This window comes from Schistocerca cancellata, chromosome 1, assembly GCF_023864275.1.
Source record: "Schistocerca cancellata isolate TAMUIC-IGC-003103 chromosome 1, iqSchCanc2.1, whole genome shotgun sequence".
Classification (NCBI taxonomy): domain Eukaryota; kingdom Metazoa; phylum Arthropoda; class Insecta; order Orthoptera; family Acrididae; genus Schistocerca; species Schistocerca cancellata.
In genome coordinates, this window is record NC_064626.1 from 441,835,651 (window position 1) to 441,979,829 (window position 144,179).

The window sequence follows — 144,179 nt, forward strand, 5'->3', positions numbered from 1 at the left end:
TGTAATTTGTTTTGGCGTCCGCGATGAACTTCACAGCATTACGTCGGATAGCAGAAGAGTAAATTAGCCGAGTTTGAGAGAGGAAGTGCCACTTAATAAGCAAACTGATAAATACAAAAATGGTTCAAATTGCTCTGAGCACTATGGGACTTAACATCTGTGGTCATCAGCCCCTAGAACTTAGAACTACTTGAACCTAACTAACCTAAGGACATTACACACATCCATGCCCGAGGCAGGATTCGGACCTGTGACCGTAGCGGTCACGCGGTTCCAGGCTGAAGCGCCTAGAACCGCACGGCCCCACAGGCCGGCTGATAACTACACAAACATTACCTGAATTCTAGAAGATTACCCTTGATATTTCCATTAAATTCCAGATAACATCAGAGAATAGGGTTGACGAGAAATGTTTTTCTTATACAGGGTAGATAAAAATTGTGTCACGATATTTTTACTCCGAATAGCTGATGCCAGTAGGAACCAAAATTACTAATCTTATATACCGGGTGATCAAAAAGTCAGTATAAATTTCAAAACTGAATAAATCACGGAATAATGTAGATAGAGAGCTACAAATTGATACACATGCTTGGAATGACATGGGGTTTTATTAGAACCAAAAAAATATAAAAGTTCATAAAATGTCCGACAGATGGCGCTTCACCTGATCAGAAAAGCAATAATTAGCATAACAAAGTAAGACAAAGTAAAGATGATGTTCTTTACAGGAAATTCTCAATATGTCCACCATCATTCCTCAACAATAGCTGTAGTGGAGGACTAACGTTGTGAACAGCACTGTAAAGCATGTCCGGTGTTATGGAGAGGCATAGACGTCGGATGTTGTCTTTCAGCATCCCTAGAGATGTCGGTCGATCACGATACACTTGCGACTTCAGGTAACCCTAAAGCCAATAATCGCACGGACTGAGGTCTGGGGATCTGGGAGGGCAAGCATGACGAAACTGTCGGCTCGGCACACGATCATCACCAAACAACGCGCGCAAGAGATATTTCACGAGTCTAGCAATATGGGGTGGAGCGCCATCCTGCATAAACATCGTAATTTCCTGCAGGTGTTTGTCATCCAGGCTGTGGATGATGCGATTCTCTAATATGTCGGCTACGGTCGCAGGTTCGAATCCTGCCTCGGGCGTGGATGTGTGTGATGTCCTTAGGTTAGTTAGGTTTAAGTAGTTCTAAGTTCTAGGGGACTGATGACCACAGATGTTAAGTCCCATAGTGCTGAGAGCCATTTTTTGTAATATGTCGGCGTACCTCTCACCCGTCACGGTAGCAGTCAAAAAACAAGAAACACGCATTTCCTTGAAGAAAAAAGGCCCGATAACGGTAGATGTGGTAACTCCAACCCATACCGTGACTCTCTCGTCGTGCAGTGGAGTTTCCACGACAGTTCTAGGATGTTCGGTAGCCCAAATTCTGCAGTTGTGGACGTTGACAGACCCTCGGAGCGTGAAATGAGCTTCGTCGGTCCACAACACGTTACTCAACCAATCGTCATCTTCCGCCATCTTTTGAAACGCCCACACCGCAAATGCCCACCGTTTCACTAAATCGCCAGGTAACAGTTTATGATGCCGATGGATTTTGTACCGACAGCATCGGAGGGTACGCCTCAGTGCCAACCAAACAGTAGTGTATGGAATGCCGGTGCGACGTGCGACTACACGAGCTTTGACTTCCCCGTGCATAGACGAACCCACTACAGTCTCCATTTCTTCCTGAACAGTTTCAGCAGCATTACGCCTTGTGCTCGGTCGGCCACTACGGGGTCTATCGTCTAAACAACCCGTGGCTTCGAACTTCGTAATCATTCTCGCCACAGCTGCATTTGTCAACGGACCTTTACCCATTCGAATCCTCTTCCTATGGCGATAGGATCGTAATGCTGAACTAGGACATTCCCCATTCTGATAATACAGCTTCACTAAATGTGCCTTTTCAGGTAACGTCAACACGCTGCGACTGCTGGCGCATCTATCTTTTTTTTTTCCTTTATTTTAATTTTAATCACCTCATACAGGCGGGCTGTCAGCAGCATATTACGCTGCTCTTCAGCCTTAAGTGGTACAATAACATGACATATAGGTGATACAGACAATACAATGAAAACGGCGGGCAAAAAATGGAGATACAAAAAACAATAAACATGAAGCCGTTCACGCTGGACGCGAAAAAACAGTAACACGTGAACAGTGGAGGCGTGACGGTGACAGAACACTAAACATAAATCGAGGCACACACACGACACACAGATGGCGATGATCTCCGGCGCGCAAAAATCCACTGAGCATGTATGAGTCCAGGGACCTGCCAAGAGTGGTGCAGGAGGAGGAGGGGAATGGGAGAGGGGAGAGAAGAGATGCCATGGGCAGAGGAGCGAGGGGGAGGGAGGAAGGGGGAGGGGAAGCCCGGGGGAAGAGGGGAGGAGGAAGGGAGGAAAGGAAAGAGAAGAGAAGGGAAGGGAGGGAGGGAAGGTGCCTAAAGGAAAGGACACGGGGGGGGAGGATCAAAGTTGATAGGAGGGGTAGATGGAGGGGAGGAGGACATCATCAGGGAGGGGGAGCTGGCGGAAGCCACCTTGGGAGAGGGTAAGGAGGGTGGAGAGATGGAGACCAGGTGGGACGTGGGAATACAGGCGCGGCAGCGGGCTGGGGTGGGAGAGGTTCGGGGATACGAGTGGGTGAGGAGGATCAAGTTTGCGGAAGGTGTACAGGATCCATATCCTTTCAAGGAAAAGGAGGAGGTGGGGGAAGGGGATGAGATCATACAGGATCCGTGTGGGGGAGGGGAGACGGATGCGATAGGCAAGGCGGAGGGCATGGCGTTCAAGGATTTGGAGGGATTTATAAAAGGTACGGGGGGCGGAGATCCAGGCTGGATGGGCGTAACAAAGGTGAGAGAATGTGGTGGTGTGGAGAATGGTGGAGGGGTCCAGACCCCACATACGGCCGGAGAGGAGCTTGAGGAGACTGAGGCGGGAGCGTGCCTTGGCTTGGATTGTCTGGAGATGGGGAGTCCAGGAGAGGCGACGGTCGAGGGTGACGGCAAGGTACTTAAGGGTGGGAGTGAGGGCGATAGGACGGCCATAGACGGTGAGATAGAAATCAAGGGGGCGGAAGGAAAGGGTGGTTTTGCCTACAATGATCGCCTGGGTTTTGGAGGGATTGACCTTGAGCAACCACTGGTTGCTCCAAGCGATGAACCGGTCAAGATGGGATTGGAGAAGGTGTTGGGAGCGTTGCAGGATGGGGGCAAGGGCAAGGAAGGCGGTGTCATCGGCAAACTGGAGAAGGTGGACGGGGGGTGACGGCGGCGGCATGTCCGCCGTGTACAAAAGGTACAGAAGGGGGGAGAGGACGGAGCCTTGGGGCACACCGGCGGAGGGGAAAAAGGTGTAGGAGTCTGTGTTATGGATGGTGACATAGGAAGGACGGCGGGAGAGAAAGGAACCGATCAGACGGACATAGTTAATGGGAAGGGTTAAGGTTTGGAGCTTGAAGAGGAGACCGGAATGCCATACGCGGTCATAAGCGCGTTCGAGGTCAAGGGAGAGGAAGATTGCGGAGCGACGGGAATTAAGCTGGTCGGAATGAAGATGAGTGAGGTGAAGGAGAAGATCGTCGGAAGAGAAGGACGGCCGAAAGCCACACTGGGTAACGGGAAGGAGGCGGTGCTGGCGGAGATGCTGGTGGATGCGTCAGGTGAGGATAGATTCCAGGACCTTGCTGAAGACCGAGGTAAGGCTGATGGGACGGTAGGAGGAGACGGCGGACGGCGGTTTGCCAGGTTTAAGGAACATGAGGATACGGGAGGTTTTCCACAGGTCGGGGTAGTAACCGGTGGACAGAACTACATTGTAGAGCCTGGCCAGTGTGGAGAGAAAAGAGACAGGAGCTTCACGAAGGTGACGGTAGGTGACACGATAGTGACCAGGAGCGGTGTTGCGTTTTGTGCGGAGTGTATCAATGAGATCCTGTGTAGTGATGGGGGCATTGAGTTCCGTGTGTGCAATGTTGTCCAAGTACTGGAAACCAGGAGCGAGAGGAGGGACAGAGGTGTCGGTTCGATCGCAGATATCCGGGAAAAGGGAGTAATCGAACTGGGGATCATCGGGGATGGAAAATACATCGGAGAGGTAGGAGGCAAAGTGATTGGCCTTACTAAGGGTGTCAGGGAAAGGGTGATCATCATGGAGAAGAGGATAATAGGAGGAGGGTTTAGTTCCAGTAAGGCGACGGAAGGCCGACCAGAACTTGGACGAGTTGATTGGGAGGGTAGCATTTAAACGGGTGCATGTCTGCCGCCAGTCCCGGCGTTTTTTTGCCGCGAGCAAATTACGAATGTGTCGCTGGAGTTGCCAGTGGCGTCGTAGTGTGTCCGGGTCACGCGTGCGGAGGAAGGCACGGTAGAGACGACGGGATTCACAGAGGTGGAGGACGGCCTGTAGGGGTAAGGTAGGATGGTGGGTGTGGACGACGACAGTGGGGACGTGGGCCTCCACGGCCTCAGACAAGGTCTGCTGGAGAAAGGAGGCGGCATGGGTGACATCGTCAGGGTGGTGGTAGGTGAAGGGGTGGCTATCGACCTGGTGGAAAGGGTAGCCCGGTAGGCATTCCAGTTTGCACGGGAATAGTCATGGACGTACTTAGGAGGAGGGTCATTTCGAGGGTCGGGGCGGGGGCGACGACCGTCTGAAATGGTGAGGAGGACAGGGAGGTGGTCGCTACCAACAGGCTCCAGGACATCCACCGTTATGCGGCCAAGGAGGTTGGGGGAGGAGAGGAAACATCAGGCATGGAGTTGGATCGGGACGGGTGTGCTGGGGGATGGGGATGAGGTCGCCTTGAAGGGAGGAGAGGAACCGATGCCACCGACGGAACTGGGCAGCGGAACGACTATGGATGTTGAGGTCGGTGGCGATCACGTAGGAGGAGAAGGTACGGTCGATGTGGGAGAGGAAGTCGAAAGGAAGAGGGGCGTTGGGGCGGACATAAATGGTGGCGCAGGTAACGGTAAGGCCGGGGAAGAAGAGACTAAGGATCAGGTGTTCGGTGGGGTCGGGAAGGAGAGGTTGGAGCCGAACGGGGATCTGGAGGTGGTGACCAATGGCAACTCCGCCACGCGCAATTGGGAGGGGATTATCGGAGCGGTGGAGGAGATAGGGTGGGGTGTGGATGGAGTGGTGGGGTTGGAGGAAGGTTTCATTGAGGAGGAAGGCATCCACGCGGTGGGTGGCAAGGGTGTGCAGGAAGAGGTTCTTGTTGGCGGGAAGGGGGCGGATATTGTTGAAAAGGATACGTTGCTGTCGTGCCATGACAGGGATTTAGACGAGGATGTCAAGACGGGAGAAGGTGAAATGGGCCTGGTTGTTGGCGTAGGTGGCGTACATTTTGAGGTGGAAAATGGAACGGGCGGCGAGGGAGATCTGTTGGAGGGTGTGGGGGCGCTGAAAGTGATGAACATTCTGAAGGACGATGGTGAGGAACCTGATGATGTCCTCAGCGGGGGGGGGGGGGGACGAAGGGAATTGCCAGGAGGGGTGGGGGCGTCCAGAGGACGGACAGGTACGGTGAGTTCAGGAGAGGTCAGAGGGGGTCGGGCTTTACACTTTCGGGAGTAGGTGGGATGGGGGAGATTGCAGGTATTGCAGGAGGGAGGGGATTGAAGGTTAGGGCACTGCCGGAGGAAGTGCGCTTGCCTACAATGCGGGCAGGTGGGGGCCTTGCGGCACTCAGCTGTTGGGTGTGCGTTATAGCGCAGACACCTCTGGCAGCGCAGGGATTGAGGAGGGGAATGGGAGGGATCGACCTTGTAGCGCTGGTGGAAGAGGAGGGCACCCTCCTTCAGGAGACGGTCAATGGAGAGGGCGTCCTCGGAGAAAACCCGCATAAGGCGGGTGGGGCCGGCCGAGTTGAAAATGCGGCGGACCGCCCGCACCTCCAGCATGGGATGCGCCTTGAGCTCCGCCAACAACTCCTCCTCCATGATCGACGGACTGAGCCGAGTGATCACGGCGGTGAGGGTTGGCGGGCGACGCGGGGGTTGGGGTTGGTGGGTAGAAGAAGGAGAAGGAGCAGGTGTGAGGGAGGCGTTGGGGCCAAAACGGGTGATGGGGATTTGGGAGAGGATGTCAGTATGGAGGGTTGGGCTGGGGAGGAGATGAGAACAGAATTCCGTCTGGGAGTAAGGAGAGAGATGGGGGCACCAGGGAAGTGTTGGCAGAGGAGGAGGGAGAGATTCCAGGCCTCGAGATGGGATGGATCGGGATGGGAGAGGAGGTATTTGTATGAACGGGGGGGTGAGGAGGAGAAGGAGGAGGAGGCGGAGGGAGCAGGGCCAGGTGGGGAGACATCCATGGCACCCTGGGGGGGCATGGAGGACGGGGCGGGGCCTTTTTGGGAGCGGAGGAGATGGTGGTGCCACTAGGGCGTTTAATGGCGGCAGAAGGGCGGGTGGTGATATGAGGGACGGGAGCTATAGGGAGGTGGTGGGAAGGGACAGGTCCCGGCGTGGACGCAGCAGTCGGCGCCGGAGATGGTGACGGTGACGGTGAAGGCGACGGCGACGATGACGGTGGCGGCGGTGATGGCGAAGGCGATGGGGAGAGCTGGGCATGGACAGTGGCCCGACGGGCCACCACCCTAGCCGGAGCTGCAGTGACAGGCTGGGGGAGTGGGGGGAAAGGATCAGATCGAGAGGAGCGGGAGGAAGAAGCTGGAGAGGAGGCGACAAAGGGAGAGGGCAAAGGGAGAGTGAGGAGAGGTGGGATGGAAGGAGGGGGGTGTGACTGGGCACATCATGTTATAGTGGTGGAGGCGGCGGAAGGGAATGTATAAACTATGGCGGTGGTGGTAGTGCTGGCGGTGGTGGTGGGGGCGGACCTGACGACAGGGAGAAACAAAAACGCACAGGACGAAAAGGAAAGGACACAAACTGGGGACAGACGAAGACAAAGACGGAGGAAGACGAAAACGTACGAAGACCAGGGTCGGACGGCGACGGCGACGGCTACGGCGACGGCGGGGGGCAGGAACGCCGCAGCTGCTGCTGCTGCTGCCGCGGACGGGGCCGGGGCGGGGCTGCTGCTGCTGCTGCTGCTGCTGCTAGCTGGCTGGCTGGCTGGCTGGCTGGACCGCTGCAGTTGCTGCTGCTGCAGCTGCTGCTGCTGCAGGAGGACTGGCTGGCTGCTGCCGGCGGGACCGCTGATGCAGGCCGGGACCGGGACTAGGACCGGGACCGCTGCTGCTGCTGCTGCTGCCGCTGCTGCTGCTACTAGACCGCTGCGGTTCAGCTCGGCTGGGCTGGCTGGCTGGCTGGCTGGCACCTGGAACAACTAGCACTTCGATTAGTGCTGGAATGGCACAATCGAAGGGCGGTAACATTGCGGTGTACCACCGGAGATGGCGCATCTATCTCGTTACAGCTCCTTTCATACACGATTGTCATGCGCAGTCACTGACATTTGCTGTCCAGCGCCATCTGTCGGACATTTTGTGAACTTTGTTTTCTTTTCTGGTTCTAATAAAACCCCATGTCATTCCAAGCATGTGTGTCAATTTTTACCTCTCTATCTCCATTATTGCGTGGTTTATTAAGTTTTCAAATTTATACAGACTTTTTGATCAGCCGTTAGGTCGACAAAGCACAATTTGTAATCTATGGCAACTTGGCGCCACGCGCTCCGAATGGCCGCTGAATTGCCCTATTGTCGGCTGTTCTGGACCACGTATAACCAAAAAATGCTTTGCCTGTCGGAGATAGCGATGCATCCAAGGCGGCGCGCACGCTCGGAGGTAGCGCGCCAGCCTTGCAAGCTGGGGTCCTGGAGGCGAATCCCGCCGGGCTCCCGACATATCCATTGTAGTTTCATGATGAGACGTACCGGGAACAAACCCGTCAACAGCCGTTATTTCACGTACGGAAAGTCTTTTACAAAATGTGTCGGCACTGAGAAGGGCTTTTTTTGTAGCTAGAACATTGCTTACTTAAAGGAGGTGTACGAACTGGCTACCCTCCGACGCGACAATAGCTGGGTAGCGTCGAACGGTGTTTTGCCGAACTCTTTCAAAGATTCCTGGCATTGCCCAGATGTAACTAGCGCCTTGTGGGAAGCGACAACCAGCCGGCCGGGGTGGCCGAGCGGTTCTAGGCGCTACAGTCTGGAACCACGCTTCCGCTACGGTCGCAGGTTTGAATCCTGCCTCGGGCATGGCTGTGTCTGATGTCCTTAGGTTAGTTAGGTTCAAGTAGTTCTATGTTCTGGGGGACTGATGACCTCAGAAGTTAAGTCTCTTAGTGCTCTGCTCAGAGCCATTTGAACCAATTTTTTGAACCGGTAGCCATAGCGCTGGCAGTCTCCCGACGAACGGGAAGAGGACAAGCCCACGCCCAATAGGAGTGATTGGCGCAAAGTTTCCGCATTGAAAATGATGCGTTGTCGACCAACACAGCATTATTAATTTTGGTTGCTACTGGCATCAGCTATCCAGGGTTAAAATTTTGTGATACAATTTTTCTTCACCCTGTATATTATAACTTCAGTCTATACGAGGAACATTTTTCCAACCTTCTTTACAAATATTGTAACTTCTTGGACGATAATATTCGGTTACATTCTGATGATAGCTAAATAAACTTATCCTGTAGAACACACACAATATCCTGCTTTTCATTGACATGTGTTAATCGTCGGAGATAGTTTTCGCCGTTCTGGAGAGAGCCGTAGAGGGCAGAAACTGCAGAGGAAGAACGAGACGAAAACACATCCGTCAGACAAAGGAGGACGTTAGGTGTGAATGATTTTCTGAGATGGAAGTAGTTCACATGGAGAGAATTCTGTGATGGTTGGCCGCATAAAATTAAATTGACAGAAGGATGATGAGTCAAAAATACATTAATAAACTCTGACTTTGGGAGTTGGGAACATTAAAAAACGCTTGCAGTGGTGGGAATGAGTTCCTCGTCCCTCCTACATCATCCGGTTTATTTAGTAGCGTATTGTGACTCGCTTAATTGGCTGATGTTGCAGAAGAGCGCTGACAACGTGGTACGCCATTTGGAAGCGTTGCGGTACAGTTAGAGACACTTCAGCCAGGGACAAGCTGCGCGCTGTTTTGTAGGCGGCATTTGGAAGTACAGTAGTTGTCGCGAGAGCGGAGTGGCAGGTGGCGCGTGGCTCAGCGGCGGGCTGCTGCGGAGCAAACAGCCCGCTAATCCCTGTGTTTGCTCAGGGGACTCCCGGCCCCAGAGCACAAACATCCTACGCACTCGTTTGCAAACGCCCTTCTGTTTACACTTTCGTTGATCTGGCTTTGTAAAACTTTCCCAACAGCCCGTCCGTGCCCCTACGTATGTTAATTGCATGCAAACAAAAAAAAAAAAAAAAAACAAAAAAAAATGCCAGAGTAGATGTAGTCATCAGAGGTATGTCAAAGTAATACTTTGATTCCTCATGTTTTTCTTCGAAGCATCAAACAGTATTTGTTGAGTGGTTTGGTATCTCAGTTGTTCCCTGTAAAGTCCGTTTATTTTCTGAAGGTTAGCTAATCTGATCGAAGTACAGGGTGTCCGAAAAGTCTTTCCCTGATTACATAAATTGATAACTCAGGCTAGAAGTAAGACACAAATATGAAACTGGTGTCTAATTGTTTACAAACTATCAAAGTTTTTTTCACACATCAGTAAACTTCCACATGGGCACCCTTGGTAGCACGTAGCACATCTAGGCGATATTCAATTTCCGTCCACACATTAGCCAATATCACTGGAGGGATCGATGCAACGACTGTGGTTATCCGTTGCCGCAAGGGTTTCAAGATTGGTGCACGTGTGCGGTAGACCTCGCCCTTGACACAACCCCATAAAAAGAAGTCTAATGGGGTTATGTCAGAATGGGGTTATGTCAGGAGAGCGTGGAGGCCAAACCGTTGGCCCATCACGACCAATCCATCGTCATGGAAAGGTCATATCGAGATAGACACGGAAGTCCAAACCCCAATGAGGCGGTGCACGGTCTTGCTGAAACAAGACATCGGGGTGATACTGAAGCAGCTGAGGTAGAGCATACAGTTGCAACATGTCCAGATACAGTGCAGATGTGATGGTAGCCTCAGAAAAGAATAATGGCCCGATAATTCGATCGTGCAATAGCGCGCAACAAACATTCACCTTTGGACTGCCTCTGGTGCATTCCATGACCTCGCCAGGCAGTTGTGAACCCCAAATGCGCACATTATGGCGATTCACTACTTCACTGACAAAAAAGGTCGCTTCGTCGGAATAGGCAATTCGTCTGAGATAACCATCATCGTCCTCAATACGTGGTAGCATTCCGACCGCAAAGTCATATCGACGTGTACTGTCATTGGGCAACAAGGCCTGAACGATTTGCACTTTGTATGCACGAAACAATAAACGTTTGTGTAAAATGTCATTGAGAGAGCTTTTTGGCATGTGTAATTCACGTGAGGCCCTGCGCTCCGATTTCTTCGGACGCCGCAGAAAGGACTGCCTTACAGCTTCCACCCTATCTGCTGAGGTTCTTGGTCGACCGGACCTTCGAAGACTTCTCATACCAGGCTTTAATGCTCTTTACATCTCGTGGATTCCTTCCAAATGTTGTCTGGAAGTGTCTCTGCACTGTGGTTGGTGATCGTGTCTCATGATAACACAGGACACACTGTGCCGTCTCCTGATTGGTTAACGTGGCTTCTTGGGCACTGCACCTCATCCACTCCTTACTTACTGAGAACCTAAAACAGAAAAAAACTTTGATAGCTGTAAACAATTCGACACAAGTATCACATTTGTATCTTACTTCTAGCCTAAGTTATAAATTTATGTAATCAGGGAAAGACTTTTCGGACACCCTATACCTGCAGAACACCATCTCACTGTAAAAAGTAGCTCCAGCGACTGTTTTGGCAAAATGCTGTACTAATCGCCAGGGTACCCGTCCGAATGTTTCGCACTTTTAGAGTGTTAAATAATGACAGTATTTGGAAAAAGAGTAGTCGCTTCAGTCTGCATGTATATGTCATAGATATTGGGACCACAAAAGGGCTCTGGGACCATCTAATTTCTTTGATTACAGCGTCTGTGACGGGCTTTTAGGGAGGATCCCCCCGTTTCGTTCGATGCTGAGGTGCTGTTCCAATACAGTTGGTGAGCCTCTACAGTGCTGTTCGAATTTAGGTAGAATACCAAATGGGCTGAGGCCTGAATGGAAATTTGTATTGAGACGGGAAGTGCAGTTGTGAAAAGCCGCTGTGCAATGATGGCTTACTGATTTTCGCAGCTGCTCAGTAAGCAGGAGACACGTATCCGAATCCTGGTCTTATTACAGATTTTCAAAATGTTTCAGTTTGCACTTCTGTCTGAGACTTTAGGAGCTCTCTTGAACTACATAGTTTCTTTGATAAATGTAATCGTTGTGGTAAGTATATTTGTGCGACTGAAGAGAACACATCTTCAGAAATGAACCGAGCTACGTGAAATATTAATCATGGATCCTTGCGTATGTGTTTCCATGTGCCTAAAAATGTGTTTTGCATTCGGAATGTTTGCCCTGGCTTGTACCACGGGCAGAGGGCCACATAACCTATAAATCTAAATCAACAACATTTTAACTACAGTAAGCATGTTGTGGCATAATAGAAATAGGTAAATCACAATTATTGGCGACAACGACAAACATGTTGTCGTTCCGGGAGGACATTCGTTTAGTAAAGTCTACTAACACGAGGGTCAGAGATAACGGATTACCAGCAGTGGGCTAGGTTATTATCTGTGGCAATTCTGTATACATATAATAAAGTTAATAAGTTAATGAAATGGTATTTGTAATAAGATAATGTGATAAGGGAGTCTCTTAATCGTGACTGACAGCTTATCTTCTTTTTTGTTAAAATATTCGATTACGCGTATGCTTTAGCGCAAAATCGGTCTTTCGTATCAGAATCCGGTTAAAAAACGTTTCTAACGATACCTCGTTCATCCCTGTGCGATTGCAATGTGTTGAAAAAGAAAATGAGATGTCGACTCAAGAAATAATACATATGATCACTTGGAATTTCAAACTCGTTAGAACAAATTGATCGAAACGAAAATAATTATTAGTAAGTATCAATTCTCAGAATTATTGGAGTATGCTGAACCGTTCTAAATGATAAGCATATTGATAACATAGCTTAGAAAATAGACTGCATAAATACAAACTTCCGTTTGTTGCATTTTTACGAGGAGACTTCACGTGCCGTTACAAACTAAGAAGAGGTTCAAAATACCGCTTCAGTTGGAATTTTTTTTATTTCACGTGACCGGACTTTTGTAAGCCATAATCAGGTGTCGTAACAGTGCTGTGGTCCCCGATCGCCGCGTGTACAAGGCGCGGCGTGCTGCCTATGAGCGCAGAACAAGTGTTCTAAAAAATTGCATTTCTTCTGACTGCATATAATTTTTGTTTCTTTTTCTCACAGTACACGATTCGCTGCTATAAATTAGCAGAGGCACCGCCTTTGTTTTATACAGTTTTAATTTTGTGATTTGCTAACTTTATTTGTCAAGATTTTGTTTTTAGTTCCAAAGGTTGAAATTTAATGGTTTTGCCTACGTCTTTGTCTACGTCCAAACTTAAGTCGCTGTTTAAATAACTTTTACTGGAGACTTGCTCAATATGTTGTTTTCGAAGACCGACTTTTTCGATAACAGTCTTAGATCGAATTAGGAAACTAACTTTAGTTTAGTAGCAGGTATTTCTAGACTGTAGTGTTTCCTTCCAAACTCATATAAGTTATACGCAGAGTGTTGTAAGCGTACCTGTGTCTTTTATAATACAGTTAGACAATTTTCATACATCACAGCATTTAGCTGGTAGTTCATTTTCAGGTTTATACTTTCAGTTTATACTTTCACGGACTTCCTTCTAGCAGTTTCTTGTGAGATCTTCAACGCAGATTGTAAATTGATATTCTCCTCACAATTAGTGCTTCATACACAGTAAAGGCAGCCTGTGGCAACTTCTTAATAAACGTTTAAGAGTGGTAATGTGTGTTTGTGCCAGTATGATTATTCCATCATCTTCGAAGCTCCACCAGACAAAACGGTCCTTGCAGATAATGACTATGTTTTATTTGGTTAACGAATGATTTATATTCCATAATTCATTTCTGAAAAAAGGTATTCTTCACTATTTCTCGACCTGACTATACTAGACCAATGTAGCAGCACTCCAACGTCAATGTCAATACTTCCCTGTCTCTCTGGAAACAGTTCAGATGAAGGAAAGCCAATGGGTGTGTTGTGTCATTCAACAACTTTTTTTTTTGTTTCTTTGTAAAAGGCAAGTGTTCAGCAGCTTCTCTCGGTTTTCAGACGCCTGTCGTGGGGTTCTCTTTCCACCTCCAGCATCCTCCAGAAAATTAACTATCAACTGCCTTCAACCGACAGTAGCGCCTTTCGCAAAAAATTCTTCCTTTCTCCACCCTCTAGAAATGTTTCTCGATACAGGATGCCCTAACTGTTGTCCATCTGCATGGCAGTGCCCTGGGGAATCACAAAGATGCATGCAGGGGACGTCTGTGGCAACTGCCGCCTCCCGTCAATATCGTTCTGAGAAGAGCTCAGCAGGGTTCCTGACTGTTCTGGCGTTTGGCTCTGCACTTATATCGGGCAGTATTCCTCCAAAACATTCCATTATTTCCTACTTGCATGAAGTTCTGTTTAAGATTACTATGGAAGCTGACAGTCACACTGCGTGGGGTAGCCGCCCTGTCGTTGGGGCCTTGAACCACTTCGCGCGGCTTCCCCCGTCGGAGGTTCGCGTCCTCCCTCGGGCATGGGGGTGTGTGTTGTCTTTAGAATAATTTAGTTCAAGTCAGATTAAGTAGTGTGTAAGCCTGGGGAGCGATGACCTCAGCAGTTTGGTTCAAAAGGCACGTAGCACAAGGGATGACAATTATTCATACGTTTAGCATCAATTCATTCCTCTGATTGCAATTAATTATTCATGTCGAGGGTGTATCTGTAATATGAGTTTGTGTGTTGTGGGACTGCTCAGAAAAACTATCCCATGACAATATTTTCGTATATATGTCTGCTTTTGCGCACAAGAGTCTAACATTCTGCGTGGTGTCTGTTTGTTCTATATCGTGTCTCCCTACCAACTTAGCGCAACGATGCTCTGAGCGTGTTTTTTAGGGAAATGGCTAGTTTGAACCTGGGACCTGTTGCTGATAAGGAGACGTCAAACCACACATGACATGTAGAGTTCAGTGAGACCAGCGATGATATAACCAGATACTTAATGATTTCAGCATCAGCTCCACTGCACTCCCTGTAAAAGAATCTTAATACTAACTAAATTCAGTGGAAGGGGTTCAAGACTTTCCTATTTTTAGTTAGCTGGTAAAATAACGTCGAAAAAGCAGTTAAGTTTACCATTGGAAATTTTATTCTACTCACAAAACATTGTTTATAAATTGCACTATTGATAAAAGGAAATGTTTTAATACAGGATGGTAAAAACCAACTGCGTTCAACAAAAATGTGAACGAATATTCCCTGAATGGGTTTCCAGGTTCTACAATGGATCGAAGGATGACCTATGCAATATCACATCTATAATCTAGGTTTAAATTAAGTTTCACAAAAGAGAAAACTGTCAAAATGGCCTACAGTGACCCTCAATTACCTTTAATTACTTATCTAACTTGTCGTAAATTACAGTGGCTGATGAGGCTTCTCAATAACTATCTAACAGAAAAATCATCGCGTTTCAGATTTTTACTTCAAGTGGCAAATGTGAACACCATGAGCTTCAATTGACGATCGACACTAGTATTACGCAAAAAGGGGGTGTAACAGATGAGGCCTCTGCAGTTCTGAGTGAAGCTTTATGCGCTGTTATGAGGCATCGCGTGCGTTCATTACCTTGTCGGTTCATTACCTTGGCGGCGGGCAGCACAGCTCCGCTCACCTTTCTGTCTCGGAAGCAACTCGCTCCTAACTTCTCCTTACTACAATTTACCGAAGTTGGTTTAAAAAAGCTATCTGGCTGTGTTTTCATCTGACCAATCAGGGTCTCAATGTTAATCTTAAGCTCTGACTGCAAAAAATCTGTGTATTCAATGCAAAACGCTATACTTTTTGTGGTGGGGCAATGTTTTTAAAATTTGCAACGTAACAGAGGCGCGAAAAAGTCTCACACTAAAACCTGCAGCTGGTGTGGACTTTAAGATCTGTACTTTTCCTTTGCAGGGCTCTATCTCTTAACATGGGCTGGGGGTGGTCCTAGCGGTTATCTGGCGACGTAGGTGTCCGTCCCTTATCGTAGGGCCTTCCAGCTTAACACGGTTCTCCTCTTCGCTTTTGTTCTCGATTCTCCCCTCGGAACTGTGTCTGTCTCATGGTGGGAAGATATGACATGCATTTAGGCATTCTTGCGGTAGTCTGTGGTATTCCATTTGCTCACTCATTACTCGTATTACTTTGGTTAATTTAATGTCACGATTTATTCGGACATATATGATATACTACTGGATTTGCTTATCATGTCAGGGTTTTCATGGAAGGTGTTGGATCTTCCTGTCACCTTATATATCACCACCCTTCGAACTTGATTTTTGCACTGAAGTTAGGCAATGATTGAATCGTTGTCTAAGTCAGCCAAAAATTATTCCATTAGCTATACTTTGTTGCCTACCTTTCAGCCATGTTATTCCTTTCTATGCTAGTTTGTATTACTAATTTATATTTTTATATTCTTCCACATTATTATCAAACATATGTTTATATTGACAAGGGAAGAATATTTTTATTCTATTATAATTATTATTTTTTAATTATCTTCGTTCTTTATTTAATTGTGAAGTTTGTTTTTTAGGAAGTTTGCTATCGAAAGTGAGAAGTCTTTCACATCGATTTTCTTGGAAATATTGTTTTTTAAAATGTAGTAATTAAGTAATATCTATTCCTAACACATTTTGTAAATATCATGCACAAGTAAAATGTTTTTGTTTCTAGACACTCATTTCAACATTGTTACACTATTAGATAAGAATTATTTCCAAGAATTGCTTTGACAAAGAAATAAACATACATAAGTATTGAGATATTATCCTAAAAAATGGTACAAATGTAAAAAAAAGGAAAACGTCCTACAAGATAATTTTGTATTCTTTGTTTTTATAAGGAGAAAATAAGTAAAATGTAGTTATTCATTTATTTTAATGAGGAGAAAATAAGTGGCATATGGTTTTAGTGTTTACTATGTCTTACTTTTGTTCTTTATATACTGTCCATTTCAGAATTAATGACATATTTTATCGATAGTCTATTTTTTACTTAAGTCCATAGTCAATGACTGTTATTTTGTAGTTTATTAGCTGTCTGGTGAGCTTCACTTATTTAATTTTTCACATGTTTCTTTTGCACAATTCCTACATCACATAATCTGATTTCACACATCACACAATCCTATGAATGTTTAAGCATGAGGTTGGCGAATGTTTTTTGCACGAAGGTCATGGACTTGAGCGAGATGGATGTGGGCAAGTATTTGATGTACAGCTTCGTTCGTCATTCCTTGTTGGCTTTGCAAGTGTGTGTTGCTGTTGTGGAGGTCCCATAATGGAATGGAGCTGTGAGTGCAGAATATCGTGGTTTACTGGCTTTGTACACATGAAAGTCATCGTTATGTGTCGCTGAAAGCAGTCATTTTTCGTTATAATACTTTGCAGACGACTAGTTTACAATAGGATAGGGATTTGGGAAGGTATGTCGTCTATTCTTCACCCGTCTTCTTTCTTGGTCTCAATCCCGCGAATCTTCAACTTCTGTTCTTCCTGCTTTTCTCTGCTTCTTACTTGCTTCTTGGTTCTTCTCTGGGCAGGATATGGAAATATTTATTGATAACTAGTCGCTTTGAAGTTCTCCTTTTAGTAACAGTTTGATAAATTGTTTGGGCTTGTCATTTTTACTTTGTGGAAGTTTTCTTCAGTTTCGTGCATCAGCGTGCTATTTAATAGCAGTAGTGTGACTTTTACACATATTTTTTTGCCAGTGGTGGCTTGCCCAAGCGGTCTTCTCGTCGGGCCGTTTTTTTCCCGCTCCACTGATCGGGGCGTTCGGAGACCCTTCTGGAGTTTGGTGTCCTGTCATGTCTCAGCAGGGTTCCGCCATTGTGTGGTCCCCTGTTCTGTCCCAGCAGGGTTCTGCCACACCCTGTGGTTCAGCTTGGCAGCAGATTTATTTACTGCCCACTTCGGCTACAAGGGCCTTCTGTTGGTCTCACTTTCCTTTCCCTTCTCTCAATGCTTCTGCCTTGTAGGAATCGTGTCTAGCTAATTACGTCCTTTCCTTTCTTGATACTTCTCGCGTTGCAACTTGTGGGTCGTTGTATCTCGTCCTTGCTGCAGTTTTTACAATGGTTCTTACAAAAAGTTTTACTTATAATCCTCTAACATATGTCTAGTACCTACATTGTTTTACGCCTTTTTAAAAGCTTTACAAATTTTGGCGCCCTTTCCATGGTACAATTCTAAGATAGTTTGAGTCGTAACGTCTACAAAAATCCTCAAATTCGTTTTCTATTTTTGTGTAGTGTTGTGGTGTATAGCTTTTTAGTATTTCATGCTGTTAGACTATCTACACTTTATCCCTTCCCCTTAATCTATGGTACTATTGGTGTTATTTTTGTTTTTGTTTTTATTGAAACTACTTTCTTTTTCCCACCTTCCTCTCTCTTCATTCTTCTTTCTCCTGACGATCTTATCTGCAACATAATCTTGAAATATTGTGCTGATACCAGTAATAAAATTAATCTTCAAAATTTTTGATATGGCTCACATGGTGAAGTCCTAAGGTTTTGCCTGTTTTTGGGCTCATTAGTTCCACAGCATTATCATCAGCAATTTGGCTAATTGTAACAGGTCCTTTGTATGCAGCGTAAAACTGATATATTTTGTGTTTCTGTTTGCTGGAGAGATGGTGTGTTTTTACAAATACTTTCTGGCCTATGGAGAACGTTCTTTTAATTGCTGTTCTATTTCCTATTTCTTTCGTGGCTGCCTTTCTGATGTTGGAGAGTGCTGTTGATATGACTTGTTTGTGCTTTCTATGTGGTACAATAGGAAATCTAACATTTTCTCTGGTTATGTTTGGGGCTTCAATATTTTTAAGTACAGTAACTGGAGGTAGTAGTGTAGTGCTATGTGGCATTTCATTTATTACTTCCTGAAAATCTTTAAGGTATATATCCCAAGTGTTGTGTCTTTTGCCTGCATATAATCGGCATAAAGTGCCTATGTCCTTCATAGAGCGTTCTGCTGGATTTACGATAGGTTTGTACTTAGATATGTAGATGGGTTTTATTTTGTGTTGTTTTAACGTGTTCTGCCATTGCACTGATTTGTATTGTGGGCCATTATCCGAAATTATTTGTTCCACTCGACCTACTTGTCTGAGGAAATCTTGTCTAAATGCTTTACTTATAGTAAGGCCTGTTGCATGTTTTAATGGTGTCAAGGTAACATATTTAGAAGTAAGTTCCAAAACGACAAATATGAAAATATATCCATTTTTTGTGTGTGGGAGGGGCCCCATCAAATCTCTTGCAGCCATTTGTTTTAATCTTTTAGGGATTATTGGAAACATAGGTGGTCTGGTTTGGGAAGTGGAGTGTTTAGCCCTCATACATTTTTTTGCATTTGACTAATACTGTTCTAATTCATCTTTCCATATTAGGAAAATGGCTTGTTTGTTTTATTTTAAAAAAAATATTTCTTTGGTCCAAAGTGGCCATTACTTAAATGTGTATACCATATGTACTTATTAATTAGTTCATCTGGGATATAAATTAACCATTCATTCGTTGCAACATTTCGTCTAAAAAATGAAACATTGTTTTTTAAGAGATAGTGCTGTCGAATGTCTGGAAAATCCTTACTTCTCCACTTGTGTTTGATTCCTAGTATTCCGGGATCCTTGTCCTGTTCTTTGCCTATGTTTTCCAATTCTGTCGTAATGTAGTTTTCGAAAGGTACTTGTTTCATATAATACATTGTAAACTGGTCTTCTGCTGCTTCCAAACCTATGTTATTGGATGCACCCTGTGGACATCGTGATAAAGCACCTGGTTGTTGATCCCATACCCATGGCGTGTTTTTTCCAGTCAATGCACATAGGCGTGGTGTTGCGAGAGAGTCGACCCAAATAAATTTTTTATAGAATCCGGTGAGACCTAGAAATCCTCTGAGAGTTTTCTTATTATATGGAGTACAGCCGTTAGTTTTTCTGGGCCGGGCATTACTCCTTTCTCTTTGGCATGGGCTCTTAGCTGTCAATTCGAACGTTTATCGGGGTTTGGTGGTCTTAACTCTACCTCTTCTATCTGTATTCTCTTTTCTTGTTCACCTTGTTGGTAGTGGTTTCTTTGTTGATAATTTGTCGGTCTATTGGTTCTCCAGTACCCGTTCCGGTTGTCGTTATTCCCTCTGCAATAGTTGTTGCCGTTCCTGGGTGAATTATAGTTATTGCCATATTCTCTTCTAAATCCATAACCGGTTCTTTGTTGAAATCTATTGTCGTTTCTTGGTGCTAAGTTATCAAGTGGTTCGTAATTATTGTTTCTTCGTACTGTGTCTTGTGAATTCCACTGCATTTTGCTTTCGTTTTCACGTGCGCTTCGTGTTTTTCTTGCGTCATCTTCCGAAAATATGAACTCTAGTTCCCTTAGAATACCTTTAAATGCTTCGACGTCACTGCCTCCGCGACCTACTAATGATTGCTGGTATTTCAATGGTAGCTTCATCGCGCATAATTTAATCAACTCTCCGTCACTGTATGGTACATATAAGCATTGATTTTTCTTAGCCATTAATTCGAAAAGTTTCACGGGACTCTTCTCTCCTGAATTTTCAAAATATGGGTTCTGTAATAATTCGTACTTCACTCTGTTCTGTGCTTCGCAGGACCAATATCGTGAGAGACACTTCTCTCTGAAATCTTCGTACGATCGGCATGTCGCTGCAACATTCTGCATGGTTTCTGCGGCTGTTCCTGACATGTGTGCACATATAAAGTCTAATTTGTGTGCTAGCGTCCAGTGTTCTGGTAATCCTACTCGCAATTGTTCAATAAAAGTTCGTGGATGTAATGAGTTTCCTTCTCGAAAGTGTTGAAATTTTCTGACTGTGAGGAAATGATCGTTGTCGTACTTGGTCATAGTTCCATATGAAATTCGCGATTCTTCGCCACTTTCGTTTCTGATCATTTCTCCCGTCGTTCTTTCCGGTTGTGGTAGATCCATTGGTTATTGTCCACTGTAACTTTCGCCTACCCTTGCGTAGTATCGTTGGGGTGGTACGCAGTAATTTTCTTTCATCGGTTGTGAACGTGTAGCTGAATGCATTGCACTGTACTCTTCGCGACCTGGCTTTCCATAGTCAGGTATTGGTTCGGTATCTTATCTGGCTAACCTTGCTGCTTCACTGCACGATCCAAACGGTCTTGAAACATACATTTGTGGTTCCTCATGTGTTTTTGATGACGTTTGTTCATCAAGAATATCGAAACGTGTTTGTTGCTGTGCAGGCTGTCTGATTTCACGTATGTTACTTTCCGCCTGTGATTGGAATTGCAAATGCGTAATATCTTCGTTAATGGCTTGTTTTTCCGGTGCTGTTACAGATACGGATGTGGTTGCAGACTCTGTGCTTGTTCCATCCTGTTCACTACGCTCTTCAATGGTTTGCAACAACTCTGTTCGCAGTTTCTGAAATTGTCGCTTCGTTTGCGCTTCTATTTTGACTATGCGGTTATCATATCTTTTCAGCGCTGCTTTTGTGATACGTTTGTGTAACACACTGTTTTCAACAACTTCACGCGCTGTACCTGCTGCCTGTCTAGTAATTTCGTTTATCTGTTTCTCTAGTTTCTTGACTTCTCCCTGGGGGTTGTTACGTAATGTTTTGATCTCGTCCTGAATGTCATTACGCAATGTTTGTACGTCCACTTGTACCTTGTCAATGTCTGTTCTCAATTGATTGTGACCTGTTATTAAATTTCCTATCACTTCTCGAGATTCTTTTGCCTCGTCTTCAATATGATTTAGGTATAACTACATTTTTTTTTGTTTTGTTCTTTAATCGCACGCATTTGTCTCGTGGTTTCTGCATTCTGAATTTGAATTTGGTTCGCTATGTCTTTATTTTGCATTGTCATGGTTTCCGTAATTTGTTGTAATAATTCTGCCTGATTGGTGGGTCCTATTGCGTTTTCCTCCGACGTCCTACGCTCTGTGTTTTCGCCCAAGTGCTGGTTCGCAACCGATTGCATTGAACTGTGCTGTGACACGTTCCTGCTCGCATTCCTTGTGTGGTGAGGGAACTCTGATTACTTGTACTATGGGTTCTACGTATTCAAGACGCAAGTTAGAATCCTCATCGACTGTCTCTCTACTTTCCTGCTCCTCTGTCGTATGCTGACTTACGTTTTCCATGCCTTGACGTACATTATCCTCGTTATGGTGCGTTATATGTCCTATTTCTCGCGATTCTGCATCGTCTGTTGTACTGTCCTCTGTTCTCTGTCTTTTTCATGCTGGGTCTCTACCTCAATTCGGTCAAGGTCTCGATTTGCCATTGCTAATCTTTCCGAATCCCTTATTTTCTGTTTTAAAGGCAATTCACGCGCCATACTTCGAGTCAACATGCGCTCATACGATCTCACGCGTTTCATAAGCTTTTTGTTCACACGACTTGACACTTGTTATACCCAAGACTGACAATCCATTCACTTAATTGTTGGGTCAGAACCAACTTGTCAACGATGTATCCGCCACCTGTGCGTTTGCATTGAGGAGACAACTTAATTCTAACAAATTTTAAAATTCATTACTTAATTATGCTGTTGTCTCTGCTAGAATGTCTCACTATCTATCGCTTCAGCTACGGTTTTCAACTGTTCATGCTTTTGAAAATAATTCTTTTTATTACGAAAATTTTTTTAACAGGATATTTTTCTGACCTAGTTAGGCATGTTGTCGACCTTCAATCATGGTATTTTACCATCGTGGCAGGGTCGCCATTTTCTAACATTCTGCATGGTGTCTATTTGTTCTATATCGTGTCTCCCTACCACTTTCATGCAACGATGCTCTGAGCATATTTTTTAAGGAATTGACTAGTTTGAACCTGGGACCTGTTGCTGGTAAGGAGACGTCAGACCACACATGACATGTAGAGTTCAGTGAGACTAGTGATGATATAACCAGATACTTAATGATTTCAGCGCCAGCTCCACTGCACTCCCTGTAAAAGAATCTTAATACTAACTAAATTTAGTGGAAGGGGTTCAAGGCTTTCCTATTTTTAGTTAGCTGGTAAAATAACGTCGAAAAAGAGTTAAGTTTACCATTGGAAATTTTATTCTACTCACAAAACATTGTTTATAAATTGCACTATTGATAAAAGTAAATGTCTGAATACAGGATGTTAAAAACCAACTGCATTCAACAAAAATGTGAACGAATAATCCCTGAATGGGTTTCCAAGTTCTACAATGGATCGAAGCATGACCTATGCCATATCACATCTATAATCTAGGTTTAAATTAAGTTTTACAAAAGAGAAAACTATCAAAATGGCCTACTGTGACCCTCAATTATCTTTAATTACTTATCTAACTTGTCGTAAATTACAGCAGCTGATGTGGCTTCTCAATAACTATCTAACAGAAAAATCATCGCGTTCCAGATTTTTACTTCAAGTGGCAAATGTGAACACCATGAGTTTCAATTGACGATCGACACTAGTATTACGCAAAAAGGGGGTGTAACAGATGAGACTTCTGCAGTTCTGACTGAAGCTTTATGCGCTGTTATGCAGCATCGCGTGCATTCATTACCTTGTCGGTGTTCGTCAGAGGACGACGGGCAGCACAGCTCCGCTCACCTCGCCGTCTCGGAAGCAACTCTCACCTAACTTCTCCTTACTACAATTTACCGAAGTTGGTTTAAAAAAGCTATCTGGCTGTGTTTTCATCCGACCAATCAGGGTCTCAATGCTAACCTTAAGTTCCTCCTACAAAATTTCTGTCTACAGGGACGCGAAAAAGTCTCACGCTAAAACTTGCAGCTGGTGTGGTCCTTTTAGTGTTATCGTAAGATCTATACTTTTCTTCTGGAGGGCTCTAGCTTTTAACATGGGCTGGGGGGTGGTCTTAGCGGTTAGATGGCGACGTGGGTGTCCGTCCCTTATCGTAGGACCTTCCAGCTTAACACGGTTCTGCTCTCGGCTTCTGTTCTCGTTTCTCCCCTCGAACTGCGTCTGTCTCACGGTGGGAAGGTATGACATGCATTTAGGCATTCTTGTGTCAGTCTGTGGTATTCCATTTGCTCACTCGTTACTCGTATTACTTTGGTTAATTTAATGTCACGATTTATTCGGAGCTATGTGACATACTACTGGATTTGCTTATCATGTCAGGGTTTTCATGGAAGGTGTTGGATTTGCCTGACACCTTACAGGAGGCGTGGTCTGTCCTTGCTTATCCATAATTTTCCACAGTCTACAATATAAAAAAAGGGTCAGATGTGATATTCTGACCTCGCAACACAGAAATAAGATCATCAACTACCTTCATTCCCTGATTTTTTTTCTGTTGCTGCTCCACATTCCGTTCTGTATAAATTTGGGCTTTCAGTGTGTATCAAGTTTTGGTGTTGCACAGAGACAATTTTATGATCCTGTTTCTTGTTGTTTCACTTGTGGTACGCTGACTGAATTAATAGCAGTGTCTAATCGCCGCTAATTTCTAGACAGTAACAGTTAAGGTCTTGCAGCAGCTACCAAATACTATGAATTGCAACAAATTCATCAATATGTCGTCCTTCATCTATAATGGAGCTTTTATCAAATAGCAAGCTGCATAGTGTGTTACATGACTATCTTACATGATTGCTCAAAATACGTTCTACACACTATCCTTATGTCACAAACTGCTTTTAGATTCCCCATGTATCGATACACCCTCGCAAGGTATAAGCATTCTAAGTAAGAGTGAAGAACTGAAACATCAGTGTTTGTCCATTATTGACGATGAACTTTTGCTGCTCTTCAATATCTTATATCTCTCTTATTTCATTTTCAAACACAGTATAAAATTCCGCATCAGATTAACTTCTTACGTCACTTACTCTGCTGGCTGCAAACCTGGTAACTCCTGAGGTAGTCGCGATGACATTAGAAGCTGATAGGTGGCCATTCTGCGTTATTGGCTGCATCTACCATTCAGTATTCCCATTTTAGAAAGAGAAGGCTGTACGTTATTTTGAAGAGACTGCGAGCTGTCTTCGCTGTAATCAGACCACTTGCTAGTTACATGAATGAAAGTCTTTCTTCATCTGTTGAGGTGATTGTTAACTCTCGCAACTCAACATCAGTCAGTGGTCTAACTGCTATAGTGTCACAATTGAAACTGAGAAGATACTGTACAGATTGAAACAACTGAGAAGTGGTGAAGAATTTCTAGGAAAAAGCGAGTGACTAGGTAACTTTTACATACACAGAGGTTTGGTTGATCGTTCAAACTAAGGGATAACGATAAAAATAATTATTACCATAAAGTACAACAGAAATCTAAAAATTATGTGTCCCTATTTTATACATGTCGCAATTAAAGTTGTTGACAAAAGAGCTTGAAATATTTTAAAATATCTGTGTACCTGTATCGCTCATGCATTTGCAGACAAAATACCTACATTCGTTAAGTTAATGGGTATTTAAATAACGAGAAATGAAAATTACAACAATTTAGGTCATTTAGATCAGAATAGAACAGTAGGATTAAGAGAAAGTCATTACTTAATTACAGGGATGTGCTGCCACCATCAAGAGATCGAATGTAACGTTAACGCAAAAGAGGGAAAAAATACAAATGTTGTTTGGCGAAAAAGAAGAAATACTTCAGGTTGCATAAAAATGGTGTCCATTTTATTATACCAAGATCGATTTCGAGGCTTCTAGAGCCATGACGACGTGCACTTTTCCGCAGTAAAAAAACACGATACACAAGTGTGATATATGCTCTTCTACATTTCATTGATTAGACATTCTTTCCTGCTTCACAGTTGCCTTCAGTGTGTCCTGGGTCGTCCTCGATCACTTAATCCTTTATGCATGTAATCCAGTTCTGCCTTGGAAATCTGGTATTTTCCATTCTTTGTGAGTGGTCGGTCAAATTCTGTTATTTAATATTTTAATTTGAACCGATTCTATATTTAGTTTTCCTCCAATATCTTCATTCAGTATCCAATCCACCCTGTCGCATACTGTAATACTCCTAAAAAAAATCTCATTCCTGCCTATTTTACTCAGATGCTTATGAGTAGGCATCAAGGCATCGCGGGCAATGAGCAACATAAATAAAGCTATTGGTTTACAAAAACTTATTTTCGTTTCCTTGCTAACTTTATTTTTAAAAGGACCTTGATGCTCCCACATAAAGCTTTATATTTGCTAAATTTCTTGATAATGTCCTTGCTATTATAGAAACATTGTCACAGGAAAGATATTTAAAATTCGATACTTTCTCTAAAATGTTGTGTCCTATCACACTCTACCTGACTGGATCCTTTCCTCTAACAGGTGGAGATTTTAAAAATAATAAGATTCACATAAATTCTGCAACGTATTTGGATTTCTGTAACTGTGTTTCTTTCACTTGAATAGTTATATAGTTGTCTGCAAAGAGGAGAGTATTTCAGCGGACACGGCTTTATAATACAGAGGGGTCCAAAAAATGTATCCACTGCTTAAAAGTCCCTAACTGGCAAACTAATTGACGGAGTTGTCTCATGATTTTTAGTGAAATAGTTTGTAGTTCCTGCAATCGCCACACAAGCGTTGTACTGCATTGTTTTGTTTTGTCAGATGACAGTCGCCAGATAGTCAGTGTTTTGTTCTTAGTTGCACCTCATTACTCGAGTAAACATGGCTGGCGTAAGGCTTACATTTGATGAAAGGGAGTCAGTTTTGATGTAGTATTTTAAGTACGGAAACATCAATGAGATTCAACGGCAATGGCGAAATGAGTATCAAACAGAGCCGCCGACATTTTTAACTATTCATCGCATTCGAGACAAATGTGAAGCCGAAGGCTGTGTTAAAGATGTACACAAACAACCATCTGGACTACCTGTAACAGTAACAATTCCAGTTAACTCCCGTCGTGTACTACAACAATTCACTCGCTCACCACAGAATCTGTGAGACAGTGTGCCCGTGAAACTGGAGTGAGTCGCTCGAGTGTTCGGCGAATTTTGAAGACAGCAAAGTGGAAGTGCTACATCCCATGATTTCTACACGTAATGAACGAGGACGACCCAGATCGTAGAATGGAGTACTGCGAGTGGTTTACTAACATGGAGCGCAACGATGAAGAGTTTGCAGAGACGATTGTGTGGTCTGATGAGGCACAGTTCAAACTCAATGGTACAGTAAATCGCCAAAACTGCATCTACTGGGGCGTCGAAAATCCGAACGTCCATGTAGACAAAGACGTGAATTTGCCAGGAGAAACTGTGAGGTGTGGGTTGTTTTACCAGGGCTTGATTGGGCCATTCTTCTTTGACGGCACAGTTACCGGTGAGGTGTACTTTCAGAAGCTTCAGACATCCATTTTACATGCCATCCGAGACTTGTATGGAGACGGAAGAGTTTACTTGAAACATGATGGTGCCCCAGCTCACTAACAAAATTGTGTTAGGGCGTATCTCGACGGAAATCTACCAGGAAGGCCGTAAAGGTGCTGTGGAGTATCCACCATGTTCCACAAACCTAACTTCTCTGGCCTTTTACCTGTGAGGAACACTAAAGGACGTCGTTTATCAACAAAAGCCACGCACATTGGATGATCTTCGAGAATCCATCGTACATTCATGTGCAAATATCCAACCAAACACGTTGGAGTCAGTAGTTCGTACTGCAGTTTGGCGGCATCGTTTGTGTGTGGATGTTAATGGTGTCCTACAGTGATATCTTTAACTTGGATTTTAACTAAACTTTCACCAAAAATGAGACAACTCCGGCAATTAGTTTGCAAATCATGGACTTTTAAACAGGGGATACATTTTTTTGGACCCTTCTGTATAATTCCTTGATCTACGAGATATTTTCATTTCTTTAAAATATCATTGTATGCATATGAAAAAGGCTGGGTGATAAGACACGCCCTTGTCTAAGTCTTGTATTTGCTACCATTCGTTCACATTCTTTAATTCCCATGTCTGTGAACCATGGACCTTGTCGTTGTTGAGGAAGCTTGCGTGTCTCACTGATACGGATAGGGGCAACATAGATGCAATCACAATGTAGGGGTGTCTTTTGAGAAGCCAGACAAGCGTAGGGCTCCTGAAGGGGGGCAGCAGACTTTTCAGTACCTGCAGGGGCAACAGTATGGATGATTAACTGATCTGACCCTGTAACATTAACCAAAACGGCCTTGCAGCGCTAGTACGGCGAACGGCTGAAAGTAAGAGGAAACTATAGCTGTAATTCCCGAGGGCATGGAACTCTACTGTATGGGTAAATGATGACGACATCCTCTTGAGTAAAATATTCCGGAGGTAAAATATTACCCCATTCGGATCTCCGAACAAGGGCTGCTCTGGGGGACGTAGTCGCGACGAGAAACAAAACTGACGTTCTACAGATCTGAGCATGGAATATTAGATCCTTTAATCCGGGAGGTAGGTTAGGAAATTTAAAAGGGTAAATGTAGAAGTTACAGTTACATATTGGGGGAATTAGTGAGTTCGGTGACAGGTGCAAAAGGACTTCCGGTCAGCTGAATGCAGGGTTAGAAATACAAAATGAAATGGGGTAATGCAGCAATTGGTGTAATGAAAGAGAAAGCGAAGTGGTAGAATTTTGCACACAGCCAAAATTAATCATCTTTAACACTTGGTTTAGGAATCTGGAAAATAGCTTCTGTACGTGGAAGAGATCTGGTGACACTTTTAGGTTTCAGGTTGATTGTATAATGGTAAGGTTGTTCATTGTTTCTAAGGGCAGATGTGGACTCTGATCACTATTTTTTTGATTTTGATCTACTGGCTAAAACAAATAAAGTGCAAACAGGTACGAAATTAAGGAGATAGAATCTGGGTAAGTTGAAAGAACTAGACGTTGTTGAGAGTTTCAGAGGGAGCATTAGGCAACGTTTAGCAAGATCAGTGGAAAGAAATACAATAGAGGATTGGGTAACTTTGAGAGGTGAAGTAGTGAGGGCAGCAGACTATGAAATAGTTTAAAAGAGAAGCCCATGTAGAAATTCTTGGATAACACAGGAGATATTTCATTTAATTGATGAATGGGGAAAATATGAGAATGCAGTAAATGAAGCAGGTGAAAGACAATACAAACACCTCAAGCAGGAATGACAAGAGGGCAGGAATGGCAAGAGGAAAACTGTAAGAATTTAGAAGCATATTGCACTAGGGGAAAGATAAATAATATCTACAGTAAAATTAAAGGAGTGATCTGAGAAAAGATAAGAGGCTGTATGATCATCAGGAGATCAGATCGAAAACCAGTCCTAACCAAAGGAGAGAAAACTAGAATTTTGAGAGGGTATACAGAGCGTCCATACGACGGGCATAAACTGGCAGCAATGTTATAGAAGCATATGAGTACATGAATAAAAGTGAGATGGGAGAGATGATACTGTGAGAATAATTTGACAGACCACTGAAATACCTAAGTCTAAACGAGGCCCAGGAGTAGATGATATTCCGTCACAACTACACATAGCCTTGGGAGAACTGGCCATGACAAAACTCATCTGCTGTGCAAGACGTATGAGACAGATGAAATACCCTTAAACTTCAAGACAAAATTCATAATTCCAATTACAAAGAGAATAGGTGCTGACAGGTCTGGATATTACCGAAGTATTAGTTTAATAAGTCATGGTTGCAAAATACTTACAGGAATTCACAACAGGAGAATGTAAAAACTGGTAGAAGCCGACCTCAAGGAGGATCAATTTGGATTCCGGAAATGCATAGTAACATGTGGGGCAATACTGACTCTACGACGTCTCGTAGATGATAGGTTAAGGAACAGCAAACCTTCGTTAGTAGCAGTTGTATAGTTAGGGAAAACTTTTGACAAACGTGACTGGAATACTTTCTTTGAATTTCTGAAGATAGCAGGGAAAAAATACAGGGGTGTGAAAGTCTATTTACAACTTGCACACAAACAAACTGTCAGTTGTAAGAATTGAGGGACATGAAAGGGAAGCGGTGTTGGAGAATGAAGTGAGTCAGGGCTGTAGACTGTCTCCAACCTCATTCAATCAATGCACTGAGCAAGCCGTAACCAAAACAAAAGAATAATTTGGATTAAAAATTAAAGTCCAGGGAGAAGAAACAAAAACTTTGAGGTTTACCGACGACATTGTAATTTTGTCAGAGACAGCAAAGGACATTTAAAGTCAGTTGCACAGATTGGACACTATCTTGAAACGAGGATATAATACGAACATTCACAAAAGCAAAACAATGATAGCGGAATGTAGGCAAAATAAATCATGTGATACTAACAGAATTAGATTAAGAAACGAGACGCTTGTTAGATAGGTTTAGCTATCTGGGCAACAAATTAACTAATGGGAGCTGGAACAGAGATGAGATATATGAAGTGTAGCAATGTGTGGAAGTGAAATGCGGACGATAAACAGTTTAGACAAGAAGAGAACAAAAGTTTTCTAAATGTGGTGCTACAGAAGAATATTGGAGATAAAATGGGTGGATCGCATAAATAATGAGGAGGTACTAAACAGAATTGAGAAGACAAGAAATTTGTGGCACAACTTGATAAAAAGAAGAGATTGGTTGATAGTACACGTTCTGTGACATCAAGAGATCACCAGTTTACTATTAGAAGCAAGTGTGTGTGTGTGTGTGTGTGTGTGTGTGTGTGTGTGTGTGTGTGTGCGTGCGCGAAGGGGGTGGAGGGGTGTAAAAATCACATAGGGAGACCTAGGCTTGCACAGGACTGAATGGCATGGAGAGTTGCATAAAACCAGTCTTCAGACTAAATACCACAACAACACAAGATGGAATTAATATTTCTATACAGAAACCTTGTTACCAAAATTGTGTAGTGACACAATTTTCTACAGTTTATCATAGTTTCATTCAATTTACCCTCTTCTCTGTTCTTTGTTTTATTAACTGTCTAAAATTGCACGATCTTCCTTTTCGAAATCCACTTTGCTTTTCTCCTAGCATACATTCTTCAAGAGTCTTCAATGTTATTTACTATTTGGGAATAGATTTTATTTTCACAATTTCTGTGATCTATTCTTTTATAAAGATTTTTAACTACTGCTGCTGAGTAACAGAAAGGTGTTTGGCGATTTTCCAAGCATTTATAGAAGAGATGTACAATACTTAATATGCATATTATTCCACTTTATTTGATATATTTCACATGGCCTCAGTGTAGTGCAGGTGCCTTCCCAGTTTTGAAGCTCATAATACTATATATAAGTCCTATGCTATCGTAGGGACTACCAGAACTTTATTCCCATGGGAGCTATTAATGTGTGAGTTACTCATTTCCTCGTCATATCAGTATTTTTGTAATGCTTTATCCATTGTCTTTCACTTGTTAGGTTTAATCTTGCAGTATATTACTTATGACCTAATTAATTCATATCGAAGGAGCTGCAATTTATATCCAAATAGCGGCCTCCCATGTGCCTCACTTATTAAGTTATACCATGCTTTTTCTTGACGCCATCTGGTTATATTCTTGGCACCTCTTCTTTTCTCTTTATACACCTCGTATAATACTTTATTTTGTAAATATTTTTCGCATGCTTTTCATTTTTCCTCAGTTGCTTGTTTTACTTCTGCTTTCCATATTCTCAAACTCTTTTCATTTCCTATCTTCATTTACTTTATTGAGCTTCATTTACAGTTCCATCGCCTGTATTGTATTATCACATTATTATTTACACTTTCATCAGTATTTATTTCCACTAGATACATTGTAATTCTGTTCTCATTAGCGGTTCTTATTCTTCTTACAGAACGCACACCTTATACACTTCTTCATTTTCTAGTTTAAATTTTCTGTTTCTTTTCCTCCACTTTTCGATTATCCTAATTTTTCATATTACAATGTAGTGGCCTGAAGAATTCTCACTGCCTCTGTTTACTGTGACACCTTTACTATGGAACTAAACGTATTATTCACTATTTCATAATAGAGTTATAGTATTCGTTAATTTCAATAGGTTGAAAGCTGCAAATTGGCTAAGTTCTTGGCCATTTCATTTACTGTCGCTCCTTAGAATGTCCCCATAACATTTCGAGTATGTATTTCGCCTTCTCGAGCATTTAAATCTCCGCTAGTAATAAATTGGTCACTCTTGTTACAATTGTCTATTACAGATTGTAGTATTTCATAAAACAGTTTTGTTTCGTCTTTTCCCCTTCTCCAACAGCGTATATCGCTATCATCATCGTATGTCATCTCTCCATTTTAATTTTTGCTGTTACGATTCTTTAATTTATGTAGGTAGTATTTTCTAATTTCTTCTTGCCGTTTTCATCTATAAACATGGTTAATCTGCACCGAAGTCTTTCTTTCTATATATTATTGAGCATTGGTTCAAATCTCTCTTTCCTTTAAACTTCCCTTTTGTTCCAGTTGTGGCAGTTGTATTTATATATTACTTCTTCAGTTCTTCTAACACTTGTTCGTTCGTATTTATGTTCTTCACATTCCAGGTGTCACCCATTATCATAAATTTCATTGCAGGTTATGGTCTAGCGTTTTCAACATATCCATATCTATTTGCTTTACACCTATTTAGCTGTATACTGTTAAGCGTCGAGGGAAATTAGATTTACGTTAGGGAGATATCGTCACTCTGAACAACACCCTGCTGGACGAACAGGATTTGATTTCGGGCTCCTTCTTTTATAATGGTTACCTTCACTACAGTTCACGAGCGTGTTCCACTCGGGCTCTTTATCGGCAACCATGTGCTCTTCTCTGTTAATTAAACCCCAACAGTAAGAGTTGCTGTTTCCGTTCTTTATGGCGTTGGAGGAAGCACTTGGCCCCACGTTTCCACGTCGATTGTTGCAGTCTTCACTTTAATCTCTGAAAGGAACCCTCATAAGTTACTAACACCAGTTTTTTTTTTAATTTTTAGACAATATAGTTGTATGACGATAAAGAGCGATTAATTTACTTATAATCGATTATTCAAAATGACAGTCACAATCGCATTATTTATTTTGCCGCCAACCGGTTTCAACTTGCGATGGGGTCATCTTCATGGCAATTGGCGGCAAAATAAGTAATGCGACTGTGACTGACATTTTGAATAATTTACTATCACCAGTGCAGGTGAACCAAGGATTTTTAAGGAACTAAGGTATTTTTTCTCAACTGGAGTTGGGATCCGCTATGGCGGAGTTGCGATACGTGTTATAGTGTGTTGTATATGGAGCATATGCCAGAAATATATTACTAGCCCATACACTAATACGGAGAGTGTACATATTACATATATAACAAATGTTGTAATAATGACAAACAATATCTATATAGTGATATTTTCTAAGTTACGTATTTGAGAGTAACATGGTCCTTCCTTTACAAGAGGAAGACTTAAGAGTCATTTGTGACTGACTTATGAAGTCTTTATTAAAATATGCGAGACTTCAAGTAATTACCACCCCCCTTCCTTCTGCTCTGAACTGCGGACAACCTTCTACAGCAGGTAGTATTACCCACGCTCTAAAGGTAGCGTCTTTTATTAGGAATCAAAACGTCCTCGGTCCGGGGTTCGACATCCGCCACCACTTAAATTTAGATTAATAACCAGCATTTGGAGGCAGTAGACTTCCGGCGTAAGATGTCACCCTTATTTTGCCAACGGCCTTGTCAAAGAGAGGTGAGGTGCAGTCAGATGTTCATGGCACTCTGTTATCCTTGGAGTGGGAAACTGCCCCTAAAGACAGAAGGATCAGCAGTGACCAACGGCATGAGGATGCAGAAGGAAATGGAAACCATTGCATTAAAGACACATAACGTGTATTCACAGGATATGCGGTCTGTAATTGAAAATCATGATGATCTCTCTATTGGCAAAAGATTCCGAAATAGTCTCCCATTCACACCTACTGGAGGGGAATGTCAAGGTGGAAGTGACCAAGAGAAAAAGAGCCATTAACCAACGAACGGATAGCGTTCTATGAGTCAACGTATGGAATTTCGGAAGCTTAAATATGGTAGGGACACTAGAAAATCTGAAGGGGGAAATTCAAAGGCTCGGTCTACACATATTAGGGATCAATGAAGATAAATGGAAATAAGACAAGGATTTCTGGTCAGAAGAGTATAGAGCAAAGTCAACAGGAGCAGAAAATAGTTGTACGGATGTAGGATACGCTATGAATAGGAAGGTAGGGTAGAGAGCGTGTTGCAGTGAACAGTTCAGTGATAGGTTTGTTCTTGTCAAAGTCGACAGCAAACCAACACCGACAACGAAAGTTCACGTATACTTGCCGACGACGCAAGGTGAATATCAAGAATATCAAGAGATAGAGGAATTATATGAGGATATTGAAAGGATAATACAGTACTTAAAAGGAGATGAAAATCTAATAATCATGGTGGACTGGAATGTACGATAGTTGAAGTGGAAGGAATAGAAAAAAGTTTACGTGAGAATATGGGTTTGGGAGAAGTGATGAGAGAGGAGAAAGAATAATTGAGTTCTATAATAAATTTCAGCTATTAATACCCTGTTAAAAAACCACAAGATTAGGAGGGATACGTGGAAAAGATCGTGTGATACGGGAAGATTTCAGTTAGATTACATCATGGACAGACAGAGACTCCGAAATAAGGTACTGGACAGTAAGGCGTCCACAGGAGAAGATATATATTCAGATTACACTATAGTAGCTGTAGTGATGACGAGTAGGTTGAATTCAAGAGATTAGTTGGGAAGTGTCAGTACGCAAAGAAGTGGGATACAGAAGTACTCAGGGATGACGAGACTCGCTTGAAGTTCTCTAAGACTATAGATACATCAATAAAGAATAGCTCAGTTGCCAGTACAGTTGCAGAGGAATGGACATCTCTGAAAAGTGCAATCACAGAAGGTGTAAGGAAAAACGTAGTTAAAAAGAATTAACTGCGAAAAATCCATGTGTAACAGAAGAAATACTTCAGTTGATCTATGAAAGAAGGAAGTAGTAAAAGTTGGACAGAAGTTCAGGAATACAAAAATAGAATTCGGTGAGGAATGAAGAAAACAGGAAGTGCTGAAAAGCAAAGAGGAAATGGCTTCATGAAAAATGTGAAGAAATGGAAAAAGAAATGACTGTCGGAAGGATTGATTCGGCACACAGGAAAGTCAAAACAACCTTCCGTGAAATGAAAAGCAAGGGTGGTAACATTAGGAGAACAATGGAAATGGCGGTTATGAAGCAGAAGATTTGTCAGATGTGATAAAAGAAGAAATAGGATTCGATTTAGAAGAGATAGGGGATACAGGATAAGAACCAGAATTTAAGCAAGCTCTGGAAGAAGGGATAGATAACATTCCATCAGAAGTGCTAAAATCATTGTGAGAGGTGGCAATAAAACGACTATTCAAGTTGGTGTGTAGAATGTATGAGCCTGGGAAAATACCATCTGACTTTTGAAGAAACATCATTAACACAATTTCGAAAACTGAAAGAGTTGACAAGTGCTAGAATCATCGCATAATCAGCTTAACAGCTATGCATCCAAGTTGCTGAAAAGGAAAATAAAACGGAGGATGCGCTAGATGACGATCAGATTGACTTAAGAAAAGGTAAAGACACCAGCGAGGCAATTCTGACGTTGCGGTTGATAATGGAAGCTCAAAAATGGCTCAAATGGCTCTGAGCCCTATGGGACTTAACAGCTGAGATCATCGGTCCCCTTGGACTTAGAACTACTTAAACCTAACCAACCTAAGGATATCACACACATTATGCCCGAGGCAGGATTCCAACCTTCGACCGTAGCGGTCGCGTGGTTCCAGACTCTGGCGCCTAGAACCGCTCGGCCACTCTTGCCGGCTGTATGTAACAACGGGCAACCTGGAAACGGAGTAAAAATAACCACCACGCCTCTTTAAGTGACGTTCACACTAATCGAATGCTCACCGTGATTTCCCGTAAAATCCAACGCCCATTGACTAACGCTTGCTTAGAGAGCGCCGAGAGAAGGATGTAACGAAGATTATCCGTAGTCGGAAACCCACAGGTATCTTCTAGAAGACGCCACCGCATCCAGTACTTGCGAAGGTCAGATCGGACTCCAACCAGGCACCACAATGGACACACTGCTTACAGCTTCAGTAGCAGAGGACACGCGGAATACTGTGCGTCCTGCCGAAGTAGCTTTTAACGAGCAATGTTCACGGCGGCGGCCAAATACGCACTGAGCGACGAACCATGGCAGACGCTTGGCCACAACAACGCGGCGCCTCACTTGCTCCACTCGCCGCCCTTCTCAGATCCTCCCTTCTCCTGGTCGCCACAGCCTTTAACTACCATCTCTTCCGACCTGCCCTCTACCGGCGACAGTAACGCTCCATGCGCTCTTGCGGCCAGAGGAAGTCCACGGGAATCACACGGAAGTAAACGCGAGTGCAGGGGACAGTCTCGGGCAAAGCATTGTATGGTAGTGAAACATGGAAGATGGGAAAACCGGAACAGAAGAGAATTGCAGGCGAATGTTGAAAATTCGATGGACTGATAAGGTAAGGAATTAGGAGGTACCACGCAGAACTGGAGAGGAAAGGAATATGTCGAAAGCACTGGCAAGGTGGAGGGACAGGGTGATAGGACAACTGTTAACACATCAGGGAATGACTTCCATGGTACTCGAGGTAGCTGTAGAAGGGAAAAACTATAGAGGAAGACAGAGATTTGAATACACCCAGCAAATAATTGAGGACGTAGGTTGCAAGTGCTACTCTGGAATGAAGAGGTTGGCGCAAGAAAGGAATTCGTAGCGGGCCGCATCAAACTAGTCAGAAGACTGGTGTCAAAAAAAAAAAAAAAAAAAAAAAAAAAAAAAAAAAAAAATATTTGGTGGCTCCATCTAGTGACATATTCGTGATTGAGCAAACAGCACTACCGTCTTGTACTAAATGACTTGAATTGCCGTAAGCTGCACTTAAATGTGTTGCTCTACTGTAAGAAAATTTATAGTTTGTTGCAAGCAGTGACTGAAACTAACAGATGTCCGTTACGGTTTTTCAAGTGACACATTATCCTGTGCTCACATGTTTCTTAAACCAATTTGCTACAGGTGCTGGACTCGTACTAAATACAGTCCCAACACAGAGTGATAGCGTCAGCTACGGAAGAGCAGTTAACAAACAGGAATTCCTGTGGGGTACTACAAGGTTTAATACCGTGAAGTATCCAGTTTTTAATAATACAAAAGTAAAAATTTAGAGATACACGCTTTAACTATTTTTCTACACAATCGCCACTCACGTTGAGACAAGTATTATATTGTGGCACTGGTTATTCAGTACGTCTCCGTAATAATCTTCTGTCTGACGTTGCAACCATTGGTTTATACCGCCACGCAGTTGGGTGTCAGTATCAAAGCCTTTATAGCGGGCCATATCTTCACTGCCAGGAAGTGGTGACAGTCGGTCGGAGCTAGTTCCGAATTGTATGATGGACGATCAAACACCTCCCATCGAAAACTCCGATCTGGATCTCTACTACGATTGGCCATGAGTGGACATGTATTGTCATGAAGATTCAAAACATTTGCCCAAAGTTTTCCCCAATGCTTGTTTTGTGTCGCCAGGGTTAACTGTGTCAGCGTTTGGCAATACCTCAGTTGAACGCTGTCCGACGTTCAAGGAAATCAATGACAATAACACTGTTAAAGTCCCAAAAAACAGTAGCTCTGATTTTTCTTGCTGATATCTTTTGCAAATACTTCCTTGGTTTCTTGGGAGGATGTGTGTGTCTGCATTCTATCTACTGCCTTTTTGTTTCACAATTGATATCCTTCATGTAAGTCTCGTCTCCAGTTAAAATACAATCGATTATTTCGTTACCATTTTACTCGTAATCTTCGACGAAGGCCACTACTGAAGCAGTCTCTGTTTTTTGTGGTCTTCCGTTAGGATTTTCGGAATATTGTTAACACAAAATTTGTTGTACCAAGCTTCTCCACCACAGTTTCATGCATCAAGCTCCGTGAGATTTGCGGAAAGTTTTGTGTAGGTTCCGTGAGAGCGAAACGACGATTTTCACGGTTTAAGTCTGGAGAACGCCAAAAGAAGCCTACAGTCGTGATTGCTTGATTCCAACCGTTAAACATGGAGGTGGATGTGTGATGGTATGGGCAACCATATCATAGTATTCTGCTGTTCCCATCATTACTCCCAAAGGCCGAGGTACAACCAACGATTACGTGAACATTTTAGGTGACCACATGCACTAAATGATTCAAATGTTGTTCCCCAACAATGACTCCATATTTTGGAACGATAAACCACCCATTAAAACAGCCATGAAAGTACAATTGCAGTATGAGGAGCATGCAACTGAATTGCAGCGCCTTCCCTGGCCAGTACGGTTCCCGGAACTGAATATTATCAAAGCCTTGTGGGCGATATTGGAGCGCAGACTCCGGAGCAGATTTCCGCCCCCCTCTTCAGTACAGGAGTTAGAAGATGTTCTAACTGAAGAGCGCATAACATTCCACTGGAGACTATACAATCCTTATATGCCAGAAATCCAAAGAGGATCGCAGCTGTATTACCGGCAGAAGAGGGTCCAGCCATTTAGTAATAAACCATTCCCAAGTAAGAACAGGTATTCACATTATTTTGCCAATCCCCTGTGTATTGGTATAAAAACCCAGCCATCCTGGATGATTTGCTAAATTTACGCTAAATATTATTTTTCTCGTCATACACATAAACTGATATTCTGTAAAATATCTTTGCTAATAATAACTCATGTTTAGCTACGCCTTCATCCTGTCCATTAGAAAATGAAGGCTTCCTGCCCAAGATGACTTTAGAACAGTCTCTTTCATTTAACCTATCTCTTAAAGTAGAAAAAAATCTTCCGTACATTGTTGCGGCTTACTTTTAGCTTACCTTTTTGTTGTGTCATGGAATCCACAATTCATTTCATGTTCCGTCCACCCTTTTTCTCTGTCGTTATGATACTTTTTCTCAGTATCTGAGAAAAACCAACTATTAAGTTTTCAAACATTTTCAGAAATGCAATTCACCGCAGTCGCTAAACGAAATTAACGTATCGCAAATAGCAATCACCCTGGAGGAATTGTTTCACCTTGCACGGCACTTCCCTGTGAAGACATGAATAAATTTTTAATCGTAAACTAATAGCCACGACGTTTAACTGCTAATGCTTGGTCTTCAAAACAAGTTCCAGGAAGAGTGTAATTAGAGTTATTTTGCATATTGTTACTGTTAACTTATTCACTTACTTCTAGATTTCAAATCCACAAATTTAATAGCAAAAGCAGCTGAAATCAAATAATGGGGTACTACGAACAACATCGTGCCGTTCGAAGCTGACAACAATTCTGGATCTGAGATATTCCTTTCGCTGTGTGGCAGCAGTATGAGGCTGACCATACTCCGGTTGCACAACTGAGGTGAATAGCTGTAAGCGGCGGTGCGCGAGCACCGTAGCTACACTAACAGCACAGGGCGGAGAAGGGAGAGCCGAAGGAAGAGTCAAGTGGAGGATGGAGAACAGGACAGTTGCTGTCGCATTATCGTCAGTCAAGCCACATGGAAATCACTACAGTATATATTATTGCTACAAAAGAACGCAAATATTCACGTGTCACATAGTTTTACTTACATTTACTTCCTTTTCTTTTATTTACTTGTGAGAATTTATACAAAAATGAAGTGATTAAAGTGCGGGATTATCGGCTCTCTTGCACTTTTTCCCCTTAAAAAACTCTTCTCACTCTTTCAAAATGATGGAGAACAGCAATCAACTGTCCTTTCCTTTCAGGCTTTATCAAAGTAAATCGAGATTTCGTCTGGTAACTAGCTATTATCAATGCAGGATTCAGAGTTTTAATACATGCCCCAGTACATCAGTCCCCTGTTGTGCGGGCTTCTGTCACAGTTCGTTCAAGACTAGTTAAAACTAAACTATACTCCTTCCGAATAGGGAATGGAGGAGCAACGATACCCACTGGCCACAGTGTCGTCCTCAGCCCACAAGCGTCAATGGATGCGGATATGAAGTGGCATGTGGTCAGCACACGGCTCTCCCGTCTGTCTTGTCAGTTTACGAGACCAGAACTGCTACTGCTCAATCACTTAGCTCCTCAGTTTGCCTCACAAGGGCTGAGTGCACCTCGCTTGGCAACAACGCTCTGCAGACCGGATGGTTAATGATCCAAGTGTTAGCACCCCCTCCCCTCTTCCCCACTCCCCGCCAGAGCTTAACTTCGGTCATCTGACGGGAACCGGAGATACCACTATGGCAAGGCCGTTGGTGGCTGTTCAAGACTACTTACTAACCGAAGTCTACATTTGCTTTAATAAAGCCTGAAAGGAAAGGACGCCTGGTTGGTGTTCTCATCATTTTGAAAGTAATATCAAAGTAACTCAGTGCATTCCACATTTCTAATGGAAGGTAGTCTCATAAATCCCTTCTCTGTTCAGAGTAATTGTTCTTGACTGTTGTAGACACTGTGTGCAGTCTAGATTACTGTCAGGCATGTGATTTCTCTGATTACATTTCACTGCAAAGAACAATTGTTCAGAAACATCCGTGTTACTGAACATTAATGTTATTGTAGCTTCCTATTTGGTGGAAACATGGAAGTCTGTCCTCAGACAAGTGTCCATAGTATTCCAAGATGTTTTTATTGTCATTGCCTTATTTTGTCTTTGTATTCTCTGCGACGCTGCAGGTCAATAGCTTCCAGTTTCAGTTCAGAACGAATCTGTTCAGTATTCTCTAAATATGGAGAGGAGAATGGACCAAAATCATTTTGTAATGCCGTCATATCTTGGAAACGTTGCTCAAGTTCTTTCTCAAGGTGTATAAGGCATGTGAATAACGTTTAGTGTCCTTTTTAACAGCAACATCTTGCACGGACGATAATTTTTGATGATGTGCTTCATTTCAATTTTCCTGCTGCCATTTTGCGTATCCATCGTTTTCTGTTGAAAGATAATGTTCCTCGCAGGCAGAGTTGAGATGCGAGGTAATTGTCGGTGTTACACACGACTGACTCACCGTTGCTGCTGTTAGATGACAGTGCTGTCAAAACTGACTCTCCCGTGTTTCACAGTTGGCACCTCTCCCATGTTGTCGTGACTGAATGGTGTGAGCGCATTTCCCTCACTCCCTACCACGTCGAACTTTCTCTGCTCACTAGTAATAACGTCAGCATGCGCTAAGATTCAAGCTCAAAATCTGCAAGTTAAGCTGTGCGTTAGCATAATAGAAACAGCAGTGCACCTCATTATCCCATTGCACCGTATTACCCCACTCACCCCTACATCTGATGATAGGCTTGAAGCCTCCAAATCGACCACACCATAATAAAATGAAAAAAATGGCGACGAGTTAATTCAGGTCAACCACAATTCCTCTTTTCCTGATGAAGTATACAACTGCGCACCCTGTAGCTCCGTAAACAACGCTCTGACATAAATGTTGTTCTATCGATAACAGTGCCGTGTCATTTGCCACGGGCGTTCCTCTTCCTTTCGGGGTCACAACTTCCGCCCGCTTTTACAAGTTCGCCGGCCGCCTGCGACCGGGCAGGTGCGGGTTATTCAATTCCGGACAGAGGCGGTGAAACGGCGCTCGCGGTGGTAATGAACGAGCGGGCGCGCCACTTTGCCCACGCTGCCGTCTGCCGGCGCGCCTCGCACGCTGTGGGCCGTTCTGCGTGCTCGAGGCGGCCGAGCCCGCCTGCCTGCCTGGCCGGCGTGTAAACACGGCGCCGCCTTGTCTCGCGTTATTTCCCCGGGGAGCGGGCCGGCAGCGCCGCAGCTCCGTGGCGCGCCGAAAACCACTTGTCCTGCCGTCCCCAGGAATCTGCCGGGCCAGGAAAAGGAGGCGTCCCTCACAAAGGCTCCTCTAAGTACCGAATCTGGTGCGCACTTTCTACCTGTTTTACTAAATCAGTGTGTTCTCACTCGGCGTAACATCAACATGTATGTATTTTTTGTTCGATTTGAAGATCTCAAAAATACGAGGGGCGTTCAGTAACTAATGTAACACTTTCTTTCCTCAGCCACTTGAAAAAATGCGGAATATGTTACGGGACATTGTGGAACATTTCCGCTTCAGCCCTTATAGTTTAACGAAGTTCATGTACACTACTGGCGATTAAAATTACCACCATGAAGATGACGTGCTACATACGCGAAAATTAACCGACAGGAAGAACATGCTGTGATATGCAAATGATTAGCCTTTCAGAGCATTCACACAAGGTTGGCGCCGGTGGCGACACCTACAACGTGCTGACATGAGGAAAATTTCCAACCGATTTCTCATACACAAACAGCAGTTGACCGGCGTTGCATGGTAAAACGTTGTTGTGATGCCTCGTGTAAGAAGGACAAATGTGTACCATCACGTTTCCGACTTTGATAAAGGTCGGATTGTAGCCTATCGCGATTGCGGTTTATCGTATCGCAATATTGCTGCTCACGTTGGTCGAGGTCCAATGACTGTTAGCAGAATATGGAATCGGTGGCTTCAGGAGGGTAACACGGAACGCTGCGCTGCATCTCAACGGGCTCGTATCACTAGCAGTCGAGATTACAGGCATCTTATCCGCATGGCTGAAACGGATCGTGCAGCCACGTCTCGATCGCTGCGTCAACAGATGGGCACGAATGCAAGACAACAATCATCTGCACGAACAGTTCGACGACGATTGCAGGAGCATCGACTATCAGCTCGGAGACCATGACTGCGGTTACTCTTGACGCTGCATCACAGACACGAGCGCCTGCGATGGTATACTCAACGACGAACCTGAATGCACGAATGGCAAAACGTCATTTTTTCTGATGAATCCTGGTTCTGTTTACAGCATCATGATTTTCGCATCCGTGTTTGGCGATATCGCGGAAAAGGACTTCGGAAGCGTGTATTCGTCATCGCTATAATGGCGTATCACCCGGCGTGATGGTATGCTGTGCCATCGGCTACACGTCTCGGTCACCTCGCATTGACGGCACTCTGAACAGTCGACATTACATTTCAGATGTGTTACGACCCGTGGCTCTACCATTAATTCGATACCTACGAAACCCTACATTTCAGCAGGATAATGCACGACCGCATGTTGCAGGTCCTGAACGGGCCTCTCTGGATACAGAAAATGTTCGACTGCTTCCCTGGCCAGCACATTCTCCAGATCTCTCACCAAATGAAAACGTTTGGTCAATGGTTGCTGAGCAACTGGTTCGTCACAATACGCCAGTCACTACTCTTGATGAATTGTGGTGTCGTGTTGAAGCAGCATGGGCAGCTGTACCTGTACACGCCATCCAAGCTCTGTTTGACTAAATACCTAGGCGTATCAAGGCCGTTATTACGGCCAGAGGTGGTTGTTCTCGGTACTTATTTCTCAGGATCTATGCACCGAAATTGCGTGAAAATGTAATCACATGGCAGTTCTAGTATAATATATTTGTCCAATGAATACCATTTTGTCATCTGAATTTTTCGTGGTGTAGCAATTTTAATGGCCCGTAGTGTAGTTGGCGGCCTGTACGCAGCCTTCAAAGTCGCTTCTGTTTTCCAAAGAGACAGCTGAGTTTCTTCTGGGGGAAAACCAGAGCATCGCAAAAATTTATGGGCACTTGCAGAATGTCTTTGGCGACCTTTCACTGAGCAAAGCACGGAGACTTGTTAGGAGAGGCGTCCGTAAACATCACAACACTGTCGCGCATACCTGTCCTATCTCCCGCACGCCTGCCCGCCGCATACATCTGTTACTCCTGTAATGTTGCAGTGTGCAAACACTCTCATTCGAGGTAGTCGACAGAACGCGAACAAACACCTCGCTGTACAAACGCACGTCTCTGTTTGGTAGCACTGCCACACTCGTCCAACAGTTGGGGGTACTCAAAAGCTGTGAATGAGAGGCACTTCAACGCCTTACAGCAGAAAACAAGAGTAACGAAGGACCAACAGTATGAAACTGTTTGTGTGTTACGAGGCTGATATTGATTTTTTTGTAACATCGTCACAGGCGATGAAACTTGGATTTGTCACTTCGAACAGGAAACAAAATGGAGTGGAGCCACAGCATCTCACCTGCGAAGAAAAAAGTCTAAGTCGGAACCTCAGCAGGTAAAGTAATGGCGACGGTCTCCTGGGACTCTGAAAGGGTTAATCTGCTTGATGTGATCTCTCATAGTGCAACGGTCAACACTAAAGTCTATTGTGCTCTCCTCAGGAAACTGAAGAAACGACTTCGGCTCGTGTGTCGCCATAAAAACGCAAACGAACGTCTCCTTCTCCGTAACAAAGCTGCCCCCCCCACACACACACACAAGTCTGTGCACTTGAGAGGAGCTCAGAAAACTTCATTGGAATGTTCTTCCTCATCCATCGTCCAGTCCGGTTCCCTCACCTTCCGGCTTCCGTCTGTTTGGCCCTGTGAGTAGTGGTGCACTCCGTAGGAAGCTGTACTTAGATTATTGGGAGGCAACTGATGCAGCAAGACCTTGGCTCCAGCGTCGACCAATAGGTGTGGTACCGTGCGGGCATACAGAACGTTCCATAAAGGTGGCGTAAAGCCGTTGCTCATTAACGGAGATTATGATGGGAAAAAAGGGGTTTTGCAGCCAAAGTATGGTGTATTGGAGTCCTGAGTAAAACCAACCTGCTTTCAGAAAAAAATATGATATTTATAATCCGTCTTGATTGCAAAAATGTTTCTTCACATGACCGGTTTCGGTTCCTCTAGAACCACCTTCAGATCTGCTATTTCGGTTATAGGAGTAACCCGTCCACACACAGCAATCTTCACATGCGGCGTCACATGCTGCAGATCTGAAGATGGTTCTAGAGGAACCGAAACCGGTCATGTGAATAAGCATTTTTGCAATCAAGACGGATTATAAGTAACATTGTATAACCAATGATTTCTGTATCCCATCAGACATTATGTCTATTTTTGCAAAGAAAAAGAATTCTTGATTACTTGCTGAACGCCTCTCGAACTTACAAATCTTATGACCGCCGTCACACACCGTCTCGAAATCTATCAGAATCAAAAGAGATTATAATGGTAAGCAAAGTTCACCATCAGAAAGACACACACTGCTCGATAGAAACGGCAAAGTTACCGACGACATTGGCATAAAAGTGGAGTTACTCCAACGCCAATGGTGCAGAGTTAGACACCTACAAAAGGGGGACACATAAGTTCATTTACACTATGTAAACTGAGCTACTCCCGTCTTTGAAGGGTATAGGTTCTACTGTGGCACTGAGTTATATACAAAGAGAATAAACTTGAGCACTGTTACACACTGATAATCTCTCAATAATGATGAGTTGTATCACGCTACGTTGATGTAATATCCTCAATGTAATTTGTCACAAAAATATTGATAGGTCTGTAGATGCAATCAATCCGGGGGTGACTCTGTGAGTGCAACTGCTTAAGACGGTACACTAGCGTGTCAGAGTCGGGTCAATGAGGTGACTTCAATTTAGCGTCCTCTGGTGTCGTGCATGCTTTGCGCACCCCATTAGAGACCAACACCGATAGTGGTGTGTTAGTGAAAGATTAAGACGTGCGGTCTTTCTCCTAGCTTTGTGTGGTCCGTGGCGGGTAGATGCGATCGATACCGCAGTTACTAAATACGTTTTCACCAAAGAAGACTTAGTAGATATTTCAAAAATCTAACGGACTACAGCTGCCGAGTTACGTAGAAACAGTTATGGTTGGAGTATCGAAGGACAGAAATCACTTAATAAAAGTAAGTCTTCAAGTTCAGATTGTTTATCAGTTAGGTTCTTTTTAGAGTATGTTCATATAATAGCTCCATACCTAGCTATTTCATACAACTGCTCGCTCGAAGAAACATCCTGATCTAAACACATACTCAACAACGGTACATCACAAGTGTCCTAAACAACTAGTTCTTTATTCTCATGAAGTAATGTTATTGACAAGGAGGGATCTCAAATTGGTTACATATTTCTTGATTTCATAAGGCTTTTGATCCTATTCGTCACAAAAGACTTCTAATCTAAATATATGCCTATGTAATATGTTTCAGGGGTGCTACTAGATTCGTGACTTGTTAGAAAGGTCACAGTTCATAGCAGTTTACGGAAAGTCACCGAGTAAGACAGAATGGAGGTTTCACTTTCCTCAAGGAAGAGGTATGGTCGCTCTGCCGTTCCTAATCTACATAAATGATTTAGGGGCCAATCTCAGGATTGTCTGCAGATGATGCGGTCATTTGCCATCTAGTAGTGACATCACAAGATCAAAACCAATTACAAAATGAGTTTTTAAAGGTATCTGTATCATGGAAAAACTGACCATTGTATCAAAATAATAAAAAATGTGACGTCATCTGCTTCACTACTAAAATTGCACACCTTTTAAGTCCGTCAGTTAAACTAAGTATCTAGAAATTACAGTTACGAATATCTTAAATTGGAACCATCACACAAATGACATTGTGGTTAAGGTGAACCAAACACTGTGTTTTCTTGGCAGGACTCTAAGAAGATGCAACAAATCGACTAAAGAGAATGCCCACACAACGCTATGATGTGATTATTTTTTAACCTGCGTTGGGTGCGTTCATTTTTCAAATTGGAAAGATTTCCATGTCGCTCAGAGCAGCAAAGTTACTTCGCGTATTTAGCACGGAGCCTTTAGTGTACTTCTTCAGAGTCTGTGTCTGTGACGATTGCTGCTAGAATTTAGTAGAGATTTTGGGTTAACAGTGAAGGGAAATGGTAAAATCTGGAGGTGCGATTAACCTACACCTCTCGATTGACACCAATGGCGTAATTGGCTTGGCTGTTATGAAACTGTGAGTACGTGTAGAAATGTCTACAGAAAATTAGCCTGATCAAAAATGTACGCTTACAAATCGTGAACAGTGACTAATGTAAGTTTTATTTTAAACTATCTGAATTCATTCAAGAACAAATTACCACAGGGATCACTTACTAAGAGCAACTGTTAATCAATGGACGTAAATGAATAAATAACACCTTAATGACCCTTGTTCTTGCGAGTGAAATGATCAGTTGATGCATGAAATGGATTGAGTCTCTATCTTACACATGAAGCATGTCCCATGAGCTTAGCTCAGAATTGTAGCTTAATTAATTATCCACATAAAGACTGAAGATATTGAGTAACGGAATAAACACTGAAACATACAATGAAATTGTTTCCTGCTTTGAAGATCTTGTAGCAAATTGGCCTTCTGTAATCTGGAAGAACCATGCGAAAATGATGATAGCTGTTTTTTTCTGTGTAGATGGGCACCCACTGTGCAAGCAACACTTATTGAATGAATAGATTTCCTGACTGCTACTGATCATGATAAAATTCCCACTATCGTTTCATTTATAAAGTGCATCAGCAAGTAAAAATCAGACAGTAGTCTTCAACGAATGCTGTCAGTTTAATAACGGCAAGGAGCGTGATTAAATTCGTTCCCCCACTAATGCATTAAAATATGTACCACGTTGGGGTACATACGATAACTACAGCTCAAATCGGACTTCTGTGAGTATCAGCATTTTAACTATAACCACCCGAAATAACACGCCAAACTGCGCCTTTCAAGGTGTTACCTTATAACTCTTAGCTCATATCCATAAAATACAGGAAGCAAATCTTATTGTTAGTTTTCACGTACAACCCAAAGTTGCCACCGCCACCCAATGTTTCTATATACATCGGACCATGCACAACTAAGAACCAGACAGGACTAATTTTGTCCCATTTACATACCAGACACATTGCACTCACTCAGTCACAGACAGGCTGATTTCTAATCGGACGAAACATACAGCTCGCGAAAGAGCGTTGTTAGGCTCCCTCTCTCAACCCTATACACTCCACCTGGCAGTATGATGATGATAAAAATTTCTTTTCCAACAAGATTTGAAGTGATGTACTGACAACTCGGCCTTCACTACACTTTAATGGCCACATCTCCAGAAGAAGATAATTGCTAGCTGGCGTTATACTTCGCACGATGGCATCGATTCGGTTTAAGAAATGAAGAGCCGATCGTAAGACCTTTTCCTGGCGAAATGGGAATGCTCGTATAATGGACGATATTTTGTATTTTTGTGTCTGACATACTTTTTCTATGAGCATCTTGTTGTTGCATTTACTTATGTTTTGTATTAAATATTTTCTATGTTGATATAAAATTGTCAACAATCTGTATTCTGTATATTGTCCGCAATTGTGCAAATCTCTGTTATGTTTCTATGCAACGTAGGATGAAAGAGATCTATTCTGTATTAAATATAATGGAATAACCATTTGGGCAGATTAAAACAAACATTTGCTTAATATTTCTAACTGGAGATTACTTTTCTAAAACAAGAGACTGTTGGTAGCCGTGCTGCCGTGTCGACGCAGGAATGAAACGAGGGTCGTCTAATTTGACAAACTAATCCGGTTGTTCTGGAATTTGAAGACTTAATATGAAGTGGAATCTATTTTGAAAGACATAGAAGAGAGGAGTTGGCAAGTGGGTTGCTGAATCAAGTCGGTTTGGTGAAGTTGAAACGCGATTCACTGTGATGCATCATTAAGCAGCTGTCGGACTGTTCCGTTAGTAAAGAGTTCCCACTTCGATAACTTTGATTTCCCCTCCGGAGTGAGTGTCTCTTCAGACACCATGAAATTAATGGACAGCGTGACAGATGAAGGAATTATAAGCCAAAATAATTCCTTGAAAAACTGAAGTGCTGCTTCAGTTACACGTAAAACTTAAAATTATTTTGCCTGATAACAAAACATCTCGTACCGACAATATTTAATACGTGTTATTTTCTTGCTTTAGCCAACTGCTAAAGACAGAAAGGTTGGTAGGCTATCTCTCATACTTTTAATGCTATTTGGCAAATGCCCAAAGACTTTTGTCACTAAGTAATTTACCCCTTTCTGTGTCAAAGTCAGATTTATCTCAGAATAGTGAAATTCATCCTTTCTTCTAACGTTATTGATGTGCACTTTGCTGTTATTTTTGAACTGGGATGGGTTATTAAGAACAAATTTCATAAGTGAACATATGTAATGAGAAAGTAGTGTGAATATGCAGAGTCCCTTAAATAAACATGTGGAAGGTTACCTTCGGTGGGCTCCAGCTGCTATTCTGATCATACGCTTTTGTGCAATGAATACTCTTCCCTTTAATGATGAATTACCCCAAAATATGTTGCCAAATGACTGCAGTGTATGAAAAAAGTCACAGTAGGCTAATTTACTGATATGTTTATCACCAAAATTGCAATAAACCTAATAGGATAAGGAGCTGAACATAATCAATTCAGCATATCATCACTGTGTTTCTTTCAATTCCATTTCTCATCAATGCACACACAGGAAAATTTTGAATATTCTGCCCCAACAATAGACTTCTCTTCAAAGTCTGTATCTATCAATGAAGTAATTCCATTTACTGTACAGAACTGTATATACTCTCAAAATTTTGTGCGCATCGATTTGCAGAGAATGATTCAATAATTTTGTGAAAGACATTATTTACAATTTACTGACCAAATTCTTGTTTGTTGGGTGTGATTACTGTACTTGTATTATCAGCATAAAAGACTAGCCTCGCAACCTAAAGAATGTATAGTGGCAAGCTGATTATATATATTAAGAACAATAAGAGGCCTAGGACTGAATCCTGTAGCACACCATTTTTGATACCTCCCTAGCTAGAGGACAATGCTGATTTTTTCATACTATCTGTACTGTACACATAAAACTTATGCATCCTTCCTGTTGAATAAGAATTAAACTATTTGTGCACTGTCCCACTCATACCACAATACTTAAGCTAATATAGAAGAATCTCATGATTCACATAGTCACAAGCCTTTGAGAGATCACAAAATATACCAATGGGTGATGTATGATTATTCACAGCATTTGATATTTGATCAGGGAAAGCATATATAACAAGTTCTCTTAAAAGGCTTTCTGAGAAAAAAAGTTGCATTTTTCCCAGTACTTCGTTTTTATGAATATGCGTACCTACTCAGGAATATATTATTTTTTCAACAATTTTGGATAAAGCCGTTAGAAGTGAGATTTGATGGTAGTTGTTAGCATCGGACATATCACTTTATTATGCAATGGTTTAACTATAGAGTATTTCAGTCTACCTAGATACATTCTGTGTTTCAGTGAGATACTACCTATGTGCCTGAGAACCTGACTTAAATGTTGCAGACAAGATTTTAGTACTCTGTTGGAAATGCCACCAACTCCATGCGAGACTCTACTTTAGAATGAACTTATTGTTTTCCTGATTTCAGTAGGAGAGGTGTGACGAATTTAAATTTTATCAAATTTCATAGATATTAGCCCTTCCATTACAGCCTTGCATTTTCTAACGAGTAGCTGGATCCTACTTTAACTACAAGACTTAAAAATGACTATTACTCATTTCTACTTATGAATTTTCGTTAAAGAATTTTTCACTGAGTTCGACAGAAATATAGTATCTCTGTGTTCTTGGTTGCTGTGTTTTCCTTTTAACAATATACCAAATTCTTACAATTTTACTATGAGATGCAAATCTCAGACATAATGGACATTCTTCTGGATACTTAAATATTTTTTCTTAATGTAGTGCGATGGTAACACAAGGATTTAGTTACCAGGTTTTAAAATGTAAGACATTTCCAGGGGTAGATGTGGACTGAATGGATAAATGACTAAACCAGAGGTTGTACAGAGTTTCAGGGAGAGCATAAGGGAACAATTGACAAGAATGGGGGAAAGAAATACAGTAGAAGAAGAAGGGGTAGCTTTGAGGGATGAAATAGTGAAGGCAGCAGAATATCAAGTAGGTAAAAAGACGAAGGATAGTAGAAATCCTTGGGTAAGAGAAGAAACGTAAAATTAAATTGATGAAAGGAGAAAATATAAAAATGCAGTAAATGAAGCAGGAAAAATTGAGACACACGTCTCAAAAATGAGAACGACCGGAAGTGCAAAATGGCTAAGCAGGGATGGCTAGGAAAAAAATGTGAGGAATTAGAGGCTTATCTCACTAGGGGTAAGATAGATACTGCCTACAGGAAAATTATAGAGACCTTTGGAGAAAAGAGAACCACTTGTATGAATATCAAGAGCTCAGATGGAAACCCAGTTCTAAGCACAGAAGGGAAAGCAGAAAGGTGGAAGGAGTATATAGAGAGTCTATACTAGGGCGATGTACTTGAGGACAATATTATGGAAATGTAAGAGGATGTGGATGCAGATGAAATGGGAGATACGATAGTGCGTGAAGCGTTTGACAGAGCACTGAAAGACCTGAGTCGAAACAAGACCCCGGGAGTAGACAACATTCCATTAGAACTACTGACAGCCTTGGGAGAGCACGTCCTGACAAAACTCAACCATCTGGTGAGCAAGATGTATGAGACAGGCGAAATACCCTCAGACTTCAAGAAGAATATAATAATTCCAATCCTAAAGAAAGCAGGTGCTGACAGACGTGAATTTACGGAACTATCAGATTGATAAGTCACAGCTGCAAAATACTAACACTAATTCTTTACAGACGAATGGAAAAACTGGTAGAAGCTGACCTCGGGGAAGATCAGTTTGGATTCCGTAGAAATATTGCAACACGTGAGGCAGTACTGACCCTACGACTAATCATAGAAGCTAGATTAAGTAAAGGCCAAACTACGTTTCTAGGATTTGTAGACTTAGAGAAAGCTTTTGACAATGTTGACTGGAATACTCTTTTTCAAATTCAGAAGGTAGCAGAGTTCAAATACAGGGAACGAAAGGCTATTTACAATTTGTACAGAAACCAGATGGCAGTTATAAGAGTCGAGGGATATGAAAGGGAAGCAGTGGTTGGGAAGGGAGTGAGAGAGGGTTGTAGACTCTCCCCGATGTTATTCAATCTGTATATTGAGCAAGCAATAAAGGAAACAAAAGAAAAGTTCGCAGTAGTTATTAAAATCCATGGAGAAGAAATAAAGGCTTTGAGGTTCGCCGATGACATTGCAATTCTGTCAGACAGCAAAGAATTTAGAAGAGCAGTTGAACGGCCTCGATAGTGTCTTGAAAGCCGGATATAAGATGAACATTAACAAAAGCAAAACGATGATAATGGAATGTAGTCGAATTAAGTCGGGTGATGTTGAGGGAATTATATTAGGAAATGAGACACTTAAAGGAGTTTTGCTATTTGGGGAGAAAAATAACTGATAATGGTCGAAGTGAAGATGACATAAAATGTAGACTGGCAATGGCAAGGAAAGCGTTCTGAAGAAGAGAAATTTGTTAACATCGAGTATAGATGTAAGTGTCAGGAAGTCGTTTCTGAAAGTATTTGGATGGAGCGTAGCCATGTATGGAGGTGAAACATGGACGATAACTAGTTTGTACAAGAAGAGAATAGAACCTTTAGAAATGTGGTGCTACAGAATAATGCTGAAGATTAGATTGGTAGATCATATAACTAATAAGTAGGTATTGAATAGGATTGGGGAGAAGAGAAGTTTGTGGCACAACTTGACTAGGAGAAGGGATCGGTTGGTAGGGCATGTTCTGAGGCATCAAGGGATCACCAATTTAGTATTAGAGGGAAGCGTGGAGGGTAAAAATCGTAGAGGGAGACTGAGATGAATACACTAAACAGATTCAGAAGGATGTAGGCTGCAGTAGGTACTGGGAGATGAAGAAGCTTGCAAAGGATAGAGTAGCATGGAGAGCTGCACCAAACCAGTCTCAGGACTGGAGACCACAGCAACAACAGTGAGATAGTTTGTATGGTGTTTAAAAGTTTCTCGATCATTGCTCCTCCTAGCTGTAAGAAACATTTACCTTTTCTGTTTAAAAGGTGTCTTTATATCTTTAATAATCCAGTGATATTTAGATGATTTGTTACAATTAGGTTGCACCTCTGTCTTAGGGAAACTGTTTTCAAATACACTCACAAATATATCATTAAATATGTAAATTAAATTTAAATCATCAATGAGTCTCTTAGACCTCATCCCATTCTTTCTGTTTCAAGGGTTCCCTAACATGTGCAATTGTTAAATCGATTGTTGAAAACATTATTTTGCTTTTCTGTATGGTTCTATGTCATATACTGTAAGCAGCTATGTATCGTGATCAAACAGACCATTCTTAACAGGAAAAATTCTTATTTGTTTTAATTATACCTGGACTACAAAAACCTTTCATTAAAAAAATATGAAGACAAGCGCATTGCTTCAATAGAAAGAGATTCATATTATCACTAAAAACGTTTTAACAAGACAGCATAACTGCTATTAAACAAACTAGCTTTTGTGAGTGAGGCTATGTAAACATTTAAGATGCAGGTGCATTAGGTAACAACACATACTATCGACTACAAGATACCGCACAAGCAGCTTTTTTTCACAATACAGGCTTATATCATTCTCAGACATATTCACTGAATCCAAATCAACACTATAACATTCCAAGTTCAAATTAGTCACAGAGCTTCAAGCTTTTTCTGACGTTGTATCTGGAGCATGGAAACAATGCAACAAATGCTTTATGTGATAATTAGAATTTCAGAATATATTACTTCGACAATGTTACACAGAACAAAAAATTGCTTACCAGATTTATGGTTAATTTATCCGTGTCTCAATCAACTGTTTAAATTTAGCAAGAAGTGCTATTTACTTTTCTGTTTACTATTACTTACAGTGGTGCGCATGTGTGATCTCTGTCTCTATCTGTCTGTCTCTCTCTCTCTCTCTCTCTCTCTCTCTCTCTCTCTGTCTCTCACACTCAGAGTGCGTACGTGTGTGTGCGTACTTGTGTGTTTGTGTGCGTGTGTGTGTTTGTTTATCAGTGTGTGTGTGTTCGTGTATGTGTTTGGAAGACAATCTGTTATACGGAGTGTCTACCACTGTACTGACGTCAATCAAATTCTTTTAAAGGCATATGCATGTGTAGAAAAAATATGTAACAACTTTCGATACAACAAGTAACTACTAACATTTGAGTTCTCAATAACAATAGTAATGCGTTTTTTAAAGAAAATAAATGTTGTTATGTATATTAAAACATTTATCAAACTTGCCCACTACAACAAAAGCTGTTAGAATGGATTATCTGCAAAACACAAAGTACCAATATGTGTTCCTCAGCAGTTACTTACTGTGTTCAGTACACTTAAGTGAATCAGAGAAATGAGTTTCCGTCTACAGCACATCACGTGAAACGTATTCCTTACGGGAAAAGAGATCTGCTATATATCCAAATCGTTGTGCAAGCAATAGGAGTTATTCGTTTCCATGTATCAAGGAATATTCTGATCTCCGATGTGAGAGCAAACAGTAAGAGAAATGAGATTTTCTTATAATAGATATGGATGAAACTTTGTGAAACAGTCAAGTAAGGTAATTTTTTTTCAACGTATAGCTTTGTGATGGTAGTTTGTCTCTAGGGCACTTTTCCATCCCAAGGACAAGAGAGTGCCCTGAAACTCCGTCCGCTCCTCCTCCCTTATGACAAGGCCGTTGGCAGAATGCAGGTGACCCCCTATGGCGGAAGCCTTCGGAGGCCAAAGTTGATTATTAATCAAAATGTAAGCGGTGGTGGGTCTCGAACCCAGGACTAAGAACGTTTTGATTCCTAATGGGATATGCTATCCCCAGACTGCTGATGTATTGCGAAAAAAGATTGATTTCGTAATGCCTCTCGTTAACACAGGAATCTGCATCTGCTCATCTGTGGAAAACTGGTATCATTCATTCACGGTAATCAGTTCTGGCGAATTCGATTCGAGGAAACTTTTTTATCATGTTACTATTTATCGTTTTGAGGTTTTTATAACTATGCTAAAAATTATATTCACCTTCAATACACTTTGAGTCCCTTTCTTACGAGACTCAATCGTCTAGGCGGAATACCTACTGTTCTGATTCATTAGGATCCATATCACTGTGTACAAGCAACGGAAGTTGTTTAAAAGTTGATGGCTTCAGCACAATAACACACAATAATCGTTTAAGTCATTCTTTTTCATTTCTGGCATGCAAGATATGTGATTTAGTACCGAAGCAGAACTTACTTTTAGAAAGTTTTTCATGCAGCAGAAACCAAAATTGGACTACCCAGATCCAGGTTATGAATATTACACTACAGAGGTGAATGTGACTTAAAGATATAGATTGTCATTATATCCAGATTTTTTTGTGTCTTTTAAACCGTATACTTTTGACATCTGATTTTAAATGGATGGAAAATTTAAATAATGCTCCTGTAATATAGTTATTAAAATTTATTAGAAAGCTTAACAAAAGAGAAGTGCTACTGATGACATTGATTTTTCGTACAAAGTTTATTTTGTATGGAATTTTAGAAAGCAGTTGCGACCTATTGTTATACAAAGATGGAGCTGAAATTTGGCACACTGCATGTACGTTTTAGCTTTCCCCCGGGATTTTTACATCTACATGGCATTTCTTGCTGATCAAAGAATGATAAATGGTTCAGAGAATCATATCTAATATCCTCTACCTGTTTCATTCTACGCTTTGCAGGTACGTACACTGAGGAATCTTATTTTGAAGGACTGCTCCTCTTCTCTATAATCCGTTTTCGTGTCATAATCCACGATTCTGCAATATCCTGTTTTCGACAAGGAAAAGACTTTTGCCTCATGCACATATTCAAGTCACGACTTGGTTACAGTTACAGCCACATGAATTGCCTGAGTATACATGCGCTGTGTCCACTTTCGTAAGTGAATAAATAATAAATAAATTAAAATCAAAAGTTATACTTGTCAGCATCCCCTATGCCGTTGTTGTACTGTTTCACAAACTAGCTTTCAGAACATTAAAGTAGAATTTGTTCTTCTTATCCCAACATCTTAAGGTATCCTTGCTTCCAACGCTTTTGAGGTTTCAGCCGGCAGTCAAAGACCTGTTGTCAAACCAATTTGTGAGGATTACATCATCATCATTGCTGATAACCCGCATAAATCCATGTGGTTCATTTTTCTTTACACGTGCGTTAGTATGCCAGCCGGAGTGGCCGTGCGGTTCTAGGCGCTACAGTCTAGCACCGAGCGACCGCTACGGTCGCAGGTTCGAATCCTGCCTCGGGCATGGATGTGTGTGTGATATCTTTAGGTTAGTTAGGTTTAATTAGTTCTAAGTTCTAGGCGACTGATGACCTTTAGAAGGTAAGTCGCATAGTGCTCAGAGCCACTTGCCTCAGTATATCAAAATCAAGTTCTTTGCTGGCAGTCAGTGAGGAAAAATGTCAGCACTTTCCAGTTCTTACTATTTTCCTGAATTTCTAAAATCTCTTTCAAACTTTTCTTTTCTTTACAGTTTCTGGTAACGACTGAAGTGGTTCCAAGTAATTAGTAACACCAAAGTATTTTAAAAATGATAGCCAACACTTAGAACTAGCACAAAAACAAATCGTGAACTGTCTTAGGAAACCAAAAGTGAGGGTGGTTATAGAAACTTTGTCCTATGTCAATAACTTCCACTAACGTATGACTGTGGTACCTTAAGTTCACTGAACACTTGAAATAAAATGTGTACAATTCTGGAAGCTAAGTAGTTACACTTAGCCAGAAACTTAGCACTGTTGACAGTTTGTGCATGTTGTAAAAGTTGAAAGATGGGTCAACAGATGCTGAATTGAAGAGACCCTCCAGAATAAAATACGCTATACCCAGTGACTTACAAAGCTTTTAGAATATGTGTATCGACTGAAAATAAAATCGTCCCCTACGATGGACGTATGCATCAAAAAGTTTAAGAAGAAAACAACGTATGCTCCTTCGAAACTGTTCTGTTTCTCAACTGTAGATTAAAAATAATATCGACCACGCAACAATTTGGTAATGAATATGTTATTAGAGGTGTTACGAACGTGCTTTCGCAGATATGACGAACAGCTTAGCCATCGAGTTTAATGTGGCGATTTAAACAATCTGTAGCTCTATTTTTCTTAAGCACTAGGCATTGTTAACAACTGAAGTCATTTTAACTGCTAGGAAAACAACTGGCTTGAGTTCTTTAAATAATATAATCTGTTTTCTGATTATTGTCTACACAGCTACTAACTCATCAATTTCATTACCACAGAAAACAATGTGATTTAAAAGAAATCCAATTAAATTTGGCCTACAGTATCCTCTATCTGAAGTTAAATAGTTTTATATAAAATTAAATGTGTACAATACTAAGACGAATTGAGAAATGACAGCAAATTTGAAACAATTATAATCTTATTAGTCTCATAAAAAGAACAAATTTTGAAATAGGGAGCAGCAAATAAAATACATAGCATTCTTTCTCGGTAAAAATTGTAGTTTTGTGATGGTAATGCAAGTAGCTAGGGTCTGTTTCCCAAACACAAATGGGATTTATCACAGCAGGAGAGAGTTATATACTAATAAATAATCGTATCAAACATTCTGGAAAATTCTGTAAGTTCGCAGTTTCATCTACCGGCCTAGTCTGCTGAGGCAGTACTTGATACCTAACCACATCCGTCACAATCACCTTACTTTGCGTCTGATATACTCCATCTCTCTAACGCTGATCATTATGGAGCACCACGTGGTCTTGTGCGCTCCTTCTCGGTCACTTTTTGCCTCTGGGATAAGAGTGTAGGGAGTTGTCCTCAGACTCCTGGATTGCAAATCACTTAAGTGTAACAGTGATGGCTGTTGTGGTGGTTTTTCAAGCGATCTCAGCGACCAGAAGGCTAGACTTATCGACAGCCTTCCTCCGGTGACGGCGCACGGTGAAGAAGGCGCCAACGGCTGCTATGGTGCAGCAGATGACCACCACGGCCACCACGACGATGGTGACTGTGTTTGTGCCGGTTGCAGCTGGAGGGTGGCCGCGGTGTGGCGCGCGGACTGCAGGTGGCATGGTACTGTTTTGGGGCGCGCAGTCCAGTCCCGAGACCACGTGCACCACATGCCGCTCCCGCACAGCTCGCGGGCCATCGCAAGTCAGCTGCTGGTCCAGGGAGTCGTGCGTCCGCAGTAGCTGCAAGGTACCAGCAAACTGTTAGCTAAATATTTGGTTCTACGACACACATTGAGCGACTACTAGAAGACAGTAGGAACGTATCTGTTACACGTGGTGACCACTCTCTTACAGTGTCGTCGATCCGGCGAGGGGGGGGGGGCAGCGTGGAGGGGGGCATATCTCGGATGAAGCTGAAGGTAAGTGATACTGCCGCTCTTAATTATACAAGCGAATGAAACTTCCTGACAGATCAGAACCGTGGGCCTGATCGAGACTCGAACTCGATCTCGGAACCTTAACCTTTCGCTGGCAAGTGGTAGAACACCTGCCCGCGAAAAGCAAAGGTCCCAAGTTCGAGTCTCGGTCCGGTACATAGTTCTGATCTGCCAGGTTGTTTCTTATCAGCGCACACTCCACTGCAGAAAGAAAATTTCATTCTGTATACATCCGAATGTTTGCTGTGTATATCAACGTCGATAAGGCGAGTTTGCAGGGCCTATGCGGTCAAATCTTTATCTCCATCTCTGGACCAACCAAGATAGCAATCTGAAATTTTTTCAAGAAAGTTAACCTTTCTATTTCTGTCGACTGAAGCAGAATTAAGAAAGAAGATACAAATGAGCCATATATATTTTAAATTATGCCATTTTTATACTGAATATTTCTCCATCGAACCCACTAAGTTCACACTTATTCAAGTCAACACAATGATTGTGCTTTAGTAGGTAGAGTATGTGATTGTAAAACAGGTCACAAAGTTTTACGTAGCTATCAAAATTAGTTTTCGATATAGAGGTACATAAAATAGAAAAAACATGCTTGAGAAAATCAGGTTTAAAGTTTAAAATGATACATATCCACTCATATACTTAAATTAAGGCTCAAAGGCACCCTGAATCATGGTTAGCATCATCATCTTTGTCATTCACCATGTGTAAAATATTCTTCCTTTTGGTTCAACTTGCTTCTTTCGTCCTTTTTTCGACTGCACGCTGTGCACATTACAAATCTTGCCTTTTCTAATAACTTCAACCACTTTACAGTATTATAGCCGGGGGTTATGTTAAGTTGTTCTAGAACTCTATACCTCCATGTTTACGTCATTAAATATTAATACAGGTTCACTAACTGCCAGTTTCATTGCACGTAACCCCAAAGTATGAATGGTCTTATCTGAAAAGGGCAATCACAGAAGTAGGTACGTGTAACAGAAGGAATACTTCAATTAATCAGTGAAAGAATGAAGTACAAATATTTCCATGGAAATTCAGGAACACAGAAATACAAGTCACTCAGGAATGAAATAGATAGAAAGTGCAAGAAGCTAAGGTGAAATGGCTACATGAAAAACGTGAAAAATTAAAAAAAGTAATGACTAACCGAAGCGTATATAAAGGTCAAAACAACCTTCGGTAAAATTAAAGGGGACGGTGGTAACACTAGTAACGCAATGGAAATTCCACAGTTAAATGCAAAACAGAGAGCAGATAGTACACTGAAGGGTGGGGGGGGGGGGCATTTGCGTGATGACGTGATAGAATAAGAAACAGGAGTCCCTAGGAAAGAGACAGGGGGTACAGTATTAGAATCAGAATATAATAGAGCATTGGAAGACTGAAAATGAAATAAGGCAGTTGGAATAGAAAACATTGCATTAGAAATTCAAAATCACTGAGGGTAGTGGTAACAAGAGGATTAATCACTTTGCTGCGTAGAATGTGACTGGTGGAAAAACATCATCCACACATTTTCCGATGATTTCAAGAGCCGACAAGTGCGAGAACTAACGCACAGTCAGTTTAACTGCTCATGCATCCAAGTTTCTGATAAGAATGATGTACAGAAGAATGAAAAAGTAAATTGAAGATGTGTTGGATGTTAGACGTCGAGCAGCTAGTTTTAGGACAGGTAAAGTCATCAGAGGTGTGGTTCTGATGTTTAGATTGATAACGGAAGCAAGACTAAAGAAAAATAATGTCACATTCACAGGGTTTGTCGGCCAGGAAAAAGCGTTGGACAATGTAAAATGGTGCAAGACGCTCGAAATCTTGAGGATAATAGGGGTACGCTGTAGGGATAAACGAATAATATAGATTACTGGCTGATCAAAAAGTCAGTATAAATTAGAAAACCGAATAAATCACGGAATAATGTAGATAGAGAGGTACAAATTGACACACAAGCTTGGAATGACATGGGGTTTTATTATAACAAAAAAAATACAAATATTCAAAAAACGTCCGACAGATGGCGCTTCATCTGATCAGAATAACAATAATTAGCATAACAAAGTAAGACAAAGCAAAGACGATGTTCTGTACAGGAAATACTCATTATGTCCACCATCATTCCTCAACAATACCTGTAGTCGTGGAATAATGTTGTGAACAGCACTCTAAAGCATGTCCGGAGTTATGGTGAGGCACTGGCGTTGGATGTTGTCTTTCAGCATCCCTAGATATGTCGGTCGAACACGATACACTTGCGACTTCTGGTAACCGCAAAGCCAATAATCGCACGGACTGAGGTCTGGGGAACTGAGAGGCCAAGCATGACGAAAATGGCGGCTGAGCACACAATCCTCACCAAACGACGCGCGCTAGAGATCTTTCACGCTACTAGCAATATGGAGTGGAGCGCCATCCTGCTTAAACATCGTACGTTCCAGCAGGTGTTTATCAACCAGGCTGGAGATGATGCGATTCTGTAACATATCGGCGTACCTCTCAACCGTCACGGTAGCAGTTACAAAACCAGAATCAAGCATTTCCTCTCAGAAAAAAAGGCCCGATAACGGTAGATGTGGAAAATCCAACCCAAACCGTGACTTTCTCGTCGTACAATGGAGTTTCCACGACAGTTTTAGGATTTTCGGTAGCACAAATTCTGCAGTTGTGGGCGTGGACAGACCCTCGGAGCGTGAAATGAGCTTCCTCGGTCCACAACACGTTACTCAACCAATCGTCATCTTCCGCCATCTTTTGAAACGCCCACACCGCAAATGCCCTCCGCTTCACTAAATCGCCTCAGTCCGAACCAAACAGTACTGTATGGAATGCCGGTGCGACGTGCGACTGCACGAGCGCTGACTTCCCCGTGCATAGGCGAACCCGCTGCAGTCTCCATTTCTTCCTGAACTGTCTCAGCAGCATTACGCCATGTACTCGGTCGGCCACTACGGGTGTCTATCGTCTAAACAACCCGTGGCTTCGAACTTCCAAATAATTCTCGCCACAGCTGCATTTGTCAAAGGACCTTTACCCCTTAGAATCCCCTTCCTATGGCGATAGGATCGTAAGGCTCAACTAGCACATTCCCCATTCTGATAATACAGCTTCACTAAACGCGACTTTTCAAGTAAACGTCATCATGCTGCGACTGCTGGCGCATCTGATTCTCTCTCTCATTACAGCTCGTTTTATACACGATTGTCATGTGCAGTCACTGACGTTTTCATGTCCATTGCCATCTGTCGGACATTTTGTGAACTTTCCTTTTTTTTGTTCTAATAAAACTCCATGTCATTCCAAGTGTGTGTGTCAATTTTTACCTCTCTATCTACATTATTCCGTGGTTTATTAAGTTTTCAAATTTATACTGACTTTTTGATCACCCGGTATGTACAAGAGCCAAGAAGGAATAATGTTAGTATGCCACAGGTTGCCCTGAACGGCCACACAAATTTGGCGCAAAGTAACGGCACTGCCGTGCACCAGAACGGTCCAAGGGCGCTAACTGTCTGAAATTTAGCGTCAGGTGTTATTCAAGGTTGAATGATCTCTGCTGAATTTTGCTGGAAATTGGCCAAAGAAAAATTAGTCAAGAATCGGCCACGTACGCGGCCGTTTCCTTTTTTCGACCCATTGTAGATGATGTAGGTCAGGATCACTGCGTAATGTTAATGCTAGCTTACTGCTTACGGATGTGGCACCAGTTATGTTTTCATTAAGTTGCCGTAGATTTACGCTAACTGAGCTTGGTCTGAAGTCAGTGTATTGTAATCCCCAGTAACACAAGTCGACGTATTATGTCGACAGAATACGTCTTCAGTTAAAGTAAAACATTTGCCATCTATTTCTTTGATCAGTCATATCACTTCAGGGTAATATTAAGTAGGCACGTCTATAATGTTGGAGGTGGGTAACATGGTCATTTATTTTTATTGTCCTGGAGACTGCTACACCCTAGTGGTGAACATTTGAGACTATTTTTTGGTTTTGTCAGTGAACTTCACGGCTGTAATTGCGCGCGCTCCTCTACAATGAAACTTTTAGGGTTTTTTCTACGTCTGATGTAATGCCAGTGAGAAATTCATTTGCATGTATATTAGAAACATATGCATTATGTCAGTTAATTGCTGAAGTTCCGACGAAACATTACGTTTTAGCCTTTGAAACCACGTGTTTACGAGTTGTCTAGGTTATTTTAATTTCGTATTCTGACAACATTTAGCATAATGGAGCCCAGTCGGGCATAGTGGCCAGTTTCCTGATTGTATTTTATTGCGTAGTTTGAACACAAATTAAGTCCCAAAAAGGCAAGAGCATTTCATAAAATACACAAGCCGAGACATCATTGTATTAACGAATTGTTGAAAAGCCATGTCCTGTGGCTCTGTAAGAAAAGAAAAAAAAAAGAGAGACGCTACAGATGACAAGAAAATTCTTGCGAACTTCAGAGGCATATTCAACCAAGTGCGAGAGGAAAAGCTCCTTTAACATATTTTTGACAGGGAACGAAATCATTGTGACATTTCAGCTTGCTGAGCCGACTGATCTATAACACTCATTCAACAAAGTGGAAAAGATAGGACGAGGTTTGGAAGGATAGACTGGGAAGAAAAATCCAAACATAAGCATTAAACAAACAGATTCAGTCTTACAGAATTGTTAAGGCTTTCGTGGCCACTTGTTGACAAACTGCCTATTGGCTTCTGTCTCGGGTTCTTCGGCCGACGTTCATCTAATGATTTTACTGACCTTTCGCTAGCACGAGTGGCTGGCATTGTCAAAGCTTCACCCTCCATTACTGGTGGTGAACTGGACCCGAGCTCGCGGCCGCAGACTATATGTACCTGGCGCGCCAACGTCCGTGGGCGTCTCCGCGGTCATTTCCGGTGCGGTTCTCCTCTTGCTACCTGCGACGGCCGTTCGCTGCAGTACGGGAAGCCAGGATCCCTTTACCTTAATGCTTTCCTCTTTCTTATTGAAGCTGTGCGCGTGTTTTTGTATTTCTACAGCTTCTCTGAACGAGCGCGTGTGATAGTGCTTCTCTACAGCCAGGGCTTCCGCGTCGGCGTATTTCATTACGTGGTCGGTTTCACACAGTACGTGCTCTGCCACGGACGATTTCTCCACCTGCTCCAACCTGCAGTGTCGCTTATGTTCTTTGATCCTGGAGTTGACTGATCAAAAAAAATGGCTCTGAGCACTATGGGACTCAACATGTTAGGTCATAAGTCCCCTAGAACTTAGAACTACTTAAACCTAACTAACCTAAGGACATCACACACACCCATGCCCGAGGCAGGATTCGAACCTGCGACCGTAGCAGTCCCGCGGTTCCGGACTGCAGCGCCAGAACCGCTAGACCACCGCGGCCGGCAGTTGATTGATCGTCCAGTCATTCCGCGGAAAAGTTTATGTCGAAATAACAGATGTTGACTGAAATTATATTTTTATTGTATCGGTCTACTTTGCTATATGCGTTTGGAAGTTTACTTCATCACCAACTTTGGAATATACAGTGGGCTGTAAGAGTGATATATTGTGTTTTATCTTTCAATTTAACTGCTAGTACCTCATCTGAATATAACAAATGCGTGCCTCCCATGAACTAAATGTAATATGAGCATGTTATTAGGTGGCATTGATTGACTATGAGCGAGCGGGATATTTGTCAAATAAAGGAGAGCTCTCGGGGTAGTTATAGCAGAGCTAATGTATATTTTATTTAGTAAATTATTAGCTGAAGTGGTTTTACTTGATAAGTCATTAATGTGCAAGTCACATAAGTTGCGTCCGTTGCAAGTTGCTTTCTGTGAGGGTTAGTATTATTTTTGTGCCATGCTATCTAATTTTAATCAGCTTTGTCTTGTTTAGTGCTGAACTAAGTTGAGCTGCACCTTGGACAATGCTTTGAATCTGTTCAAATTGGTTCATGTCGAGCCCACGCTTGAGACCCACATCCATGCCGAGAGCCATTCTTGTACTAAAAGTTTTTGTAACCTGTAAGATTCAAAAATTTTTCTTAATTTTTTCGTAAAGAAACAAAGATAACAACCTTCAATAAAAACTACCTTTGGTCTCATTTGGTCAAGAATTTATGTTTCTCTGAAATCTTTGACTTTAGCAAAGAATTCTTAACATAACGTGAAATGTTAAATCTTCTGACTGGTTTGACGCGGCCCACGGCCCGCCACGAATTCTTCCTCTGTACTAACCTTTTTATCTCAGAGAAGCACGTCCTCAATTATTTGCTGGGTCTATTCCAATCACTGCCTTCCTCTACCGTTTTTGCCCTCTACAGCTCCCTCTAGCACCATGGAAATCATTCCCTCATGTCTTAACAGATGTCCTATCATCCTGTCCCTTCCCCATATAAGTGTTTTCCACATGTTCCTTTCCTCTCCGAATCTGCGCAGAACCTCCTCATTTCGTACCTTATCACCCAACTAATTTTCAACATTCTTCTGCAGCACCACATCTCAAATGCTTCGATTCTGTTCTGTTCCACACAATCCATGTTTCACTATCATACAATGAGGTACTCCAGACGTACGTTCTCAAAAATTTCTTCCTTAAATTAAGGCTGATACTTCATATTAGTAGACTTCTCTTAGCCAGGAATCCAGTTCTTATCATTGCTAGTCTGCTTTCGACGTCCTCTTTGCTCCGTCCGTCATTGGTTATTTTGCTGCCTAGGTAGCAGGATTTCTTAAATTCATCTACTTCGTGAACATCCATCCTGATGTTAAACTTCTCGCTGTTCTCATTTCTACAATTTCTCATTACCTTCGTCTTTTTTCGATTTACTCTCAATCCCTACTCTATACTCATTAGACTGTTCACTCCGTTCAGTAGATCATGCAATTGTTGTTCACTGTCACTCAAGTACCCAATTTCAAACGCTTAGAATTTTTTTTAAATCACGTATTTTATTGTATCAGGTATTAGAAGGAAACATCCGATTCAAGATAATGAGTATACGCTGTCAAAGGACGTCATGAAATACATACAGTGAATCAAGAAAGAGAGGTAAAGTTGTTGGCCCACCTCTGCCAGTGGAGAAAGAGTGCAGTCACACTGCCAAGGGTTGTCGTGTAGCCGCAAAGTGTCGAGATGAGATAGTTGGCCGATGGCCGCCACCACGTCCACTGGGAGAACCCTCATCTCATTAGAAGAGGCGTCCAGTTCCACCATTGACGAGCAGGAGCTGATCAGAGGAGCCGGCAGTGTGGTGAGATGGTTCGTACCGACGCGCAAGACGGCTTGTTGCCCGCAGCCGGTCAGTAGGTCGTCGGGCAGAGTGGACAGGTAGTTCGAGGTCAGCTCCAGTCTTCTCAGATGCGGAACTTTCTTGAACAGGCCGCGTGGCAAACTGTACAGCATGTTGCCCGATAGGACCACGACCTGAGAAAGGCAATGAAAATTCAATGTAATTCTCTGTATTGAGTTAGTGTTAATACTGCTACAAGATAAACATGAGAAACTCGCTTGGGTATAGGTGAAGATGGGATTAGCGACTAGTGAAGAATACCTTTAGCTACACATTACGGGGAATTTTTTCTGTTGCACATAGTACATGATGGAGCTACATGCACGAAACACGGATCCAACCGGACAGAAATTTACACAACTTCAACAGCGATCTAATGAGCAGAAAAGTTAGCTCTAACTTGGGGTAATACTTCTTAGGGAAACAACTACAGAGTTTAAGAACAGAGTGATGGTCCATCCCAATTATTAAGCACATGACTCAATAGTATCACGAGACGGACAAACCACTCCGAAACACTTTTCCAGCAAAACAAACTCACAGCTTAAAATTTTATTCATAATGGGTAGTTACACTGGAGAGTTCGGACCTAATGAATCAGTCAGTTTCGTAGGCAAATTTTCTCTTTCTCTGTGGGAAATTTTTGGCTGCATAGTAGCAGTGGCGAGCTAGAGGCAGAGAGATGTAGTGAGTTCCCCTACTTTGCCCACCCTGTCTGAACGTCATATTGAGCGCTTCTTAGCCGTTTATCGGCAGACAAGACATTGCAAGTGTGTACAGGGTGATCAGAAACAGTCTGAAAAGCTTATAATATTGTTGTAAGGTACTTTTTGCTGAGAAATAATAGTTCAGCAAAAAATTCGATATATTTCGCCTATTTCGAGTTAATTAGCATTGAACATAGGTCTTCAAGCGAAACTTCAAGATCCTCGCCGAAGACGGTGTTTCCAAAAGTGTTCTTCGTTTGATTTTCTAGAACCGAACAAGGGAACGATACAAAAATTGGACATAGACGGACCATAAGAATCAAACTCGAGCTAGACGCTGAGCCGTCTCGTGCGCTACCATCTACTCTATGAGAACAACTATGTTAATTTTGTCTGGTAGGCCTCTTGAACTTGCGTGCGCAATGGCCTGATTCGCTAAATTCAATGCTAATTAACTCTGAAATTGCTGCGTCTCACCACAACCTACCTTGCAACACCCCTACAAGCTTTTCAAATTGTTTCTGGCCACCTGTATAGTTTTGCGATGCCTTGAGTGCCAATACACGGCTAAAGAACCGAATTTAAATATTGTTAGAACACAATAATTCGACCCTAGAACAGCGTAGAATAATGCAGAGTTAAGAAATACGAAGCTGGAGATAATATGAATAAGTACTTTCCACAAACATCGATATCTTTCGTAACTTTTAGAGGTGGCAGGAAAAAAGATAAGAAGACTAAATTTGGAGTACATGCAGGTACATATTGTGACATGTGTTTGGTGGAATTTTCTTTAATACCTCTCTACATTTTACAGTAAATGTAAATGTTGACCTAAAAGCTAGTAAAACGCAGTAGATTGTCATGTATCTAGACATAAGAGGAAGGAGAAAATAACGTACTGTATCCAACAAAATAGGTAATTACCACGTACCAAGTTAAATGTTAATCGATTTTTCAAAAATACATGAATAATACAGGGTTCACTTCGGAGGTTAAATCCTAATCAAGATTCCATGGAAAAAATCATAGCGATCATAATTAACGAGATACGTTTCTAAAATAAAATGAAATGTTATTCTAACACATATTTATGACAGAAAAAAATGGAATCCCTATGAAAGCAACAGAAATGTGAAAAAACTTTAAGATAGCTCGTTTATAGAACTGGCGAAAGTGAACTTCAGCGTGAACTGCAATATCTGGAAAGCCCCTATCGTTTCAGTCTAATATAATTTGTGTGCTGCCTGCCGTGTCAGAAATGAGCGCGGCGAACAGAGTATAGAAATTTACCACCTAAAGGCGAGTAACAAATGTTACCATCTTCATTTTCGAAACAGCAATTTACGTAAACTGAAATGTTAAGTCGATTTAGGCTCTGAACTGTGCCTAGTACCGATCAGCGTATTACAGGTTGATACGATTTAAAAAAAAAAAAAAACAAAAAAATGTGTGCAAGTGAAACTAAAGATTTAATAGTGAACTTTACAATTTAATAGAGTGAAGCTTATAATTTACCGCCATTATGTCTTTATTCCAAGCAGCGTAGTGGGTACGTCTGTTCGGTACAGTGCTGAAACGAGGACAGGTAGAATGTTGGTTACGATCATCAGGGTTTAGTCTACTTCCTGGATATTCATCAAAGTAATCTACAAGCCCTTGAAATGGTAGGTAAAAATCTCTGGCACACACACTCGCTACGTTACTAAATATTCCAGCAGGTATTAGCCACTTCGAGGTACCATCACTACTTGCTTAAGTGCAATTCTACGGTCTGCCGAAGGCAACTACAAGCCCTGCTAGTGCCCGACAGACCCAATCGAAATGCTTCAAGAAGACCTCGTCGTAGAGAGGTTTCTTCAGCCACAGATATTATCTTGTGACATCACACGACATTGAGATTACTTTGTGTGTTTCAGAGAGAGACAGAGAGAGAGAGAGAGAGAGAGAGAACAATCTATCTCAAATGAAGATGGTAAGAGGACTCCAGTAGACTCCATTCAGTCGATTGCAAACAATGTATCATGAAAAATTCCAGAAATCGTGTGTTACTAATAATAATTACTTCGACCTGGTCGTAATATATATTGGTGGATGTGACATATTTTGGTAGTAAACATGTATTTAGACCATGGGTGAAAATTAACAATACATGGAACATCAGTCTTGGTAATTAGTATAATGCTTACACGAATATTATATTAAACTTTGCACAATGATTTCCAATCAGCTTCAAGTGCTATGATCTAAATATCAGTATCTTTAGATCGGTGTAGTAGTTTTACATGTACTTTCATTAAACATAATGTAATATGATATCCTTGTAACGTGTTGTAGGAACTAATATCGCCGGCCGGAGTGGCCGAGCGGTTCTGGGCGCTCCAGTCTGGAACCGCGCGACCGCTACGGTCGCAGGTTCGAATCCTGCCTCGGGCATGGATGTGTGTGGTGTCTTTAGGTTAGTTAGGTTTAAGCAGTTCTAAGTTCTAGGGGACTTATGACCACAGCAGTTGAGTCCCATAGTGCTCAGAGCCATTTGAACCATTTTCAACTAATATCGCTAATAACTGAAGAATGCTATACGAACATTAAAGGAATTAACAGTGCAAGATTAAATGTGAACTTCATAGTCATGATAACCACTTAAATAGATAAATGTTTGCTCAGTAGCTTATGTTGCTTCAAAATGATTAGCTATCTGTTAGTGAATGTCGTGTTTCATGGATAATTAATCTTAGTTTTATAGAAATGGTGTCGAACAAATAAGCTTACAAGCTGCCTGTATATGATGCGATTACGTATATTACGTGGCTGGTAATTTACAGTTGTGTGAAAAGCCTAATAGATTACATAAAAATGGCTATATTAATCTTTGACATCACTCATCTTTCTGATGACATATCTAAATCTGATAACAAAAGTAAACTACTTTTTCTACTACACTACACATGCAGGTCGTTGTTACTTTCTTTGAGTGACCATAGTTACTACTTTAGTATTTTCCTGTTATCACTATCACTATTTCATTACTAATAAAGTGGCAATTTGTCATTTATGTTGTTAAATAGTGTATTACGTGAATTTGCTGAGCTAGAGTTAGTACAATATCTACCAAAAATCTGCGCCATGTTATGAAGTTATATGCCTGTACTTCGTGATCTCCAGTAGCTTTATTTATTGATACTAACCCTAAATTTAAATAAATACAGAACAGTTTTGTGAGCCGTTGAGGATGCTTAACAAAATATTCTCAGATCGGGCACCAATGGTCGGAAATCGACATTTCACTGGGTGTGAGGTACTGAATGAGCAATGTTCGAGTGAAAAGTGTCTGTAGACTGCTAATGGCATGGGTTTGTGAGACAAAACCATGAAAAGCATAAATAATCTCCTGCCTTGTCCGCAGGTTGGGGATTAACACCGATTACTGTTCACGACTGACTGTCTAAGATCGAAAAATACTCGTTATAATACGTTGCAGAGATGCATGTAATCTATTACGCAGCAGGATATCCTGCTCAGGAAGCCAAACGAATTTAGAGGAACACCCTGCAACAGAACTAGACGTTGACTTTTTTGAAACCCCGCAATTTTCTCCCATTCCGAAACATAAGATTGAAATTTGCCTCAAAGGCCATCCTCGGGCTCGACACTGCTTCTAACAGCTCGGTGTCGGCACATGCGGTAGAAAGGCCAGAACTCAGAACTTCATGTGACGTATAAAGCAGGTTAAGGATTTCAAATTGGCGTCCTATTTCACCACAATAGTGCCCAACGCCACCGTGAATGTGTCACATGACAGCAACAGCCCATCTTACCCACATTTCACTCCTTTCTCTGACGCATCTGCGATGGGAGTCATAACCGCGACGCCCAGCATTGATATCACGCCATTTTCCTATGAGTGGCTGGGGGAAACATTTCAAGCACACCGCCGCTCAGAATAAGAACGAGATGGCTTCAGGGGGTGCCATACAGGGCACAAAGAAACCACCCCGTTCCTTGGAACGTTGATAAAATGCCCTGTGGCTAGGGCCTCCCGTAAGGTAGACCGTTCACCTGGTGCAAGTTTTTGGAGTTGACGTAACTTCAGCGACCTACGTTTCAATGGGGATTAAAGGACGATAATAAGGACAACACAACACCCAGGCCCTGAGCGGAGAAAATCTCCGACCCAGCCGGTAATCGAATCCGGGCCGTTAGGTATGACATTCCGTCGCGCTGACCGCTCAGCTACCAGGGGCGAACGGAGCGTTTATTGGCACACGTTTCGCGATCGAAGACATTTCGCAATTCGATAACCAAAAGGACAACGCTCTTCACAACCTTTGGAACTGTTGACACCTCTCCGGAGATTCAACCCTCCTCAACGGACATTACGGTGCAGCACCCCATTGGACGTGATGTCTCCGCTTTGGAGTGCAGTGCAATCGCAATTATTGAGCTGGTGTATAGGGCGGAACCACTAGCGACCGACGAAAAACATTCAACGAAATTTGAAGGTGATCTGAAGCAGTAAGAGTTCCTTATGCTGCTTCACTGCGTCTGTTACATGACCTCCTGTGGTGTGATCATAGAGGGTGCAATATTGACACATATTTGAATAAAACGGCAAAGGGTCTGAGACTATCTAGTTCGGAAAACCCCTGGTGCCACCCATCCACATTTATTGAATATTTTCAAAATGTACCTTCAAGAGAAAACCTGGGAAGTAGCTCAAGATGCCAGCAGGTAGACAACCACTTGACACACCTCTGAGGCTAATACCCTGCTTGCAATCACCTAGGAGTATTTTTCATATTTCCTCTGTAAAGGTGCACTTTTAAAATTCTTAATAAACGTGGGCGGGTGCCAATGAGGCTCTTGCCGAACTGGGGGTGAAAGAGGTGGGGGAGAAGGGGCGGCCACAGGAGGACACTTTGGAGTTTTATTCACCACTGTGTGATCACATCACAGGAGGGCATGAAACTGGTGCACTGATAAATCGTAAGCATCTTTTGCTGCTTCATATCACGTTCAAATTTCGTTGAATGGTTTTAAACGGTCCCTAGCGGGTCCAACTATAGCAGAGCAAAAACTGCGATCCAAAGGGCTAAGTTCACATTCAACGTAGGTGTCAACAGTGTGAACGACGTCGTTCTTTTGCTCATCGCACTGCGAACTGTCGTTTTCGATAGCGAAATAAGTGGAAATCAACGTACCAATGTAAATGGTGGTTTCACTGACGCCCTTAATCCCACCATGAGTCCTTTAGACTCTGTAGATTATTGCCGAGGTAACGCATGAGAAAACCGTGTGACTTCAACTCTGGGCGTCGTGGTTCTGACCTCCACAGCAGTGGCGTCAAACGAAGGGGTAAAACTTGGGTAAGACGGGTTTTGACGACCCTCCTAATGTGTGACGCGTCCACGGTGGCGTTGGGTAGAATTGTGGAGACATTTTGTGACAATGTGACGTCACTAGCAAATTTTACACGTAAAACGTTCTGAGCTCTCTTCTGTTTCCTGCACACCTCGCTACTTGAAGCGTCATCGAGCCCGAGTGTGACGTCGCGGGGCGACACGCTGTTGCACCATTGCAGAGGGAAGCTGTAGGCATCATTAACACAAATTTGAAACATGCGTTGGAGTGGGGGACAATTGGGCGGTTTCGAAATAGTGATCCTTTAATTCTGTCATGCAGTGTATGTATAAGTTAACGTTACCAGTATTCTAATTCTAAGGAAAAATTACGCATGGCATCTGGCCGGTTGCCAATGAGGGTCTTGCGTTATTCCTAGGTTGCGAGTTGGGAGAACGTCTACCAGCACATGTCGCAGTTACACAGCGATAGGATATGGAGACAGCTGTATTATGTTTCGCGATATTGCTGTTCGTGTTGGTCGAGATCCCAAGACTGTAATTCGATTATGGCATCAATGGGTTCAGGAGTGCTGAGCCGTGGCTGTTTTGAAGAGCGCGCTGCAGCGCGTAGGGTGAAACAGTCGCTCTCCGTTTCTAGCTGTGGCGCCGCTGTGGAAGTCGCAGCTTTGGTGTCTCCCTCTAGTGAGAAAGGGAAAAGGTTGCCTGTTCACGTGCATTGAAGGGGCGCTATGAGCTCGCCAGGAGGGAGTCTTGGGTCAGTCTGGGTCAGTCTCTCGTCTCTAGCATGCTGGTCTGTCTCTCGTCCGCAGTTGTGAGACAGCTAGTGTCTGTCGGTCAACCGGAGTGCTAGTACGTATTTCGTTCGTATCAACCTTTAGTGCCGGCAAAATGAGAGTCTTTGCACTCCGTCAGTAAGAGAACTCAGCGAGTGGTCGCTCGGTCGGGGCTTGGTTCCTGCATCTGACTCTGCGCGTTAGGCCGCCAGTTTTCTCGAGTTTGCTCAGGCAATGGTCAAGGCATTTGGATCGATCGGTAGGTCGGTCGGTCGGTCGCGCACAGCGCCATCTGTCACAAAGCGGAAAAAGTGGTCTATCTAAACCGTAAATATTTCTTTACGTACTACACGAATATGTAATAAAAAATCGGCGTTCCTATTTTAAAAAACGCAGTTGATATCCGTTTGACCTATGGCAGCGCCATCTAGCGGGCCAACCACAGCGGCATCTGGTTTCCCCCTTCAAGCTAGACAAATTTCGTTCTGTGTAGTTTTTTTCTTTTGACGCTTATTTCACCTGCTCACGATCAATGGACTACCCTGTATCCCAGGACAGGGATGTAAGCTTTTCGTGTCATATTGCACAACATGGGAAGTGTCATGTTGGATGAGATGATGGATGTGTGATGTTACACAACATGATATCGTGTACCATGTTACTTAGCGCGAAGCATTATTTTACATACTAACACGTAAAATAGCACGAAGATGTCAAAATGTTCTCATTTAAATGTCTTTGAAGTTGCCACATGTCTAGAAGCTAGTTCATTTCTTTTACATCCCTAACCCTGCGCAGGTCATATTCGCCTTTCTTGTCGTATGACAGGAGCATTTTTCATTCCGATACACAACATGCACAACAACGAAGAGGGCAAAATAACGCTGGAGGACAAGAACGAAGTGATCCGAATAAAACGAGTGTAAGACAGATATTGCCTTTCGCTCCTACTGTTCAGTCTATATGATTAAAATTCAAGATAAGAGAACGTCAGTACTGAGATTGGCTGATGACACAGATATCCTCAGTGAAAGTGTAGAAGTATTAGAGGATGTGTTGAATGAAACGAACAGAGCAAGGAGTGCAGAATATCAAATGAGACTTACTCGGAAAAACAGAATGGTAATAAGCAGTCGCAGAAACGGGAACAGCGAGAAAATTCACATCAAAGTTGATGATTACAAATGAATGAAATTAAGGAATTCTGATGTCTTGGAAGACAAATAATCCATGATAGACGGAGCAAGGAGGACATCAAAAGTAGACTACTACTGTTAAAGAGAGCATTACTTGCCGAGAGAAGCCAACTGGTATCAAACATTAGCTTAACTTTGAGGAAGAAATTTCTTACAATGTATGTTTGGAGCTCAGAATCGTATGTTAGTGAAACACGGACTGTGGGAAAACCGTAACAGAAGATAATCGAAGCATTCGAGATGTGGCACTACAGACGAATGTTAAAAAGTAGGAGGACTGAGATGGTAAGGAATAAGGAGGTTTTGCACGGAACAGGTGAGAAAAGAAACATTTGGAAAATACTGACAAAAAGAAGGAACAGGATTATAGGACACCTGTTAAGCTATCAGGGAATAACTTCCATGTACTAGAGGGAGCTGTAGAGGTTAAAATCTCTAGAGGAAGACAGACATTGGAATACATCAAGCAGATGACTGAGGGCGTAGATTGTAAGAGTTACTTACTCTAAGACGAAGAGATTATAGCACGGGAGACGGGCCGTATTAAACCAGTCATAAAACTAATGACAAGATAGCATGTTCTCGAGATGTACATTAAAAACTGTTGGTCACGACTCAAGTGTTGCCAAGAGACTGGCATGCCACAATTCAGTAGCCATTACGCCTGTTGAACTCCGGCACCGAGTTGGAACAGCATGGAATCGCCTACCCTGATCTGTTGTCCAAACTCAGGTCCCCTCGACGGCCAGACGGGTTAGAGCCTTGCTTGCTGCCAGAGGAGACAAATCTGTCTAGTACATTTTGTGCGCTGTGTACGCCCAAAGCAACTACAAATATAATCATGCATATTTACTGCTGCGCTATATATGCATAGTAAGTAAAATCAATTGCTGTCCTTCTTGGTGTTTAAATTTAAAGGCCAGCATCGTAAGACAAGAGGGCTCAGGCAAAAGTTCTGCTCTGTAGTAAGACTGTATATGGTAGGAAACGATAAAACCTAATACTGAATATACCTAAAAGGGCAGACACAGTAGAATACATTACATTAAATAGTTTTGAATGTGGAACATGTTATGCGGAATTTGGCAGGTCCATAAAAGGAACCATATTATACGGAGGATTCAATGAATTTTAGAAGTCAGTTTACTAATGAAAATTTGAGCCGGTGTATATTATTCTCAAGATCTTCCGACAGAATGCGCCTTTGGTTTTCTTTTTTGTTACAATGGGGATGCCATGAGATTTGTCATGAACTCGTGGACATGTCTTTCACTCACCACATTCTACATCTACATCTAAATCTACATGGACACTCTGCAATTCATGCTGAAGTGCGCGGCAGAGGATTCATCGAAACACCTTCACAATAATTTCCTATTATTCCCCTGCCAAACACCTACATCTTTCCGTGCAAGCTCTGATTTGATCGTTTCTCCCTATGTAGATCGGGTTCAGCAAATAATTTTCGTATCCGGAGGAGGAAGCTGGTGGGTGAAATTTCGTGAGAAGAGCCTGCCGGAACGAGAAACGAGAAATGTCCACCAAAAAGTCTTTATCATGTCCATGCCACTCCATCACCCATGCCTCAATAATACATAACGTGCTGCTCTTCTTTGAACTCTCAATGTAAAACGTTCATATCATCTGGTAAGAATTTAACACCGCGCAACAGCACTCCACAAGAGGGCGGACAAGCATAGTGTAGGACGTATTTTTAATAGATCCGTTCGATCTTCTAAGTGTTCTGTCATTTAATCACAGTCTTCGCTTTCCCGACAATATCTTCTAAGCTAACATATCTGAAATTAACATGAAGTTTTAACATTAAGTGGTATGTTAATATTAAAACTTCATGTTATTTTCAGCTTATAACTACCATACCTGTAACCTATTTCTGTGCGTTACGCCTGCATTCATTGACTGCCTATTTCGAATGTATTTTGGTGTGTCTCCCCTTCGTATTCAAATAATTTAATCATAATATCGAAGATACATTTCACTCTGCAACACTCGTATTGAGTTACATGGCTTTCCAAAGGTGATTACTATGAGTGGCAATGAGAAGCAATTGTTGCCTGACCATGGAGTTTTACAGTCTTGTTCATAATTCCCTAGTTGTTCAATGAAGATATTTCGTTAAAGAGATAGGAGAGTTACCAACTAACCTCGAGGAGTGGTGTTGCATCGAAGAGGCCGGCTGGTATTTGACGTATGTTGTTGTGGGAGAGTTGAACCTTACGCAGCTCCGGCGTCGCAGTAAAAGCAGTGACCGAAACGTTGGTGATGTGGCTGCGGTCGGCATCCAGATGCCGCAACTGCGGCATGTGCACCACGAGGTTGGTATCCAGTTCGGGTACGATGTTACCGGAAAATTCCAAGATTGTCGTATCTTTCGGCACACACGATGGAACTTCCAATAGGTCCAAGTTGGCACAGTGTGCAATGGTCCGATCATCGACCGCACTTAACTTGCACGGGCACGTCAGTGTTGCTGACATAGCTGTCGTCATCATCAGCACTAGGCAGACGAGCGCCTTCTGTAACCAACAAATAACATGAAAATTTATTGTACAGAATACGCAAAATGATCATGACAGGTTAACGTAGGCGCAATGGACAAAAAATCTGTCACCGGACGTGTGTAAGTAGGCTGTTTACGTTTTCTTTATGTAAGTAGGCTGTTTATGTTTTCTTATTGGCAACGTTACGTAGCGCTCTATATAAAAATCACTGGCTGTGCTGTGTGCAGTCTGTGGCTAGTTTGCATTGTTGTCTGCCATTGTAGTGTTTGGCAGCGGCAGCTGGATGTGAACAGCGCGTAGCGTTGCGCAGTTGGAGGTGAGCCGCCAGCAGTGGTGGATGTGTGGAAGGAAATGGCGGAGTTTGGAAATTACATATATTATGACTTTTGATGATATTAAGGTAAATACATTGTTTTTTCTCTATTAAAGTCTTTCATTTGCTAACTATGCCTATCAGTAGTTAGTGCCTTCAGTAGTTTGAATCTTTTTTTTAGCTGGCAATAGTGGCGCTCGCTGTATTGCAGTAGTTCGAGTAACGAAGATTTTTGGTGAGGTAAGTGATTTGTGAAAAGTACAGGTTAATGTTAGTCAGGACCATTCCTTTGTAGGGATTTCTGAAAGTCAGATTGCGTTGCGCTAAAAAAAAAAAAAAAATATTGTGTGTCAGTTTAAGCACAGTCTCGTGTACAAATTTTCTAAGGGGACGTTTCATATGTCGACCCTTAGCCAAGGATACCTCACTGGAATCTTCTGATTTTTTCTTGTAGTTTGTGTAATTAGTGTAGATTTTGTTTATTGCTAGCGCGTAATTGTAGGGAGAATCTCCTTTGTAGTTGCAGCCTAAGAGTCAGCACTGTCTTTCAGTTGGAAGGACAACACTACTTCTTCAAGACTGCATGGAAATCCACTACTTCCGTGTGCATTGTCTTTTACTGCTCAGACTTTGAGAAAAGAAACGGCAGTTTCACAATGATGAATGATCAGGACTGTCTTTATGGACTGTGAGAAAATTTTAGCTTTTGACCAACATTGTATCAATAAGTCTGTGCATTTGATTTCTTTGTTATTGTAATTATGAAAAATTTTTTCAAATCATTATTGGCCACTGCCCGAAACAATTTGTAAAATTTTTTTTGTGGGGAGCATGGGGGCTATGTAAGTAGGCTGTTTATGTTTTCTTTATGTAAGTAGGCTGTTTATGTTTTCTTATTGGCAACGTTACGTAGCGCTCTATATGAAAATCACTGGCTGTGCTGTGTGCAGTCTGTGGCTAGTTTGCATTGTTGTCTGCCATTGTAGCGTTTGGCAGCGGCAGCTGGATGTGAACAGCGCGTAGCGTTGCGCAGTTGGAGGTGAGCCGCCAGCAGTGGTGGATGTGTGGAAGGAAATGGCGGAGTTTGGAAATTACATATATTATGACTTTTGATGATATTAAGGTAAATACATTGTTTGTTCTCTATTAAAGTCTTTCATTTGCTAACTGTGCCTGTCAGTAGTTAGTGCCTTCAGTAGTTTGAATCTTTTATTTAGCTGGCAGTAGTGGCGCTCGCTGTATTGCAGTAGTTCGAGTAACGAAGATTTTTGGTGAGGTAAGTGATTTGTGAAAGGTACAGGTTAATGTTAGTCAGGGCCATTCCTTTGTAGGGATTTCTGAAAGTCAGATTGCGTTGCGCTAAAAAAAAATATATATATATATTGTGTGTCAGTTTAAGCACAGTCTCGTATACAATTCTTCAAAAGGGGATGTTTCACGTGTAACTACACTCCTGTCCTTGATAATGGCTTCAGTTTGGGAAAGAAGACCAAAGTTCCTAAAAGTATGACGTACATATCTTAAAGCACCAACTGTTGATTAGATCCCGTGGAGATACCAGATCGCGGGGATGTTGACTCACATACATCTACATCATGGAGCGTGGGAAGAATGATTGTCGCTAAGCTTGTGTATTTGCTGTAATTTCTGGAATTTTCTCATCGTGGTTGTTATGAGAGACGCATGTGAGGGGAAGTAGTATGCTTTCCGACTCTTCCCGGAAAATTCCAATAGTAAACCTCTCAGTGATGCACAGCACCTGTCTTATAACGTCTGCTAATGCAGTTTGTGAAGTAACATGATAACGCTGTCGCGCCGACTAAACGATGCAATGATGAAACGCGCTGCTCTTCGATAAATCTTCTCTATCTCTTCTATAGTATTACCTGTTAAGGATCCGATATTGGCGGGTACTACTCAAGAATCGTTCTTAATTGACATCATGTTCGCCGTTACTGTAGGAACTATTTGTATCACTACTGCAATTTTCGGCCTTTGTGCAATTTTCAAGTGGTGCTGCACAAGATTTTTCTTCAGCACATGTCAGATTTTAAAATCCTCCAACATCTATAGGCCTACATATCGTCGTGGAAACCAGGTCTTTTCACTGTAGAAATACAGTAGATGTCCTTCGTGGAGGACTTACACTTCCTTGAAATTCTTCCTTTGAATTTCAGTCTGAGATCTGCTTTCCCTAATGTTTTTTATGTGGTCGTTCCGCTTAAGGTCGCTGAGGATAGTTACTCCTAGATATTTTACAGTAGGTGCAGATTCCAGCAGTTTCTCATCAGTAGTGTAACTGTACGATAATGGCTTTCTTTTCCTGTATGTGCACAATAAGTTACATATATTTACGTTCAGGGACAACCGCCAAAGCCCGGGCCATTGATCAGTCCGCAGTAGATCATTCTGCAAACCGATACTAACTTGCCTCATTGCTACTACCGAATCTTCTGCGAGCAGTTTAACCTTTTACCCACCATTAGGCCTCAGGGGCCCGTCCGTGATGTTTAATATTTTCTCTGTTAGTAACTACGTTTCATTTTGATGAAATCGTATGACTTTCCTTAAAATGTCACGTTAGTCATAATTTTGAAAAAAAAATTATAATAATTTACCTATGCCTTTGTATTAAAGTGCTTGTGTGAGCCTCGCAGTCCCAGGCGATTAAAAGCAATTTTTCAACAACAAAATGTCTATGTACGCAGTGTGTGTTCGTCTTTGCCGTTGTAGACCTGCGCAGTTATTCTTTCAGCGTTCAACAGTTTTCCTTGTGATAGCTTTATTTTGGTGCATTATTTCATAAGAGTTGTCTGTACTGAAAACTGAAAATGCTACTGAGAAGAGAACTATCAGAAGAGGAGATAGGGGAATTGTTGCAGCAGTCTTCTGATTCTGAAAACCCACATAGTGAATGTGAATCTTCCAGTGATGATAATGGGATAGATGTCGCTGAAAACTCAGAACTACGGGAAGATGATGATCATGAACAATTACTTTACGAAGGTGTAGAAAAGTAGTTAGTGCAAATTCCGTTGACTGTGGCTTATTGTTTCCTCGTGATGGGAATGAAATACGGGCTAGACATCCTGAAGCTATAATTTCTGGTAGGCTGAGCAAAAATGATGTACTGAAAGAAGAGCAGAGACCTTCAAACTATTAGATAAGGAACGGTAATAATGAAGAACCTTGTTTTACATTGTTCGGTAGTGTACCCCTCATTGACAAAGTGTATGTGTGGACCATCAAGGAAGGTCGATCGGTTACGAGGACATACATACATACATGCATACATATGCAAGAAATGAAAGTGTTTCTTAGTGTTGTCATCCTGAAAGGGTTTACTAGTGAAGAAATGAAGATATTGGTCAGCTTTGGAGTGACAGGAATGGCCGAACACTGTTCACTGAAATTACGTCTCGGAATCGTTTCCATGCTATTCTGAGAGTGCTGCGATTGACAGCGCAGCAGCCCGACATTAACACAGGTCAAGTGACAGATTGCAACCAATTATAGAAGAGTTTCAGATGTGGGAAATTGCTCTTAGGCATGCCTATATTCCAGGGCGGTGCATGACTGTGGATGAACGTTGATCACATTTTGAGGTCGCTGTCCATTTCGACAATACAGCCCATCCAAACAGTAGATACAGAATAAAGCTGTGCAGTTTGCGGCAGTGCAACAGGCTATGGCTGGAAGATGAGAAGTGTATTTGGGGACTGCAGAAGAAACCAGAACCGTGCGACTTGGAGAGAATGATGGGAAAATCCTGGCGACTGAACCTGAAAAGTCGGGATGTAATATCTCCTGTGATTAACTTTCTTTCCATGTCTCGTTTAAGCTCATTGTTTGTTTTCAAAAGATCTTATACTAGAAGGCAATATCCGGGCAATAAGGGTGAAAAGCTTATTTTTATACTACAAGGGTGTGAAGTAGCTCTACGTTATTTGAATTTCAGCTATTTTTGATGATAACGTCTTATGTTCCTAAGAAAAACAAAGTTGTTACCGTCCTTAGCTCTTTTCATGATTAACCAATGGTGTCATCATTACAAATAAAGAACTTACGATCCAGCAAAGGGTGGCATTGACACCATGGACCAGACGACGCGACGCTACAGTGTGACGATAAAATCAAGGCGATGGCCATTGTTGATTTTCTTCAACATGATCGATGCAGTTGTAATGAATGCATACGTAATTTGTTTGCTGCTGGCTACCAATAAGTAAATGAGGCGTCAGGCTTTCATCATTAGTTTGGGAAAGCAGCTAGCAGGTGTGAATGAATCAATGATTTCACTAGTGGCACCGAATCCAGAGAGGATAATGAAATCACTATCTAAGAAAAGGAGAGCATATGCATATTGTATAGAGAAGAAAGTTAGAAAAAGTCATATTAAATGCTATAACTGCACCAAACCTGTACACTAAGAACAGTATGGTATTGTTGTAGATCCAGCGCAAATTCGCAAAGTATTTTATAGTGTAAACTTTAAACAAATAAAATTATTTTACAAGTATTTCCACCTTAAAAATCGTTTGCCCCATAAGTAGTAAAAAAAGAGGCAATTAACGTCAATGTAAACGTAACGGGCCTGAGAGTCCTGACTTGTAGTCCACGCTGTACATATGAGGGTTATTCGGAAAGTAACGAACGATCGGTCTCGAAATGGAGAATACAGTGAAAGTTTGATGAAGCATTGCACAGATGCGTTGGGCACTGTGTCTAGTATGCATGTCGATCGCATCATGTCGCTCTTTTCAGTTCTGAGATTACAGTGAGAACGTAAAGATGGCTATAAATTAGCGTCTCCCGCCAAGTATGAGGGCCTGGCGAAAGATTTCGCCTGAAGATATGCAATCCACATAACATAACTGTCATGCGGTTCGTTTTACGCAATATTTCTCGGCCGAACTCTGAAGGGGCAATTAAGATGCTCCTGCAGCGTTTCCGATGGGAAGTGTTTGATCACCCACAACACAACCCGTAATTGGGTACCCCTGAGATTCAACTCTGCTCAAATGAACCGCTGGCTATGAAGGCAAAATTTTGACACAGACAACGAGCTGTAGTCCAGAGTAGAAAGTTGTCAACAAGCACTGGCGGCTGTCTTTTATAACGATGGAATTGAGAGGTTAGCACAACCGTACGACGTATGTCTAAGTCTGAGTGGTGACTGTATAGAGAAGTAGTTGGAAGGCGTAGCTCACCGTTGCAAATAAAACAGTTTTGATTTTCACTGTGGTTTCCATTTCGCGACCTATCGTTTCTTACTTTCCGAATAGCCCTCGTATTTTCTGGTAAGCAAAAGGTGAAAGAGCATCCGACGCTTTCTACTAGATCATACATAGACATTGAAAACAGTAATGGTCCTATCACACTTCCTTGGGGTACACTGGAAATTACCTACACATCTATCGATCTTGTTAAGTTAAGCGAAACGTGTTGAGTTCCACATCTCATCCGCTGTTCCACATGACCGCAGAAACATTCAAAGGATCGGATGATTTAGCAGGCCAGTCGATCTGCTATGGAGTGCCCGAGTGATTGTGAAACCAGGAACGTATGTGGTTGTTACCAACTTGGAAGACGAGACGGACGTGTTACTGTATACTTATCATGAAGATGTAGAAAAAAATAGGTCTCTATGACTTTCCTTTTCACAATCACTCCACTTTAACTTTTAATTAGAATTTTCAGTTATTACTACCGCACATGTACACTACTGGCTATTAAAATTGCTACACCACGAAGATGACGTGCTACAGACGCGAAATTTAACCGACAGGAAGAAGGTGCTGTGATATTCAAATGATTAGCTTTTCAGAGCATTCACACAAGGTTGGCACCGGTGGCGACAAGTACAGCGTGCTGTCATGAGGAAAGTTTCCAACCGATATCTCATATGCAAACAACAGTTGAACAGCGTTGCCTGGTGATACGTTGTTGTGATGCCCCGTGTAAGGAGGAGAAATGCGTACCTTCACGTTTCCGACTTTGATAAAGGTCGGATTGTAGCCTATCGTGATTGTGGTTTATCGTATCGCGACCTCGTTGCTCGCGTTGGTCGAAATCCAATGACAGTTAGCAGAATATGGAATCGAAGGGTTCAGGAAGGTAATACGGAGCGACGTGCTGGATCCCAACGGCCTGGTATCACTAGCAGACGAGATGACAGGCATCTTATCCGCATGGCTGTAACGGATCGTGCAGCCACGTCTCGATCCCTGAGTCAACAGATGGGAACGTTTGCAAGACAACAACCATCTGCACGAACATTTGCAGCAGCATGGACTATCAGCTCGGAGACCATGGCTGCGGTTACCTTTGAAGCTGCACCACAGACAGGAGCGCCTGCGATGGTGTACTCAACGACGAACCTGGGTGCACGACTGGCAAAAAGTCATTTTCGTATGAATCCAGGTTCTGTTTACAGCATCATGATGGTCGCATCCGTGTTTGGCGACATCGCGGTGAACGCCCACTGAAAGTGTATTTCGTCATCGCCATACTCACGTATCACCCGGCGTGAAGGTATGGGGTGCCATTGGTTACACGTCTCGGTCACCTCTTGGTCGCATTGATGGCACTTTGAACAGAGGACGTTACATTTCAGATGTGTTCCGACCCGTGGCTCTACCCTGCATTCGATCCCTGCGAAACCTTACATTTCAGCAGGAAAATGCACAACCGCATGTTGCAGGTCCTGTACGGGCCTTTCTGGATACAGAAAATGTTCGACTGCTGCCGTGGCCAGCACATTGTCCAGATCTCTCACCAACTGAAAACGTCTGGTCAATGGTGGCCGAGCAACTGGCTCGTCACAATACGCCAGTCACTACTCTTGATGAACTACGGTATCGTGTTGAAGCTGCATGGGCAGCTGTACCTGTACACGCCATCCAAGGTCTGTTTGACTCAATGCCCAGGCGTATCAAAGCCGTTATTACGGCCAGAGGTGGTTGTTCTAGGTACTGATATCTCAGGATCTATGCACCCAAATTGCGTGAAAATGTAATCACATGTCAGTTCTAGTATAATATATTTGTCCATTGAATACCCGTTTATCATCTGCATTTGTTCTTGGTGTAGTAATTTTAATGGCCAGTAGTGTATTATGTTACTGTCTCGTTCTGAGAGGACTACAGTATCGTAACGGCAGGCTGCTGTCAAGGCTGGAGGTAACTTGAAAAGCACATATTACACGACGCATGTTGCTTACCGAAGTTCTTTGGGGCCTAAAATAAAAACGTGATTTTACGGTGTGGGCAGTCACATCTTAACTGATACATTTTAAAGATACCTGTAAATATTCTTTTTTAAAATCTTCTAAAAAAGCTTCTGCAAGCCACTTTAGCAGTTGATAATACTTTATTCCATGATCATGTAGGACGAGTTTTCGTGATACTACACTTGTATCTTATAGTGAAAAATTATAGAAACAATGTCCATCATCAGATGTTATAGCTTTGTGCTGCTACCGAGAGCGCCGCAGTGCAACTCTACAAGACGCGGTGCCTCACCAGCGAGGGCAAAGCACGAACTCCGAGTCCTGTACTGGTCCACCGCGGCGCTTTGGGTCACAGCACAAAGATATAACACCTGATGATGGTCAGATAAGAGCTCGAAATCGGTTTTATTTTAAATAAAAGGAACCTTACAACTGAGGCGGTATTTTCAAACTCTGTGAAAAAATGTAGCTCGTTTAGATCACTGAGACAGTACGGGGGTCCAATGTTGAATTAACTATATTTTTTCATCTAAAACTGCGACTACACCATCGTAAAACGGTACTGTGTAATCTTAGAACAAAGGATCATCAACAGTTAACACAGTTTGTGTACAGGGTTTTAACCAAAATAAATTTACAGAAATATTTCACGTTAAAATGAACAACTTATATCAAATCAGTTTCTGGAATTGTGACTACTTAGAAAAATGAACTGTATATTGTAAGTAGGCTCTTTATGTTTTCTTACTGGCAACGTTACGTAGCGCTCTTTATGAAAATCACTTCACTGGCTGTGCTGTGTGCAGTCTGTGGCTAGTTTGCATTGTTGTCTGCCATTGTAGTGTTGGGCAGCGGCAGCTGGATGTGAACAGCGCGTAGCGTTGCGCAGTTGGAGGTGAGCCGCCAGCAGTGGTGGACGTGGGGAGAGAGATGGCGGAGTTTTGTAATTTGTCATGAACTGCTATATATATATGATGATATTAAGGTAAATACAGTGTTTGTTCTCTATTAAAATCTTTCATTTGCTAACTATCCCTATCAGTAGTTAGTGCCTTCAGTAGTTTGAATCTTTTATTTATCTGGCAGTAGTGGCGCTCGCTGTATTGCAGTAGTTCCAGTAACGAAGATTTTTGTGAGGTAAGTGACTTTTGAAAGGTATAGGTTAATGTTAGTCAGGGCCATTCTTTTGTAGGGATTTTTGAAAGTCAGATTGCGTTGCGCTAAATAATATTGTGTGTCAGGTTAAGCACAGTCGTGTATAATTTGTTCTAAGGGGACGTTTCAATGTTATTCATATTGGTTATGGTAGCTAAAACAGCTACACAATTTTCTTAAACTTTCAATGCCGTTTAATGTATATAAAAAAGTGTTTTGACGTAGTTTGTTCGAGTTTAAATGTTTAAAATCGACCGGAGAACTGAAACTGCAGTAACACAAAAAATGATACAAGTTGAGCAAGCTGTGAAACCAAGTTGTCATTTAGAAAATTCTTAGTGGGTGACTGTATCTACAATTTTCTAAATCTTTCGTTGACGGATTGTAAATAATATCGTAAAATATAAAATTACGTTCGCCAGGCAAATAATTCGTGCACTGTAACACTGCGATGGAGAAATATCATAAATGTAGTCTCACGGAGCACATCGTTTTATGCAACATTTTAAGTTATTTTCCGAGATGACATACGCGACACTGTGTGATTTATACTCGGGAAACGGATGTCAGATAAGGATATAATCTGTTCTATTGTTCGGCAACACTGGGTCCGGCAGTTACACAGCTGCAACTTCCTCATCTCTAGAGACACTGTATCCCAACTCGAAGGGTATCATGGAAGGAAAGTCACACTTCCTGATGATGGCTACAGGCCAACTGTCAGTTCACAAAATGGTACTGTACCTCGAACAGCAGTTCGCACTTAAGGCGAGGCACAGAGGGGGTACAAAGAAAAGAAGAAAGAAACAGAACTAAGATTTAACTGGGGAGAGGTAACCAAGTTCTTCTACACATTGTGTTCCCTATCTCCTACTTATGAGTAGAAGCCTTTCCCTCTGCCCGCAGCTGTAAATGCACATCTCAGTATCATTCCTGCAGCGTCATTTCCTCCAAGTAGCATCGTAAAGACACGGGTATCGTCCAACACACGCCTATCGCTAACACGATTTATGCGTAAACGGCGAGATTCGTTCACACACAGCTCCCACCTCGCTCCTGTTCAACAGTTATGTTCTTGCTGCTGGTTCGCCAAGGTACCGTAGACAGTCATATATCGATGCTGAAGCAAATGTGCTACTTGACCGAAGACTCGCAATTTATGACAATTTCTGCCGACTTACAGACAAACGAACACTTAAAGAAGTCAAAACTGTCGTGAGGAGGGCTATGCTTGAAGCGTTCAATGAATGCGAAAGTAAAACATTATCGACCAACACCACAAAAAAAAAAAAAAAATTAGAAGTTCTGTTCTCACATTCAGTCAGTGAACGGATATGAGGCATGTGTTCAGGTACTCTATGGCAGTAATGGTATTAAAACAAAGAATCGCATAGACAAAACTTTCACAGAGGAAGACCGCACTGAAGTGCCTCTTTTAAATCGTTTCACCAATGACCAAAGGTGACATACGAAATACGTGACTAAAGGATAGAGAAGCAACTGAAATCACTCAATAGAGTGAAGGCCACTGGATGAGACGAGATACCAGCTCGATTCTATACAGAATACGCGAAAGAACTTGCCCCTTTTCAAGCGGTAATGTACCGGAGGATCGCTTTCCCGTTTTAAAGAAGGGACGTCGAAAACCCGCACACAGCTGTAGAAGTCTATTTCTGACCGGTCTATTGTAGAATTTTGGAATATGTTGTAAGCTCGGGTATTGTGGCTTTCCTGGAGGCCGAAAATTTCCTCTGGATCCACCAACAACGGTTCCGAAAACAACGGTCGTTGAAACCAAAATCTCTCTGTTCGTCCACTAGACGCAGACAACAGCAGTTGCAGCACCAAGGTACATGCAGTGTTCTTTAACGTCCGGAAGATATTCGACACAGTTCAACACCGCAACCTAATGAACAAAATACTAGCGTAAAGAATATCAGATCAACCGTGTGGCTGGATTCAAGAGATTTTTGCAAAAACAACACAGTACGTCATTCCGAAAGCAGAGAAGTCTTTCGAAGTAAAAGTAATTTCGGGAGTTCTCAACGGGACAGTTACAGGACCACTACTTTTAACAACATACACAAATAACAGAACAGATTACGTGGAAGTTCCATGAGGCTTATCGTGGATGATGCTGTTGTATCCACAGAAATCGCGACACCTGAAAATTGTAGCGAGTTTCTCGAAGAGCTGCAGAGAATCGGCGCTCGATACAGGGATTGGTAATTGACCTTCAACATACACAAATGCAATGTATAGCGAATACGCTGTTTATTTTGCGACTACACAATTGCAGAACAATCACTAGAAGCCGTTACTTCCATATAATATCTAGAAGTATGGGTATGGAGCCATTTGAAGTGGATCGACCACATAACATTAATCGCAGGTAACGCAGATCCCAGGATGAGATTCACTGCAGGAATCCTTAGGAAATGTAGTCCATCAAGAAAGAAAATAGCTTACAAACACTCGTTCGACCAGTACGTAAATATTGTTGTCAGTATGGGATCCGTACCACAGAATGGGACTGATAGACGGCATAGAAAAGATCCAAAAGAGAGCTGCACGTATCGTTAAAGGTTCATTTAACAAGCGCGACAGCGAGACGGAGGTACTACGGAGGTACTCAACTAACCCCTTTGGCAGAAGCCGCAAGAGAGGCAAGGTGTGGTCTGCTGCTAAATTTCCGGGAGCGTAGGTTCCGAGATGAAAAAACTAAGGTATTGCTTCCTCCTAACTGTATCTCACGAAAAGGCTTTGAAGATTAAATTAGATTCGAACCCACACGGAGGCCTTTCGGCAGTCTTTCTCCCGACCATGCGCTTGTGGAACAAGGCAAGGGTTATGTCACACTGGTACACCCTAAGTTGGTTTGCGCAGTGTAGATGTAGATGCGAAGACTGGTGCGAGGCGCGGAGGTGGAGAAAGCAAGGCTGAAATATAGAAATGGTAAGTAATTTACTTGCCCCTCCAGTAAGTACTGTCAGTAAGATGTGCTGTGTAAATTAAAAATGAATTGAAGATTCAGCCATCTGTTCCTGAACTGATAATATTACCGAACTTGTTAACTATTGTATTGGATAGCTACACGCTGTTCATCTAACAGTAGGTTGAACCCTCTTGTAAACAAACCTATTCTCCGCCTTGACTTGTCAAGCATCTCGAGTGGTTGGACCAAAGGAGGTAGGCCTTACCTAGGTATGAGGTATTTTTTTGTTATTCTACCGCTTCATGAAACTGTGACGCATGCTGATGTACTGAAAGTTATTTCTTTGCCAATCACTGTGCTAAACGTCTAACGCAAGCACTTTCATATGGATTGCCACCGGACAGCCCGTTTTCTCTGTGCCTGCCAGTCATTACCGTTTTGCAATTTTTCTAACTTCGCATATGAAGTAAAAGTCCAATTGGTTCGTGTGTGAGTATGCAAAACTAGAAATATTGCAAAACTGTAATTTCACGGCAGCTTCACCATTGCTGCCAGGGGAGCAGAATCACCTAGGTATGGCTCTGTCTCGAAAATGAGTAATAGCAATATTTGCAGTCCGTATGTCGCTATTCTTGCTTAATCACTGCCCTTACTTGGACGTGACAACAGTCAACTAATAATTAGAGTATAAGCATTTTAAGCTGTACTATTGTGAATCTGTACATGAGAATCTCGCGTGTAATGTGAGGATAGGTAAGATGGGAAGGCTACTCATGTCACGATAGACTCGCACCTGACATTTACGAAATATAATGCACCCAAGACGGACAATAAAAATCTGTTTTAGAAACAATGATAGTGGATTATCATCGTCTACACTAGAGTGATAATTGTGTCTCTTTGTCAGCGACGATGATGATGATCTAATGACTAATTCTGAAGGCGTATGTTCAGATAATAGATCAAAATTGGAGCGAAGCTATGCTGATAATTTTGAGCCTCGGCCTGTAGGCAACACAACAAATACAATTCTGCAGTCATGGTCTGTGCGACTGGTTCCGGCGGAGGTTCGAGTCCTCCCTCGGGAATGAATGTGTGTGTTTGTTCTTAGGATAATTTAGGTTAAGTAGTGTGGAAGCTTGGGGACTGATGACCTTAGCTGTTAAGTCCCATAAGATTTCACACATATTTGAACATTTTTTTGTTTCAATTCTATTTATTACGCAGTATTGCCAGTGGCCTGAAGTAGATACAGATTCACGCAGCACGTTTTGTTACAGATTTGGCATCGTAGTTTTTTTATTATAAACATTATTCGATATTTACGTTACGACTTAGCAAAGTCTATTAGATTGCATGGGTGCCTGCTACTGGTGTGTCTAGTTCTTTTCATAGACCACAGCATTCACAGTTCATCACAACGAATGAACTGTTCATGCGTTATTCTACCATGATATTATGCTGTGCCTCAGTAGTGTTGACTGTTGACAACAGTAATTTAGCATATGGTGCAGTCTGAATCAAGAACGTCTGAGAAATAGGCTGACAAAAAAGACGAAGAATCGCCGGCTCAAAGAACGGTGTCTCCTACGGAAACATGGCATCCACTTTATTTCGACTCTATAAAAAAAAACTGTTAAAGACGATCTAAGTCTCAGAAAGATGGATATGTACCGCATTCTGTGCGAATGTGACCATTTTCACGTGGGAGAGACTATCAGAGCATCAACAACACAGTGGTTAAAGCAACCAAGAAAATTATCTATCACAAAACACTTCCTCGAATGTAGTCATGAAACGCAGCAAACGCCAAGTTTCTGAGAAAGATTCGTTACCGATTCCATCGAAATAAATATGACGGAAACGAAGGTTTCACTTAAAACGGGGCTTGGGTCCGGCAGCCAGCTTACGTATTAAGATCTTGCCGGTCATCACATCCACAAGTGATTGGAAAGTTCATGCTCTGCTTGGAGTCCAGTACTTATAGAACTTGCAGATGACCACTGTATATGTTGTAGAAATACTGTGCATAAAATGCAAACAATAGATCGGCTGAACACTCGGAAGCACACCATTATCAGTAACTGGAAGGAAAAAAAGTACTGTCTCTTCGACAGAGAGACGAAGAGATTGGTGTGTAGGATCTAATAAGCAAGTAAATTGTAGGTTGTGACAAGTACCCAAATGGCACACAGTCGATGGAACACAAAATTTCATGAAAATTGTTGCTACCTGGGATCTATTACGGGATCTACTAGGTGCAGATTCACAATATAATGATCAGTCCACCAGTATTTCTTCAAACAAGAGCACTAGCTTCGTATTTCTTTTCCTGTGGAGAGTGGGGTGTGACAGGAGGGAATGGACGGGGGTCGGAGAGGGGGGGGAGGGACGAAAGGGAGACTGGAGAGTGAGGAGGGTGACTTACACTGACTTCTTACTAATTATTTCAGTACCTTTATGCCCGGAAAACCTGCCGCCCTACCACTTAGGATATACAATGAGGTGACAAAAGTCTTGAGATACCTCCCAATATCGCGTTAGCCCTCCTTTCCTCCGGCGAAGTGCAGAAACTCGACGTAGTATGGACTCAACGAGTCGTTCGAAGTCCCCTGCAAAGATATTGAGCCATGTTGTCCCTAGAGCCGTCCATAACTGCGACAGTGTTGCCGGTTCTGGATTCTGTGAACGAGCTGCTTTCTCGATTACGTCCCATAAATGATCAATGGGATTCATGTCGGGAAATTTGTGATCAGATCTTTCGCTCTAACTGTCCAGAATGTTCTTCAAACAGACCGCGAACAATTGTGACCTGGGGACATGGTGCATTGTCAAACATTAAAATTCCATCGTAGTTTGGGGAAATGAACTCCGTGAATCGCTGCAGAGGTCACCAAGCAGCCGAACATAAGTATTTACAGATAATGAAACTCCATTTGAACCTAGCCCACACCACTGTGGAGCCACCATCAGCTTGGACAATGCCTTATTTATAACTTCGGTCCAAGACTTTGTGGGGTCTGCGTCACACTCTAACATCAGCATTAATTCTTACTGACTGAAATCGTGACTTGTCTGACCAGGTGACGGTTTCCCAAGCGTCTCGGGTCCAGCCGATATGGTCACGAGCCCAAGAAAGGTCCTACAGGCGATGTCGTGCTATTGGCAAAGACAATGGCGTCGATCGTCTGCAAATATTCGCTACACAATCATAGCAGATACGTCCCACTCGATTTCTGCAGTGTTGCTTATCTGTTAGACTGACAACTGTACGAATCACCTCTGCTCTGGGTGGTTAAATGAAGGCCGTCGGCCATTACGTTGTACGTGGTGAATTTTGATATTCACGTCACACTCTTCACACTGTGGATCTCGGAATACTTAATTCCCTGATAGTTTCTGAAACAGTGTCCCGTGAGTTTACCTCCATCTACCACTCGGCGTTAAATTGTGTTAATTCCCGTCGTGCGGCCGTAATAATGTCGAAAATCTTTTCACATCAATCACCTGATCACAAATAACGGCTCCGTCAATGCATTACACTTCATACTTTGTGTACGCGATAGTTTCTAATCGGTGTATGTCACATTAGAATAATTCCATACATGATGTCAAAAGTTGTCTAAAAAGCTTGTAAGGGTATTGTGGATATGTCTTGGTGAGAAACAATGATCAAGAGTTCATTAGCACTGAAGTTAGCCAGTCTCTAATAGAAGAAATGCAGCTTTGCTCACCAAGCTTGTATTTATTAATTGCATGGAAAGCACATTGTAATTGATAATGAACATTTAAACAAGTGGTAACTCACGAGACCACAGACGGTCGTACATTACCGCATGTTAGCCCGTTCAAGTGACTGAATTCGCACTTGCAGCCATCTGATCGGCCACCATCAATGCTAATTTAATCGGGAATGGTGCATCTTATCGAATCTTTTTCCTTCAACATTACTTCTCAGCACACCTTATCCTGCAACGCTTTACAAATTACTCAGACTTTTATCACCAACCTCTAAATTCTTCAGAATTCTCGGCTCTTTTCAAACATCGATTCTCAATTGATACATCCATTCCTAATCGAAGGCTTCATCTACATCTACATTTATACTCCGCAAGCCACCCAACGGTGTGTGGCGGAGGGCACTTTACGTGCCACTGTCATTACCTCCCTTTCCTGTTCCAGTCGCGTGCGGTTCGCGGGAAGAACGACTGTCTGAAAGCCTCCGTGCGCGCTCTAATCTCTCTAATTTTACATTCGTGATCTCCTCGGGAGGTATAATTAGGGGGAAGCAATATATTCGATACCTCATCCAGAAACGCACCCTCTCGATACCTGGCGAGCAAGCTACACCGCGATGCAGAGCGCCTCTCTTGCAGAGTCTGCCACTTGAGTTTGTTAAACATTTCCGTAACGCTATCACGGTTACCAAATAACCCTGTGACGAAACGCGCCGCTCTTCTTTGGATCTTCTCTATCTCCTCCGTCAACTCGATCTGGTACGGATCCCACACTGATGAGCAATGCTCAAGTATAGGTCGAACGAGTATTTTGTAAGTCACCTCCTTTGTTGATGGACTACATTTTCTAAGGACTCTCCCAATGAAAACCTGGCACTCGCCTTACCAACAATTAATTTTATATGATCATTCCACTTCAAATCGATGGTTGAAATGGTTCCAATGGCTCTGAGCACTATGTGACTTAACATCCACTGTCATCAGTCCCCTAGAACTTAGAACTACTTAAACCTCACTAACCGAAGGACATCACACAACACCCAGTCATCACGAAGCAGAGAAAATCCTTGACCCCGCCGGGAATCGAACCCGGGATCTTCAAATCGTTCCGCACGCACACTCCCAGATATTTTACAGAAGTAACTGCTACCAGTGTTTGTTCCGCTATCATATAATCATACAATAAAGGATCATTCTTTCTATGTATTCGCAATACATTACATTTGTCTATGTTAAGGGTCAGTTGCCACTCCCTGCACCAAGTGCCTATCCGCTGCAGATCTTCCTGCATTTCGCTAAAATTTTCTAATGCTGCAACTTCTCTGTATACTACAGCAGCATCCGCGAAAAGCCGCATGGAACTTCCGACACTATCTACTAGGTCATTTATATATATTGTGAAAAGCAATGGTCCCATAACACTCCCCTGTGGCACGCCAGAGGTTACTTTAACGTCTGTAGACGTCTCTCCATTGATAACAACATGCTGTGTTCTGTTTGCTAAAAACTCTTCAATCCAGCCACACAGCTGGTCTAATATTCCGTAGGCTCTTACTTCGTTTATCAGGCGACAGTGCGGAACTGTATCGAACGCCTTCCGGAAGTCAAGAAAAATAGCATCTACCTGGGAACCTGTATCTAATATTTTCTGGGTCTCATGAACAAGTAAAGCGAGTTGGGTCTCACACGATCACTGTTTCCGGAATCCATGTTGATTCCTACATAGTAGATTCTGGGTTTCCAAAAACGACAATATACTCGAGCAAAAACATGTTCTAAAATTCTACAACAGATCGACGTCAGAGATATAGGTCTATAGTTTTTAGCTTCAAGCGGAGGTCCATTTTTTTCGACATAACCTAGATTTCCGTGTAACAAAGTTTGGTTCTGGAGTGACATAACAGTGACTGATGGTGACTAATGTTATTGCTTGAAGTTATACTTCTCATTCACTTTTCTTACTGGACCACCGTCATTCCTCTGCCTGATTTGATGGGCATGCCTATTCCACTCCAGTGCCAACCTGTTCATCTCAGAGTAGCCCTTAAACCCAACGTCTTCGATTATTTGTTGGGCGTATTCCTATCTCGGTCTTCCCTTCACAGCTCCCTCCGGTCCAATAGAAATTATTCCTTGATGTCACATCTCAAACGCTTCGCTTCTCCTCAGATTCCCCCACAGAGTCTGAGTCAATGCCACACAATGTTGTGCTCCAGACTTACATCCTCAGAGGACTATTCCTCAAGTTAAGGCCAGGGATACCGTCTCTTTCCGTGTTAGTCTGCTTTTATGACCTGCTTGCTTCGTCCGTCGTACGTTATTTCCTTTTGAAGGTCTACATCAGGTTCCCAGTTTTGATGTTAATTTTATCGCTAATCTTGTTTCTGCTACTCCTTACTACTTTTGTCGTTGTTATGTTCACTGTCACAGCATATTCTGTATTCAGTATGCCGTTGATTCCGTTCAGTGCGTCATGTAATTCTTTCTCAATGAAGGTAGCAACATTATCAGCGAATCTCAGCGTTGGCATTCTTGCAGCCTAAATTTTAATCCCCCTCCATGACCTATCTTTTATATTCAACATTGCTTCTTCGAGGTACAGACTGAAGACTAGGGGAGAAAGAATGCAGATCTGCCTGGTACGTTTCGTAGTCGGAACATTTGCTGTGCCTCCATATTTCATAGACATGCTGCGTTATACCCGTCTGTCCCTATAGGTTTATCATGTGTTGTTGTTGTGGTCTTCAGTCCAGAGACTGGTTTGATGCAGCTCTCCATGTTACTCTATCCTGTGCAAGCTTCTTCATCTCCCAGTATCAACTGCAACCTACATCCTTCTGAATCTGCTTTGTGTATTCATCTCTTGGTCTCCCTCTACGACTTTTAACCTCAACGCTGCCCTCCAAAACTAAATTGGTGATCCCTTGATGCCTCAGAACATGTCCCACCTACTAGTCCCTTCTTGTAGTCGTCCCACAAACTCCTTCCCAATTATATTAAATACATCATCATTAGTTATGTGATCTACCCATCTAGTCTTCAAAATTCTTCTGTAGCACCACATTTTGAAAGCTTCTATTCTCTTCTTGTCCAAACAATTTATCGTCCATGTTTCACTTCCATAAATAGCTACACTCCATACCAATACTTTCAGAAACGACTTCCTGACACTTAAATATATATTCGATGTTAACAAATTTGTCTACTTCAGGAACGCTTTCTTTGTCATCGACAGTCTACATTTTATATCCTCTCTACTTCGACCATCATCAGTTATTATTCTCCCCAAATAGCAAAACTCCTTTACTACTTTAAGTGTCTCACTTCCTAATCTAATTCCCTCAGCATCACCCGACTTGATTCGACTGCATTCCATTATCCTCGTTTTGCTTTTGTTGATGTTCATCTGATATCCTCCTTTCAAGACACTGACCATTCCGTTCAACAGCTCTTCCAAGTCCTTTGCTGTCTCTGACAGAATTACAATGTCATCGGCGAATATACCTACTCCGAATTTTTCTTTTGTTTCCTTTACTGCTTGCTCAATATACAGATTGAATAACATCGGGGATAGGCTACAACCCTGTCTAACCCACTTCCCAAACATTGCTTCCCTTTCGTGTCCCTCGACTCTTATAACTGCCATCTTCTTTCTGTACAAATTGTAAATAGCCTGTATTTTACCCCTGCCACCTTAGAATTTGAAAGAGAGTATTCCAGTCAACATTATCAAAAGCTTTCTCTAAGTCTACAAATGCTAGACACGTAAGTTTGCCTTTCCTTAATCTATTTTCTATGATAAGTCGTAGGGTCAGTATTGCCTCACGTGTTCCAATATTTCTACGGAATCCAAACTGATCTTCTCCGAGGTCGGCTTCTACAAGTTTTTCCATTCGTCTGTAAAGAATTCGTGTTAGTATTTTGTAGCTGTGACTTATTAAACTGATAGGTTGGTAATTTTCACATCTGTCAACACCCGGTTTCTTTGGGATTGGAATTATTATATTCTTCTTGAAGTCTGAGGGTATTTCGGCTGTCTCATACATCTTGCTCACCAGATGGTAGAGTTTTGTCAGGACTGGCTCTCCCAAGGCTGCCAGTAATTCCAATGGAACGTTGTCTACTCCCGGTGCCTTGTTTCGACTCAAGTCTTTCAGTTCTTTGTCAACATCTTCACGCAGTATCATATCTCCCATTTTATCTTCATCTACACTCTCTTCCATTTCCATAATATTGTCCTCAAGTACATCGCCCTTCTGTAGATCCTCTATATGCTCCTTCCACCTTTCTGCTTTCCCTTCTTTGCTTAGAACTGGGTTTCCATCTGAGCTCTTGATATTCATACAAGTGGTTCTCTTTTGTCCAAAGATCTCTCTAATTTTCCTGTAGACAGTATCTATCATACCCCTAGTGATACACGCACATACATCCTTACATTTGTCCTCTAGCCATCCCTGATTAGCCGTTTTGCACTTCCTGTCGATCAAATTTTTGAGACGTTTGTATTCCTTTTTGCCTACATCATGTACTGCATTTTCATATTTTATCCTTTTATCAAGTAAATTCAATATTTCCTCTGTTACCCAAGGATTTCTACTAGCTGTCGTCTTTTTACCTACTTGATCCTCTGCCGCCTTCACTGCTTCATCCCTCAAAGTTATCCATCCTTCTTCTACTGTATTTCTTTCCCCCTTTCCTGTGAATTGTCCCCTTATGCTCTCCCTGAAACTCTCTACAACCTCTGGTCTAGTCAGTTTATCCAGGTCTCATCTCCTTAAATTCCCACCTTTTTGCATTTCTTCAGTTTTAATCTACAGTTCATAACCAATTGATTGTGGTCAGAGTCCACTTCTGCCCCTGGAAATATCTTACAATTTAAAACCTGGCTCATAAATCTCTGTCTTACCATTATATAATCTATCTGATACCTTCTAATATCTCCAGGTTTCTTCCATGTATACAACCTTCTTTCATGATTCTTGAACCAAGTGTTAGCTGTGATTAAGTTATGCTCTGTGCAAAATTCTACCAGACGGCTTCCTCTTTCATTTCTTTCTTCCTATCCATATTCATGTACTACGTTTCCTTCTCTTCCTTTTCCTACTATCGAATTCCAGTCACCCATGACTATTAAATTTTCGTCTCCCTTCACAATCTGAATCATATCTTTTATCTCATCATACATTTCATCAGTTTCTTCGTCATCTGCAGAGCTAGTTGGCATATGAACTTGTACTACTGTGGTAGGCGTGGGCTTAATGTCTATCTTGGCCAAAATAATGCGTTCACTCTGCTGTTTATAGTAGCATACTCACACTCCTATATTTTATTCATTATTAAACCTACTCCTGCTTTACCCCTATTTGATTTTGTATTTATAACCTTGTATTCATCTGATCAAAAGTCTTGTTCCTCCTGCTCATATTTCTCTGAATTTCGATACCTTGAACTATTTTACATTGTCAAACGTCTGTCTACGTCGACAAATTGCCTCGAACCTCAATTTTCCGTTCCATTTCTATACTTTATTCTTGTCATTAACTATGATGCTTTGGTTGTTACGCTGACTGTACGGTAGTTTTCGCATTTATCTGCCGTTGTTGCCTTCGCGATTATCATTTTTCTCAGCGTCGGGTAGTACGTGTCCACTCTCATTTATACTACAAACCAACTTTGATTGTCATTTGGTTCACACTTCCCGCATGGTTTCTGAAATTGAGAATGAATGTAATCTACTTCTGTGATTTCCGTCTTACTTGATCGCAAGTTTGTAAAGGTGTGTTTAACTTTAATACTGGATTCTCTAGGTCTCTCATATGGACTTCAGCTTCTTCTTGCATCACGTCGGTACGTAAGAACTCTCCCTCATAAATTTCTTCAATGTATTCTTCACGTATCCCATCTCTCCTCTGCGTTTAGTAACATAATTCATCTTGCACTCTTAACGTTGACTCTTTTGCTTTTGATTTCATCGAAGGTTCTTTTTTCTTTATAATATGCCGAATCTGTCCTTGCGACTATCGTTTTTTTCCCTATCTTTTTAATTTTCTTCCGCTGCTATTTCGTCTTAGCTTCCCTGCATTTACTGTTGCTCTCATTCCTAAGTGAGTTATATTGATGTATTCCTGTCCTTTCCTGTGTATTTTTATGGTTCCTCCTTTTGTCGATAAATTTAAGTATTTCTTCTGTTAGCAAAGGTTTCTTTGCAGTTATTTTCCCTGCATCTCTGTCAGTTTTCCCTAATTCTGTGATTATACTCTTTAGAGGCGTCTCACTCCGTATTGGTCTTGTTACATGTACTTGTTTTATCATGTTTATTCAAGTCTTACAGCTGGTTTGCCTTTTAGAAATGATCCATATCTTTACCAGAACGTATTGCAAATGAGAACAACTCTTATCCACAATGACGTAATAGATTTTTTGGGGTGTATCTTCCATGAATTAACCATGCAAAGCCTCATTTGAGAGAACTGCTTAACTTACTATTCAGTATGTTTTTATATTAACACGTAATTGATGTATAACGATGTATATGATCGAATTACTTCGTTACAGGTAATTTGTTTAATCCAAATGACAACGTCGTAACTAAGTTAAACACTCATACAAGTGCAACGATACCTTACGAATACTTTGTCCTGGAACAGTCCAAGTATAGATTCCTCATCTGGTTAAATTGCATTATTTTATACTGTAAATTAAACAAATTCTGTATAGTTTTATCATCGACATTTTTTGTAGTGAATTTCGATTTTGTATGTTTTTAATTGTTGTATGCCAACGTCAAGACAGTTCAATGAACATACTACAAACATCATCTGAATGCAAACATAAGGGCAATCTAAGACTCTCTCAACACTCGTCTGATCCCATCAAACGTAGGAAAATTTACGCTCAGCGCCATCGGAAACAGTAGAAATATTCATTGGTTCTTGAGATAGTAATCTTGACGTAGAGTTAGTTTAATGCCTCAGGAATGACGGAGGTATCTGGGAGGGGCACCATAATAAAAGAAACTATCTCAGTTGAACGTAGGCATTGTCAGAAAAAGTCCAAAGGAGGACAGTTCGTTTTGTATCATGGCGAAAGGGGCGAGCGTCACGCATGTGATAAGCAAGTTAGGATGGCGATAATTGAAACAAAGGTGATTTCCTTTGAGGCGAGATCTTCTCGCGAAATTTCTAGAATACAGAGGGGGAAAACATCAAAGTAAAGAAATAAGACAAATAGAAACTCGTACAAAAAGAAGTGTTCATTTCTCCCATGTACTTTTAGAGAGTGGAACGGTAGAGAAATAGTATAAAGGTGGTCCGAGTAACCCTCTGCCAGACACATTATTGTGAATTGTAGAGTAATCATGTAGATGTAGAAGACCAGATAACTTGCAGAACGATTTTGATGATTCATTTCTATAAAATTGTAGTAGTAACACCGACTATGCCAGGTGGAAGTGGACTAACATATTTCTGTGTTTTAATGAACGATAATAAACAAACACTGCGCTAAGTTTGTGTTCGTTGCTTGTAAATTTTAAAGATCCAAAAATATAGACTTAATACGTGGACCTACGGTCTTAAAAAAAAAAAAAAAAAAAAAACGAATGACATTTACTAATCGCACACTTTAAGTTGGTAGGTATGCAGAGGAAAACTCGCAACTGGCTAGTTGTTGCTACAGCAAGCCTTGCTTCCCTTTACAAGGCCAGCCAACTTACTGTGAACGTGTAATATTTTAACGTGTCTCTAGAAGGACTAGTTACAACCTCTTCGCTCACTATTGTAAAATCACCATGCGTAAGGCCGCACACGACTCAGTACTTCGCTCCCAATGACTGATTGCTGGCACGGCGCACAGTGCTGTTACGTTAGCTAAGGTTAGGAACGAGCATAACCATTTAGACGCGGCGCGACGTCAGTCGATTTTCAATTATCAGAGACGAGCCAAGTAAAGTCCACAGTTTGTAGGTAGATCTCTGACTTATGGTCTAATATAAATGACAACAAGTGAATCACCAATAAAACGATGCAAATAAATGTGACGAACTCGTTATATGGAACCCATCACTCAATGAACATCTACAGACCTCCACTACAGTATTCGGTCTAAATACGTAAAGCTATACCTTTACATTAGGCAGTGCCTCGAGCAGATCCAATTAACATATTTGGAGAACAATATGAAAAAGCTATCCAGCCAGACATTCCGCAGAGGGTACATGAAATAACAATTACTGTCACTACCGTACGGTGCAGTCAACCTTACTTCGGAAATGTGATAAGCAGCTGATGAATATAGAAGAGAGATTCGTTGAGAGACATGGTGGACAAAGAGGAGGAGTGAGGGGAACAGAGTATCAAACATCTTAATAACCTCACAAAATTTGGAAAAAATTACTAGGGTCTGATATCATTATGGGCATCGATATTGCCGCTGTCGGGACTGAAATCTGCTAGAAAAAGTCTACTGCCACGAATGCAGCTCTGCAAATGTGAAACATCAAAATGTTTAAATTTTGGGAACATTTCGAAAAACAGCATTTTTGAGGTTTGAACCAATTTCCTCTCAGGTCAGCACCCTAAGATCAGGTGGGTTGAGCAAGGAAGAAACATCTGAAATACATCTCCTAGTTCAACCATAGAGGAAGAGGAAAATTTTTAAAGTTTCCGTTCATTTTAGTAACACAGGTGGGATATATCCAACTTTGAAATTTGTTCGCTATATTGCGAACTTAGAGGGACGCCTTCGGTGATAGCAGAAGCGAATCACTCGTTTCACATATCGAAAACACTCACTACGAAGCTTCTGTCATATCACCCATAGAGAGGGCCATATTCGGTTTTGCGGTCTTTGGGAATGAAGTCTGCTACAGAGGAACACCCCAGTGAGGGAGAACATGAACATCATTTTAGTGCAAGTAAAATGAGTATACGGCCTAGTATGGGATCTCTGCTACTCCCAAAGCTTTCAGGGTCCTGCAACACGAACCGTTCTGAAACGTGCCTCACAATCACTTGGACAAATTCTACATAGCTCACAAGCCCCCGCACGGTTCATGCTGTAGTGTACTCTGTTCTACCACTACTCGCAAATCGAGCGAGGGAACGCAACTGTTTATATGCTTCCGTACGGTCCGTGATTTCTTCGCGGACCTTACGCTAGTTGTACGTTGATGGTAGTAGAATTGTTCTGAAGGCTACCAAAAATACCGGTTCTCTAAAGTTATTGGACAAAGTTTCCACAAAAGAACATCTTCTTCCATCTATGGAATCACATTTGAGTTCACAGAGAATTTTAGTAATGCTGGCGTCTTGGTCAAACCTACGGGTAACAAATCTAGCAGCATGTTTTTTAAATTACTTTGATGTCCTCTTAGGTGGGGAGCAGAACTCAGAAGTTACGTCGATAAACCGAATTCCACCATTCACCTTCCGTACAACCGACCTTACGTGCTGGTCGCATTCCATTCGCTTTGCGACATTACGCATTGATACACAACATGATCAAAAGTAATCACACGCGCCTGCATAATGCAGAACTATCACTAGATATCACGAGAGGCCGATACGTCAGTATAAATTCATTGTGTTGTCAGTAGAGAAACGGTAGCGGCACAACCTCCAGGTCAGAGCTGTTCAGCGACTTCGAACATAGAGTAGTTATTCGATGGCACTTGGGTACCAAGTGCATCAGGAAAATTTCATCTAAAGGTACCCCCTCCAAAGCTGTCCAACTCGACTGTTGATGACGCGATTATGAAGTGGAAGTGCAGAAGGAACAACAGTACCTTAAAGACCAAGCAGACCTCATTTAAAGGACATCAGGGACCGTCGGATATTGTGAATGGTGATTGTAAAAAATTATATGAAATTTACGGAAAGACTCACTCGTGATTTCCAAAGTGCTACCGGCAGTACAGCTAGAAGAATGTGTGTTGATTGTTATAAGGAATGTATCATAACGATCTAGCAGCGCCTCATGAGCCACAGTTCTTTCCTTGTAGTCAATAACAAGTGACGCTTCAGATGGTTTAACAGGCGACGCCACTACTCAATGGATGACTGGAGACGTGTGATTTGGAGGGAAGGCACGTTATCAAGTGCCAATCGGACTGAAGGGTTTCGAATTGGCGAACATCTGGGGATCGTTACCTGTCAACATGTGTAACGCCAACAGTGAAGTACTAGTACAGAGGAGGCGGTGCTGCGATGTGAAGGTGTGTTCCGTGTTTAGGCTGCAGTACACATATCGCACTTCAGCAAACGCTAAGTGCAGAAGCATATGAACACATTTTACAGCATTGTAAACCGCGTGCCCGACGGTGTGGCCGAGTGGTTCTAGGCAATTCAGTCTGGAACCACGCGTTCGCTTCGGTCGCAGGTTCGAATCCTGCCTCGGGCATGGATGTGTGTGATGTTCTTAGATTAGTTAGGTCTAAGTAGTTCTGAGTTCTAGGGGCTGATGACCTCAGATGTTAAGTCCCATAGTGTCCAGAGCCATTAGAGCCATTTTTTGTGAACCGCGTACTGTGGAGTAACAGTTTGGAAACGGTCATATTATCTGCATAACAAAATACTCTGTCTCAAAGCACCATATTTGGTGCAATTGTTTGTGAACAATAACATTCCTGAAACAGACTGGCCTCCCCACGCTCCCCTCTTGAACGAAATGGTTTAACTTTTGCATTGAAATTATATGGTTTCGGAGACATCTCCAAGTCTCAAAAATTTATGCTGGGAATGGAACCAAGGTCCCTCGCTCATCTGGCTTATGCAGTAACAGCTATGACACCCGCGCACATTGGTTTTGCACATATGCACGGACTGGAATGAGAATTTCACTCAGCAGCGGAGTGTGCGCTGGTATGAAACTTCCTGGCAGATTAAAACTGTGTGATCGACCGAGACTCGAACTCGGGACCTTTGCCTTTCGCGGGCAAGTGCTCTACCATCTGAGCTACCGAAGCACGACTCACGGCCGGTACTCACAGCTTTACTTCTGCCAGTACCTCGTCTCCTACATTCCAGACTTTGCAGAAGCTCTCCTGCGAACCTTGCAGAACTAGCACTCCTGAAAGAAAGGATACTGCGGAGACATGGCTTAGTCACAGCCTGGGGGATGTTTCCAGAACGAGATTTTCACTCTGCAGCGGAGTGTGCGCTCATATGAAACTTCCTGGCAGATTAAAACTGTGTGACCGACCGAGACTTGAACTCGGGACCTTTGCCTTTCGCGGGCAAGTGCTCTACCATCTGAGCTACCGAAGCACGACTCACGGCCGGTACTCACTGCTTTACTTCTGCCAGTCCTCGTCTCCTACCTTCCAGGCTTTACAGAAGCTCTCCTGCGAACCTGCACGGACTATCACAACATGCATCCCTCCTCAATCCAAAATCCAGCCCATCAGGTACTCCCCCCTAACCTCGAACAGCACTGGAACAGCACCTCAGTATCAAACACAACAGCGGATACTTGCTGAAACACAGGCATAGGTGTTTTAACCAAACGAAATAGTATAGTGCAAGAAATCTTTCCAAATCTCAAACATCAATGAAGTATATATGCGGACTGAGCCGACAAACGAAAATTTCTACAAAGGCATTGATTCTAACCAGTTCTCCTGCTCAGTAGGTACTACGCCACCCTGGCGCAGCGGGTTTGCACAACTGCACGGAATAGCATAGCGTGCCTCCCTCCTCAGTCCAAATTTCCACCATGCAGCAACACCAGCCTTGGTACAAATTTTCATTCGTCGCTTCAATTGCCTAACTACATACATGTAGGATGAGTTAAAACGCACTTCCCTCCAGACGACAGAGTTCAATATGACTAGATTCTCCGGTTTCGGCTCTTGCAGACTGGGCTGCTATTCCTCCACAGGCATTCAGATATCTCATTGAAAGAGTACAGAAAAGAATTCAAGCCGTCATGAATGCGATGTGTTGACACACCCCGTATTAATGTTCCCAGATATACAGGGTGGTCCATTGATCGTGAGCGGGCCAAATAGCTCACGAAATAAGCGTCACACGAAAAAACTACAAAGAACGAAACTTGTCTAGCTTGAAGGGGGAAACCAGATGGCGCTATGGTTGGCCCGCTAGATGCCGCTGCCATGGGTGAAACGGGTATCAACTGCGTTTTTTAAAATAGGAACCCCATTTTTATAACATATTTGTGCAGTACATAAATAAATATGAATGTTTTTTTTTTTGGTGTACCATTTTTTTCGCTTTGTGACAGATGGCGCTGTAATAGTCACAAACATATGGTTCACATGTTTAGACGAACAGTTGGTAACATGTCGGTTTTTTAAATTAAAATACGGAACGTAGGTACGTTTCAACATTTTATTTCCGTTGTTCCAGTGTGATACATGCATCTTTGTGAACTTATCATTACTGAGAACGCATGCTGTTACAGCCTGATTACCTGTAAATACCACATTAACGCAATAAATGCTCAAAATGATGTCCGTCAACCTCAATGCATTTGGCAATACGTGTAACGACGTTCCTCTCAACAGCGAGTATTTCGCCTTCTTTGATGTTCGCACATACATTGACAATGCGCTGGCGCATGTTGTCAAGCGTTGTCGGTGGATCACGTTAGCAAATACCCGTCAACTTTCCCCACAGAAAGAAATCCGGGAACGTCAGATCCGGTGAACATGCTGGCCATGGTATGGTGCTTCGACGATCAATCCACCTGTCATTAAAAATTGCTCTTCAATACCGCTTCAACCGCACGCGAGCTATGTGCCGGACATCCATCATGTTGGAAGTAAATCGCCATTCTGTCATGCAGTGACGCATCTTGTAGTAACATCGGTAGAACATTACGTAGGAAATCAGCATACATTGCACCATTTAGATTGCCATTGATAAAATGGGTGCCAATTATTTTTCCTCCCATAATTCCGCCAAGGTCGCTGATGATCCACTTATCGCAGCCATTGTGGATTTTCCGTTGCCCAATAGTGCATATTATGCCGCTGTTGGTGAATGACGTTTTGTCGTTAAATAGAACGCATACTAAAAATCTGTCATCGTCCCGTATGTTCTCTTGTGCCCAGTGGCAGAACTGTAGACGACGTTCATTTGTTGCAGGTCGTGGTTGACGCTTCACATGTGAGTGAACACTTCCTATTTCCTTAAATAACGTAACTATCCGGCGAACGCTCCGGACACTTGGATGATGTCGTCCAGGATACCGAGCAGCATACATAGCACACGCCCGTTGTGCATTTTGAACACAATATCCATACATAAACACGATATTGACCTTTTCCGCAATTGGTAAACGGTCCATTTTAACACGGGTAATGTATCACGAAGCAAATACCGTCCGCACTGGCAGAATGTTACGAGATACCACGTACTTATACGTTTTTGAGTATTACAGCGCCGTCTATCAAAAACTAAAACATTCATATTTCTTTACTTACTACACGAGTATGTAATAAACGGGGATTCCTATTTTAAAAAATGCAGTTGATACCCGTTTGACCGATGGCAGCGGCATCTAGCGGGCCAACTATAGCGCCATCAGGTTTCCCCCCTCAAGCTAGACAAGTTTCGTTCTTTGTAGTTTCTTCGTTTGATGCTTATTTCGTGCGATATTTGGCCGCTCACTATCAATTGACCACTCTGTATGTCCAAATATTGTTGGCGAAATAGTGGCTGTGTCAAGCTGAGCACCATTAATGCAGTTGCAGATTGCTGCTCACCCAGCCCTTCAGATCTCATCTAACTCACATCCCTGGAAAGGAATCTCACGGATTATTTCAAATAAACTGAAAATAGCCACCGTGGAATCGCAAGCACTAATGGAACACGAGGCATCCCGCGCAACTCCGGTGGCGCGGTATACATTAGACCGTGTTAATAATCTAGAGGTGGCTGCTTATTAACTCAATAACTCTGTGTGATGGCTTTGCGTTTGGTAACCACCGCCAGTAACAATGCGGCCGTTAATGACGAGCGCAGTTGGGTACACACGGGTGGCGCGCGCGCGCGAGCAGCTGGGGAAACGGGCGGTGCGCGGCGCTGCACCACAGGGTAGCCGAGCGGCTGCTGCTGCAGCAGCAAGCTCGCCTTTCTCTCTCGCCACTATTGTAGCCACGGGCGAAATTTAATAAGCTTTGACGGCGAAGCGCTGCTAGTTAATTACCGTTACACTGAAGTACAGCCGCCAAACTCACTCCACACACCAGTTTTCGTGGATTAGTACATCCAGCATTCCTTTTAGCTATAGCGCCTACGTAGACGTACGTTTTGAACACATTGTAACTTTCGTAAGTAATTTTTTACCTGATAGTTTCATAGCACCATATTACAAAAGCGTGCTATTGCGTAAGGTACAACAGCATCAATACAGGGCGATTCAGCTGCCCCTACCCCTGGGTTTCATGCAACCCGCAATATGTTATAATACCACACACAGGATTTTCACAGTCTCTCGCTCGCCACTTGCAAACTATTAGCCCTACAGAAAAAAACTAACATGGTCTTTTTTAGGGAATTTAGTACAGTTAAATTCTGTACAGGAAAGCTTTATTGCTAGAGGATGCACTTTTCAAACTGACTTTCTAACAAGTTTTTCCTGAATAACTCGAAAACCATCACTTCCAGCGGAGACTTATCCCACTACAAAATATCGTTCCATTACATTTCCTATAGAAATATCTAATTTTTTTTTCTGTAGGGATAATAGTTTGTACATAGCAAGCTAGAGAATATGAAAATCTTGTGTGTGGTATTTCATGGTGGTGTGCAAGGTTAAGTTAGGGCAGGGTCCCAGTTGCAGGTTGCCTAACGATTTGCAGGGGAACCAAAAATTTCATTTCCAATATTTTATACAGCTATTGTCCTAATTTAGAAATTGAAAATGCTGTTATAATCAACTCATTTAGAGCTGTGACCAATATTAAATGTTTAACACCAGAAATCGAGTAATGTAGGTGGAAAGTGCAAATATATCTTGAGGCAGCATAAATCACATCATGCAGATTATCTCAATTACTATCACGCAGTATCTGCGAACAAGAGCACTTGGCAACATGTAACAAACTTTACACAAGATATCAAACCTCTACAAACTTTTTTCTTACTGACACCTCCAGCAAAATTATGAAACGAGGAAAAGCTTATATTTTCGCGGTTCATGGCGTAAACCAGAGGTACCAGGCGTGACGATTTAATGTATTGCTTCTTTACCACTAACTCTATTCGCAAAACACTTTGAAGATAGTATTCAAATATACCACTGTAAGTACCAGAAAAATTGTGTCTCTGTGCGACACATAGTGCAGGAGATACGACACATAAGCATAATAGCAGATTATGTGTATGAAGCTTTAGGAGGTGTTCAGAAAAGAAAGACGCTAGGTGATGTATTCGTAGGTGATTGAATAGAAATGGTTGAGGCCAGAGGCAAAATAAAACAAAAGCAAATTTCACAATTGCTTGCGGAATTTCTGTGGAAGAAAACAAAATGGCTCTGAGCACTATGGGACTTAACATCTGTGGTCATCAGTCCCCTAGAACTTAGAACTACTTAAACCTAACTAACCTAAGGACATCACACACATCCATACCCGAGGCAGAATTCGAACCTGCGACCGTAGCAGTCGCGTGGTGGAAGAAAACAACGCCTATAATTACGGAACTGAGTAGTCAAGATAAATTATCGTTTAGTCTGGGTTTCATAGACGTTGAAAACATTTTTGCTATAGTGAACTTTTCCCTCTGCAGTGGCGTGTGCACTGATATGAAACATCCTTAGGGATGAAAACTGTGTATCGGGCCGGGACTCGATCCTGGGAACTTTACCTTCCGCGGGCATGTTTTGACCGCCTGAGCTACCCAAAAACGACTCACGATCCCATCCTCAAAACTGTATTTCCGTCAATACCTCATCTCCCACCATACAAATTTCACAGAAGTCCTCCTGCTTTGCTTGTGAGCCTAACAAGTTACATTGAAATCTGTAATAACAGTCCTTGAACATTTGATGAAATTAACTTCATATACTGATTCCATTAGAATTCATTAGGGCAGCGAGAAATTTAAATTCGATAGAGGACCAGTCAAGGTCATCCCACATCAGCGAGACTATTCTCAGCAGTCCTACTGGTTGTTATCAGACACTAAAATAGGGGAAACGAAGAAGTAACTGGAATTTACGGGACAACTTTCGCTTGACTGGTATGTTTTCCTTTTAACCAGTGCACATAAACCTTAGAAACTAATGGTACAACGTAGCATAACAAGCATTAATCATAAAGCGACAAAAATAACGGTCAATGAACAAATCTAAAATAAAATAGTACAAAAGTAGGAAAAGTGGAAGATCTATCTTAGAGGCTTAGCATTTATGGCAGTTAAGGAAATTATAGTGAATGACGAGGAAGAGTAGAACGTAGAAACGTAAAAATGGCGTTTATCGTATTTGATACACTAGAGTGGGTATTCAAAACTAAATTGCCGACACAAGTGTATAGTGAAATTTACAGTCAAAAGACCCGGATGTGTAAAATTAAGGTTGAAAATAACTTTCGCGTGATGTGCACTGCCAAGTAACACAGCGCGATGAAAGTTAGACCATACGCAGAAAGGTACAGTATAATATAGAAGGTAACTACAACGAATGTGTAATCACATGAACAGAAATGGCACCTTACCTCAAATAAATTATTACATTCACGTCAATGGGGTTCATGATGCACCGTGGACGCCACAAAAAGGGGGGATTGGTACTTAACAAAGTGCTTGGTCGCCACGAACGGTAATACATAGCGGGCCGGTGTGCCCGTGCGGTTCTAGGCGCTTCAGTCTGGAACCGTGTGACCACTACGGTCGCCGGTTCGAATCCTGCCTCGAGCATGGATGTGTGTGATGTCCTTAGGTTAGTTAGCTGTAAGTAGTTCTAAGTTCTAGGGGATTGATGACCACAGATGTTAAGTCCCACAGTGCTCAGAGCCATTTGAACCATTTTTTGGTAATACATATTCTGCAAAGTGTTCCCATGTTAGCCACACTATTGTAAATTATTGTGTTACGGTGTTCCATTCCACCACCACTGCAGCTGACAAATGCTTGAAGATCGTTAGTGCGACCGGGCATCCTGCAGCAAGTCTCCCCAGCGCACCCTACACGTGCCCGATAGGATTTGAGTCGGGGAAACGACCAGGCCAGTCCATTCCCTAAATATCCTCTCGTCCCCAGATCTCCTCCACCTGTGCTACTCGATACGGTCGCGCATTGTCATCCACAAAAATTAAGTCAGGGTCTATTCCACTCCTAAAAAGATGCAACTACGGAAGAGTACAGGGTCATTGACAGGTGAGTGTTACGTGTTCAATGATTTGGAGGTCAGTAAGCTCACATAACATTATACCTCCACCACTAAAACGATCATGTTAGTCAACATTTGACATACCGTCATATGGTGACAGGTGGCAACATGTAATGCAACCAGGGTCAGTCATGCTGGTTAAACAAATCCGCGACGAATCGCGAGGATCTTCATTGCAGCTTTTCTATCCGTTCCGTTGCCCCTAGTTGGTATCTAGAGCCGGCCGCAGTGGTCTCGCGGTTCTAGGCGCGCAGTCCGGAACCGCGCGACTGCTACGGTCGCAGGTTCGAATCCTGCCTCTGGCATGGATGTGTGTGATGTCCTTAGGTTAGTTAGGTTTAAGTAGTTCTAAGTTCTAGGGGACTGATGACCACAGCTGTTAAGTCCCATAGTGCTCAGAGGCATTTGAATCATTTTTTTGGTATCTAGATACACATCTACATACATATGCCACAAGCTACCGTGACGGAGGGTACCCTGTACCACTACTAACTTTTCCCTTTCCTGTTCCATTCTCAGAGAGAGGGAAAGCGACCGTCTATGTGATTCCGTACGAGGCATAATTCCTTTTATCTTCGTGGTTCATACGCAAAAGATACGTTGACAGCAGCAAAATCGATTTGCAATCGGCTGCAAATGCCGGTTCTGTAAATTTTCTCAGTAGATTCTTCGAAAAGAACGTCGCTTTCCCTCCCGAGATTCGATTTGAGTCCCGAAGCATCTCTGTAACACTCACGTATTGATCTAACTCACCGGTAACAAATCTATTACCCTGCCTCTGCATTGCTTCGTTGTGTTTCTTTAATCCGGCCTGGTTGAGGATCCCAAACACTCGAACAGAATGTGTCACACTAGTGTTCTACACCGGTTATCACTTACAGATGAAACACACTTTTCTAAAAGTCTCCCAATAAACCGAAGTCGACCATTAGCTTTGTCTACTACAAACCCTTCATGCTCGTTTAATTTCCTATCGCTTATCGACGTTACGCCTGGGTATTTAATGCACCTGACTGTGTCAAGCAGCACATTACCGTTACTGTATAACATTTGGATGTTGCTTTTCCTACTCATTTGAATTAACTTTATTAGTCAAGATCGCAGAACTATTTATAATCATTCGTAAGTAGTTTTGGCTAAAACACTAAGCCATCTTTAGATAAAATATGGCAAAAATTGCTGTGTATAAGCACCAGCTCGGTTGGAGACACACTGTCACTAAAATAATATTATTCGGATCTCAACCTTTGGGGTAGCAACCTGAATAAATCATATTCACATTATTACTCTGTAACGAGCCATCGCAGCCCACTGCTCCCCTAACCAAAATTCTTGGAAAATATTAAACAGAAGCTCGGTAATTTTTTCGATGGGGTTCTGGTTCACATTGTGTATTGTGTGTCTACCTCGAAGTAGGGGGGGGGACGCTATCGTCACATCTGGTGACGCCCACTATTACGAACGACACGTATTTTTGCTCTATTTAGATTCTGCTTGAACAGTGTTACTAGGGTCGCTAATCTGTTTTGGTCTTAATTTTAATTTTAACCCGTTTCAGTATGAACTGGTCTAGTGCCTTATGGCCATAAGATGTGTGCTGCTCTGTAACGGAACGTGTGAAGCTGGACAGTGTGTCACAGTAGAGTACAGACTAAAGAACGGATATCCAAGCTCCCAAAAAGGCACAAAAGCTTTTAAAAAATGAGAAATATAATACTTAGGTACTTACTTTTAAATCCATTGTAGAAACTGCTCTTAGTTTCCTAGTGACAGTGACACACTTTGCACGTCTTATATTTCATAATACTGACACGGTAACTAAATAAGTAATTACGGTATACGAAGCGTAGTACGTTAACGCAAAAGCAAGACAAAAGTGCTACAGCTCTGCTGTACGCTGTGTTGGTACACCCAGTGAGGCGGTCGGTCACTACGGCAGGTCCACTGTACACAGTACACAGCACAATGTGTGTTCCTCGAACACTGGCGGTGGCTGTCGGGGCTCGAGGAAGTTGCGGCTTCCTGGTGTGGACGAAACTTCCTGCGCAGGAAGCAGCGCGGTCAGTTCAGAGTCTTGCAACAGACGCCTTGAGTCCCGAATTACGGACATATTACGTGTTTGTCCGCTTTGCAGCTTTTGTAGATGATTTCATAATCCAAAAAAAAAAAAACTAACCAGGGAAAGAACAATATACCAGGACATGACACGATCGTTTGAACCAAACACCATTTTGAGGAGACTGTATACCCACGTAGGAAATAGTTTACATATATATAGAGAAGATTATTCTCCGCGGTACTGCAAACGGCTACGACGTATAGTAGAGGTTGGCACATTTAACAGAAGGGTGATCCAGGGGCTTGATAGTGAAGAATGTTGTGTGCAGTATTTGCACAGTATCAAATAATGCATTCCAAGACATATACTCATAGCTTGTGGAAAAACATTACTGGTAAATCAGAGTAAGACTCAGCTTGTACAGTTTATAACGCACAGTTCAACAAAAACTGACCTTTCGATTACACAGAATTGCGTATGATTAGCGAAACTGAAAAGTTTAAATTCCCAGGGGATAAGATAGTAAGCTGTCGTGGAAAGCCTGTAATCAGGTTCAAAATGCTTCAGATGACTCTGAGCACTATGACACTTAACTTCCGAGGTCATCAGTCCCCTAGAACTTAGAACTACTTAAACCTAACTAACCTAAGGACATTACACACACCCATACCCGAGGGAGGACTCGAACCTGCGACCGCAGCGGTCGCGCGGTTCCAGACTGTAGCGCCTAGAACCGCTACGCCAATCCGGCCGGCCCTATAATCAGGATATGCTTTCTTTATCATTAGAGCAGCGTCTGAAATAGTGGTAGATCAACACGAAAAGTAGTCTACTTCGCATATTTTCGTTTGCTTATTGGTTAAGTTTAGGATTGGTAAGCAGGGAGCATGGGCTGCTGGAGCGGAATGCTGACCCCATTTGAGGATACCAAAATTTATTTGCACCACGTTAATTAAAACATAGCACTGGTAACAACACACTGATAAATTGCAGTGATCTGCATCGATTATTCAATTGTCTAAAACCAATGAGAATAATTCAGAAATTTTGAAAGGGAAACAGCCTTATGGCCCCAACTTTAAATTAATTAAAAATTACTCCACACAAATATAACTTTAACGTAACTGCACATCTGAGCTCACTAGGCGTGAAATTAAGTCAATTATCAGGGCTTGTGAATAAAAAAATGGAAATGTCGTGTGGCTAGGGCCTCCCGTCGGGTAGACCGTTCGCCTGGTGCAGGTCTTTCGATTTGACGCCACTTTGGCGACCTGCGCGTCGATGGGGATGAAATGATGATGACTAGGACCACACAACACCCATTCCCTGAGCGGAGAAAATTTCCGACCCAGCCGGGAATCGAACGCGGGCCCTTTTTTTTTTTAGGATTGACAGTCTGTCACGCTGACCACTTTTATTTTTTTTTATTTTATTTTATTTTTTTTTTTTTTTGAAGTGGGAAAACAGGAATCAACAGTAGTGGAAGGCGTTGTTATTTATTTATTTGCATGTGTTTTTGTAAGATTCAAAATGAAATTATGCGAACACATATGTGAAAGAGAATGAAATATAAATTCTGGGTAAAGAAAAAGAAAGGAAAAAGGAAAAGCAAAAAGAAATAAAATCCGCGCAATCTGCGACGCGCTCTCCCATCCGCGGAGATCAGAAGTAGAATAGATCGTAGGCGGTTGAAACTCAGACACCGCCGGGGGAGGAGGGGTGGGTGCCCTCTGTGCCAGGCACCCCCCAACTCAGTGGAGGTCTAACAAAGACCGCTCGAAGATAGTTAGCAAATAATGTTCGGTAACGGGGCGTGTTTTCGAGAGCTGCATGGGCTGTTCGTAAATAGGTCCAGAAGTCGAGGCGGGATTTAGGTCCCTCATGAAAGAGATAAGCGACCGCCCACCCTTTGACCCACGTAATAGCATGACATTTGGCGGCGGGAAAATGTCGGTCCTCCGGGTATAGAAACATTCGAGGCTCGACTGTGTCTGGTGGCACCCGGAGATAGCAGGCAATGATTTGCTGCACGAAGCGCCATACATCTCGCGATGAGGCGCATGTCAGACGGTGTTCATCAGTGTCCAGTTGCTGGCAAAGGAGACAAAGAGGGGATTCTGACAAGCCAATGTTGTGCAGGCGCTGCTTCGTGGCAAATTTCCTGTTGACTATGTGATACCACAGTGCCCGGACGTTCGTAGGGAAGAAGGGCTGGTGGACGGTAGTCCACACTATGGGCCACTGGATGGAGGGGTGTTTGGTCTCCATCACATTCCGGGGAACACAGCGCAGCAACAGGCTGTAAAAGTCCTTAGTCCTAGGTGGGCGTGTATCTGGGAGACTGGTATGTGTGTAACTGTAGTCGACGAAAAAGGTCGAAATATGGGACAAATGAGGCACGATATGGCCGACAGACACCGGTGGTGAGGTGGAAGCAGGTAGGAGGACCTCAAGCAAGCTGCGTGTTAGAGATGTACCCTGGCCCATCCACTGTTTTCTCATGGTACTCATGTACAAGGCTGCAGCTCGCATACGGACATTGACGAGCCCGACGCCACCATACCGTGAGGGCAGGGTAAGTGTCTCATAACGGACTTTAAACATTGAACCAGCCGTGAGATAATAGCCAAAAGCCGCCTGAAGGTTGCGCCCAATTGCAGTTGGCAGAGGGAGAACTTGCGCGAAGTGAACCAATTTTGATGCTACATAAAGATTAATAAACGCAACCCGTTGAAGTGTGTCCTGGCGGCGCAAGAGGTTCTGGCGGACGTCGTTGCGGATGACGTGTAACAGGCGACGGAAATTCGTTGCCGCTGTGCGTGTGACCGTGGGGGTAAAGGTAATGCCCAGGTACCGGAAACTCCGCACAAGCGGCAGTGGTGCCACTTCACCCTCCTGGAGGCCTCGTTCAATGTGCATTGCAGAAGATTTGGCGACATTCATGGCACTGCCAGCGGCAGCCCCATAACGGGTAATCAATTCGAGGACATCCCGAATCTCAGAGCCGGAGCGAATGAGGAGGAGGAGGTCATCAGCATATGCCCGACAGCGAAAAGTGTGTTGGCGTAGGGTGAGGCCAGAGAGCTTGGTCGTCAAGCCCCCAATAAGGGGCTCAAGGGCAATAGCATACAGGAGGGTAGAGAGGGGGCACCCCTGCCGTATCGAACGGCAGATAGGTACCGGTCCTGCTATACGTCCATTGACTTGGACACGTGAACTGGCACTGGCGTAAAGACGCCGGATGACGTCGAGAAACGGAGGGGGGATGCCCATTCGGGCTGCCACTGAAAACAGGAAACGATGACGCACTTTATCGAAGGCGCTGTCGAAGTCTATAGCGACGACCGCTGCCCGGAGCCTGCAGGCCGCCGCTATCGCAATTAAGTCGCGGCATTCCCCTGTGGCAGTCTGTATGTTAATCTGTCCGCCAGGCGTCGTTTGCTCTGGCGAGAGGATATGAGGGAGTGTAGTTCGGAGCCGCATCGCCAGTAAGCGCGCGAAAATCTTGTAATCGGCATTGAGGAGGGTGAGCGGTCTGTAACTCGTGACCATCGAACCACGGGCTGGTTTGTGGACTGGTATAATGATGCCCTCAGCAAAGGCGGGTGGGATTGCTTGGTCAGACGTTATCAGTTCTTGATACATAGTCGTCCACCGTGGGGCCATGAGGTCCCGAAAAGTACGGTAAAACTCAATCGGTAAGCCGTCAATGCCGGGCGATCTGTTGACTGCCCCCTTGGCGATTGCGTTGTTGACTTCGTCTAGCGTGACCGCCACTGTCAAAGCATCCGCCTCCGTGTGGGGGAGGGTGTGCGTGACGTAATTCAAAATGGAGTCGTCTGCTGCAGTTTCAGCGTCGTCATCACTATAAGTACGACGGTAGTGCTCGACGAATGTGCGGACGATGTCATTCTGAGTGGTCACCTGCGTTCCATGAGGCGTGGTCAGAGTGCTGATGATCTGCCGACGACGCCTTCGTTTGTCGGACACTATATCATGCATGGATGGAATTTCTAAATCCGCGCGATCGTGGCGCCGCGTTCGTATCACGACCCCTTGCAGTTTCCGGCGTGCCAGCGCAATTATCTTCGCCTTAGTGCTTTGCCGTTCCAACTGGTTGTCGGGGGTTGGCGGTTGAGCATCCAGATCTCGGAGAATCGCGTAATAGAAGTCAACAGTGGTGCGATGCCAGTCGGCCATGTCCTTCCCGTATCTCATCAGTGTCCTCCGGATCGCCGGCTTGGCGCAGTCCAACCACCATGTCAATGTCGAGTGGTAGCGGGGAAGGCGTCGTTCGCAGGCTGTCCACGTTTCAGTGACTTGTCGGCGACACGCCAGGTCATGCAAGTGTGAGGTATTGAGTTTCCATGGCGCACGGCTGCGCCATACTGATTGCGGCGGAAGGAGGACCGTACAGATGTAAGCGCAATGGTCGGAAAAGGCCAGCGGCCAGCGTTCGGCGCCCCGTATCGCAGATCTAAGAGTTTGTGAGACATATATCCTATCGAGTCGGCTTGCGGAATGACTTGTAAGAAAGGTATGGCCAGAAAGGTCGCCGTGTTGTACTTCCCAGGTATCGTGAAGCAGGAGGTCTCGCACCACTATACGTAGCTCCTGGCATGTAGTATAGTGGGGAATCTGATCTTTAGGATGCAGAACGCAGTTAAAGTCACCTCCTAGTAGGCAATGGTCATAACGCCCTAAAAACAGGGGAGCGATTTCCTCGGAATAAAACTGGGCTCTTTCATGCCGTCGGTCGGTGCCTGAAGGAGCGTAGACATTAACGATGCGTGTCCCCGTGGCAGTGAGTGCCATGCCCCGAGCTGATGGAAGGAAGGCGACATCGGTCACAGAAATCCCGTGGCGGACGTAGATGGCCACCCCGCGGCCCATAGGATCACTCGCGGAGGCGTGGGCGGTATAGCCATTGATATCCGGGAGACTAGCCAAGTGAACTTCCTGCAGAAGGGCGAAATCAATATCCGAAGCCCAGAACATCTCCTGCATAAGGCGGATTTTCACCCTGGAACGGATGTTGTTGGTGTTGATGGTTGCTATCTGGTAGGCCTGGTGTCGGATTGCTGGAGGCTGGTCCACTCCGCCGTCCGCGCAAGGGTGTGGGCGTCGCAGCGGAACGTTATCCCGCTGGCCCGCAGGGGAGTCTGGGGAGAGTATGATTAGTGACGCGGCCGTGACGGCGCAGGGTCCCGTAACGGCTCCTGCTCCGTGACCTCCTCCTCGTGCCACGCCGTGCAAGCGGAAACTGGTGGATCGTCCATTTTGTCTGCAGAAGATGATGTAATTTTGCGTGGTGTAGTGTCGCCTGTGGGACGTTCATGATTTAGTTCAGCGTCAGGACGGGGCGCAGGCACACCGAGAGATGTCTCCGCGCTCATTACGTCTTCGTCAGCAGTAGCGGGTTCTGAGGCCTCGTGTTGGTCGACGGTTACGTCCTCCTCGACTTGTAACGTCTCCTCTTGGCCGGAAACGGTGCGACGTCTTCGCTTGCGACGTTTCGGGGAACGTTGTTTCCTTGTGCGACCCTCCGTGTCCGACGACGGAAGGGAGTCGCGTCGTTCTGGCAGAAAGGCTGCTGTAGGAACGATGAGCGAGTCGATCCCCATCGTGTTTCCGAGGTCAGGGTCAGCGTCTGGTTGCGCCGGCGTCTTCGGAGCGGCGTCAATGGCCGGCCGAGGCGGCGGGTCGTCCGAGGCGCTCTCCGTCGGTGTCTGGTCGGGCTCGTTGGTGGCGTCGTTTGTGGTGACCGGGCGACGTTGCAAAGTGGTAGGAGAAGCTAGAGCAGCGGCATAGGTCACCGGTAGCACTGTAGGTTGCGACGTGGGTGGTTCTTCGGCAGCTGGAAGTTGCGTAATACGCCGTTGTAGGCATTCGGATCTAAGGTGGCCTTCCTTGCCGCACCCGGAACAGGTCCGAGGCTGGCCATCGTATATAATTATGGCACGGCATCCTCCGATCTGTAAGTAGGACGGGACGTGGCTTCGGAGATCGATGGTGACCTGTCGGACCCCGTTTAGGACAGGATACGTCCGAAACTGTGTCCACTTCTCCGCAGTGTGGCCGTGGACTGTGCCGTACGGGCGTAGTGCCGCGACGACTTCCTCAGCTGGAAGTTCGAATGGCAATTCGAAAATGCGTATCGTTCGCATACCTAAGCCTGCGTGGTCGACGGTTACCTCCCCCACATTGCCATCAGCGTGACAGAAGCGGAGCCCCTGTTTGGTCTCACGTAGTATGCGTTCGCACGCCGCGTCGTTAATGATTTTCACATAGACCGTGCTGCTCACGATGGACAAATGTATGCCGATAATATCGGTCGCCGGGATCTTCACTTCCTCTCGCAGAAAACGCTCCACCTCGAGTGCTTTGGGTCGGGCATAATCGTTGCAGAAAGTAAATCGGAGTGTTGATTTACGGTAACGGTTCGCCATGGATCGTACAAAGTAAGCCGGCACTTAAGCAACGGCCGTCAGAAAGTAAACAAGGCGAGCTCGCGCGCCGCACGAAGTCAACACGTACGCGTCCGCTCTGTTGCCCTGCCGAAGGCAGACTGACAGTCTGTCACGCTGACCACTCAGCTACCGTGGCGGACGCTTGTGAATATGAAAAATAACAATTTGTTAAAGCTATTAAGAAGGTTTCAAAAATACTCAAATAGCAATATCTCACAAATACTTGAATTAAATATTGTGTAAAACATTCGGCAATATGATATTATGATAGCCTGATAGATCTACACAGCAATGAACATAGTCTCGACGCTTAGTGTTCACATCGGCCGCGCGTCTGAATTCCGTGCTTGAAAGCTCAAGTGACAACAACAGGCAAGAGGGCCTGCGCATACAAATAACTGTTTCTAGAACACACAAACCCAGTATTAATATACAATTCACTAAAATACTAAAACTATGGCCGGCCGATGTGGCCGAGCGGTTCTAGGCGCTTTAGTCTGGAACCGCGTGACCGCTACGGTCGCAGGTTCGAAACCTGCCTCGAGCATGGATGTATATGATATCCTTAGTTTTAAGTAGTTCTAAGTTCTAGGAGACTGATGATCTCAGATATTAAGTCCCATAGTGCTCAGAGCCATTTGAACCATTTTGTTAACTAAAACCAACATCTACTAAAGCAATAGTTCCTTCAACAATCTCCAATGACGTGAAATTTCACTTGCTAAATCTATAAGCCACAAATAGCTCAAGGTGATGACGACCAGACAATCCGCACATAGCCTTAAATACCAAAGCACCGTTTGACGGCGCAAAATTGTTACTACTATAGTTGCCAACAAGGAAGAAGTTTGCGATTCTAATTTAAATAAGCGGCTGAAGTTTTATACAGAGAATGAACTTTGATTCATAAAATTGACCACTTAACATATTAACACTAATAATAAGAAACGGAATCGCCGAATATCGGCCACACATGTAATTCAAGATAAATGCAACGGAACCAGGGCGCAGCGAAGCTACATGGACTTGCAAACGAAATATCCCGGACCCACGTTCAAGTGGTTTAAGGAATGACTAGTGAAAATCAAAGTGGCTACAGGGAGCAATCACATCCATAAGTTCCACCACTAAATGGCTCATCATTTAAAGTTAGTCCAGGAGTTCGCTGTTAACATGCACGACAGGGTAAACCACCTCGCTCTCCTCAGGATTCGAGACAGACACGACTCTTAAACAGAGCCTATGTTGACCGGTGACTGCTTCTGCACTCCAGTTCCAAAAAAAAAAGTTCAAATGTGTGTGAAATCTTATGGGACTTAACTGCTAAGGCCATCAGTCCCTAAACTTACACACTACTTAACCTAAATTATCCTAAGGACAAACACACACACCAATGCCCGAGGGAGGACTCGAACCTCCGACTCCAGTTCCTCTCGCCTCAGACCAAGGCTCTAGAATGTCAACCTCGCAGTGCACAAAGCACCGACTGATTACTCGCAATGCTCCGTGCGCTGTCTTCCCTCCGTCGCTTTCCGACCGAGTCTCCTTCACTGGGAGTATCCGTCACTGCCAGCGGCCGAATCTTACCTCGCGAGCCGCGGCCGTACTAATAGACGCCGCTAGCCAACCAGGATGCCGCATAGCGCGTAACTTTGACGATGAAACTATCCTGCCAACAGCAACGCAGGAAGTCACGACTCACTTATTATATGTATGGTATTATTATTTTGGGCAACTCTTCTGATCCAAAAAGGATATTTTTGACTCAGAAACGGGCGGTTCGACCAATGTGTGATGTAAGTTCCCGAATCTCTTGTCGACCGCTGTTCAACAGTATGGGAATTCTGACACTAGCCTCTCAGTACATATTTTTTTAATGTCGGTTCCGTATCTACTTATTCCCAAGATTTAGTAGTTTCCACTCAATTAGTACTAGACACATATCCCACCTGCATTTGGAACACACATCCTTGCCTCTTGTGCAGAAAGGCGTGCAGTACTCTGCTGGATCCCTTTTTATTAAGCTGCCACAAGAATTCATGTTATCCACGTATTTCACGTCGAAACTGGAAAGTTTTCTCATGGCTTACTCCTTCTGTTCTGTCGAGGAACTTCTGCTAATGTTAAAAAATTAAGCTAATTCCTATGTTACGTTCTTCATTATGTTTATTCAGACTTACAGCTTGTCGTCTGCATGGATTCACATACGTGTCATCTTATCCATTTTTACTCTTCTAATACAATTTCACGTGCTGACTCGTTCTATGAATGGGGAGACATTCTCCTAAATTTTGTCGTACGGATCATGACATATAAAATATACAAAAATACAAAAGTAATTGCTTTATAATCGACGACTGAATCCTTCAAGTCGTGGCCAGTGAATATCGACCTATTAGGCAATGGAAGAAGCGGTAAACCTCTCCAGAGCGCGCTTTTATGGCTTTTAGTGTTCAGAGCAGTTTTTATTGTGGCGGGAGGGACATCGCTGGCTGGGTTTAGAAAGGCATGGACGGTACTCTGTACAGTCTTCGTACACAATGTTTTCTTGGGCTCATATTGGCGACCGAGAGGCATAAAACCTGAACGATGCCGGTAGAGTGGAAGAAAATGAATTTATTTATCATGGTTAAATATAAAGTTCAGATAATAAACGTGGCACATAGTACACTGTTACTTGCCATGAGTTTAATACAACCTTTCTTCTTGCAATAAACAATCACTCATTGTACGATAACTGTACTTCAACTTTATCAAACACAAACTTTTATGAGCAATGTTTACTTGCAGCCCGCCCGGCTAGCCGCGTGGCCTACGCGCTGCTTCCCGAGCGGAAAGATGCGCCAGTCCCCGGCACGAACTCACCCAGCGAACTAGTGTCGGAGTCCGGTGTGCTAGGCAGCCTGTGGTTGATTTTTAACGCGGTTTTCCATATACTTCGGCGAGTGCACCTTGGTTCCCCTTGTTATGCATCAGTTACACTGTGTAAGCGATTGCTGCGCAAACACCATCTCCACGCACGCCTACACCACAATTATTCTACCAAGCAAACATCTGGGTTAACACTCGTCTAGTATGAGACGTTCCCAGGGGGTCCTCTGAAGGCCGAATCGCACAATAAAAGTGGGTTTGGTGTGGGGCGGGGGTACGGTGGGTGGACTGCTGTGGGCTTGTGAACCACTGAGGGCTACCACGCAACAAGGCCTCTCTGTCGTTTCTAGGTCCCGGTTTAATAAATACATACATACGTACATACATACACGTTCACTTATACTGACCAGCCAGAACATTATGACCACCTGCCTGATAGCTGACATGTCCACATTTGGCACAGACAACAGCGGCGACACGCCGCGGCATGGAAACAATGAGGCCTTGGTAGGCCGCTGGAGAGAGTTGGCACCACATCTGCAGACTCGAGTCACCTAATTCCCGTAAATTCCGGGGAGGGTTGCGATGAGCTCTGACGCCACGTTCAGTCACATTCATTCCAAACGTGTTCGACTCGGTTCAAATCTGGTGAGTTCGGGAACCAACACATCAATTGGGACTCGCCACTGCGTTCCTCGAACTACTCCATTACACTCATGGCTTTGTGGCGTGGCGCATTACCTCGCTGAGAAATGCCCTGCCGTCGGGAAAAATGATCGTCATGAAGGGGTTACGTCGTGTGCAGCCAGTGTACGATGCTGCTTGGCCGTCGTGCTGCCTTGCACGATCTTCACTGGGCCCGTCGATGTTCACTTGAATGTTCCGCAGAGCATAATGGAACCACCGCCAGCTTGTCCCCGTCCTACAACACAGGTTTCAAGGAAGACGACAGATTCGAGCCCTCACATCTGCATGATGATGAAAGTTTCGGAATTCATCAGACCATGCTACGCTCTGCCACGCACTAACTTCGACTAGCGATGGCCACGTGCCATTTCAGTTGTAGTTACCGATGTTGTGGTGTTAACATTGGCACATACATGGGTCGTCGGCACCAGACGACCATCGCTAGGAATGTTCGTTGCACTGTCTATTCGGACACAGTTGTATTCTGCCCAGCATTAAAATCTGATGTTAGTTCCACCATAGTTCGCCGTCTGTCCTGTTTTTCCAGTTTACTCAGCCTAAGACGTCCAACATCTGTAGTACAGGGTGATCGCCCGACGTCACTTCGTCAGGGCATGGTCTCCCCTTGGTCTCGTTACGTGTTGAAGAACTCACCACAGCACTTCTTGGGTACCCGACATGTCGTGCAGTTTCCGAAACGCTCATGGCGAGCCTCTTGTCCATCAATATCTGACCTCTGTCAAACTCAGACAGATCGGGCGCCTCCGCCATTCTCTACAAGGAGAGCACGCTCACTGATACTACATGCACCACACGTGTGTCTAACAGTCATTCCTCACCAGGTGACGCTACTATCACCTGGACTTTTTCTTTTATACAGATAGTAGGTCGGTTGCACTAACGTTCTGGCTGATCAGTGTGTTACGCTATCACGAAGAAAGGGAAGAAATTTGAATAACGGAAACACAACAATGATTAAGAACTATACTGACCGTACAAAGTCGGAGTAGTAGAAAGTGATCAAAGTCGACTCTAAACTTGAATATCAGTTATAGGATATCCTACAAGGTGACGAGAGAGGTGGGACTGTGATCGGACAGTAGTTGGGTAATGTCAGGTTTATGCACTATTTTCTGCATCTTTACGATTTTACCTAAATCTAATAGACACTCTCTAGAAGAAACAGTAACAATGTGTACCCCATTACCTCAGATGCATATGCCGAAAATTTCAAAATAAATTTTCTGCAGTTTTAATGCTATGGTACTATAGGTGGAGAGATGCAAAGTGGTACATGTTACAAGCAGGTATTCTAAATTCTACCACTGAGATTATAAGTTGTTCTAATAAATTCTTTCTAAACTACACCAAGAAATACAGAAATTTGGTGTGACTAATACTTATTTTAATTTTTAAGACATTAACATATTCATTATCTAAAACATTAGGCAACATATGTATCTACACTGAACAGTTTCAACATTAGCTGCTCATTGAGATTTAGTGCTATCAAATTTGATATTCTTTTTCCTTCGCACTTCCGCACATCGGGTGTGGAACCATACACTATACTTACGGAACGTTATTCTCCCTCCTACCTGCCTCCTAGGGTGTTGCAGGACCAGTTTGAAGGCGAAATGCCACTTTTGGTTCCGTGAGTTTTAGATGTTTTAGGACTAGATTTGTCTTTCTCAGATTCTTTGGCAAAGAGGAGCCACCTAAAAGCACTATCGCTCGTCTCGACAGCAGATGGTGTTCCTCTTCGTGTTTTGTTTTTCTTTCCTCTCGCCACTTGAGTTTCTCTCACTGTCAAATATGAGGTAACAAGGATTTTTGTCACTGAGATATACGTCCTCCAATGTTTAAATAATCGTCTTATAATGTACCATTCCGGTTCCATATCCTTATCATATATTTCCGTCATTTATCTCCACCATATTCATTAAATTCTCATTAATATCAGTTATCATTAGTCAACCTCCCTTTAAGGAAACAGGTCTCAGGCGACCATCAATATTTCCACTTACAGCCGGAACATCAACCTCAGTCACTCTAAGATATCGACCTCCTGCTGACCAGTCTTCCCAATGTAACCTTCACAGATACAAACATTTACCTTAAAATCCTCTATTTCCGTCCCCCTTGTTACTTCTAACCCCTCCTCCTGTCATGCTTTCCATTATCCCATTCAGCCGGCCGCGGTGGTCTCGCGGTTCTAGGCGCGCAGTCCGGAACCGCGTGACTGCTACGGTCGCAGGTTCGAATCCTGCCTCGGGCATGGATGTGTGTGTGTGTGTGATGTCCTTAGGTTAGTTAGTTTTAAGTAGTTCTGAGTTCTAGGGGACTGATGACCACAGCTGTTAAGTCCCATAGTGCTCAGAGCTATTTGAACCATTATCCCATTCCTTATTTATTCCTTATCTGTATCCTGAATTAGTGGTCTGCGCTGATTTCTCCCCTCAAATTTCCGCTGCCCTTCGTGATTTCACATGTTTCCACCTATGAGGTTTCTCCTTTTAAAATTTTTCCCATTTGGTATATTAAAGTTATTATTATTATTCACTTTCTGTCCCTGAAAATCGCCACGCTGACCTGTTGGTGTGCACCTACCTGCCTATTATTGGAATTGATACCGGCTTGTAATTTAATGCCTTGTCCAGTTTTTCAACAGAATATAAAAGCTCGTCAATGCATTATGTCGCATTACGTACCACATCGTATTCCTATAAACTTTTGTTAAGATTAGTTATCTCCATTACGCTATACAATCGCCTACTTATGTGAACTAATTTTACCAGATCCTGCACGCAAAATTCCAGTATGGATAAACCTCCACTTCGATAGCTCGGCCCATTCAAGAGCTCCATAAGTAGTCGGGTTCGTGAGGCCTCGCACCCAAATTTACTCAAGAACACCTTTCCAAATGCTTCATAATTAGTGGAAGTACCACTATTATGATTCGACCAGTGGTGCTCTCTCCTTTCTAAAAGTCTTTTCACAGTTTTTATCTTTGAATCATCCAGAACAAATCTAACCGTGCATGGCGCTACAGTCTGGAATTGCGCGACCGCTGCGGGCACAGGTTCGAATCCTGCCTCGGGCGTGGATGTGTGTGATGTCCTTAGGTTTAAGCAGTTCTAAGTCGAGGGGACTGTTGACCTCAGAAGTTAAGTCCCATAGTGCTCAGAGCCATTTGAACCATTTTAACCCCGTATGCAGCAATAAAATTCACCATATGATGTTTACCATCGTTACCAAAACACTTGACATCAATAACTCCAAACATAGTACATTTACTATAATAGCAACTTCACTTGTTACCACAGCATTCAGTTTCGCACACTTCTCTTTAATCTGTTGTTCATGCTGCTGTACTCTGTCATTGAGCTACCGTATTTTTACATTCGTTACCATTCCAGGATAGAGTGTTGAAAGCTTTGCCAGTCACGACCTCAACCTTGTTTTGCGCAAGTACGTGCTCCGCAACACTGCCGAATAATTCATTCTGCAATTTTCCTATTCTCGTGTCTACTGAACTGTTTATTGATTTCATTTTGCTCTGTATTCGCCGTCAGATTTCGGATTTTCTGATGCGCTTGTCTTCCCCGGTCCGTGACTGAGTGCTTAATCACTGCACACTCTGCTTCCGACGTTGGCCGTACAAAGTGAATAAGGTTTCACTATCAGCGTCAGTACTTAGCTTGTCCGTCACTCTACCTGTTGCTGATGCCGCCGTCGGTAGAAGCGCCGAACTTGCTGCTGTTGACTCAGATGCAGGAGCTGATGGCGACGTCTGCGCTGGTACCTACGTACTCGCTGCTTGCTGCCACCGAATCTTGCATACCACCAGCCACGTGCTTCTATTTCCCCTTTCTAATTGCAGACACGCTTCATATGCACTCAAGCTGTTGTGAATCTTTTGCTCTGAGCACCCAAGCAATAGTGCCTATCAGGTACTGGTTTCTAGACTTCCATCACTGCAATGTCAATCTTATTTGCCGTTAAAAACGGAAAAAAATGTTGTCCACGGAACATGGGGTCAAAATCATTCCTACAAACCGCAGGAAAAAACTTACTTGCGACCTACCGGTGAAAAGAGAGGAATGAATGAGGAAGCTTATGATAGCATTTGATTATCCCGGATTTCCGACTATCCGGGAAAAAATATGATGAATATCTGTACTGGAAAATGTGTGGTTCGGATTAGATGTTCTTTTCACCACTGTCGTAGATGTTCAGCCAGCCCCCCCCCCCCCCCCCATGTACAGGGTGAGTCGGTGAGTAACCTAACGTTACCGCTGGATATATTTCGTAAACCACATCAAATACTGACGAATCGATTCCACAGACCGAACGTGAGGAGAGGGGCTAGTGTAATTGGTTAATACAAACCATAAAAAAAAATGCACGGAAGTATGTTTTTTAACACAAACCTTAGTTTTTTTAAATGGAACCCCGTTAGTTTTGTTAGCACATCTGAACATAAAAACAAATACGTAATCAGTGCCGTTTGTTGCATTGTAAAATGTTAATTACGTCCGGAGATATTGTAACCTAAAGTTGACGCTTGAGTACCACTCCTCCGCTGTTCGATCGTGTGTATCGGAGAGCACCGAATTACGTAGGGATCCAAAGGGAACGGTGGTTGACCTTAGGTACAGGAGAGACTGGAACAGCACATTACGTCCACATGCTAACACCTTTTTATTGGTGTTTTTCAATGACGGACATGTACATTACCATGAGGGGTGAGGTACACGTACACACGTGGTTTCCGTTTTCAATTACGGAGTGGAATAGAGTGTGTCCCGACATGTCAGACCAATAGATGTTCAACGTGGTGGCCATCATTTGCTGCACACAATTGCAATCTCTGGCGTAATGAATGCCGTACACACCGGAGTACATGTGGTGTAATGTCGCCGCAGGCTGCCACAATACGTTGTTTCATATCCTCTGGGGTTGTAGGTACATCACGGTACACATTCTCCTTTAACGTACCCCACAGAAAGAAGTCCAGAGGTGTAAGATCAGGAGAACGGGCTGGCCAATTTATGCGTCCTCCACGTCCTATGAAACGCCCGTCGAACGTATACCTCACCCCTCATGGTAATGTACATGTGCGTCAGTGAAAAAGACCAATAAAAAGGTGTTAGCATGTGGGCGTAATGTGCTGTTCCAGTCTCTCCTGTACCTAAGGTCCATAACCGTTCCCTTTGGATCCCAACGTAATTCGGTGCTCTCCGATACACACGATCGAACAGCGGAGGAGTAGTACTCAAGCGTCAACTTTAGGTTGCAATATCTCCGGATGTAATTAACATTTTACAATGCAACAAACGGCACTGAGTACGTATTTGTTTATATATTCAGATGTGCTAACAAAACTAATGGGGTTCCATTTTAAAAAACGTAGGTTTGTGTTAAAAAACAAACTTCCGTGCATTTTTTTATGGTTTGTATTAACCAATTACACTAGCTCCTCTCCTCACGTTCGGTCTGTGGAATCGATTGGTCAGTATTTGATGTGGTATACGAAATATATTGCGTAATATACATCAATAGCTAGTGATATTGTATGTATGTATTAAACCGGGGACCTAGGAACGACGGAGAGGCTTCGTCCCGCCGTAGCCCTCAGTGGTACACAACCACACAACAGGCTACAGCAGTCCACCCACACCACCGCCGCCCCACATCGAACCCAGGGTTATTGTGCTATTCGGCTCTCTGTGGACCCCCCTGGGGGCGTCTCATACCCGACGAGTGCAACCCCAAATGTTTGAGTAATAGGATAATTATGGTGTACGCGTACATGGAAACAGTGTTTGCGCACCAAGCGCCGACACGCTTTAACTGAGCCGGAATAAGGGGAACCAGCCCTGGTGATATTACAGCGTTATTTAGCAGAAACAGGCACGCCACTGCCAATAATAAATTATATAAAGAGGAACTGGTTGCCTTAAATAAGATAAGTAATAACAGATGATGTTACAACTAAATGATGTAGTAGATCAAGATGCCTTTAAGGGGGGGTGGAGGGGTAGAATGTCAGACGAGTAGACTTGGACCAGGAGAGGCACCACAGGACATTTTAATTCCCACTGTCTACACTTTCAGAAATAAATCCATAAAACTTTGTCAGTAAGACCAGGAAGGTTTGAGAATTCACACTCATAGCAGTGGAAATTCAAAAACACAGCAAAATAATTTTTTTACGTGTGAAGTGTCATCATTTTTTCACTTACTATTAGCTACATTTATTGCTGTAGATTTACTGTTCTTCATAAGTAAGAGAGATTGTTCGAAGAATTTAGCACAGCATACAAACCATACTTGGAGGTGCATAAAACTCCACTATTTAATTTATGAAAAAATGAATGAGACGTTACATTTTAAAATTCATGTTTAGAAAAAAATCGAATTTTATAGATAATTATCTCAGTTTTTACCACAGTTTTTAATAGATATGTAAAATTCTAGAGTTTCATAAATCTGTAAGTATGGTTTCTATGCTGTGCAAAATTTATCGAACAATCTCTCTTACTTATGAATAAATGCAGATAATAGTAAGTGAAAGAAATGATGAAATTTCACACTAAAAAAAGTTTATTTTACTATGCTTTTGAACTTCCTCTGCTATGAGTGGAAATCCTGAATCCTTCCTGGTCATGCTGCAAAGTCTTATGAATTTATTTGTGAAAGTATAGACAGTGGAAATTAAAATGTCCTGTGGAGCCCCTCCTGCTCCAAGTCGGTCCGTTTAACGTCCAATGCGCCCTTCACTGAAATTATTCGTTCATTCTTTCAGTAACTCTTTGAAACAATTACGTTCTCTATAGTTCAGTAATATACAAGTGTAGCAGACTCCTCCCTCACCCTCCCACCGTCCCCTGATCAATCCTTTGCCGTTGGTGGGGTCTCTTGTGTGCCTCAGCGGTGTGCGTAGCCATACCGTAAGTGAACCCACGTCGGAGACGTATCTGTTCAGAGGTCAGACGACCGTGTGGACCCTGAAGAGGTGCAGCAGCCTTTTCGGTAGTTGTAGGGTAATAGTCTGTGTGATTGACTGATCTGGTCAACCAAAACGGCCTTGCTGTGCTGATACTGCAAACGGCTGAAAGCAAAGGGAATCTGCGCTCATAATGTAGCTCTACCACATGGTTAAATGATTATGGAACTCTCTTAGGCTAAATACTCTGGAGGTAAAATAGTCCTCCATTTAGATCTCCCAGAGGGGACTACTCAGGAGAATATCAGCATCAGGAAAAACAAAACTGAAATTCTATTGAATGTTAGATCCCTTATTCGAATAGTTACACAAGAATATTTGAGAAGGGAAATGGATAGGTTGAAGTTAGATATAGTGAAAATGAGTAAAAATTGGCGGCAGCAGGAACAGGATATTTTACCAGGTGATACAGAGTTATAAATACAAGAATATATTGGGATAATGCAGGATTATGTTCATTGCTGAGTAAGAAAATAGGAATTCGGGTAAGCCACTATGAACAACAAGGTGAATGCATTATCGTAGCGAAGACAGACATAAAGCACACACCAGACACAGTAGTTCTAGCTCATACGCCAACTATCTTCGTGGATGATTAGAGGAATATATGATCAGATAAGACAAATTATTAAGGTAGTCAACGGAGACGAAAATTTAATTGTGATGGGGAACTAAGGTTCGATAGTAGGAAAAGGAAGAGAAAACATAATAATAGGTTAACATGCTCTGAACACAATTTTTGGTTATGAGCTGCAGATTGAAAATAAATAAATAGCAAAAAATAGGATATTTAGGAGCTGAGACCTCGATAAATAGAAAGGACCAGAGAGTGTTGGGAGTTTCAGAGAGAGCATTAGGCAAATATTGACTAGAACACGGGAAAGAAATACAGTGGGATACGAATGGGTAGCTTTGAGAGACGAAATAGTGAAGGCAACTGAGAATCAACTAGGTAAAACGACAAGGCCAAGTAGAAATCCTTGGGTGATACAGGAGATATTGAAAATAATTGATGATGGAGAAAGTATAAGAAAGCAGCAAATGAAGCAGATGACTGCAAACGTTCTAAAAAAGGAGACTGACAGACAGCACAAAATGGCTAAGCAGTAATGGCTAGAGAAAAATGCAAGGAGTTAGAAGCACGTGTTACTAGTAGGGAGGTAGACAGTGCCTACAGGAAAATAAAAGAGGCTTTTGGAAAAAAGAGAAACAGTAATATGAATACAAAGAGCTCAGATTGAAAATCAGTCCTAAGCGAAAAAGGAAACGCAGAAAGGTGGAAGGAGTATATACACTGAAGAGGCAAAGAAACTGGTACACCTACATAACATCTTATCTGGCCCCCGCGAGCAAGCAACACGACGTGGCGTGGATTCGACTACTGACTGAAGTAGTGCTGGAGGGAATTGACACATGAATCCTGCAGGGCTGTCCATACATCCGTAAGAGTACGAGAGTGTGGAGATCTCTTTTGAACAGAACGTTGGAAGATATCCCAGATATACTCAGTAATGTTCGTCTGGGGAGTTTGGTGGGCAGCGGAGGTATTTAAACTCAAAAGAGTGTTCCTGGAGCCACTTTGTAGCAATTTTGGAAGTGTGCGCTGTCGCATTGTCCTACTCTAATTACCCTATCCATCAGAATACACAATGGACACGAATCTATGCAAGTAATCAGACATGATGTTTACGTGCCGCCTGTCATAGTCATATCTAAACTTACCAGAGGTTCCATGTCACTCCAACTGCACACCTCCCACATAACTACAGAGCTTTTACCAGCCTGAACAGTCCCCTGATGACGTGCAGAGTTTATGGATTCATGACGTTGTCTCCATACCTGTACACGCCCATCCGCACCATACAATTTGAGACGAGACTCTTCCGACAGGGCAATATGTTTCCCGTCATCAACAGTTCAATGTTAGTGTTGGCGGGCCCAGGCAAGGGGTAGAGTTTTGTCTTGTGCGGTCATCAAGGGTACATGAGTGGGCCTCCGTCCCTGAAAGCCCATATCGACGATGTGTCTTTGAATGGTTCGCACGTTGACTTGTTGATGACCCAGCATTTAAATCTGCAGCAGTCTGCGGAAGGGTTGCACTTCTGTCACCTTGAACGGTTTTCTTCAGTCGTCATTGGTCCCGTTCTTGAAGGATCTTCTTCCTGCTGCTACGATGCCGGAGATTTCGTGCTTCACCGGATTCCTGATATTCGGGGTACAATCGTGAAATAGTCGTATGGGAAAATCCTCACTTCATCTCTACCTCGGAGAAGCCGTGTCCTACCGCTCTTGCGCCGACTATAAAATCACGTTCAGAGTCATTAAATCTTGGTATCCTACCACTGTAGCAGCAGCAACCGATATAAAAACTGCGCCAGACTCACGTTGTCTTATAGAGGCGTTGCCGACCCCAGTGCCGTATTCTGCCTGTTTAGATATCTGTGTATTTGAATACACATACCTACACCAGTTTCCTTGGCGCTTCAGTGTAGATGGTCTATACAAAAGAGATGAACTGCAGGCAGTTATAGGAATGGAAGAGGACCTAAATGTAGATGAAATAGAAGACATGATACCGCGAGAGGAATCTGACAGACTTCTGAAAGACCTAGTCGTTGCAAAGCACCAATGGTAGACAATATTCCGTCAGACTTACGGATAGCCTTGGGAGAGCGAGTCGTGACAAAGCTCTTCCCTCTGGTGTGTATGATATATGTGACACCCGAAATACCCTCAGGCCCCAAAAAGTATACAATAATTCCAATTCTAAAAATAGCAGTTGCTGAAAGGTCTGAATGTTACCGTCCTATCAATTTAATAAGACATGGTTGCAAAATACTAAAACGAATTCTTTACAGAAGACTGGAAAAACTGGTTCAAGCCACCTCGGCGAAGATTCCAGGGAAATTTAGGAAGACGCGAGGCACTACTGACCCTACGGCGTACCTACCTTAGAAGATAAGTTAAAGAAAGGCAAGTATTTGTATACATGGATAAGGTTTTGTAGAATATTAACTACAGTACTATTTAAGACTATAGGGGTAAAATACAGGGAGCGAAGGACCGTTTACAGCTTGTAGAGAAAGCAGTCGAGGGAAATGAAAGGGAATCAGCGGTTCAGATGGGAGTAAGACAAAGTTGTAGCCTATCGCTGATGTGATTTGATCTGTACGTTGAAAAAGTGGTAAAGGAAACGAAAGAAAAATTTGGAGAAGGAATTAAAGACCAAGAATAAGAAATAAAATCTTTGAGGTTTGCCAGTGACATTGTATATCTGTCAGAGACACCAAACGACTTGAAACAGCAGTTGAACGGAATGGATAGTGTCTTGAAAGGTGGATGTAAGATAAACATCGACAAAGGCCAAATAAGGATTATTGAATGTGGTCGAATTAAATCAAGTGAATCCCAGGGAATTAGATAAGGAAACGAAACTCCTAAAGTGGGAGATGGGTTTTCCTATTTTGGCAGTGAAATAAGAGATGATGGCTGAAGTAGACAGGATATAAAAAGTATACTGCCAATATCAAGAAAAGTCTTTCTAAAAAAGATAAATATTTTAACATCGAATATATATTTGGTGTTAGGCAGTATTTTCTCAAAGTATTTGTATGGAGTGTACCATGTATTGAGTGAAACATGAACGATAAATGTCCGCAGCTCGTGGTCGTGCGCTAGCGTTCTCGCTTTCCCGTGTTCGATTCCCGACGGGGTCAGGGATTTTCTCTGCCTCGTGATGACTGGGTGTTGTGTGATGTTTTTAGGTTAGTTAGGTTTAAGTAGTTCCAAGTTCTAGGGAACTGTTGATCATAGATGTTAAGTCCCATAGAGCTCAGAGCCATTTGAACCATTTTTATTAACGATAAATAGTTTACATAAAAAGAGAATAGAAGCTTTGGAAATGTGGTGCTACAAGATAATGCTGAAGATTAGATGGTTGGGTTACCTAACTAATGAAGAGTTACTGAGTAGAACTAGAGACAAAAGAAATCTGCCGGCCGAAGTGGCCGTGCGGTTAAAGGCGCTGCAGTCTGGAACCGCAAGACCGCTACGGTCGCAGGTTCGAATCCTGCCTCGGGCATGGATGTTTGTGATGTCTTTAGGTTAGTTAGGTTTAACTGGTTCTAAGTTCTAGGGGACTAATGACCTTAGAAGTTGAGTCCGATAGTGCTCAGAGCCATTTGAACAAAAGAAATCTGTGGCACAACGTGACTTGAAGAAGAGATCGGTTGATAAGACACGTACTGAGACCTCAATGGCTCACCAACTTAGTATTTGAGGGAAATGTGGGGAGTAAAAAAAGGTTAGAGGGAGACCAAGACATGTATATGGGAAGCATTATCAAAAGGATTAAGTTGCAGGATCATTCGGAGATGATGAGGCTTGCACAGGACAGAGCAGCATGGAGAGATGCATAGAACTAGTCTTCTAACTGGGGACAACAACAATAACACAAGAACGTAAAATTTCGCACTACTTGCTGTTCATAGACCTCAACAACACTCTTAACTACCGAATATTTACAAAGTCCCACATCACACGAATATTTTTAGTCCCAAAAGCTGTTGAAGTATTTTGTGCAAGTTAAACCGTCACTTGAAACTTTTTTTACGAGTCCCCGAATGTAAGTGGTTATTCGCTGCCTTGAAACGTACTTCGAATTTCAAACTGTCAGCTGGCTACCCGCTGGTCTCCGGACAATCCACCAGCACTGGTCAGCGCCAATAAGACCCGCAACCGAAAATGAGCTACAGTCCGTCTCTCACCTTGCAGTCGTCCGCCCCAACGGCTGAGTGATCAGCGTGACGGATTGCCGTCCTACGGGCCCGGGTCCGATTCCCGGCTGGGTCGGGGATTTTCTCCGCTCAGGGACTGGGTGTTGTGCTGTCTTCATCATCATTTCATCCCGATCCGGCGCGCAGGTCGCCCAATGTGGCGTTGAATGCAATAAGACCTGCACCAAGGCGGCCAGACGTGCCCCGCTAGGGGCCTCCCGGCCAATGACACCAAACGCTCAATTCCCTTTACCTTACAATCGTTCTGAAATTTAAAGCTAAATAAAACAGAACGCTTAATTAAAAGGGATGACTAATGAGATGAACCACCACACTCTAGCCGCGCGGGGTAGCCAAGTGGCCTGAGGCGCCTACCAAGGTTCGTGCTGCTCCCCCTATCGGAGGTTCAAGTTCTCCTTTGGGCATGTATGTGTGTGTGTGTGTGTGTGTGTGTGTGCTGTCCTTAGCGTAAATTAGTTTAACTTAAGTAGTGTGTAAGCCTAGGGACCGATGACCTCAGCAGTTTGGACCCACAGGAACTTACCACAAATATCTAATTTTCCACCATACTTTGCGTAATACTATTGGAACGAGAGTATTTACTTTACGTAAAAGTCTTGTTCCTACTGGTTCGAACGGCACGAGACAAAAAATTTTGCATTCATGATTTCATATAAGTAATTAATAACGCACTTCCTCGTAGAGTGGTATTAAAGAAATAATCAGTAGCTAGAATTCGTGAATTACTCATGATGAAAGTGTGAGGATGGATTCAATGATTGTGTTCATGTGGAAGACGTGACGATTCGAGCCTTGTATGCATCGAATATACAGGGTGACAATCATTGTACTATATGGAAAATAAAGTAAATTAGTTACCAACTAATGCGGTCACACACTTTCTCCAATATGTAAGCATCACTACAGATATTCGGATTTAGGTTAAGACAAGTCCGATATGCCTGTCATCATTGGCGATGATGTGGCGGGGACGAGTAGCGAAAGTCTGGATGACCCGCTGAAGTGTCGGAACACCGACGCTGTCGATGATCTCCTGAATGACTGTTTCCAGCTCAGCAATGGTTTTGAGATTATTTCTGTACACCTTGTCTTTAATATAGCCCCACAAAAGGAGTCGCATGTGTTGAGACTCGGTGAATATGGCGTCCAATCGAGGCCCATTTCAGTGGCCTCTGGGTACCCGCAGAGCCAGAATGGGCTCCCAAAGTGCACCTCCTGGACATCAAACACACTCCTGTTTAGATCGGGTCGGCCTCCACCTAGAATGAACCACACCTTGCTGTAATCAGGGTCACATTGAATACATTGGATGATGTCATCTTCCAAAACCTTCACGTAGCGTTAGGTAGTCATCGTGCCCTCAAGGAATATCGCACCGATTATTCTGTGACAGGACACTGCACGCCACTCAGTCACCCATTGAGAGTGAAGAGACTTCTCGATCGTGAAATGCCTATTCTCCGCCCCACAAGAGAGCCAGTTTTGCTTCCTGACGAACCCATGCAAATGAAAGCGGGCTTTGTCGCTAAACCAAACCACAATGCGCATGCTAATTCGCATCATGCCCCGCGGCCAACCGGGCAGTTTGAACGCACTAATGCCAACCGTTCAATAGTTCCGACGATTGTATGACATATAGCTCAAAAACTGTCACCCCGTATCTTACAACTTAATACTAGATTTGTCCTCACTGTGTAGTGTTCCCGACAGACAGCTAGAGTGCGTTGCTACGTCTAATACAACGTCTGTCGGGCTAGAGCATAGCACTGTCCTATGATTTAACTCTACATAATTTTCAACTGGTTTGCTTGGTTTCAAAGGATAACTTCTGTAGTATTAGAGATATTACACGTATCAGTATGCCAAGGGAAGTATTATGACTGTTTGGTGATTTTGGTGTATTGAGATTAGTTCTATGATGAGCGATTAAATTAGTATTGAGTCTTTAATATTTGGAGACTTCTTCAAGTGGTTCAAATGGCTCTGGGCACTATGGGACTTCACTTCTGATGTCATCAGTCCCCTATAACTTAGAACTATTTAAACCTAACTAACCTAAGGATATCACACACATCCATGCATGAGGAATGGAGGTTTAATTAGTTCTAAGTTCTATGGGACTGATGACCTCAGATGTTAAGTCCCATAGTGGTCAGAGCCATTTGTATCAACTCGCTAGCTGTCGCTGGGCGAGTAATTCCCCGGTGCGGTACAAGTTGGTTGGATCGACCGTCGCTGCCGCGGCTGAAAATTACAATCATGCTCCCAAGACTATAAGATCTTAACTCAGCTGGCTGGGCATTCCCCAGCATTCGTGTTATGTGACAGGCCTACCGATATCCTCCCACTACCGAGTAGGTTTATGGGAGTTGAAAGATTCAAGAGTGCAACATTCGAATTAGTATTGATATTATGGGGAGTTCTTAATTTGTCTGCCCGCATATTTTTTTCTTTGCCTTTTATAGCTTCTAATTAAGGCTTGGATTTAGTCTGAATGCCAGAAAACCGCGTGGATGCAATGGATAGATTCCAGTTTTGGCGGTTTTGGCGGTGTTGGTAATTACACTGCTGGCGATTAAAACAGCTACACAAAGAAGAAATCCATATGATAAACGGGTATTCATTGAACAAATATACTATACTAGAAGTGACATGTGATTACATTTTCACGCAATTTGGGTGCATAGATCCTGAGAAATCAGTACCCAGAACAACCACCTTTGGCCGTAATAACGGCCTTGATACGCCTGGACATTGGGTCATACAGAGCACGGATGGAGTGTACAGGTACAGCTGCCCATGTAGCTTCAACACGATACCACAGTTCATCAAGAGTAGTGACTGGCGTATTGTGAGGAGCCAGTTGCTCGGCCACTATTGACCACACGTTTTCAGTTAGTGAGAGATCTGGAGAATGTGCTGGCCAGGGCAGCAGTCGACATTTTCTGTATCCAGAAAGGCCCGTACAGGACCTGTAACATGCTGAAATATAGGTTTTCGCAGGGATCGAATGAAGAGTAGAACAACGGGTCGTAACACATCTGAAATATAACGTCCACTGTTCAAAGTGCTGTCAATGGGAACAAGAGGTGACCTAGACGTGTAACCAATGCCACCCCATAAATACCTTCACGCCGGGTGATATGTCAGTATGGCAATGACGAAATAGGATTCCAATGGGCGTTCACCGTGATGTCGCCAAAGACGGATCCGACCATCATGATGCTGTAAACAGAACCTGGATTCATCCGAAAAATGACTTTTTGCCAGTCGTGCACCCAGGTTCGTCGTTGAGTACACCATCGCAGGCGCTCCTGTCTGTGGTGCAGCTTCAAGGGTAACCGCAGCCATCGTCTCCGAGCTGATAGTCCATGCTGCTGCAACTGTTCGTGCAGATGGTTGTTGTCTTGCAAACGTCCCCATCTGTTGACTCAGGGACCGAGACGTGGCTGCACGATCCGTTACAGCCATGCGGATAAGATGCCTGTCATCTCGACTACTAGTGATACGAGGCCGTTGGGATCCAGCACGTCGTTCCGTATTACCTTCCGGAACCCTCCAATTCCGTATTCTGCTAACAGTCATTGGATTTCGACCAACGCGAGAAACAAGGTCGCGATACGATAAACCACAATCACGATCGGCTACAATCCGACCTTTATCAAAGTCGGAAACGTGAAGGTACGGATTTCTCCTCCTTACACGAGGCAACACGACAACATTTCACCAGGCAACGCCGGTCAACTGCTGTTTGTATATGAGAAATCGGTTGGAAACTTTCCTCATGACAGCACGCTGTACTTGTCGCCACCGGCGCCAACCTTGTGTGAATGCTCTGAAAAGCTAATGATTTGAATATCACAGCATCTTCTTCCCGTCGGTAAAATTTCGCGTCTCTAGAACGTCATCTTCGTGGTGTAGCAATTTTAATAGCCAGTAGTGTACATGTGCGGTAGTAATAACAGAAAATTCTAATTAAAAATTAAAGTGGAGTGATTGTGAAAAGGAAAGTCATAGAGACCTATTTTTTCTACATCTTCATGATAAGTGCCCCCCCATGAACCATGGACCTTGCCGTTGGTGGGGAGGCTTGCGTGCCTCAGCGATACTGATATCCGTACCGTAGGTACAACCACAACGGAGGGGTATCTTTTGAGAGGCCAGACAAATGTGTGGTTCCTGAAGAGGGGCAGCAGCCTTTTCAGTAGTTGCAAGGGCAACAGTCTGGATGATTCACTGATCTGGCCTTGTAACAATAACCAAAACGGCCTTGCTGTGCTGGTACTGCGAACGGCTGAAAGCAATTTTTCCGGAGGGCATGCAGCTTTACTGTATGATTAAATGATGATTGCATCCTATTGGGTAAAATATTCCGGAGGTAAAATAGTCCCCCATTCGGATCTCCGGGCGGGGACTACTCAAGAGGATGTCGTTATCAGGAGAAAGAAAACTGGCGTTCTACGGATCGGAGCGTGGAACGTCAGATCCCTTAATCGGGAAGGTAGGTTAGAAAATTTAAAAAGGGAAATAGATAGGTTAAAGTTAGATATAGTGGGAATTAGTGAAGTTCGGTGGCAGGAGGAACAAGACGTCTGGTCAGGTGACTACAGGGTTATAAACACAAAGTCAAATAGGGGTAAAGCAGGAGTAGGTTTAATAATGAATAGGAAAATAGGAATGCCAGTAAGCTACTACAAACAGCATAGTCAACGCATTATTGTGGCCAAGATAGATACGAAGCCCAAAGCTACTACAGTAGTACAAATTTATATGCCAACTAGCTCTGCAGATGACGAAGAAATTGAAGAAATGTATGATGAAATAAAAGAAATTATTCAGATAGTGAAGGGAGACGCAAATTTAATAGTCATGGGTGACTGGAATTCGAGTGTAGGAAAAGGGAGAGAAGGAAACGTAGTAGGTGAATATAGATTGGGGCTAAGAAATGAAAGGGGAAGCCGCCTGGTAGAATTTTGCACAGAGCATAACTTAATCATAGCTAACACTTGGTTTAAGAATCATGATAGAAGGTTGTATACATGGAAGAACCCTAGAGATACTAAAAGGTATCAGATATATTGGTAAGACAGAGATTTAGGAACCAGGTTTTAAATTGTAAGACACTTCCAGAGGCAGATGTGGACTCTGACCACAATCAATTGGTTATGACCTGTAGATTAAAACTGAAGAAACCGCAAAAAGGTGGGAATTTAAGGAGATGGGACCTGGATAAACTGAAAGAACCAGAGGTTGTACAGAGTTTCAGGGACAGCTTAAGGGAACAATTGACAGGAATGGGGGAAAGAAATACAGTAGAAGAAGAATGGGTAGCTTTGAGGGATGAAGTGGTGAAGACAGCGGAGGATCAAGTAGGTAAAAAGACGAGAGCTAGTAGAAATTCTTGGGTACCAGAGGAAATATTGAATTTAATTGATGAAAGGAGAAAATATAAAAATACAGTAAATGAAGCAGGCAAAAAGGAATACAAAAGTCTCAAAAATGAGATGGGCAGGAAGTGCAAAATGGCTAAGCAGGCATGGCTAGAGGACAAATGTAAGGATGTAGAGGCTTATCTCACTCGGGGTAAGATAGATACTGCCTACAGGAAAATTAAAGAGACCTTCGGAGAAAAGAGAATAACTTGTATGAATATTACGATCTCAGATGGAAACCCAGTTCTAAGCAAAGAAGTGAAAGCAGAAAGGTGGAAGGAGTATATAGAGGGTCTATACAAGGGCGATGTACTTGAGGACAATATTATGGAAATGGAAGAGGATGTAGATGAAGATGAATTGGGAGATACGATACGGGGTGAAGAGTTTGACAGGGCACTGAAAGTCCTGAGTCGAAACAAGGCCACCGGAGTAGACAACATTCCATTGGAACTACTGACGGCCTTGGGAGGGCCAGTCCTGACAAAACTCTACTATCTGGTGAGCAAGATGTATGAAACAGGCGAAATACCCTCAGACTTCAAGAAGAATATAATAATTCCAATCCCAAAGAAAGCAGGTGTTGACAGATGTGAAAATTACCGAACAATCAGTTTAATAAGCCACAGCTGCAAAATACTATTACGAATTCTTTACAGACGAATGGAAAAACTAGTAGAGGCTGACCTCGGGGAAGATCAGTTTGGATTCCGTAGAAATACTCCAACACGTGAGGCAATACTGACCTTACGACTTATCTTAGAAGAAAGATTAAGGAAAGGCAAACCTACGTTTCTAGCATTTGTAGACTTAGAGAAAGCTTTTGACAATGTTGTCTGGAATACTCTCTTTCAAATTCTAACGGTGGCAGGGGTAAAATACAGGGAACGAAAGGCTATTTACAATTTGTACAGAAACCTGGTGGCAGTTATAAGAGTCGAGAGACATGAAAGGGAAGCAGTGGTTGGGAAGGGGGTAAGACAGGGTTGTAGCCTCTCCCCGGTGTTATTCAATCTGTATATTGAGCAAGCAGTAAAGGAAACAAAAGAAAAATTTGGAGTAGGTATTAAAATCCATGGAGAAGAAATAAAAACTTTGAGGTTCGCCGATGACAATTTAATTCTGTCAGAGACAGCAAAGGACTTGGAAGAGCAGTTGAACGGAATGGATGGGGTCTTGAAGAGAGGATATAAGATGAACATCAACAAAAGCAAAACGAGGATAATGGAATGTAGTCGAATTAAGTCGGTTGACGTTGAGGGTATTAGATTTGGAAATGAGACACTTCAAGTAGTAAAGGAGTTTTTCTAGTTGGGGAGCAAAATAACTGATGACGGTCGAAGTAGAGAGGATATAAAATGTAGACTGGCAATGGCAAGGAAAGCGTTTCTGAAGAAGAGAAATTTGTTAACATCGAGTATAGATTTAAGTGTCAGGAAGTCATTTCTGAAAGTATTTGTATGGAGTGTAGCCATGAATGGAAGTGAAACATGGACGGTAAATAGTTTGGACAAGAAGATAATAGAAGCTTTCCAAATGTGGTGCTACAGAAGAATGCTGAAGATTAGATGGGTAGATCACAAAACTAATGAGGAAGTATTGAATAGGATTGGGGAGACGAGAAGTTTGTGGCACAACTTGACCAGAAGAAGGGATCGGTTGGTGGGACATGTTCTGAGGCATCAAGGGATCACCAATACAGTATTGGAGGGCAGTGTGGAGGGTAAAAATCGTAGGGGAGACCAAGAGATGAATACACTAAGCAGATTCAGAAGGATGTAGGTTGCAGTAGGTACTGGGAGATGAAGAAGCTTGCACAGGATAGAGTAGCATGGAGAGCTGCATCAAACCAGTCTCAGGACTGAAGACCACAACAACAACATGATAAGTATACTGTAACACGTCCGTCTCGTCTTCCAAGTTGGTAACAACCACATACGTTCCTGGTTTCACAATCACTCGGGCACTCCATAGCAGATCGACTGGCCTGCTAAATCATCCGATCCTTTGAATGTTTCTGCGGTCATTTGGAACATCGGATGAGTTGTGGAACTCAACACGTTTTGCTTAACGGAACAAGATCGATAGATGTGTAGGTAATTTCCAGTGAACCCCAAAGATGTGTTATTGGTCCATTACTGTTTTCAATGTGTATGAATGATGTAGTAGAAAGCGTCGGATGCTCTTTCACCCTTTGCTTGCCAGAAAATACGAGGGCTATTCGGAAAGTAAGGAACGATAGGTCGCGAAATGGAAACCACAGTGAAAATCAAAACTGTTTTATTTGCAACGGTGAGCTACGCCTTCCAACTACTTCTTTATACAGTCACCACTCAGACTTAGACATACGTCGTACCGTTGTGCTAACTTTTCAATTTCATCGTTATAAGAGACAGCCGCCAGTGCTTGTTGACAACTATCTACTCTGGACTACAGCTCGTTGAACAACCACCTCTGGCCGTAATAACGGATTTGATACGCCAGGGCATTGAGTGAAACAGACCTTGGGTGGCGTGTACATGTACAGCTGCCCATGCAGCTTCAACATGACACCATAGTTCATCAAGATTAGTGACTGGCGTATTGTGACGAGCCAGTTGCTCGGCCACCATTGACCAGACTTTTTCAGTTGGTGAGAGATCTGGACAATGTGCTGGCCACGGCAGCAGTCTAACATTTTCTGTATCCAGAAAGATCCGTACAGGAACTGCAATATGCGGTCGTGCATTTTCCTGCTGAAATGTAAGGTTTCGCAGGGATCGAATGAAGGGTAGAGCCACGGATCGTAACACATCTGAAATGTAACGACCATTGTTCAAAGTGCTGTCAATGCGAACCAGAGGTGACCGAGACGTGTAATCAAACGCACCCCGTACCATCACGTCGGGCGATATCCCAATATGGCGATGACGAATACACACTTCCAATGTGCGTTCACCGCGATGTCGCCAAACTCGGATGCGACCATCATGATGATCTAAACAGAACATGGATTCATCCGAAAAAATGACGTTTTGCCATTCGTGCACCCAGGTTCGTCGTTGAGTACACCATCGCAGGCGTTCCTGTCTGTGATGCAGCGTCTGGGGTAAGCGTAGCCATGGTCTCCGAGCTGAAGTCAATGCTGCTGCAGACGTCGTCTAACTGTTCGTACAGATGGTTGTTGTCTTGCAAATGTCCCCACCTGTTGATTCAGGGATCGAGACGTGGCTGCACTATCCTTTATAGCCATGCAGATAAGATGCCTCTCATCTTGACTGCTAGTGATACGAGGCCATTGGAATCGAGCACGGCGTTCCGTATTACCATCCTGAACCCACCGATTCCATATTCTGCTAACAGTCATTGGATCTCGACCAAGGCGAGCAACAATGTCGCAATACGATAAACCGCAATCGCGATTGGCTATAATCTGACCTTTATCAAAGTCGTAAACGTGATGCTACCGATTCCTCCTCCTTACACGAGGCATCACAACAACGTTTCACCTGGCAACGCCGGTCAACTGCTGTTTGTGTACGAGAAATCGCTTGGAAACTTCCTCGATGTCAGCACGTTGTAGGTGTCGCCACCAGCGCCAACCTTGTGTAAATGCTCTGAAAAGCTAATCATTTGCTTATCACAGCATCTTCTTCCTGTCGGTTAAATTTTGCTTCTGTAGCACGTCATCTTCGTGGTGTAGCTATTTTAATGGCCAGTAGTGGAGTATGGGACCAAACTGCTGTGGTCACCGGTCCCTAGGCTTACACACTACTTAATGTAACTTAAACTAACTCACACTAAGGATAACACACACACACACCCGTGCCCAAGAGGGGACTCGAATCTCCGACGGGAAGGGGGGGGGGGAGGGGGGAAGCCGCGCCGAACCGTGTCAAGGTGCCTGAGACCGCATGGCTAACCCGCGTGGCTCCAGTTTTGGAGAAGCCTAGTAGCACTTTTCACGGTCGCAGCCCTGCCATTGGAACCATCTGACGCCTAAGCAATGTTTGTCAGACCAAAATTGTTATCAGGGTTTGTGCGAGGTTATTTTTCAGTTGTTGGTTGCAATAAGGTGGAAGTGACTTAAAGTGTAGCGCCCGGTAGCTTTACTCTATGAGTGGTGTGTGTTGTATGTACGCAGGCGAAGCATAAGTGCACAATTACCTTTACCTATAGTTATAGCAGGCAGCAAATATAGCAGTTGTTACATCAATTATTACAAGAAATCGTTCGTTAAAATATGAATACGAAACATTATTTGAGTAATTGCCAGTAGAATATCTAACAAAAGTGGTTGTGTGATTTATAATCCTTTTGAAACTTACCTTTTACTGCACAGAGACTTGATAATTTAATATATTCCTAAACTGTAGTATCACAGAATAAGTATAGCTTTCTACCACTTAAGTTATAAAGAATTTTTTGATGTCTGTAAGAGTACATATGTTATTCCTCGCAAACAAATATTATTTCCCAGAGCACAAAATAAACATGATCCAATAAACACAAAAATTAACATCACTCTGTGAAACTGGACATGTACAACTGTTAGATACAACGTCATACACAATCTGTGCAACATATGGTGTTTTTATTTAGACAGTTTGCTAGATATCTTAGTGACACATTTAAAAGGGGGTAAAATTTGTAAGACTTCGTCCTACAGGGATGACTTTGTCCTACAGGAACGACATTTATACCATTTCATCATTTCTATGTATGCAACTTTTTAAATATTTCTCTTGAACATGGCTCTTTAGTAACAGGTTTGGCTTGCAATCTGAAAAGCTATTATACTGAAATTATCAGTTATTTTACATTCTCTCTAAATGTAGATTTAATATAGGCAACAGGAAAACGGTCGACCACATGTGCCACATACCATCGTAGTTCTTCTGTGACAGCGTCTTCCAGTTCCTGCGTTTCTAATCACTCTTTGGTCTGTTGTTTCCAATATCTCTCTGTTTACTGTACTCTAATCTTTGTCTCTACGTATTATGTTACCCGTGTACTGGCTACACATCGTACAACTAATACATCGAACCCACATATAGATGATACTGACTGCGTCGTTTCCAGCTAGCTATGGGCCTAAGTCGTTCGCACTACACTAGTGCTGCATAGTGAAGCACTATTGACAAATAAGAGCATTTTCAACATATGCTAATCAATCGACTCTCATTTAAACTTGCGCTACATGGAGCAGCAACAGGAAAACGTTACCAACCGTAATAGCAATTAGAATACTGCTGTTCGAAACGAATTATTAGAAAAGTTGGCATAGGAGGTATGTAGAAACGAAAATATTACCACAGAAAAGTAAAGAGAATAGAAAAGTAATCTCTAAAAACAGTGTAACTGATCACATTTATAGACGAAATATTCCTTTGCTGAAACTATGGGTAAATGCTGTCATACATATTGTAGAATCTGTTCTAAGCAAGAGTAGTTGTTGTTGCGGTGCTGAGTCCGAAGATTGGTTTGATGCAATTCTTGAGGATACTCTATCCTGTGTAAGCCTCTTCATCCCTGAGTAATTACTGAAACCTGAATGGTTCTGAACCTGCACACAGTCCTGGGCTCCCTCTACAATTCTCCCCCCCCCCCCCCCCAAACCACATACACACATTTAACTCAAATACCAAACTGATGGTGCTTTAATACTACAGGTTGTGTCCTATCTATCGATACCTTCCTTTATTTCAAGCTGCCCCATAAACTATTTCTTCTCCAATTCTATTCAGTAACTACTCATCAGCGAATCAAGACAAATCTGAAGATGTTGAAACCAGCCCTACGTACACGGTGAGGGAGTTGAGTGTAATTTACTCTAACAACCAGCTGAAACCAAAGTGTGTACGTTCCATCTTAAGCACAATCACTCAGGTCACAAACTTATGTCGCAAGGAATATAATCAGTCAATATGGACAATCCTGAATATCTCCCTGGATGGTACTCTGACGTGCAAGCAGCACTGGGAGAAAACGAAAATGATGGTGGAGGTCAGAAATAATATCCTCCACGTCACTGGTAGTATTCGGGGCTCTCGACCACTAACTCTCAGAACGACGGCACTAGCAGCATGTACAGTGCTGCAGAGTGGTTTCCCAATGCGATACGAATCCTTCGCATAAAGTTGACAAGGCACGAAACTAAATGTATAAACTTATTACAGGGCGTCTGAAACCTAAGCCACTTGTAAAACTATATCAGCGCGCAGACATAGGGTCACCCGCTATTTATCGTGAAGTGTCTGCCAATGCGGATAGGCTTATCAGGAATACCATCCATTAAATGGGCACATTCCAGCGGCCCTAATGCTGAGGTACAGAAGAAGTTTTATCAAGACCACTTCACTGTTGTAACCAGCAGCGCCTACTGCGGATTTCACTACTTGAGTATAAGCAGACCTGACCATCCCCTTCGGAAACCCTCCCATCTCGTCGTGATCAGAATTCGATCGTGTGGAAGTCACCAAATCGCCTTCTATTTGTAGATGGAAGATCTAGGAGTAAGCTCCAGAAATGGCACTTCCCTGTGGATACCACCAACTATGACTGCGGAGAGGAACACATTATGGAAACCTTACAGGTCTGTGAGATATTTCCTGCATCTTGTACAAAAGAAGATCTGCTCACGATTCCGAGCGCAACTGATGTTGCAAGATTTTGGGAAAGAGAAATGTAGCTCAATAATTCCTCCTCTCTTCCGTTTTAAT

The 144,179-nt window shown here is 43.0% G+C and overlaps 1 protein-coding gene across 1 annotated transcript; it reads right to left on the reverse strand.

Annotated features, from left to right (window-relative positions):
• Positions 1-54,627: 54,627 nt before the first annotated feature.
• On the reverse strand, positions 54,628-110,121 carry LOC126176593 (platelet glycoprotein V-like). The gene is made up of 4 exons (XM_049923757.1): positions 109,881-110,121; positions 75,069-75,440; positions 64,642-64,998; positions 54,628-57,385 (listed from the first exon to the last, which is right to left on the reverse strand). Exons 1-4 carry the CDS (start codon positions 109,890-109,892, stop codon positions 57,071-57,073), a joined length of 1,056 nt encoding a protein of 351 aa, XP_049779714.1. The 5' UTR covers positions 109,893-110,121; the 3' UTR covers positions 54,628-57,070.
• Positions 110,122-144,179: the final 34,058 nt, after the last annotated feature.

What these genes read in the sequence shown, in the direction of transcription:
- LOC126176593 (XM_049923757.1), bottom strand. An exon ending in ATGCAACACCACTCCTCGAG is followed by an intron (nt 64,999 to 75,068) that starts GTTAGTTGGTAA and finishes TGCCTTTCTCAG; the next exon opens with GTCGTGGTCCTATCGGGCAA. An exon ending in CTCTTTCTCCACTGGCAGAG is followed by an intron (nt 57,386 to 64,641) that starts GTGGGCCAACAA and finishes GGTACCTTGCAG; the next exon opens with CTACTGCGGACGCACGACTC.